The following is a 116156-nucleotide window of genomic DNA, read 5'->3' as shown; positions in this document are numbered from 1 at the left end:
AAATCCATCCCCTAATTTAATTCCATGAGCAAGATCATAAGCACAAACATTGCTCAGTGCTCCCGCACATGACAGCTTTGGTTCATGCAAAAGACACCTGACTTTACAGTTTGCCCGTCATTTAAAGTAGGGTCCATGGTGTCATCAGATGGTTGACTATAGTTACAGTTACACATCGAGACAAGGGCTATTTGCTAGCCTTTGGGTTCACATTAATCTCTTTCAACTTTGTGAAATACATCATTAACTATTGAAGAGTTCTGTAATTAAAGCATTTTAGTGGAAAGTCCCAACTGACGTGAAAAAATTACACCAGCCATTCACAACAGCCACATTTGTAGGTAATCAATAAATAGTGAAGTTTATTACAACAGCATGTATGGCTTATGTACAAGTGCATTATCTGTGTTAAAAAACAAAAAAAAAAAACATACAAGGGCATTGAAACATGAGCCATCAGTGGTTTACATTCACTTCACTCACACTCTGTGCTCTCATTCCCTCGCGGGGTCAGGGTGTACCTGGAGTGGTCATTCTGTGGAGCTCCTCAGCTTGAGGTACATTCTTGGAGTGTGTTCTTTTGTATGGGCCGTCCAACTCATTTGTACAACAGGTACGATGGTTGCACCTACTGTATGGGGCACTAAGCAAATAACCCTCTGTTTTAAAGGTGTGATCATAAGGTGTGTATGAGCCTTGGTTAGTTTGGTTACATTTTGGTTATTATGAGCATGTCATGCCATATTGCACTGGCAATGAGTGACAACTATGCCATAGGCTTGAAGGAAGCTCATCCACATCTCCAACACATTCATCTGATCATTCGCGGCTCTACTACCTCTCTCCTGGATGAACAGGTTCAAGTGGTTTTGCTGATATGGCTGGTAACCTTGCGGCAGTCTCCAATGGCGATTATTTAAGTAGCCCAGGGACTGCGTACTAGCACCTTTTCACTATGTAGTGCTGTCTAGGATACAGAGATAGTACAGGACTTTCAGGCCTGGTCTGGGACTGGCACTATTCCCCCCTAGTAATAAGAAATGATGTGCTTCGTAAGCTTTACATAATTTTGTCATGATAAAAAAAACATGTATTGCTGCAGTGAGAGGGCACATTCTAGACAGATGGTTCTGCTACACGGAGGGGAATATTTACAAAAAAAAACAACACCACCACCACCCATCCAATGAAGAGAGTGCTTGGTAATCAAAGGGCACTTTTTTCATCACAGGCTGCTATGCAACCTGAGTCAATAGCCAGCTCTTCCAGGTATCTACTATAAGTCCACAGCCACTAGACTGATGGTGGGCCAGGCGATGGCTCAAACTGCCTGATGCTAAAGCTAGAGACGTCTGGACTATCTCCTCAGGGCTCTCGCTGTTTGTCTTGAAATCATGGCTTCTTCAATGTGATGCTCGTCATTTTATTATTGTATAGTTCTCACAATAAGGTAAATGCACTGCACTCCACTTGAGAAGTGTACTGGTAATAGTTGACCAACTGGTGTGGCTTTGGCCCTTGTCGGCAAGTTTGTCAGTTGCATAAAAAATAACCATTCTGTCTTTTAACAATACATCTATTCTAACTCAGAGTTGTCATTGGCTTGTGCCAAAACTAGCTGACATTGCTCACTGAATAACACAAACTGAAGTGATAAAACACCAAGCTACATCGGTCACTGCAATACCTAACTGTTAGCATTACATGATTACACAGTTACCACATACTGAATCTCTCAGTATTACAAAATATGTAGTCATTTCCCCGTGGCTATTCCATGGCGATCACTAAATGGTCAGAGAGTGGACTAAGCACTGAAATGATTATGACAACACTGAGTTCGGTCACATTGCGTTTCAATGAAACATCTCTTCTGCTCACATGAACGGACTACTGTAAACTGTGACTATGGCACAATGCTCTGCAATCTGCCCTCTGGCAAAGCAGATCAGCCAACAAATCACAGATTTTGGTACATGGCCACCAGAATTTGATTTTCAAAAATAAGCACATTCATAATTGTTTTTTTTCTCTAACGTATCAAAATCAGGAAATCACAAGTACACCAGCCCTCTTTTCAGTTTTCAGTACTTTATATTAATAGATATTAATATATTAAAACAGAGGTTGGATTGTACTTAAATATATGTCAGTATGTATGTCACATTTTGTAAACACACCAATTATTGCTGCTTCAAGTACATCTTTATGTACATATATTATGGCATATATGAGACATACTTACATATGTGGTTTATATATGCTATAGTATATAAACAGAAATCAATATCTGGCAATCATATTTTCAAAATGTGACACATATACTGACAGATGCTAAATACAAACTTCTTTGAGTCTTTGAAAATAATGTTCACTTCTGTCACGTCTTTGCTGTGAGGGAAAATTTCACATTTTCTTTTCACGGTTACATGCTGTGTTGCAAATTTTTGTGAAAGATAAAGTGCCACTTACATTCACACAGATATGGTAACAGTCCCTTGGTGTAATGCACTAGGGGCAGGCCATTTAAAAGATAAAGTTGCAAAATACATTTTTGTTTCTTTTTTTTGTACTCAAGCTCAACATTGGTAGCACAACAGCATACAGTACACAGGTTCTTATACCAAGGTTACCACATTCACAAGAATTCAATTGCATACACTGGCCCAACAAACTGTAAGAAAGTTCCAGTGTAAAAATACGAACATGTATGAAACAGTCCTTCATGAGGAATCCACAGCTATCCTTCACCTAAACCCATCATTTCAGCTCCTTCAGAGGGAGTAAACAGTGTTAGGAAGGTGTTCTGTTTGTTTAGGTTTGCATGGGCATGGCAGACTATTCATTCTTGGGTGTGGCTCTAGTGAAGCTTTGGAACACACACACGGCAGCACACGCAGTTGAAACTTGAGGTCTACAAATATGTTAGATCAATGCTACCTCCAAACATCATAAGAGTTGATTTTGTTTTCTTCACCATTTCATGTCATATGACATGACAGTGAACCCCCTAACCCTTTCCCTTTAAAAAGTAGTATCCTTTTTTTGGGCTGCTGCATATCACCTTGGTTTTCTTGTTTGGTTTTACTCATGTACTTTTTTGAAAGCTGCTATCTTTTTTTTTTTTTTTTTGCTCACCAAATTACAAAAAAAATATTTTTCACATAATATTGTACACTTCACTACCGGTACCTTTTTTCTGCATTTTAGTTTGTTCCAATTAAATCCACTACGGTGTGTTAAGTTCTCTTGGCACTATTCAAATGGTGACCACAAATGGCTGCTATACAGCTTTCCATAGCTTAGGACTTAGGACTTCCTTCATTTTCAACAAGCAGGTCTTTGATGTGCCAATAATAACCTGGATTTAACTGACTGACACCAGTGCAGCCCAATCACAGTAACCAGAGTGTCAGTCACTCCATTTTGGAGGAGGGAAGGAGATGCTCCAACTGTGGATGATTCCCAACTTCCTTCCTCACGTTTTCCTGTCCCTTTCCGGGTGAACCTCCGTCAGGAGAGCAGCTCATTGGTTGCACACTGGAAGCTCAGAACTGGCTATTTTGATGACCCTTCCCCCCACCCCCCTGGTCCCGTGACGACATCTCAGTCCCCTCCTGTGTCAAGACCACTTGGGTTGGGGGGGAGGGAGAGAGAAGGCTAGTCTCCTGTGTAGAGAGGGCAACTGGCTATCATGAGGACGCCACTCCGTTGGTAGTGGCGGCATCAGCAGCTGTAAGGCCAGAGTCTATGGGCGAAGAGACGGTGCAGTCCATGCTGAAGGATGGGGGCATCCCTGGAGGAGAGGCCGCAGCTGAGTCCACTGTGAGGTCTTGGACAGTGTCTGTTAACAGAGGAGTGGTTGAGTCCACGTTGGGAAGGGGAGGAGAGGGGGTAGCAGCACCTACGTGACAGGGAGTGGTAGTGACCGGCGCGATGGTAGAGTCCATCAGTTTAGGAGGTATGATGGATGGAGAGATAGAGTCTCTAGACAAGGGAGGAGAGGAGGATGGGACAGGTGGAATGGTGGCGGGCAAACTGTCTATCAAAGAGGGGATGGGGGAGTCCACTAGAGTTAGAGGCGTGGAGTCCAACAAAGGAGAGGTGCTACAGTCTGAAACGGGAGAGGGAGGGGGGGCAAGGTCGTCATTAACGACGGGGGACGAGGTGGGATCGATTAAATCATGGGATGTGGTGTCCACCACGGAGGGCGCTGTGGTGTCGTTCACGAAGGAAACATCGGTGTCCATGTCAGGGAGAAGGACGTCATCACTGGCCACAGGAGCAGGAGAACTCTCGCTGGCCGTGGAGGAAGCTTCGACGAGAGGGGCACTGGCCATTGGCTGGGGTGAGGAAGAATCAATTAGATCTGGACAGGGGGGAACCGTTTTGGCCACGGGCACAGCATCCGCTAAGGGGACAGCAGGGGGAGGTTCGATTTTTGCGGGGGACACAGGGGCATCTGTGTCGGGAGGGGCAGTCGAGAGGTCAGGAATAAGGTTGGGGGCTGCGGGGTGTCTGGGAGAGCTGGCTCTGGGGGCTCTGGTGGAGCTTGTGAGGAGGGGAGTGCTGCTGTCCTGAGGGAACTCCGGCTCAACGGACGCGAGCTGGACCGGCTCCGAGGCGTCCTCAGCTGGACGGTCCTCAGTGGGGTGGTCAGTGGTGAGGCCGGCCTCGGCAGGCCTCGTGGTTGGCGCTGTGGCGCACGGTTCAACCTCCTCTACAGCCACGGGCTTCGCCGTTAAGTTAAGCGCAGTGTCCTCGGCTGCCTGGACGGCCACGTCCTCCTCGATGTGGAGGGAGGGCAGGGTGATGTCGACGGCCGACGACGCTGTGGAGTCCATGGTGGACACGAGGGTGGCGGCGGCCTCGTGCAGTGGCGTGTCGGCGACACGGGCGTACTCCCGACTCTCCGACTTGGTCAGCGGGATGTGCTGCTCGCCGGGCTTGCGCGGGGGCAGCAGTGGCTGGCGCGTGTAGCTCTCGCCGTCAGCCAGCGTCTCGGGCAGCGGCTGGTAGCGCGTCTCGGGCAGCAGCAGGATGCAGATGATGCAGATGAGCGTGCAGCAGGCAAAGATGACGTGGTGCAGGAAGTAGCCCTTCTGGTCGTGCAGCTCCATGATGGGGGCGGTCAGCATGCCAAACCCTGCGCTGGCCAGGACCAGACCAAGGCCTCCACCCCTGAGCACAAGCACAGTCAGGCAGGTCTTTACTACCAGCTCAATTATGAATATAACAAGCTAACACATACACTTGAAAAACTAGCAAACATGCAGTCATGACACGACAACCTGTACAAAGGCACTGCACTGACATATTAACAATATACTTTTACGTATGCCCACAAACGCCAATCTCACTCCCAATCTCTCACTCATATCTTCTCATTCTTCACTGTTTTCTCTACATAAGGCCAAAAAGCTCCACATTAAACTATACACTGGATATAGCTGCAAGATGTTTGCAGATTGAGTCAGCAATGCAAATATTTATTCTTAGATTTTCATATGACCACCAGGGGGAGCTCTAGACCATATCTTCATTTCCTGCACAATGTGAAATGCAAATTCAGTTTGAGTCTGCCATGCTGAGAGAATGCAAATAAACAGGGTGTATACAGTGGTTCCCTCTATAGACTGTAGCCTCTTCAAATAATCTAAGTTTCCCTTTTTGAGTGTGGAGTGTATTTTAAGAACCTTGATGGCAATTACAAGCTCATCCACTTTGTCTCTCAACAGCAACAACACTAACACTAACCTTCATCATAATCACCATAATATTGATTTTTTTGCTGTTATGCACATTTACTTCTGAGGCACATCGAATACCTTTGTCCAAGGACATCATTTGCTCTACCCTACACATTCCCACTTGGTGCATCCCATTCCCATTTTGGAATGGTGTTGCAGGCTGTCTCACCTGATAACTGTGGGGGTGATCTCTGCACAGAAAAAGATACTCAGATTGCTGACTGCGTGGGAGGAAAACATGCCAATGATGGAGAATGCCACCGAGAAGTTGGTTTTCAGCGTGTCCGACCGCTCTGAAAGCAGAGAGAGAGAGAGAGGCAGATGAGTCATTCAGTTGTCTAAAATAAAACCCTGCACTCTGTTCAGGGCACTTTAAGCAAAGGAAATACCATACCTTGAATAATGAATGATATCACATAATGATTAAGTGAGTGAAACAGTACTAGTTTGACAAGAGTGCACATCAGATATGTTGCGTATCAGGGTCTTAATACTGCAGGGCAGTCTCTGATCATTGATCATGCCACTCTGATAAAGTATAGGCTGCGTTTATTGAAATGCATCTCATAAAATTGAAATTTTCCCTCATCAAACTATCAAAAAGTAAAGATTAGGAGGTTGTGTGAAGATAAATGAAAGCCAAGTTCGGTCCAGTTCTAAAGCAAACGTGTCAGCTGGGCAAGCTAGGCCTACATAAACCACATTAATTTAGAGACTGAATTCATTTCGGTACCCAGACAAGCAGAGGTCGTAACTCACAGAGCAGCACACTGACACTGAGCAACGGTCTACAATAAAGGATGGAACATTCCTCTGCTATCTCCGTTTTAATTTCGCAAAGCAAGTGAGAGCCTTCTCAACAGGGGCGGTTATGAGCTGTGGAGCCTTCCTCTACCCCTGCAACGCGGCCGGGGAGCTCACGGCAAGGATTAGGGCCAGGGAAAAGGCCAGCGAGATCCGAACGCAGAGGAGAGCTGATCGCTCTGGCCCCGGACATCTTGCCGGCCGATGGGAGGTGGGGGTTGTGATGGTGGTGTTGGAGGGGGGGGCAACCCTATCCTCTCGTTCTAATTAGGCCTTGAAGTCAGACTCATTAAAAAGAGCGGATGTCTCCATGGGCTCTTTAATCCTTTCAAAATGAAACCGCAATAAGAATGGGTTTACAGTCGCAGGAATAACATGCCTCAGCGCAACGCTTGTGTGGATGATTTTGGAGGCAAAGAGCGTGAGTCACTGGGTGTGTGTGTGTGTGTGTGTGTGTGTGTGTGTGTGTGTGTGTGTGTGTGTGTGTGTGTGTGTGTGTGTGGTTGTTGTTGTTGGGGGGGTTGGGGAAGCCGGAGAATATCCTAATTCCACAACAACAATGTAGATTGAATCAGTGGTCTGACAGAACGAGCGAACAATTTGGGTACAAAACGTTTTGCTGCTGGAGGGCGCGCGTTTGAAAAGTGTTTATTAGATGGTCAGCTCGTCACCACAATGGAATGGCAAGAAAACACAAGGCCCTGAGCTTTTCAAAACAGAGCTGCAGCACGCGTGCACCAGTCGAGTGACAACTCCTCCAATTTTGCCTTTCATTTGTCGCAGCTTGTAAAGAACGCAAGAGAATACCCTTCTCAGGGGCAACACGGTCACCTCCCTTATGGCCCTAGATTACATTAAAATGTTCCCAAACAATCTAAAAACCTGTTTAACACACTGCCTCTTCAAGCACAACGAATAGCGAGAGACTGAGCAGACCAGAGGCATTAACTGGGTGTTTACTCATCATTACACAGATATTTCAAATGAAAAAGCAATTATTGGCATTGCCTGTGCAAACACAATGCAGCACAGCAGAGGGTAAAATGCCTATAATCATTTCAGGAGAAGGAACAAGTGACCTAGAGAAATGTAAGGATGACCTAGCCTGCTTGGCTAAAGCTGATTCAGAGATCCGTCATCAATTGGTAAATGTGTTTCTGGATTGTTCTCATCACACTCTCATGTGTGATACACACACACACACACGTATCCCTGTATAATTTACACTATTGTTATACAATATAGTTGTTATCAATACAAAAAACATATATAACCCATTGAATAAACTGTCAGCTAACATCACAAGACAAAGCCAGGATAATATAACACCTTTCTGAGACAACAGCCAAGGACGGCCTTTTAAAAGGTATAACCTAAACATGTCAACACCTATTAATCCATGCTAAAAAAGGCTATGCTAAATGTGAAGAGTGCCATGGTAAGAGGTACAAGACAACGCTAGCGTGCAGTACACTCGAGTCATCTGTGTGAACCAGTAGTCTTACTTACCTATGTTCAGTTGGACGCTGTACTTTCCCAGTACTGGATTCAGCATAGAAAGATGGGGGAAAGGAGAAAGAGTGGTTAGAAACACTCTGTCAGCATAGCATAGCCTATGCTTTGGCCTCAGTCACTATAATCATGTTAAATGTTAGCCATGAGCCCTAATCATTACACAGAAACACATGGACATCAGAAAGGAAGGCCCCCATAACCACATGGGCTCTGTGTAATTGAGAAACACAGCCCATAACCAGACCATTTAGGTGCCTGAGTCTGGGTAATTCTCAAGCAAAGCATCTGACATGGCTACTGCAGCAACTTCTGTAGTCAGAGTGCAGGAATAGGCAGGAAACTACTGTGACTCACAAGTAACTCAGCCAAGCTGTGAATCTAGCCAGATGGCTATACATGTCTATCAACTTATATTCATCCACACCCACACAAGCAAGCAACAAAAGACTGTTAGAAATATTATGTAAGCATAAATCACAGGGTAGCTTCTCTGCATGTGTGGATTTTTCCAGGACACCATGTCTGTGAGAAACAAGAGTTTCTCAGCACACCCTTAATTAACATCCCCACCGCCTTTGGCTGAACAAGTCTGATATCGAAATGGGTGTTCACTTTTCAGTTCAATTCAATTCAACAATGACGCACTGCATATACTCTGACACTATGCCAAATGTTCCAATATTGTACATTCCATTGTATATTCCAAATTATGCACACCTCTTCATCACTTACGTAAGACAGCAATGCTGTTTTACATTACTGTGAGTAGATGATATGATGTAGTTCTAAGAATATCTTCCCTGATCTCTTTCAATTAACTCTACAACAGCATGTCATAACTATCCAATACAAGTTAAGGGTGTGAATGTATGGGTGTGTGAGACAATGTGTCTAGCAAGGATACTGAGTGTGCGAGTGCTGAGTGTGGGTCTATGGATGTATGGATGTGTGCATGTGTGTGTAAAGTATCTGTGCACATGTATACTGCATGTGTGTGTGTGTGTGTGTGTTGCGTGCTGAACTCACAGTTGAGCAGGCCCAGCTGCAGCAGTGAGGCGAGGGCCGTGATGATCATGAACATGAGCAGTCCGCCGCGCCGGCCCATCAGCCCCACGGCTGGACACAGCGCGATGCAGGATGCCACGGCGATGCCCGCCATCACGTAGTAGTCGGCGTAGAAGTTGTGGAACATGGTGGTCTCCTGGGCCTCCTGGTACATCATGCTGCGCGCAAAGCAGTGGTGGATGCCATAGCCAGTCAACCTGAGGAAGAGGATGAGGAAGAGGAAGATGATGAGTAGGATGAGGAGGAGTAGGAAGAGGAGGAAGGGGATGAGGAGGAGTAGGGCAGAGACAGGGCCAGGGAGAGGAGCAGCGATGGAGAGGGAAAAGGAGGCACGGATTTCATTAAGATAACAAGTTACTGTGGCAATACAAAGAAAAACCATCCACAGAAATTCAGTTCAGCAAATGATGGGCTGTAGTGGTGGTGGAGGTTGATAGAAGGTGAGGGGTATATGTGTGTGTGTGTGTGTGTGTGTGTGTGGGGGTATGAGGGGAGGAGGGAAACTGGTGAGCAAACGGCAGAGTGGGAGGTAAAGAGTGATGGGGAAATTGGAAAAGTAATTAGCTGAGAAATAATTGGACCACGGCCCATTCAATGCTTAATTTCAGCCAAACACACACACACAGACAACCACAAGCTCAGGCCACTGTGGACACTTTGCAATAGTGTGTGTGTGTGTGTGTGTGTCACATTCCATAGGGAAATGGAGGGAATGGTGCACAGACAGCACTGAAAGCAATGGATCAATGCTATTCTAAGATGGCATGTCAATACTAATGCCTCACTGCACAGCAATGTGTGGTGTGAACACACACACACAGACACACACACAGACACACACACACATGCACAACTTACAAAATAAGCACAAGGGACAACCACAAAGTGCATCCTGAGCAAGAGGATGTGATGCAAGACAAATTGTGAATTACTTGCACACAAACTCACACACCATAAACATGGAGACCGGAAAAAACTTACGAGTTCACACAGAGCACCACGATGTTCTTCCACAGGTTGCGGGTTCCCACCATTTTAACAATGCAGGTCTTCTTGGGCTTCTTCTGCAAGGCCTGGTGCAACTCTGGAATCACATCCGGGACAAGAAACGACCTGTTTATCTGACTATACACATCACCTGAGCATACAGTACAGGTTGAGAGCCCATCTATAGCATCTGATGTAGCACAACACGAAGAAGCAGGAACAAACACACACTGAGAAGACTGAAGGCAACAATCTTTTCACCCGTGAATGGACATACCAAAGGGAAAAACTGGGATCATTGGAAGTGGGTTGGTTAGGTACACCAGTTAGCATATAGCTCCCTTTAACCTAGACTAGCAAAAGGCTAACTAGTGTAACCCACTTCCAGTGAACTATGCTAAGCTAGGTTAACAGTGTCAGACTGGGTTAGGCTACTGCATGCACATAGAAGAGAAGGTCATATGTCCTCTTTCCTAACTCTGGGGTAGATGGCAATTGAGCTAATTTCCCAAAAAAGTTATTTTATACATTTATAGATACCAGTGATTCTTGAGAAAAAACTGAGAAAAAAAATATTTTTATTATTTTCAAAATCTATGAATGCATCTGTGTTAAATGAGGTTTTGGCTATCTACACAACATGTATGCCATCATGAAAAATCGGCATATTGCATTATATTCAGTCACTAGTCACTACAGAAATAATGCATTGACGCAACTGAAATATGACTGTGTTTCTAACATCGTCAAATAGAGTGACCATGGTCAGCTCGTGTCAGCTCGTGTGACTTCACAGAACAAGTTTCACGTTGCGGTCATGTGAAACAGGATGTGTATTTACTCAGTCAACAGTAGTCATGTCTGCTGCTGAAATGGTTACCATGGGGTTGTGGGCAGATCAGACGCCCGGAGTGGGGGCAAAGTGATCGCGCTTTACCCATCTGCCCAGTTGCTTCCTGCCCCTAAGAGCCATAATGAAGTTAAGGCGGAGGGCTACATGATGTGTACAGGTCCAGAGGGACCACCTCCATCTCAGAAGGCTTCTCTCCTTCTGTCTCCTACACATTTACTGCAGACTATCATGTCAGATGCATTCTGCCCATCTACTGCTTTGCTTGATAATGTAATATCAGATGGACATCAGAGACCATTGCATAGTCTCTCTGATCGGCATGTTTTGTCTCTGAAAGAAAATATGAAGGTGTTCAAACCGTACCTCAAACCTAACTTGTGCTACAACTGTAGCAGTAATAACTAAATTTACAGGGAAGCATGTCCCCCATGATGATTGTGGGTTGAATTCTCTGTAGAAGACAGCTGAGATTTCATAGCAATGTGTGCAATTAGTATCCACTTTTACCAAGGAATCATTATAATAACAAAAAGACAGAAAAGACCATTTCTCATCCAATTTATACTCCGCAGTAACTGTTATTTTTCAACCTATAATTATCTATGATGATATGATCATATAATGATATCATGCGTATACATTACTAACAGCATCTCTATGTCTCTAGTCTCAGCATAATGCATAATGCACAACCAATGGTCAGATGTCCAGCCTGCCCAGCCATACCTGTCAGGAGCTCGTCTGCGTCCCTCTCCAGATTGGCTTTGTTCTTTTTGGCGATGCGAGCCATGAGCCATTTGAGCCATTTGCTGGAGTGGCCAGACAGAACTGCCTGAGTGGGCCAGCAGAGAGAGAGAGAGAGAGAGAGGGAGAGAGAGAGGAAAAAGAGAGAGAGAGAGAGAGAGAGAGAGAGAGAGAGAGAAAGAAACAGAAAGAGAGAGAGAGAGAGAGAGAGAGAGAGAGAGAGAGAGAGAGAGAGAGAGAGAGAAAGAGAGTGCAGTGAGGAAAGACAGGCAGAGAAACAGATAGCAGTGAGGAGGTGCAAGACCACGCCACATACATTTCATCAAAAGCAGCAGTGGACACAAAAATGTAAGCTAAAAACCCCCGCTGTAGATGAACTAGATGACATGAGTGGGGGTGGTAATGTGGGACAGATGTGGCATGTGGGGGGGTTAATCAGGCCCAGTTGCTCTGTCTGAGAGCCTTTCAACTCCCCCCCCCCCACCCACCCACATCCAGCTGCTGACTCGACTGAGAAACGATTTCAACACAGCCTGACCTTCCTACATACCCTCAACTGACCAAAATAAGCAGGAAAAAAACGAGAATATCACTTGGATCAGCTCTGCACATGTGGAACAGTATTTATCTTTGCCTACACACTACAGAGCAGGTTAATCAGTTAGCGTTTATGGCTTTGCGTATAGCAATCAAGATTTGAAAGCTGAAACCAAAGGACGGGAATGAGTGTGTTTTTTTAGTGAACACTTTGCTATTCTTATATTCATGTTCTATTTAATAAACGGTCTATTACCAGTGTTATGTTTGCATTGCCAGTCAAGCCTGTCAAAACAGTCTAGTCATATATTGTTTCAGCTGCATCTATTGTTTTAGCTGTGATGAAATGGCCCACCTGAACAGATATAAAGATTATGGACCCAAACACATAATATCCGCCATTTAACACTTCAAATTCAAATGAAGATGAACATGTCAATAAGTAGCATAAATAAACAAATAGAAGATGTGCTGTATTGCCCAAGTGTGTGTGTCCAATGGCAGAGGTGTAGTGTGCTCTGCAGGGGTTTCCTCACCAGATGTAGGAGAGCATCAGGAACAGGGGGCAGATGATGACAGCCTGGAGGACCTGCCAATCACGGCACAGTGCTGCCAAGCCTGGCATCAGGAGCTGGCCTCCCAGCACCACAAAGTTTGCCACCATCGTCATGGAGAAACGCCAGCCCGGTAGGCAAAGCTCGATCCCTGAAAGAGAGATAATAGAGATTCTTAGTGTCAGCAGGAGAACAAATAACAACGTAAAAAATTCACTCCGATTCACACCATTTAGCCAGCCGAACCTGGCACAGGAAACTGACCTGAGAGCAGTGGTGGACACATTACCATCTAAAATGGACACAAGTGAGGACGTGGAGTCCCACCAACCCACCCCATGCAGCCGTCCATTAGGGCTATCTGCTGATGAAGCCCGACATTGTGCCTCTCCCCTTGGAGAGTAAGCCTACGTTCACTGACTAATAAACTGCCCAACACTCTCTTTCTTGTCATCCTCACTAGCCCACAGTGCCACAGATTCATTCATGTCAGCATTAGTATTCTGCGCACAGCTTAGCACGGTGCAGCAGCGGCGAGTTTCGAGGACAGCCGCTCGGGGCTGGGGTCACAGCTTGCAACACAGCACAGCACAAGACGACGTGCATGCATTCACACGTACAGGCTTGCCTCTGCTCAGAATGAGCCACGTAGTGACACTTTACGGGATTACAAATTCAAATGTGTTGTTGTTGTTGTTGTTGTCGTTGTCTTTGTTCTATGTTTTGTCGGAAAGGCGACATGTGACTTTTCAAGGTGATTGGGGCACAGGATGACACAGAGGCTGGCAAAGCTCGTCGTGGCGATCCGTTGGTAAAGCCCGGAATTTCAATTAGGAGTGGTTCCCCTGGGTAAATGAATAATGCTCTCTGTTCACAGACAAACATGGGAGCCGGAGTAACAAAAGGCTGACAGAGAGGGGACTGAGTGGGAACGCTGTGCTTTGGAAAACTGCTCTCCTCTTGTGTGGAGGAAGGGAAAAAGAAATGCTTCAGTGGACCAAAGGCTGGACATAGTGTGTACAACATGTCCCCGAGCCAAACACTTTCTAGGTTTAAGATGATCATTTTAAAGTTAAGAAAGTTAACAGCTATACTGTATGCACCCCCCCACCCACACACAACACACACACACACACACACACATATATAAAGAGAGAGAGAGAGAGAGAGAGAGAGAGAGAGAGAGAGAGAGAGAGAGAGAGAGAGAGAGAGAAAATGTAGAAAAGAAGTTTGAGAAGGGCCCCCTTCACTGCAGATCCTAAACCCTGCTGACCCTAATCTGCCAGGTCCCTTCAGCTCAGCAGCCCTCACAAATCCCAGACGCTCAGCTGACATCACACACACACACACACACACACACACACAGAGCCCAGGTCATTCCCAGCGAGCCCTGAAGGACAAGACTTCTGTAGAATGTTCACTTTCCTGAGCTGTGCTGAAGACAAAATGGCCTAGAGTCAGGCCCTGACAAGCGTGCGCTAATAAGCATCCCACCGTGACTAGAACTACTATACAGGTCTATGGTCAGGTCTGCTAACCCAACTCCTGCACAACATGTGATGACTAACTAAGTTAGATTAAGGCATTAGCATCTGAACCTGCTGGGCTATTTGTTCCCATAAATATTTGATTGCTCATATGGAATTTTCAACCATCTGGTTTGTCTCTGATGATTGCAGCAATGTGAGGGGAAGTGCAAACCAACGTTTTCTATGGTGTTCTTTGGTTGAGCTGCATTAGAAATGGTGTTTCCTCAGTCACAGAATAAACACTGAGTCGAAGGTGGCACAGTGAATGAATACGTCTTCACAGACTTTCTCTAGTAAGGCAAAGTACATCCATTTTAATTAATGCTTGTTATATGTGCTAGCGTGGCAAAATACAACACGTATTCACTAAGCCTCACTAACCCAAACGCTAACAGCCAACTGTGTGGTGTGTAGCTGTGCATAGATGATGGTGTATGGCAGGACCATGTGACTGCACTGAACTCTGATGGTATGCAGACACACTTTGAAACACTGATCACAGGCAAAACTTTGAAGCCTCCGTATCTCTTAGACACCAATCCAACTCGACCAAATTACAAACATTCAACGGCACTCCTGTTGAATGCTTGTTCTCTCTCTCTCTCTCTCTGTGAATATTTAAATCGAAGTCTGATCTTCGTGACAGGATGTCCCTGTAGAGGAAATGCAATCAAAGTAGCTAAAGCACTTTGATGCTTCTTTGAGACTGCACAGTGATTTAGACAGGCAATGGTCATCATCACCCAGTGGTAAAAGTGTTGATGTGATTTACTATGCCAACTGAGGGGGCAGCTGAGGCGTTAAGCCAACACACACACACAAACACACAAACACACACACACCCCTGCGGTGGCCCATGTGTGACACGCTGACCTTTCCTCGGCACATGATTCGCTAATGGCACTCTGCCACAGACTCCAGCCACTGGTTTAGTATATCACCAATATAACCTACTACACAGGCTGAGAAAGGCATGAAAATACACAGCAACAGACACGCTTACACACACATACACACACACACTCTCTCTTTATCTCTCTCACACACACACACAACAAAAATACATATGTACACCTAAAAAGCCTTGTGTATGCTAATCACATGACAGCACAGAATGTATGTATGTGTGTGTGTGTGTGTGTGTGTGTGTGTGTGTGTGTGTGTGTGTGTGCGTGCATATACTGCATGGTGTCCAATATATTTCTCTCTACATCTCCTTTGGGATCTGTTCTATGTGGTCACTTTTGCTTGAGTTGCTTCATGCCTGTCCTTCACCTGCCTATCAATACCAAAGTTCAAAGGTTATATGGGGGCTTTGAAGATACTGGACTCCAACAAACAAACACACCCACACGCAAAACACTCACAGAAACACCAGCACTTACAACACATAACACATATCTACCTCAGGACGTCGTCAACAAGGACAAAGGGATCAGAGCATTCACCCAGATAAAGACTTCCGACTACTCTACATGTTGCAGTCTGGAGCAGGAAATGTGTCTTTTTATCAAAGGTAAAAAGTATCTCATCATCAAATGTGGCATTTTCAATCTCGGTGTGGTGATGGGTGGAGGTCAAAACCGTTAACTGATTTCATGACTCAAGGCTCTGGTATGTTGTGCTTACTGTGACATACACAATCATGATAATTGTTTATTGGGTCTCTGTGTTTGTGTTTGTGGTTGTGTGTGTGTGTGTGTGTGTGTGTGTGTGTGTGACTGAGAGGTCATTGCTCTAAACACAGGAGCGCCTGCCGCTCAGTCCATGCTGGCTCTGCGGATCAGACACCCACACACTCAGCACAAACACGAACTTTAGTCCAGCCACAGGGAACACTGACACAGCACCTTGTCTCATTTATCAGGAGAGGGGGGAGGAAAGACAAGACGTGTGAGTGAGAGAGAGAGGGGGGAGAAACAGGGGGACAGAGTGATGTGTGGAAAGAATAAAGAGGGAAGAAAAAAAATGTAGATGGCAAAACAGAGGAGCAGATGGACAGAAAGGTCCAGGGGAGGTGGCACAGGCTTCAGATGGACAGAAAGGTCCAGGGGAGGTGGCACAGGCTTCAGATGGACAGAAAGGTCCAGGGGAGGTGGCACAGGCTTCTTACACAACATCTTTTTTAAAGCAACAATGGCACAACGTTCATCTGCTCATGTGCCAAAACACATCCGACTCAAACACCACACTATACCATAGCAGGCAGCCATAAAAAGAGCAGTGCAGTAACAACCCCCCACCCCCCTCCCCCCTGTAGAAGTGAGCAGGGCAGGCAGGCAGGCTGGGCAGGCAGGCAGGTGGGGTGGCGTGGGGTGGGGTGTGGTGGGGTGGGGAGGTGGGGGTGGGTGGTGGCACAGGCTGCTTATGGCCATTAAACACACTCGGTTCCCTTGGCTCCCTGAACAGCTGCTCCCACTGAGAACAAAGCCTGCAGCGTTTACATGGGACACACTGTGTGTGCGCATCACTGTAGCATTGCGCTCACATGCATCATCACACACTCACAGAGGGCTCTGCATGGACATATGACGGATGTGACTGATTTTCATACATACAAACACACACATACAAGACACACTTTTGTTCACAGACAGACGGGTACAGGCACACAGGTAGACACACACACACACACACACACACACACACACACACACGATGCCCCCCCCAGTCCCGTTCTCCAGTTCAGCAGGAGGAGATGAATGGGTGTGCGGAAAAAGCAGCAGAAAACAGGGACACCCACCGCAGAGCAGTTCATCAGGCCCACAAATCTGTCACAACAATGGAGTAACCCACGGCAGGCGCGCCAGGGAGCACAGGATCCGCCCCAAATCCCCTCTGAATGGACGGCCATGTGGGGGTCAGACAGACGGCGGACGCGTGGGTCTGCTGCCACCTGGGTGCCCCCCACTGGAGTCAGCCGCATGGGGCAGATGGGGAGGGGGGCAGGGGAAGGGATGGGGGGAGAGGGAGGGCTGGTCAGTCAGAATATTCCACAGAGGGTTATGGTCAACGCCACCCGGACACTGACCAGGCACACCGCACCAGGCATCAGCTATGTGAGGTCAGGCCCTAGGCCCAGATCAGACTCAGGAGGTGGTCACCTCTTAAACATTCCATTCTGTTTGCTAAAAGAGTGTCTTGGAGCCTGATGAAAATGTATTAACTGCTGATGGGAGGGTCACTGTGTCATCTCTACATCTGGTTGTCATCATCCGTAGTGTGTGTGTGTGTGTGTGTGTGTGTGTGTGTGTGTGTGTGTGTGTGTGTGTGTGTGTGTGTGTGTTTCTGCTGAGCATATGTGCATGAGCAAGTGTCTGCACACATAAGCAGCCGCAGGTTCAGGTTACCCCTTAGCCCTGTGGCATGTGTGTAATGAGGAGGGTTGGGGGTGTGACGGGTCGGGATCCAAACACACCTGTCAGTGCCACTCCGCCCACACCACTGGACGTGACATCATCAGCTCCACTCCCAGGAGCATGCTGGGACTGGACTGGGCATACCAGCAGGACTGTATCTATGGAGCACTGGCTCTAAGCCTATTATGCATTTCTATGTGTCTGATTACCCAAGATGTATGCAGTTCTGTTGATGAACATGCGAGATGAGAGGTACCATAGTTGTATAGCATGTACTAAGAAGCCAGAGTGAAGCTGTGCTTAAAGGTTGTATCAGCGATTTCAGGCACAAAAAAGGCCCAAACATAAATGATCACATTCGTCTAATTTTTCCTAACGATCCGCTAACTGTAAAAAAAACGCGCCTCTGTAGGCAGCCTAGACTCCGAGATCTGTTCACAAAACAATTGCTACCAACAAGGGTTGGCAACCCACTCAAAGGCAAAATAAAGTGTTTCAACCAATAACCGACAACATGCGCGTTTAGGAGAGTTTTAATTGCACGGGGGGAGGGAGTACCGATCTAGCTCTCTGTTTTGCTTGAACATCAACAGAAGTGACGTATCCCCGCTATCGCTGATACAACCTTTAAAGGGAAACTTGGCAGGATTTCCCCCTCTGCTGGAGAAATTGTGCATTATGCTATTTCAAACTGTGGAAAAGGGTAACGATAAAGCACATAGATTTGTTTACAAGCTAGCAAAACGGTTAGCATAAGTTCGGCAGACAATGTGGATGTTACAAGGTAAGAAACACGATTTAAAACGAAGTTTCTTGTTTCTCACTTCTCTTTCCGGGACGGTAGTCTCAATGTTGCAAGGTTGGTTTTCCGCCTGGGGACGCTAGGCAGCGGGAAAAGTCACCATTTTCACCGGAACAGGTCATTTAACCATCCAAATGATTTCTAAACGGGTTTATTATGTCGGTACAAGCCTGTTAGTACATTAATAATGTTACTGTTAATACGAAAATATGCATGATATGATTATATGATATTGATGTGATGATATGATATGATGCTATATGATCTATGCTGTTCTATGATCTAAGTATAGTATAAGTATAGTATATATATTCTTTTGATTCCGTGAGGTAAATTTGGTCTCTGCATTTATCCCAATCCGTGAATTAGTGAAACACACACAGCACACAGTGTACACACAGTGAGGTGAAGCACACACTAATCCCGGCGCAGTGAGCTGCCTGCATCAACAGTGGCGTTTGGGGAGCAGTGAGGGGTTAGGTGCCTTGCTCAAGGGCACTTCAGCCGTGCCTACTGGTCGGGGTTCGAACCGGCAACCCTTACAGGTCCGAAGTGCTAACCAGTAGACCACGGCTGCCCTAGTCTAGTCCTCTCTTCACAGGTACCGTCAAAAAAGTATGGCTGTGTGTGATAGAAAGTGAGTATACAGTGGGTAAACAGTGGGTAAACAGTGTTGGAGTAGATTACCTCCAGTTTTTCAGGATCAGTGTGATCTTCAAAACACACAGAGGAGCATGAGTCAGGGCTAGAGGCCCAGCTTGCGAAACATGACTTGAACATCCGCCATGGAAAACAGCCTGCTGTTTGCTTAACTAAAACTTACTGTCCCATGCTCACCAGTCAGGTGATGCCCATAGAAGACATTGGCCTACAGGAATGGGATTACTAATCGGCCCTCTCCGATACACTTCAGTGGCATGTCTACAGACACACACACACACACATATGCACGCATGCGTACATGTACACTTCAACACAACACGGACACGGACACGTACACACACACAGGCCCACCTATAGAAGATTAACATACCAGACTAGCAAAAAGGGGCGATTTAACAGAAACAGACTTTCTGCATGTTTATTTTCTACTTTTCAGCCCCCCCTCTCTCTCTTTGTGCATCATCTCAGCTGTTTTTTCTGAGGTGTTTTTTTTTCTGTTTGCCTCTGCCCTGCTCTCTTTTTAAGAGCTTCCTAGAGAGAGGCCGCGTAGGGTGTCACTGGGCCTGTTCTATCCTGCAGCACAGGGCCTAATCTCAGAGCACAGACCAGAGTGGAACACGGAGTGTAGAGGAAAAACAACTGTGTAAAAGAAAAACATTTCAATCCTCGAGGGCACTTTACACTCCTCGGCCCACATCAGGAACCCAATCAGCCAGTCAGCCAACATGGAGAGGGTGAGGAGAAAGAAAAAGACAGAACATGTCTCCCTCTAGTCCACTAGCCAGTGTTCCTCAAGGACTAAGGAGGCTCATGTGTAGATTATTCCGCTGAACTCTTCTCGGCATTCCTGCTGGCAGCGCTAGCTGAAGGAATGCCATTCACTCCTTCGGTAAAATCTGGAGCTAGGATCTGACGTCACTGCCCGGGGCAACCGGTGCATGCTCACGCTTGTCACACAGCTAATCGTAATCTCAAATACCAAAAAGCCCTCAACAAGAGCTTTCTCAACCCCATTCCAGCTCCTGCACTTCTGCACTGCACTTCCTCATTGGACAGGGCAAGGCAGGGCAGAACCACAGTGGCCACAGAGGGACAAAAAGCACCAGCACAGCAGAGTGTGACCTCACAACTCATCATGATATGTTCCGCGATGAACAAATAAAGTAGTGGAGAGCAGAAATTGCTGAGGGGGATAAAGAGCAGCGTCTTCACATACAGTGACAATACAATTACTGAAGAGAGTTACGGACCACCATTAACCTTTCCTTCCACGGCATTCATCAACAAACTTCATAAAAGTTGAGCTCCACTGAACTTGAACTCAAGATCCCAAATGAGGTGGCATATGACCACCCACATGCAGTGACGTTGTGGCAACAGAGAACCATCATGGGGCAATAATCAGACAGGTCATGTCAACAAGACAAAAGGCTGACAAGTAAGGATTTGTTATGTAATTGTTATGAGCTGAGAACTCACAAAAGTAAAGGCAAGGCCTAAGACAGACAAATGCACAGCTCATTTGCAGACAACAACTTGGAAATACGAATCAAAGTGCATAATCTTTGTTATAATCATTGCACACAAAAGTGACATCAGCCTACTACTCTTCAAACCATGTTTGGTGTGAATTGTTCAGGTTTTTATCCAGCTGGTGGAAAAACACTGGCTGTGAACTGAAGTGTGTGTGACTAAATTAGCAGTACACAGCGGCGTATATAAATAAACAAATCTATAGCTCAAATGTGAGCTTTCCAAGTGAGATCGATACAGCGTGCCACAGAAAGCCCCTCTGGCTTCCAGCTCCCAACTTAGCACAACGCCATCAACACAACGCTATCAAACCAGCCCTTGCTCCACCCCAACACACACACACACACGCACACACTCTAAAGCCATCCCAGAGATGAGCAGGCGTAGGTGTGACTTGAGGCATGGCTTTCCAACCAGTTTTGCTGAAAAAAGATTGGGGTTTCGTGAAAGTGGTTGGAAATGTGGAACAGTTACAGCAGGGTTATGAAACTCACAGAGCACATGACTCCTGGTGATGTAGGTCAATAAATCTGGTCCAGGGTGTCAAAGCTTCATGCGGTGCATTTCGTGGTGCTTGTGTAAGGCAAACACACACACACACACACACGTCAGACATACAAATCAGCTTTTTCAGGCAATTGCGAGTCTGGCTTGTGCCTGTCACAAGTTTGCTGCCATGGAGCAGACGTGGACTTCCTGCTGGAGGATAACAGGAAGTGAGAACCGCACTTCCCAAAAGAAGCCCATTTTACAAATTCACACAGCACAGCACAGCACAGCCTCCTCTCGTGACGCGCACCGCAACTGGCACCTCTATAAATGCTACTTGCTGAACCGTTGCTAATTGCTAATGCTAGATGCGAATTAAAAACTGCAAGGTAACAGCATCAACACTGCCTTGCTCATTTGTGTACTGACTGAATGTGCTTCAGCATTCACCCAACCAATTGAAAGAAAACACACTCAAAAGGTTGTTGTATTTGAAGTGTGTTGCTCAAGTTCACAAATGATTGACACATCACAAGATAGAAAAGCAGGGTGAAAGGAGGTGTCATGGGAGAGGGATGCACTCCTTTAAGCAGACAATTTGAACACTAAACTCCTGTACTGTTAGACTCCTTGGCGCCGCGGATGTCATGGCCATTTTGCCATATGGGGATGAGGAGACGTACAGTACAAAGAGAGAGAGCGCCGGCTAGCAGCATTCCTGTGTTCCAGCGAGGTCCTGCAGAGAGCGTCCTGCTGTGTCCTCCCCTCCGCCGCACACACTCACTCGGCTCTGCCCTGTCCGGAGAGCAGCAGCAGGCCCGCAGTCTATTTCAGGCCAGCCGGCCGGCTTTTCAGGGGAGACAGCGTGGAGTAAATTAGAATGACAAGGACACATAGGGGCCTCATCTCTCTCCCTCCCTCTCCCCCTTCTCTCTTTCTCTCACTCTTGTCTTCTCCCTCTCTCTTTCTCTTGTTCATTTCTCTTCTCCCCTCGCTCTCTCTCTCCTTCATCCCTCTTTCTCTCGCTCTTTTGTCTTCTCTCCCTCCCTCTCTCTTTTTAGCAGACAATTACAGCTGCCTTGGCAGGCCCCTTCTCACAGGTCCTGTCACGTGAGCAGACAGGCCGTTAGCTCTGCAAGGCCAATTACGGAGGGGGTGGGTGGGGGGGGGGTCATGTCCGCAGGAGCGGCCATTGGCGGCAGATTATTGCTCATCAGAACCTCTCCTGTAGCCCCGGGGAAGGTCACGCACGTCAGGAGGGATTCATCGCTCGGTCCACTAATGGACTCGATAGGCCAGGGACTCTGCGCGACCATGAGGCACAGTGCAGCCCCACGTCTTAGTCAGTGACCGCATTCACCAGAGAGTCCAGGAGAAGGGTAGGTCAATCAGCGGGCTATTAGCCACATTTAAATGGCTGCACTGCAATGGTTCTAAACCCATCATTGTCCTTGGGTACAAGATGCCAAATCAATGGGGTTGATGATGGCTTATTGTGTGAAGATAGAGTCGAGAGCGGTTAACATTTTCAGCAACCAAGCAGTCGAGATGATTGTTAGTCAGCACACACACACACACACACACTAAGACACTATAGGGGAGTGCAGACCACCATGGCATGCTGAAGGTGAGAAACATGGTCAGACGCCGCTGAGAGCTGCCCTTCTCTACGCACTAGCCCCACTGTTTTGTACACACAACACAGGCACTGACCCCCTCCCGCTCCATTCCAAAACATGAGCCACATGACGCAGCCAGCGGACTTTCCTCAGACCTGCTCCGCTCTGCGCTCGCATCCATCCCAGCCATGCCCACTCACAGAGTGATCATCCATCCCAGCCATGCCCACTCACAGAGTGATCATCCATCCCAGCCAGGCCCACTCACAGAGTGATCCCAGCCATGCCCACTCACAGAGTGATCATCCATCCCAGTCATGCCCACTCACAGAGTGATCCCAGCCATGCCCACTCACAGAGTGATCCCAGCCATGCCCACTCACAGAGTGATCATCCATCCCAGCCATGCCCACTCACAGAGTGATCCCAGCCATGCCCACTCACAGAGTGATCATCCATCCCAGCCATGTCCGCTCACAGAGTGATCATCCATCCCAGCCATGTCCGCTCACAGAGTGATCAAAGGTGTCTTTCTTACAGTCGCTCTACTACAGTAAATGATCCCCTGGTGTGTGCTGCAGTGAAAATAAAAGTCTGTTCAATCAAAAACCGGCATCCCTCTAAACATGATGGCGCTTTGATCTGGAACAATAAACACAGAGAAGACTGCACTGACAGAGCTGAGGGTGTTCAGAACTGTTCCACTGCCCTCACTGTCTCTCCAAACTCTCAGTGAAGGCAGAAGTTGCTAGCTACTGTTGGAGCTGATGGACTGAACTAAGGCAGGTCTGGTGGTAGTCACCTGTCTCTCATAGAACACTCAGTGCTACACAGCTTTCTCATCTCCTGAGATGAAGGAGCGTGGACTCTCTCTGACATCACCACAGGAAGTACTTTGTGAAACACAGCCTTCTCAGATTGCCATATCTGATGTGTATGGCAAGGCTGAAAAGTGCCGCCTCACCGGAAGATCAATTGTCCAAAACAGAGTGTTTGTTCCACAGAGTGCAGCCTACAGAGGACATCAAAACAGGGAGCCTTGTCAGTAACTTATTCCCGCCGCCTACTTACTCAGGACATAAAGGGAGAGGGAGATCCCGGCCAGACAGAAGCCCTCGAAGAAGCGTAGGGTGCTAAACATGGGCACGTTGGCGGAGAAGGCCACGGTAAGACCAAACACCAGCATGAAGAGGACCGAGATGATCAGAACCGGGTGTCTCCCAAACCTACACAATAAAAAAATAAATACATAAGCAAACAGAAACGGCTCAGTAGATCTCTGTGTAATCATGGGCCTCAGATGTTCTGTGCTTTTCAGGAATTGAGCAGAGTCACCTACCAATCTGCGAGGATACCCATCACCAGATACCCAAAGATGGAACCCACCAGTAGGGAGAACTTTGCAATGTGGACCTTCCTCCTGGAACCACACACCAAGTTCCACTAGAAGACAAGGAGAGAACAATAATCATTCATCTCTGATTAGTACTCACACTGATAACATTTATCTCTGATTAGTACTCACACTGATTTGACAAACCTTGGCTGACATGTTTTTTCATCCACATGTTTTCATTTTAGCATAATAATATTTACATACATACAAACACCTTTGACAATTAAACATATTGGATGGCATGTCACTAAGACAATATTGTCCTCAGTCACAGGAGATTTTGTAGACAATAGCTTCTGTCCACTGTAACATCCTACACCTTTGTTTCAAAGTCTTAATAGCTGTGTATTTTTCATTGAAAATGTTTTTGAGGAACCCAGTGACCATTTATGTATAAAAACAAGGATAAGAAACATCTTCATTCCTAATTAAACAGATGCCATTCATAAACAGCCATCCTTCACTTACAGTTAACATCATGAAGCCAAAATGCTTTATCAGGCAAATTTACAAAAGAAATCAAAAGATACAATCACCCTGTTAGTTTTTCTAACATCTTTGCCACTGCTATAACTAGGGCTGTAACGATACAAACCAAATCGTGAGGTTGGTGTATCACGATTTTTGACCCACGGTTCGATACGAATCTCGATTTTTTTTTTTTTGGGGGCTAGACATTTTATTAAATAACATTTTAATAGCCTCCCTTAGAACACCAGAGGATTACAATATAATATATCTATTATTTTATATCCTGATATAAAAATATTTTTCTGAATGACTGATATTTATGACAGCACACTTTATGCAGATTAGACAATAGCCTAGGCCTGCTATTTGGGGGCCAAGCAGCGAAGCTGCGAGGACTTCATTGTGTTTCTACGTTTTCCTATTATTATTATTATTATATGCAGCCCATAGAACCGTATGGTAAAAAGTTGGGAAATTTGGCATACTGATTGGGGACGGTCCCATGATTCATGTCACCAAGTTTCATGTCGGCAACTCGAACCCTCTAGCGTCACCAAAAGGCCAAAGTTGGAAGTGCGTTCATGCACGTAACTTTTGACCTGTTGGTCCGATTTTCAAAAAGTCAGGTATTGTTGGAATCCTTGGACCAAGCCGAGTTCAACGCACCCTATGACGTCATTTTCCGCCATGATGGATTTGCCACCATTTTAGATTTCATCAAAAACACTTAAAATGTATCAGGGGTCACATACTTTCTCTGATTCCCATCAAATTTGACACAAATCATCTTCAGACCAAGCCTCACAAAAGTTCATCTCACAAAATCACTTTTTGTCTTCAGAAGTATTACCGTTCGCCCGTAAAAGCCAATCAAACTTTGCGGCGAAGCCGCCAAACAGGAAGTGAGCTCATATCTCAGCAACCCTTGCATGTATCAAAACCAAACTTGGTACATTGACTCATGACAGGAGGACCCTCATCAGGAGGACCCTCAAGAAATTTGGTGACCTTTGACCTCTAGGGGGCGCTGTAATTCACAAACATGCCTTTTGGCCTGTAGCTGCTGCTGTGCTTAGAATTAAATTGTAGTGGTGTCTGGTAATACTGTGAAAGGTCCTTAGGTCAACTGAGGGCAACTTGTCACATCAATATAATTTATTCGCCGCCATATTTGATTTGATCAAAAAAACACCAACAATTTCAAGACAGGCCACAAATTTCATCTGATCTTCACCAAAATTGGCACAGACCATCTTCAGACCATGCCTTGTCACTTCATTTATTTCTGTAACAATTGATAGAAGTTGCGCCCGCCACATCCAATCGAAATTTGTGGCAAAGCCGCCAAACAGGAAGTGAGCTCATATCTCAGCAATCGCTGTATGTATCAAAACCAAACTTGGTACATGGACTCATGACCCCATCAGGTGAATGCTGAAGAAATTTTGTGACCTTTTGACCTCTAGGGTCACTGCAATTAGCAAAAATGCATTTTGCCTTGTAACTTTGACGTGCTAGGCGGAAACTTGCTTTGACAGCTTATGGCCATACGTCTGATTGCAGCATTGAGCTAACAGCATTTCGTTGCCATGGTTACTCCGGCCTATCTGCTTGGCCCCCTCATTGCTGCTTGGAGCTATATTTTTTATTACAACTCTACCTCTTTAATTCAGCTGTCTGGTTGAAGCCTGGAAATATTGTAAACAAAGTAGCATAGTTGGCTAGCTTAGCCTATCATAGTCTACTGATTGGACTGTTCAGTTTTCCCATGTGTGTTTAAGTTTCAAGGTAATACTTGTTCTCCTTGGGACAGGCCCTTTTGGGAAACGTTGGTATTGAGATGATCAGTCAACTTCAATGCAAGAGTTTTAAACAAATATGTGCAGCATGCTAATGATGCTAAGCGGATTTAATAGTAATTTAGCTAGTCGTCTTCTATGTGTCCTTGCTTTCACGATTGTGAATGTTTTATTTAAGTCGCGCGTGTTCATTGAGCAGGAGAGGGAGGGAGAGGGAGGGAGCGCGAGAGAGAGCGGGGCAAGGAGAGGGGGTTTACTTCTATACTGTTTGGTAAAGTTGCACACATAGTCTACAATGAAAGCAAGGAGAGGTATGAAATTATTATTTATTTATTTGTTTGTTTTTGGACAACGTAAGCTACCGATAAGTAAAGCGGGAGATGTGAGTTGCTTTTGCGGCCGTGTAAGATGCAAAGCACTGCGTGAAACACTAGAAAGGTGTGTCGTGATTCTGCCTTTTCACACCGCGACACAGTATCGTTGATATGAATGTCGCGATTTCGGTTTTGAATCGTATATCGTTACAGCCCTAGCTATAACTAAATAACCTTCTTTACACAAAACAGGTTTATCTGGACTTGTAACATATTATCTGTAGAGGCGCGGCTTGCTTTAAACATATTATGCTAACCCTATACCTGACATTGATTACGTTTTTCATTCAGATTACATTACTAAATAACTAAGTCTGGGTGCCATTGCCATATACAATCAAATCAATTGGTCCGATGAGTTATCAGACATACAATAAACCGAGATTTAGATGAAGCCATTGAACTGTCGAAACTGTTTACAGAGTACTGCATGAGTACTGCTCTCTATGGAAAGCCCCTGTCCCGTCCTGACCTTGATGAAGCAGGAGTCATGGTCTGTACACTGAGCGTGCGCACACACACACACACACACACACACACCCACACAGCCAGAATATGAGCTGGTGATAAAACACACACATGCTCACTCAGACAACATGATCTGTGAGTGCAACACTGAGAAGGACACACGCAACACAGGAGAAGAGAAGCATGCAGGAGGTGCAGAGAGGATGTGCATTGTGCGCCCATGGGATTCACAGGTTATTGACCAAAAGGATTTTTGGATTATTCTACGATGAGGTGGAAACAAAGTGTTTTCTAAATTAAAAGGGTGGTTTTTAAGAGAGGCACTGAGCAAATGAAAAAAGACAAGGGGCTCTAATTTGAATCGCAGGCCAAGTCTTAAGTCTAACCACAGCTAATTTAATGATTAATTTTTTCCTTTCGGTGAGAAGTTTCCTCTGAAAGCTTAGCCTTCCTCTGGGAGGTCAAAGGGCACTGTAAAGCCCTTGCTGACCCATGACCCTAAACCACAAGCTGAGGGAGTCAGAATTGTCAGAATAGACAAATATGTCTAAATAAGACTTGCAGGTGGACATGCTGAAGCAAGCCACTGAGAGCTGCCATTAAAACAGTCCCACAGCCAGCAGCGAGCCTTCAAGTGCTATTGTATTGTTTATATATTAGCACCATCATTTGATGTTGGCATGATTTTATGACTTCTTTTTTCCCCTTCATTATCTGTGGCATCACAATGTAATACTATTGCATTATTATCATGATGAAAGATCAGTCAGTGAAAAACAGGTCATGAAAGATCAGTCACATCTGCACAGCCTTTTCCGTGGCTGTACTTGGCAGACAGAAGTTTGAAAAAGACCCTGAAATAGGCTACTGAAGATGTTGATGTGCCATGAGTGAAAAAAAAAAACTTGTTTTGCAATTCAAGTGAAGTGGCCCCACAAGGGATCCTTTAGTGGACTGGGCTCCCTCCTTCTAATGTTTTCACATCATTAACCTTAAGCATACAGCATTACATTGTGGTGAGAATATTTCAGATAAAGAAACCGCAACATCACTTTGCTACTCTGTATGGCTGCTGGTAGGAAAGCATGTCCTTTAACATCAACATATTGAGCTACCTATCCAAACTTCCTGTGAAGCTTAGCTATGGCTACTAAAGGGATTCTATAATCACATTTCCTTGATAAAGCATGTAAGGTGCTTTATAGAGGTTCTATATATAGCCATCTATATACTGATAAAGACATCTGAGAGTGTTTCCACACATAGGTCACTATACTTCAGGCCAACTAAAGGATCTTATCAATAAGAATCATAAAGCAAGTGTACTCTAGAGATTAAAAACGACAGAGTGCTGTCGATCTGATGGTCAAGAGCTCTGCAGTGCTCTATCAACCCCACACCCCTGTCTTCTCTCCCCCTGTCCCTTGGCCTCTCTCTCTCTCCCTCCCTCTCTCTCTCTCTGCCTGTCTTTGTGCGAGAAAGCTCAGCTGTGACACACACCATGCAGCGTTCTATTCAGTGGGACGGTTGGAATACTGGACTCTTTGTGTTCTGGAACCCCTCTGTGATCCCAGCTGGCCTGGATGGGAGGGATTAGTGTGTGTGTGTGTGTGTGTGTGTGTGTGTGGGTCATGGGCGAGGCTGGGGTGTCTGGGTGACAGGTGTAACACACTGTACATGACCCCCCAGTGTGGCCCCCTTCCTTGACCCCATTGCAGTCACATGAGCCATGCTAGCCACATGTCTAGGAGGGCTGTTGCACTGGACCAGACAGACAGTCGCGGTGCCTTGGCAGCCGTGGACCCAGTGACACATTCCCGAGTTGCCTGGGTGATAAGGCAGCTCCTGGGCTGAATTTGAGGATTTCTCATCTGAGCCTGAGTCAGGGTGCGCTTACTGTTTGCATAATTACCGTTGCATAACCACAAAGACTGTTACAGCAAAACAAAGGGGATTATTGATTAGTCATGTCAAGAAAAAAAATCCCCCAAAACACCTCAAGTAGATTCCCCTCTTTTGGCAGAGCTGAGTGAGAGAATTCGGCAAATTCCCAGTGGTGAATGGAATTTTTTTGTAATGTCCTGACCAGTGGGACAATCTTATCTTCTCACTGTGTCAACAAAAACCAAGGTTGACATGGTGCCTTATGTGACAAACTTGATGGTAGTCACTATGGCTCATTTCAAGTCACTCAAACTTTCAGTATCGATGTCACCTGGCAACAAGGCCTAAACAAACAAATACCACTTGCGCAGTTGTACCTGGAAAGTGATACCGCATAGCTTACTAGCAGCTGAAACAGGTCTACATGAGATCAGGAAAGTGATACCGCATAGCTTACTAGCAGCTGAAACAGGTCTACATGAGATCAGGTCATGAATCCACCGGCGTAAGCGAGGTCGTACTCACCAGAGTTGAAATACGTTTCACTGGCTGTGATCCATAGCTTACATTGTGCGGCGTTCAGATGTGAAAGAGAGTAGATGACCCTGAAGAGGGAAGTACAGTGGCCTGATCGGAACCTTTTCATGTTCCTTTTCAGCTGCCAGCTAGTTTACCAAGCTCATTCACAGGCTATGGCCACAATAAATATGCAATTCCATAAAGGGCAAGGCCGAGCTCTCCGGTGCTCTACACTATCCCTGGGACCTTTAGTCTCTAGCACCCGCTCCTTTGCTGGTGGTTGGATATAGATAGTCCAACAAGCACACTCAACTGACCAAACAGGACACGACCATGGGATGTTCAGGGCAGCTTTCAAACATTATCCCAAATGTCACACTTGTCAGACATGATATCAGATGTCCGTGCATAATGTGACGACTAATATCTCTGATGGGCCACTAATTGAGGACAGTGAGGGAGAGCATATTGACATTCTTCACGTACACGCAGGTTGTGTTGGTTTGCTGGCATGACAATCCTTCTCCACAGTCGTCCTGTCAGCGGGAGTGACACCCTGCTGGGGCTACCGAGAGTCTCCAGTGAATTTAAACCACATCCCATGCAATGGACCGAGCACTGAGCTTGCACAGGTCGTACAGCAACAGCATCACTTAACGGTCCATCAAAGTGCGTGACCGACAAGAGAGAAAATAGAGAGAGAGAGAGAGAGAGAGAGAGAGAGAGAGAGAGAGAGAGAGAGAGAGATACGCCTGATCAACTACACTGGTGCATTCAGTTCACCTGTGCTGCTCACACTGGGAGGAAAAACCATGAGAATGAAATGAAAAAAAGAGGTGAATAAAAAGGAGAGGGGGGGTGGAGAGGAGAATGGGAGGGGAGCTGGCAGACTGCGTGAGGATATGTGAGAAAGAGAGAAAGAGAGTGAGAGATAGAGGCTGCCGCATAGTTACTGCCTAGCAACAGAGTCCTTGGTTATCAGCAAGGTTTGGTCGTCTCTGGTTGAGAGGGATTATTACTACATAACAAAAGAAAAGTGTACTGTATGTGTGTGTGCATGTGTTTGAGAGAGAGAGAGAGAGAGAGAGAGCAAATAAGAAAGAGAGAGCTTTAACAATATAGGTCCAAAATCGCTACACTTGCTGGATAAGAGACAAAGCTCACTCACTCCATTGCACTCTGCATTAATGAGCATAAACTCTCCTGTGGTTCAGATGGCGTAATTAAAGATGCACTGCACACACTCACACTCTCTCTCATACACACACACACACACACACCACACACACACACACACACACACTTCTGCTTCCTTGCGTCTCTTCACGGTCACATACAAAATAGAGGCACAGGCCTCAACCATAGTTAGCAACACTGACTTTTCATTTCTCTCTCTCTCTCTGCAGACACACACACACACATGTCATGGCACACACACACGTCATGGCACACACACACACGTCATGGCACACACACACACTACACTTGTAGAAACTACATCATCTCATCTGTGTTTGGGATTTACCTCTCTATGGCTACATCCACACGATTCCATTTTTTTTTGAATCCGAGACACTTGATAGATTTTAGACCTCTCGTCTACACTCGTCGGGTGTTTTTGAGCTCCTGAAACAGAACAATTTCGAAACACTGTCGGCCCCATATTCAAACCTCCAGCTTTGTGTTTTAATGGTGATTCTTGATTCTGCATGACTCACTTAGACCTCCACTACTTGCATGTCTGAATACAACATGGTGACCAAAATACAAGCTTTACTGGCCTTGCTTTCTTTGGTAGCATCTGTAGTACAGTTAAATCCTGCATTTTACTACGCTGACAATTGTGTGAATGTACATGTGATCTGAGTTCAGGTGTCCACCACTGCCCTTGTGTTCAGGTGTCCACCACCGCCCTTGTGTTCAGGTGTCCACCACCGCCCTTGTGTTCAGGTGTCCACCACCGCCCTTGTGTTCGGTGTCCACCACTGAGGTGTCCTTATGGACAAGATGTCTTTAACCCTTAAAGGAGTACCGTCACACCGGTGTGACGGGAATGTTGGGAAATTAACATTCTAAAGAATATCTGGGTTCATTGAATTCAACATAGAATTTTAGAACCTTCAATTGTTGCGGAACTTAGAACGTTCAAAAACCTACACCTTTAAGGGTTAATTTGCAACGGTGCTTGTGGATGGAGATCGTATTCAAAATTAAATTTTGAAAGTTTTAAAATGAAAACGGAATAATGTGGATGGATCCTAAAACTCAGAAAATGTGGCCTGGCACTTTGACTTGCTACTTAAATGCTGACGAAACAAACTTAGACGTGAAAGCAGAATGTGGTCTGCCAGCTTAGAGTAGCTTCAAATGAAGTGCAATAAAAACATAAGATGACATAAAATGCAATGATGTGCAATGAAAGCAGGTCATGTTCCTTCTTGCAGTTTTGTTATGTGTATACATGTAACATTTTTATTCTCTTTTCAGTTTGCACACAAATGGAATACTAACCAAACAAAGCTTTAGCATAAGATAGCACTATGCATTATGTAGCGCGCACACACACACACACACACACACAATTTCATTTCAGTGTGTGACCTCAGTGTCTGAGAGGAACAGTGCCACGTTTAGCACAAGGACAACAGGCTGTCACACCATGGGCCCACCATGAAGCGCTGCTCTGTGTGTCAGAGGGAGGGAGGTAGGGAGAGAGCAAGAGAGCGCGGGAACGAGGGAGGGAGGGGCACTGATGGATGAGTGCTGCTTTCAACACTCATTTGTCCAGTTTCTCCCCCTCACACTCTTGTTTTCACATTCCTATTTTCCCCTCTGTTGCATATACATATACTGTGCATATATTTTCTGAGACTGATAAGCAGGTCAAGTAATGGATTGCGATGAGACTGCATTGTCTTGATGCTACTTTATACATTTAGCAGGTGTGTGCACTTCATGTGTCTATGTATGTGTAAGTGAGTGAGTGAGATAGATAGATAGATAGATAGATAGATAGATAGACACTAAGACTAAAATGGAAAGAGAGAAAGAAAGAAAGAAAGAAAGAAAGAAAGAAAGAAAGAAAGAGATAGAGAGAGGGATAGAGAGAGAAAGAAAGAAAGAGATAGAGAGAGGGAGAGAGAGAGAGAGAGAGAAAGAGAAAGAAAGAAAGAAAAAGAAAGAAAGAAAGAAAGAAAGAATGTACATAGCACCCATCATGCTCTGGCCTCCTCTCCAGTCTGTGTGTGTGTGCGTGGCTCTGATGGCTGGAGCTGAGCAGAAAAGAAAGAGAGTGAGAGAGTGAGACAGAGAGAAAGAGAGAGTGAGACAGAGAGACAGAGAGAAAGAGAGAAAGAGAGAGTGAGACAGAGATAAAGGGAGAGTGAGACAGAGAGACAGAGAGAAAGAGAGAGTGAGAAAGAGAGAAAGAGAGAGTGAGACAGAGAGAAAGAGAGAGTGGGCGAGAGAGACAGATCGGCTTTGTCCCTCCACTAGCACTGGTGTGTCAGTATGCCATGGTACAACTGGTCCCTGCCTCACTGTTTCTGATGAGCGCACAAGCAAACATACACACTAACTTACACATCTGTATGCTCTTCCTGCCTGGCTCTCCTTCACTGCCTAAATCACACTCACACACACACACACACACCGCCACACGCATGTGTGCGCGCACACACACACACACACACACACACGCGCACACACACGTTCTCTGTGCTACCCTCTCTGTACATCCCAGGAGCCCCTCATATCTCGATATCTATGTGAGACATATGCCCAGAACCGGAGGCCATGTACAAGCAGCTCAAAACATAGGCCAACAGCACACCAACAGCAAGGCCCCCAAGACTATCACTGAGCTATCTGGACTATCATTTTCCCACCATACGTTAAGGGGCCCCGAATCTGACCGTATAGTTTTTGCTATATCCACGCCCAAGCATGACCAATTTTCCTTTAGATACTTATTTAGATAAAATAAGGGTGTCTGTTTCATGATGTTCTTTGCAAAGGCTTTTATATCCTCAGGATCCTAACTGAGCCGGTAAATCTGTGTGTTGTGCTGTATAAGTGCCAAGCTGATATCTCACAGGCCACTCGATCCACCCAGCCACATTTCCTCTGGAGCACCAATGGGGATCATCCACTTGCTCCAAACAGCTGGATAAACACTAAGTGAAGGGACTGCCTCATATTGTCACATTACCTCCATGAACTTGCTATGTGCTCTGATAAACACATGCTGTGATGAGTTAAAACGTTAAGCCAGTTGTAGCTTGAGACCAACTGCAGATCAGTTTTGCTGAATTTGACATACCGGTATATAAAGTACACTCCCACACACACACACACACACACAGACACACGCAGACACACGCAGATACACACACACGTATGTGTATTGTGAAAACCAAAAAGAGAGAGACATCTTAACAAGGTGCCGTGATTGTCGGTCACTAGTTACTTCTAAATATGTCAACAGAAGAACAGAATCCAGGCAAGGCTAAACTTTATGACCTTCCTCAAATATGTTTACAACTCTTGTCCTGCAGTTTGGTATCACATTTCTTTCTATTTACTTTTTGCTTATTAAACATGAGCCATAAAACAACCCTTGCTGACTCATCATGAGCGGAGTCTTTCCTAGTCTCCATCATTTCCACTGAATGATCCCCAGTGTCTCCATCATGGGTTAGCCATTAGAATGTATAAGCAATGTAGGGTGATTCCACTGGGACCTCCCCCTGTGTGTCTGTCAGCGATGATCCACTCTTATTCATTAGAGCGCGGTTCCCATTAACATGTGCCCACCGGGCCTGGGCTTCAATTAGAGCAACCTTCAGCGGCCCTGCACTTTCTGTCCCCTGGGGAGCCCCGTCGCTGCTTGTGAGCTGAGCCTTATCGCTCGCAGTGCTCCCCCGCCTGCCGCTCGCTCAGAGGGAGTGCAGATAACGGGGCGACTCCGGAGCGGAGCTGGACAGAGTGTGGATGAACCCTGAATACTGTCCAAGAACTCTCAAGTCTCGAGATGAAACTTGCCTTTCTGAAGAAGAAAAAAAAACGTGTGTGTAGTCTTTCTTACTTATGCATTTAGCTGACGCTTTTTATCCAAAGCGACTTACAGATACTAACTGCATGGACCAGTCACCCTGCAGCCACCTGGGGTTGAGTGCCTTGCTCAAGAGCACAACGGTGGGAGCCAGGAATTCAAACCATGACTTTTTCTGTGACTACTGTATGCTAGGCCAGTTTCTTAGCCACTACATGAACCACCCATAACTATGCATGATGCTCAGAGTTCCCTGCTGTCCTGGCCACCCACTGACAACCCTACAGGGCTTAGCTCTGGCTCATGGTGTCTGTCTTGCCTTGTCCCATGTCACTGGCGTGTGAGAGTGTGTGTGTAAGAGTGGTAAATATTCACTGCTAATTATATATTGTTAAAACAAATAAATGTTTTGAATCTACCGTATATATCAGAGGTTTGTGTTTAAGGGATAAGCTAATGGCTACTGTAATAGCAGGTGGAAATGTAAAAGCTGTCTGTGGTTTCCCTTTGTACAGAGTCCATGAGTCCCAATGTGACTTATGTCCCATCTGCACTGTCATGGTATCATGACACTATATCCTGGCTCTGTGTTGAGCTGCAAAGGAAGAGGATTTAAGGTGGGAGTTGAAACCGGTGTCTCCTAACAATGTACAAACTCAGGGGCCAAAAATACTAATCTCTCAGGTTAGGACAAAGAACATCCTTGAAAACAAACATCATTGTATATATTGGGCCGTGATTGACTACTGACTAAGTTTAATGTTTATTGACTGGCAAGTATCTCTAACATATTAAGAAACACTCCTTGTGCTCTCAGCTCTCCCACTCAATTCAACAAGTATTACCCACAACTGTATGCCTACATTTTGAAAAGCACAAAGAAAAGGCTTACTTGGCTTTCATTATCACTAACTTGCAGAACATGTGTTTATAAGCATTATGTGTTTAGATTGGTTCACCACAGGGTAAAAAGGACCTTGCCTGTTATCACAACGGCAACATTATCTTTCGTGAGCAGATGTCTGACGACATACGCAGTTTTGTGGACCATTAGCACAAAGTAGACTAGACCTTTCTGCAAATATTACTAAACATGATGCACACAAAAGATGAGTAGCACTGTAACTAGATGCTGTTTAATAGGGATTCATTTCATCACTGTCTAAACTTAGCATTCCTGGCAATCTAAAGCAGCTTTGCTAAAAAAGGCAACTTGTGTCCTGAGCATATAACTGAACAATAATGAGAACATATTCTGATTATTTTTCTACAAACTATTTTTTTACTCACAATAATATCAGCATAATACAGTAAATGATTAATTGAGCAAGTGGGCAATTTCAGGTAGATTACTTTACTTTCAAGAGCTTCCTTCTGATAGTCTGTTCATGGTCAATACTGGACATAGTGCTTTGTTCATTTGTAACATTCTCTTAATAACTGCACTGCATCAACAGCACCGCTAACTGCTTCATTAACAAGCCATCATGTTAATCACAGTCTAACATCCATGGCCGGCAGTAAAGTCCAAGCAGTTGCATAAGTGCCACTGATTAATAGAGCGGCAAACTACATTTTGTAAGGTGACCACTGAGTCAAAGGGCAACACTGCTTGATCTATGCGTTATGACAACTCAGGCACTGGCTACTGCCATTCATGCAATAATCAAGCAGCAGCAACATCCACTGGCCATACACCCCCTGGCCTCTATACTGATAGTACCATATTTGCCATTACATTTGAGGAGGAGAACCTGACTCTACACAAGTGTTCCACACTTGACAAGGCCCTTGGCAAACATACGCAACCTTTGACTAGAAACATAAATAGAACATGGTGTGACACATGGTATGCAGACAAGGCACTATGTAGCAATACTAAGTCAATTTCTGGATACAAATTTCACAACCAAATTGATCTAGCTATTTTTGTGGTTTCATAATTCTCTTACAGGGCTATTGACATGGAGAGTCATAAAGTCTCCATGTTATGTGAATGTATGTGTATGTGTGTGTGTGTGTGTGTGTGTTGGGGGTACTGAAGTTACTGTTCTTCCTGGGAGAAGGCCTGAAACTGTCCATAAACGACCAGTTGAAGGACATCTGGCATCATAATACCAACCCCTCATTTGGCAAGATCATAAAAAGATAAAGAGCTAGATGAAGGCCAGAATGAACTAACGGGGACAGCAGGCTCACAACAAGATCAATGCTCAACACAGTAAGATTCCAGAAATGCCTTGATGATGAGACACTGATGAGGCTTAACAAAGATGGAAGAAAATGGGGGTTTGGGGCCAGTCTCCAAAATGACACGTCACATATAAAACATTTAAGGATTACAATTCCAGCTGGCTGTTGAGTAAATGAATGGTACGGATAAGGCAAATGAATACTTCACTATTCTCACTGTATGCCATTTCGTCTGCATCCAAGTGACCAGATCTGTTCGCGGACAGCCCACCAAGCGGCACATTCCTCTACAGTCAGCACGAGGAGAACCCGGTGACACCCCTTCGTGATAGCTCGCACCACATCAGCTGCTTCAGATGAGTCACGCTGGTCTAACCCACCGATGCTCTCCCATCACACCAACACGCGCACTCCTAGTTTGTTCCAATTGTTCGCGAGTGATTTAGGTGCCACATATTATTGGGTTAGGTACAGTATTAGCCTACCCAGGCATATAGACCACTCGACGCTGCTGTGAATGAACAGGCCATTATTGGTAAGCGCGTAACACGCGTCAGTTTTGCGGTATTGACACCCTGCGATGTCATTTTGTTAGACAGTCTGTCTCCCTGCAAGGTGTTCCATGTGACTGAATTAATGGTTAGCCTAATAACGCCTAATATACTAGCCTGATGAAGGTGTTGGGGGTCTTAGTTTAAAACAGACGGGGTTGGCCTAATTCCACCGGGAATGAAAATTATACAGTGGTGTGTGAACCTGCCAGTCGTGAATGCAGTCATATACCCGGCAAAAAATGCACAACAAGAAGCCAACCATTGTAACGCCCTGCAATTGACACATTATCTAGACATTAAGACGGTGAGGATTATGCATTTGATGTTGGATGTAGTCAACACACTCTGCTAACCTTACCTTTGTGACTACATTCTCCCGAAGTCCCATTTGCATTTCGTACCTCCACTGTGTGCACTTACAGTGAGCATCGTCCGTGTTGTTGTGGCTCGTGCCGTTTGATACATACGGAGCTCTCACGCCACTGTTGTTTTGACCATTAAATAATGAGGAAGGACTCAATGTCAGATTGGAGCTGTTTATCGTCGGTAGAACACATGTGTTGTTCGGTTGAGCGAGGAGGAAACTGTCAGAGAATTGACTGAATCCTATAAACAATGCAGGGATCCATGTCAGGACAATGAGTTGCTTTTGGTATTTTCCAAATCCCCCGAGATATGGCAAGACGCAGCCGTCAATGCGCGATAGCAAAGCCGGAGACGATGTTTCGGGTGATACGAAGCCATTCTCTGGTTGGTGGTCGTCCGTATCCAGCTGAGCCACGGCCATCGCGGTTTCGCACATCGAGCCGTCCCTCTGTAGCGCAGCCGGTTTGGCAGTTCAACCCGTCGACTCCACAATGCGTCAGTGCCCCCGCACTGGAGAACGCTGTGCCCAATCAACCAGGCAATTCTGAGTGATCCAGACGTGGCGTGCTTGGTTTTCCTCCAAAAGTATGGATTTAATGTCGACGAGGTTTAACAAGCAGTCTACTTAAACGGTGCACTGGCTAGAAACTCTTCAGGAAAACCATGGTGACAAATAGACAGCCTACAAGCTCATCAGGAATGTTGTACCTCCACTTTCCACAATCTGTGTGTGTATGGTCACCTCGTCAGAACGCACTGTGCCGGAAGGAGACGTGAAACGACTAAGCCAACCCCTTCTCTGTAGCTGCCAGCCACAGGTAACACACCTGTCCAAACGCCAAGCCCCTGATGCTGTGGTTGACATAGTCCCCTCAACAAATGAAAACTATGTCATTGGAATAGTCGGGTAGACCCACCTCTACTACGTTTCAAACAACAAATTCTTTAAAAGTAATAATACAAATTTTCCCTTTCTCACTGAACCGTGCGTCCTCCACACACGAATACTCAGATATCTAGCCGGTACGTTCAGAGGCGGTTCCTACTCAAACCTCCGCCCTTGCCTGTCACCCCTAAACTTTGATTGGAGAATTCTCCCACGGAACTCCATTGGGCGTCATGTGTAACAAGGGGTTTCTTTGTATTACTAACCCCTTCGATGTCCACTTTGGTCATAATCATTTTGAAGATGGTTTGTATGAGGAAAATACGCTCCTCAGTTAACATGCACATCTGCTGGAGATTTCCGCTGCATCTGAGAGTTTCATTTGTATGAACTGTTTTTGCTTTCAAGTAATTGGTTTTACCAGTTGACAATACTGGCTTAATAGGCCTACTCTGCATGTAAACCAGCAAAGACAATTGTAACAACATATGAAAACACATAAATATCTACGGCAGATATTTGTGTTATCCAAGATCTATAATCTCTCTCTCTCTCTCTCTCTCTGTAGAAATTATTTGAAATCATAACCTAGTTGTTGCCGTCCTCTGGTGGTGTTACAAAATTATTAAAAATGAGCAGTGATCATGTGAATGTTGTTCTGTTTCTTGTTGTGTCTTTTCTTGATATAATTGTGTTGTAATAGGAAGGCTTAAGCATAACTTTGATATTGGGCGGACATGCCAGAATGCACCTTGTAGCAATACTTATTTAGTGAAATGCCAGTTACAGAGTGAAACAAATGCGCCATCTGCTGGTTATAATGATATATTACTGTGAAGATAACATTACACCCTATTGGTCATTCAATGTTGGACTGGATGTCATGTCCAAATGACATGTTGGACATAGGTCAAGTCACAACATAAATGTTTATTCCTTCTTTAGATGTATAATTTTTTTGTCACTATCACTTAGGCTATTTTTGTTTTATTTCTGTTTAACTTAGTTGAACCAGTAGCCTAGGGCCACTAAGCATTTAGTCTACTGAGTTCAAGCTCTGTGTTAGCCTTCATAAAGTGCATTGAGGCAATTATCATTTTTGGTATAAATTCAATTCAACTGAATTGAATGGATTTGACTAAAATCATTCTTTTCATTGACATAATCATGGTATGCATGCCTAAAGGTGTGCACTGGGCTCATGCCATCTAAAAAGATTGGCTCAATTATTGTCAGCAGAAGTTTTCCATGTTGCCTCAGTGGTCTGTGGACAATCTCTCCATTCACACATGAGATCACCACCTAAACGAACTGGATGCTAGGTCTATAAAAGTATTCTGCTGCACTGACGATGCCAAGCTTCAAGTACAAACCTGTGGTCTAACTGACTCCTCCTGACTTCATGGGAATATGTTTGTTTTGGTTCAAATGACTGTACCCGTTGCTGTGGACACGGTTTCAGGTGTGCTGATGGCTCACACCCATGTTTGCAGAGAACTGGCTACAGTCAGCAGTTAGAGTTTATGTTGAAACAGTATTTGTCCCCAGGCACTCTCAGCAGAGATTCTCTGACTTTCTAAGCAAGTTATTGGTTCGACCATGCAACTGAAAGACATTCACTTATGTCCCTATATCACCACATTAGGCCAGCCAAACACTTTCAATTCAAGGAGGAGTGCAATGTCATTGGCTACTGACCTCAAATATCAACAACCTTTCACCAAAATGTATGTTTCTTATCATGCATCTTAATGATGGGACATGGAAAAGGGAAAGAATGCATGTTTAGAGCATTTTAAACATGTGCTTTATGAGGATGATAACAGCTAATATACACAGTATGTCACTATCACAGTTTGCCGCTATCCCAGAGAGAGAGAGAGAGAAAGAAAGTCGAAAGATCAGGTCAATGTCCTTCCTCTTCCCCTCTTCCCCTGGTATTTACACAGATATATTGGCTTTGTTGCCATGCCATCGACACTGAAGGTAAAAGGGTAAGGCTGGGGGTAGTGGTGGGGGGACAGGAGCCCAGTCATTATCATTGCTCTCAGGTGTCTGCTAGAGCAGGTGTTTTGAGTGGCTCACACACGACTCTGACACATGTGCTGTGTCTGGACTGGCATAATCACACACTTATTCACTGTAAAAGCAGACACATGGGTGTGGCACCTCGGCTGCATGCCCGCATACTTACCAGAGAGCCTATTGTAGTATGTCCTTCTGTATGCGGAAGATGCCCGGTACTCTGGTGTGGCCTATGTGTGAGACTCACTGTAGTGAAAGTACAATGGACGAAGAATCTATCTAATAAAAGATAGTACAAAAATGTAACATTAATATGATACGCTATGTCAACAAATGTGAACCACTTGCATAATTTGGAAGGACAGAAATAAAAACAGTTTGAGTGACAATATAATAATCACTCCAAAAAAGCTAACACCATTTGAAACTATACGTTCAAGGACTAGATGAATGTTTTACTTCTACACAGAAACATCAACACCATGGTCCTCAATGCTATCAAAGGTGAGACTTTAGACATAAGACATAGATCTGATGAGAATCAGGGTGTGACATAGATAGGAGCATGAAGTGGATGACTGATGATTCATGATTATCTTTCTGTCTGGACATGAGTCAAGAGTGAAGGCAGAGTCCATGACAACATAGAGGTGTGTGTGTGTGTGTGTGTGTGTGTGTGTGTGTGTGTGTGTGTGTTCGGATGCTTTGAGTTGAGAAAAGAAGACCATTGAACTGCCACACCCTTACTGGCGGCGGCAGTAGGTGTTGAATGAGTGAAAGCACCACCCTGTCACACCTGAGTTACAGTACAGTATGCCCTCTCAGACACACACATGCACACACACACACACACACACACACACACACACACACACATATATATATATACACATACACATACACATACACATACACATACACATACACATACACATACACATACATGCACACACAGTTCTAATTAATCTAAACATATGTTATGTACACTATAAAAACTGAGACTGGGGTTAATTAATATTTAATAAATAAATTATAGTGAGCTATACATAATAAAAAAGGCTATGTGTAGTTTGGAATCAAATTGAGTGGAATTCAAAATTTTTTAAGTATTTGTTAATTGCATTTTACTCAGTTTTGTGTGAATAAAATTAGCTGTAAATCACTAATTTCATCAGGAAAGTCAAAGATACAGAAAATTAGTCAATTTTACTCATTGGGAGATTGTTGTTTTTAATCACCTTAGTTACATTTCCACTCAAGGCATTTCGCGCCACATAGATGGAACACACACACATTTCATGGAAACTTTCCCAAAGGTAAGACCCGTTTCATTTATTGTTGCACATATAGCCCTATGCAGTCGGACATTATTTTTTATCTACTGTAAGTTCGCAAATCAATTTTGCTGTGCTGTAGCCTAACTCAAACTGAAGCTGGTTATATTTGGGGGCCAAGCAGCGAAGCTGCGAAGGCACCCATTGTGTTTGTTAGTTTTCTTATTGGGGGCCAAGCAGCGAAGCTGCAGGGCAACCCATAGTGATTCTATGTTTTCTTCCCTATTATTATTATTACGCTTCCGCCATGGGAGTCTATGGCAGCCCATAGAACCGTATGGTAAAAAGTTGTGAAATTTGGCACACCGATTGGGGACAGGCCCATGATTAATTTCACCAAGTTTCATGTCGGCTCCTCGAGGGCTCTAGCGCCACCAACAGGCCAAAGTTGGACGTGCGTTCACGCACGTAACTTTTGACCTGTTGATCCGATTTTGAAAAATGAGGTACCGTTGGAATCCTTGGACCAAGCAGAGTTCAACGCACCCTATGACGTCATTTTCCGCCATGATGGATTTTCCGCCATTTTGGATTTCATGAAAATCACTTAAAACGTATCAGAGGTCACAAATTTTGTCCGATCGACACCAAACTTCATAGATATCATCTACAGACCATGCCTCATTAATGCATTGCTTTTTGTCTTCGGAACTAAAACCGTTCGCGCGTAACAGCCAATCGAAATTTGCGGCGAAGCCGCCAAACAGGAAGTGAGCTCATATCTCAGCAACCCATTCACCTATCATAACCAAACTTAGTCCATGGACTCAGGACCCAATCAGGGGGACGCTCAAGAAATCTGGTGACCTTTGACCTCTAGGGGGCGCTGTAATTAAGAAACATGCCTTTTGGCCTGTAGCAGCAGTTGTGCTTAGAATTAAAACGTACTAGTGGTGTCTGGTAATACTGTTGGAGGTCCTTAGGCCGACCCAAGCCAACTTGTGATGTCATCGTAATTGATTCAGCCGCCATATTGGATTTAATCAAAAACACATAAAAGTTTTGGCAGGTCACAAATTTCATCTGTTCCTCACCAAAATTGGCAGAGACCATCTTCAGACCATGCCTGATGAGTGCATTGCTTTCTGGAACAATTGACAGAAGCTTTGGCCTGTACCAGCCAATCAAAATTTGCGGCGAAGCCGCCAAACAGGAAGTGATTTCATATCTCAGCAACGCTTTCATGTATCAAAACCAAACTTAGTACGTGTACCTCAGACCACATCGGGAGGACGCTCAAGAAATTTGGTGACCTTTGACCTCTAGGGGGCTCCGTAATTGACAAAAATGCATTTTGGCCAGTAGTTGCTGATGCGCATTATTTTGCAATGGAAGTCAATGGCAGCCCATAGAACCGTCTGGTAAAAAGTTATACAATTTTGCACACTAATTGGGGACAGTCCAATAATTCATTTCACCAAGTTTCATGCCGGCACCTCAAGCGCTCTAGCGCCACCAACAGGCCAAAGTTGTAACTTTTGACCTGTTGACCCGAATGGCAAAATGAGGTATCATTGGAATCCTTGGGCCAAGCCGAGTTCAACACACCCTATGACGTCAATTTTTGACCTCTGTGTTTAAATCACAGCAAGTGTGATCATATCTCAGTCAATCTTTTATTTTTGATGTGAAACTGATGACAGCAAGTTCCATCTAGTTCATTCTAATGTGTGCGTGCAAGGGTGGGACGGGGTGGGATGGGCAGGGGCGGTTGCGGCGGTGGGCTGGCTGGGGGAGGGGGCGGCGACACTCAGCCCTGGTTCAGCCCCACAAAATCAGTTATGTTTTGATGTGAAACTTGACCTTGTAACTCAGCCAATCTTGGGTTGTATGGCATGGAACTTGCTGTGACTGCTTAAGGCTATATGTCTGATGCAACGGCATTGACTTACATGGTTAATCTGGCCTGCTGAACTAACTGCTTGGCCCCCTCATTGCTGCTTGCAGCTATATTCAGTCTTGTCTTTGTTTCTACTTAGCCTAAAGCAAGGGCTAAACAGTGTCTAGCTAAAATATGACAATTTCATGTGAAAAGGCTACAGCAGGCTATATATATGCTGCCTCTTATCTAAGCGTGTTATATATATATATATATATATATATATATATATATATATATATATATATATATATATATATAACTATATAGGCTATACAGTCTATGCTTTTACCAATTTCCCTCGCCTCAACCAGAGCTTCTAAAGCCAACTTTAAGCTAGCTAGCATGTAGCCTAGCCAAGTTGACTTTAGAGACAGCTTTTCTGCACAAATGTAGGAGTAGATTTTTACTCTCAGAGGTGAGTAATTACAAGTTACATTTACAGCATTTCGTTTTCCGAAAGTAAATCGCTCTCGTGTAACGTTTAGGCTGTTTGAAGGTAGCCATGTTGCTAAAATAAGGCTACCTAGCCTGCTTAACTTCGGGGGTCAGTTTTGTATTGCTACAGTTTGAAACAATTAACGTGCGCTGTTTCATATTAGGCTACCTTTTTTTTTTTACCTTAACATTTCATGGACAGTCTATTATCTCTCCCCCCGGTTTTAAAAATGTTGTAAGACCTATCATGTACACTAGTTTCTATCTTTCAGATCCAGCTGATGCATTTTACAGAATCACAATGGTGAATCAAGTTAATGGCCAAGCTGCTACACCAAAGCTTCTGAATCTCTTCCAAGCCAAGGGTGGAACCATAGGGTTGAGGTTGCAGGCCATCCTACTCAAGGTATCCTTCAATGAGTATTGTTAGCTAATATTTTATTTAAGGAAGGGTTAGGAATGGGTTGGAATATCGTTTGCATTACTTAAATGTACAAGAAATAATGCTAGCCTGCAATTCAGGCTCAGATGCAATGCACTATTGCTTTGCTGGGACCAATGACTTCCTGGAGCCATAGTTGGTTACCTGAAAACGTCAGGTAACCAACTATAAATACAGGAAGTGTTTCAATAGACGTGTCCCTGAAACAGCACATCAATGAGCCTTGATGGGGTTTCATATACCGGTAATACAATTTCAGCTTTAAAAAGTTTTAGGTCAGTGAATGTTTTCCAGCCCTTGAATAATGTTTATTTTTGTCATTTCAGGCTCCAACCAATCCTAACGCTAATTTGACCAGAGATGTTGTCATCGGTGTTTGGGGGATCTTTAGATCATCTTCTAAAAAAGTATGATGTAAGTACATATTAAAATATGAAGGTCATCCCTATATAAAGTGTATTTCTCCCAATAATCCTTGCCAAGCTACTTATGTTTGCAGATTTGCACTACTATGTCTCTTTCTAATTTGCCTCTAAAAGTTCCTTGCTAAGGTTTTCTTTCCAAACGGCAGCCGATAGCCACTTTTACAGACCTTATTAATAAGCAGATCAGCAGAGTTAATCCAGTTGCTGACCCTTGGCTTAACGAATGACTTTAGAGATAGGTTGATAGGTGACCAGCCTGTCTTTGTGAATGTAGAGTAAAATACTCATCAATACAGTGCAGGGCTGAACAGTCATACACAATGTTCTTACTATTCCAGGAGGCTGATGAAGATAGTGTGCCACAGGACCTTGCTGTATAAAAAATGGAAATCAACAGCATCGAGACCAATACATCAGAGGGTCCCGATGACGTTGGTATCGTGGTAGAGGGAATGAAAGTTCTGACTGCTCTGGATAACTTTCCAAGGGCTTGCTCCATGCTCCTTGGGTGGACATATTCAGTGAATCTGGCCTATACCAAGGAGCCCAGATATACGTTTGAAATCCTCCAGAAACTCCTCTTTGAGCTGGACTGTTCAAAGCCAAAAGGTGAACATTCTCAATAACAAACTGCTAGCTTAGGAAAATGGACCCTTGCAAAATGAAAAGGAATTGTTAAGTCTCTGTCAAATGTCACATGGTTACCTTCAAATGCTTGAGTTGCTCAATCATACTCATTTTAAGAGAAGTGACTTTTTTACTTATTATTGGAAAAATTATCTTGTGCTTCTACTGTGTACAACAAGGATGCAAATTGGACATGATTTAGTCAAAGAATTTCAGTTACACAAATGAGTAATGTGACCGTTCCAGTAGAAATTAATCCAATTCTATCTGCTCTGTCTCTTACAAGTCCAAATGCATTTTGCATTTAAAAAATGTTGGGTAAACCTGGGAGGTAAAGTTGCACAAATAAATGAAATGATACATGTTTACCTCTTATTATTTTTATGCATGGTGATCTGTTGACATAACTTAAGTAAATGTTGGTATTATAAGAAGGTATGATATTTAGTGATTTAGAAGGCATTAGACAAGGCACTGAAATATGATTTATATAATTAATTTTATTTAATGAATGCAAATAACCTTCATCCAGACATTTAGTAATCTTATAACAAATTCCACCAGATAATTAGTAAATATAAATAACTTTTTCCCAAATAATTAGTAAATATAAATTAGGTTGGACCAGATATGTAGTAAATCTAAATTGATTTTGCATAGAAAGTTAGTAAATGCAAGTCAGTTTTGCTTGTGAAATTAATTTGGATTTACTCAATAGTTTTAGGCTATATAACTCATCATTTGGCATGCAATTACTAAATCTTACACATTTTAACTGTTGCTGTTATTACAATGTATTTAATTTTTTTTGTGTAAATCTAGTTGACTTATTCAATGAATTTTAATCAAAGTTGTAGTACTTAAAATCTATTCAATTATATCACTTGTCACTTTGTTGCCACAATTTTTTTAAGTAACCATTGGTCACATTTTTTACAGTGTACCCCTGTCAGCTATTTCTGACATTTTTTTTCGAACCTACATAACAAGAGCTACAGAGTGTCAGTTTAAAAGCATTATTATTTGTACATTTTCTATTCTAAAATGTTATGCCACTTCCTGATTACTTGATGCATTCTATTTACTTAGCCTACTTAATTATTTATTTGGCTGACACTTTTGGCTGACACTATGTCTCTTTCTAATTCCAACCTAAGGTTATTAAAAGGTTTCACAATTAATTGTTACAATTGGTAAAGATGAGTTCATTTATCAACTTAGCCACACTTCGATGTCTGAGAGCTGCAGTTAACACATATCACCTATCAAGAGCTGCAGCTCAATTCATGAAATTTAAAACTTCAAAAAGGACAAAGGTAGTGACCCCCATCTCTCTCCCTCTCTCTCTCTCTCTCTCTCTCTCTCTCTCTCACACTCACTCACTCACACTCACACACACACACACACACTCAGAGTGAGAGAGAGAGAGAGAGAGAGATTATAATACACACAACATCAACATCCAGCTGAACTTATGTGGGACCTTGACCACAGAAAATTTCACTTCAACCTGAGAAACTTTCCTTGTTCGAGGGGATGACTAATATGCCCGTGAGAAATATTTCGTCATTAAAATGAGCGAAAACGGCGTTGTCTTCATCTGAAACACCGATAGGTGTGGCCCTGTGACCAAATACGGACTCTTCCGTAACTCAGACAGTCTGCGTAGTTGGATACCGAGAGGCGGGACGAAATACTCACAGACTTTAGTTGAATCGTCGGGAGCGAGGACTCCAACAGGTGCTAAACTCTTCCAAAATGAGTGCTTACGGCGGCTCCAATTCCAGAGTTAATACTCTAGGACGGAGAGTTAATTCAAGGCCAGATCTGTCCGGTGGTTACATGATTGGGGGAAATGGATATCAAACCGAGTATTCGGAATATCAGCATTTTTCGAAAGGCTCCTTGGGTGGTGGTGGTGGTGGTGGAGGAGGAGGAGGAGGAGGACAAGGGTAAGCATTCTTTTTCTTTTCTATTGTTTAACTAGCAAATGCAAATTCATACATTTCAAGACACTGCTTTTTGTCTTTTCAATGTCTCTTTCCATATATGTTCCAACACTGCCAGATAACTTACGGTAAACGTAGCAGTTATCTACCCTATTTTAGTCTGTATATTTCTATGTTCCCGTCGGATTACTGAATAAACCATACCGTAGCTATCTGACGGTGAAAAAAAGTATTTAAAGCCGTCGAGTAGAGGAGATGGGGGGTTGTTGCACTAAACTGGTCGACGTCAAAAGTCGGAGGTATTCCTGCTTTCAGATTTAACCTAGGTGGGTGCTGAACGATATGATCACACAATGACAGTCTACAAAACATACTGTCTCTATTTTACGGTGCACGCAATTTAAATCACTTTACGAAGTAATTTGTGCCTTAATTACATGTTCACCTTACATCCATGTATGCTTTAAATAAATATTCGTCTAAAGTCTTTTGGTAACTGACTGTGGCTGGGGTTTTGTTTACATTCAGATATAAATTGCATAAAAGGGCTCAGATGATAAATTCACAGTGCATGGAAGCATTGTTCAGAGCCAACCAGATCTTTCTAAATGTAAGTGATGACCATCTCTTATCTTCTATTCTGTTTTACAATGCCATGTTCTGTTTCAGGGTGTAGATTACTTATTTGTAATTGGTGAATAATGACACATTCATAAACAATAGTGAACATTCACAGTTAAACTTGGGTAGATTACTAGGCATATTTTCGTACTTGGTGAGCACTGGTGTGTATGAGGTTGTGCCGTCGCCGTTGTTGTTTTCATTCACATTCACAATGTATGCAATGTATGTGGTTGTCTCTCAGAGAGACTGTGATGTTTCATAGTCCAGTTGCATGCAATATAATAACTGATTGATGCAATAGTTCACATACTGACCTTATCAAAGCATAGCTAAATCCACTCCTCTGTGACCTCTGACTGTCAGGGGAAGAGTGGAGGAGTTTCTATACACATGTAATGACAGCATGCATACGGCACTGAGTCATCGTCCTAATGCACCCCAGAATGGTTGCATATACACAGTGCTGAGTGCTGAATATGAGTAGCTGTGGTCTAGTAAGGTCATGGGTGGCTGTTTGGGTTGTTCTCCAGGAAGGGCCATCGCCAGACATGGCCAGGTCGATGTCCATGGCTGCTGAGTGCATAGAGCAACTGAAGGCCATTGCCATGGAGCTACAGTCTTATGGTCAGAACAATGACATGGTCCGAGGGAGGTGAGAATGTATACATGCAAATCTATCTATGTATGAGTGAGCCAGGGGCGCCTGCAGGAATTAATGCTATGGTACGCACTGTATATATACACACACACAGAAGGTACATTTTCTCTCGTTGTTGAGTGATGGTACGCACAGTGCGTACAGACGTACACCTGCAGGCGCGCCTGGAGTGAGCTTCATGTACATTTATGTTTGTTGCTGTTGTTTGTTGCTGTTGTTGTTGCATGTTTTGTGTGTGTGTGTGTGTGTGTGTGTGTGTGTGTGTGTGTGTGTGAGAGAGTGACTGAGTGAGTGAGTGAGTGAGTGAGTAACAGAAAGAGAGAGTTACAGAAAGAGAGAGAGAGAGAATGAGAAAGACAAAAAAAGAACAGGAAAATTGAACTCTGACCATAAACCCAATGACCAACAGCATTTCAGAAGCCCAGAGGGCCATGTCAGAGATCCAGGTTGCTGCCGGTGGAACTGCTCCAAGGAAGAACCGTGGGAGCGTTGGCTGGGAGGAACCTAGCAAGAACTTCCTTGATGCCATGGCATGGATCAACCAACAGAAGGTAAACAAATCCAGATAGCATTTCAGACATCCCAACCTGCAAAAAGCCATTTCAGGGAGCCCCCCCCCAAAAAAAAATATAAAAAAAATAAAATAATAATAAATAAATAAATAAATATCAAAAATTACTTTAGCCTTCTTAGATACTGAAATAGTGATGAATAGCCTATGTTTGTTAATTAAGTGTCTCTACTCAGCACACCAAATAAGGAAGGCCTATAGTTAGAAATTGTGATAGTAAAATATGTAGATTTTGATAGTTTGGTCTTTATGTAGCCTTGGCAAATAGCCATCTAGTAGGCTGGAATAATATGCACATGAAATGACACTTGTTAAACTCACCTCAACATGTCTTTTGCAATCATTCAACCAGCCATGGGCAATGCTAAAGTCACTGTTACAAACAGTGCAGCATGCAAGACTATCGTTATTTTGAACTCTTATGAGACAAGGGTACACTTTCGTGTAGTCTGATGTGAAATGGGTCTTAAATGTTCCTTTTTGCGGGGCACTCTGCCTCTGCCATGACGCTCCTGTTCCTACTGAACTGAACTGAAACAGGCCAATCAGGATGCTCTCTGTCTTGAGAGCCACACACGCACTACCTCTCTCTCTCTCCATCCCCGTCGTGTGCGCGCTACACTCAGATGCACACACGATTTGAAGTTTTGGTCTCGTGTGCGCGCTCTTGCTCGCTCGCTTGCTCTAGATTCCGGGAGATTTTATCTAATTTGCGGGCATCAGGGAACCGTTATCAATATGCGGGAGACTCCCGGAACTTCCGGGAGACTTGGGATGTCTGGCATTTAACAATTTTAATTTGTTATATTTATGAGCTATGATGAGTATGTTGTACAATAGCCTACAAATTCATTCAGATGATTCTCATTAATGTATGCAGTATTTCCCCTATAAAAGGGAATAGTCCTTAGAAAAAGTTATTTCAGACCACATGTGGTTTCCTCAGACCCAAAATATACACATATTGCGTCTCTAAAAACAATAAATCAAGTATTTCAGCAGAAAATAAACTGAAAAAAATCTGCTGACTACTGTATGTTCCCCAAAGTTCTGTGCCATTGGCTGAGCTGTTTGTGTTTATCCAATCAGATGTAGTATGGGAATTCTTTGGTTACTGTGGTATTCTTTTGCCTCTGTGATTTGTGTCCAGTTTAAACACTTGACCCTCTCAAAATAGTGACATCCTAGACTCATGAATGTCCACAGTCATCCACAATTGTTTTACAAAAAGAAAAAATAACAACCAAACCACAAAATACCGGTTGCAGGAGATGACCGAAGGATAAGGTGAAAAGTTTATGCTAATAATTTCCCCCAAAGACTGTGTGCATTTAGCTGCTTGTTGTCCAGTTCTGGCCCTGAGGAATGAATGAGTTAAAGTGTGAGTGTGTGTGTGTGTGAGTATGTGTCATGGCCCGGGATACTCCCTGTGCTGAGAAACCCTACTCCCTCCCTCTTACTTCACTCTCACTCCTGAGGGAAGGGGGGCCTGAGACACAAGCAGTGCATGACTACACTTTGGTGGAACTCGCTCTGCCAGATAATGGAGCAACCTCTTCAACCACAAACTGGTTCAACTGTGTGCGGGTGTGTGTGTGTGTGAGAGAGTATGTGTGTTTTTTTTATGTGTGTGTGTTTCTACATTGCTGCAGTTATCATGTATTGTGACAAGCTGTGACAAGAGCCAGAATCTAATTTAGAGAGAATCTGTGTGTCTGTGTGAGTGAGAGACAGAGTGAGTGAGAGAAAGAGAGAGAGAGAGAGAGAGAGAGAGAGAGAAGCAGGGGAGGCAGAAAAATGAAATAGCAGATAGAGCTAAAGAGGCAACAAAAAATCAATAAGTGAATCACAACAGTGGGAGTCTGCACACACCCTTCTGGTGAGCACACACCCTGCATAGCTCCTGCCTCACCCATTCTCTCCACACCCTAAATCATGTCCTTTCACAGGCCCATGCTAAGTCTCTCTGTCAATATGCCATTTTCTCAGTCTTGCGGTCACCTCCTGTGCCTGGAGTCATTCATTTTATTCTCAGACGTCTCCGTCTCCCCAACACAAACAGCATGTTCCCTCCTTGTTGTCATAATATGAGTTGCTTCATCGTTTGTCTCCGCCCATCATCACACACTTTCAAACAATGCACTTGACTTGCAACCAAACCTCAAAAAAAGCAAAAATGCGGAGCTCTGGCGGCTAGTTAGAACTAAAAAGAAAAAAGTTAAGGATACCGTAACATTACTGGACGTTTGCTAGTTTACCATTTGACAGACAGCAACTTACTCTCTCTCTCCCTCTCTTTTCTCTCTCTCTCTCTCTCTCTCTCTCTTCTCTCATTTCATTATCTCTCCTATAGTGTATCATTTCCCTTCTTCCCTCCTTGAATAATGCATATGTCAGCAGCCTGCCAGCCTGGCAGAATGCTGAGTTCCCAGGATCCCCTTTCTCTCTGTCAAAGCCCTATCAGAAATGGCTATCTATCTCCCCCGCTATCGGGCTCAGCCTTACCTGACGCTGTCACACTACACCCCCGGGCTCTTTCACTCGAAGACAGGCCCGGCCATTCACAATATTTACCGCAGCTACTTGCTAATTGGGAACTCTTATAAGCCAGTGCTTCAGAGCGAGGGGGAGTAGAGCAAGCAGACAAAGCAGGGAGTGGCAGACAGAGGAGAGAGTCAGACAACACGGCTCATGGAGGCCTGCCCAGAGGGAGGCGGTTGGACGTGGTTATGGCCCCTTATCAAAGCTGCTGAGCCGGAGCACGGCAGAGGAGCATAGCTGGAATAGTTCTCCCCAGAGGGGCGGCTCTCTCCGCTGGCCAGTAGTTAAACATTACCTGCTGCCACCTGCAGGCCAAGGCTGCCCTGCCTCTATAGAGAACAGGGGAGGGACCTGTCCCAGGCTTTACAGGCTGTCAACAACAACAAAAATGATTTTGACCATTATTCAACAATGTATATTCCCTTTCATATCTGTACCTGGCTGATGTATTCTGAGTTGCCCCTACTTATGTGCTCAACACTGTTTTTTGATTATTTTGGTCAACAAATAGGTCAACTTATACAAAACATATGCAAAAAACAAAAAGCAAACTACTTCAAAGACATTGTGTCTGCTGTCACATGATGGCTCAACGCATGAAGGCCACTTGCATTGTCTCAACATTGGACTGTGGGAAGTGTTTACTTTTCTTGTGCTAGAGTAGAGTCTTTAGTAGATGTCAGGCTTGTTTGAGCAATTCTCTATCTTTGGTTAATTGGTACCACATGGGTTGAGGACAGTGACAGACACTTAAAGCTGCAGTATGTGGTGGTGTTGTAAAAGATTGAAATGGAAAACACTTGCTCTATGCCTCCTCACCATGTTACTTCTTCTTTGCTTTGTCTTTCCAACTTCTTATATTGTTTATTTTGTGCATCTGGATTCCCAGATTGGTACATTTTTAAGTATTTGTTGACCATTTTGAGGGCCCAGAAAAACAGAAAGTGTTAAAAACATGCATATCTCAAAATAAACAAGTGAATTTATTAAATAATAAAGGGAATATTAACAAAGACGACATAATAAAGATAACATAGTGTAGTGCGAATCAGTATAATGAAAGGAACCACGTTTCATGCATGTCATGCAGTCAGTCAAGGGGTTTAAGACAAAGAAAGTCAAACGCCAGGAGCAGCCCCGACTGTCGTGGTCAAAATTTTTATACCCATGTCAATCAGGCGCACCTGATCACTATCACTTGCTCAAGCACTATCTCACCTGCTGAGATAGCACGAGTGAGAGAGGGAGAAAGAGGGAGAGAAGGCACATGTACGCCAAAGCAGGATGGAGTCTAAGACCCGTCAGGGTCCTCACACTGGTAAATGTCTAGGAAGTGCTTGGCTAAACTGCGTAACTAGGTAATGAGTGCATGAGAATACACAGGGAAAACATTTGAGGTACACAGGAGTTGCATATTAGCCTTCACTTTCATTGAAACTATGAGCCTGGCTCCAGGCACGTGGCTAACAGTCCCACTGTCTTGTGTCTTTCCCAGCGGCTGATTGAGAAGGCTCCGTTCGGTGATGATGCAGAGGCTATTGAGCAGCAGATAATGAAGCATGGCAAGTACCACAGCTCCCTGCAGCAGAGCATTGAGGTGGACAGAGCACGTAACGAGCTGGTGAGTCAACTGTCCTCACACACACACACACACACACGCACACACACGCACATGCACGCACACACACACACACACACACACACACACACACACACACAAAAATACAAATACACAGAGAGACTGTCTAAATCTTGTCTGACTAAATGAGTCATTATTTCTTTCTTAGTTGCACAAGGGAGATAAAGCTTCCCTTCATGCTCTGGACCAAGAATGGGACAGTTTACAGGTGAGAGAATAGAAGCCATTTTCCCCTTAAATTGATTAGATGTTAAGGAAACATTTTCATGCATTAGCTTTGTATTTTGGCTGATTGTACTGGTATTTGAAGAGCACAACTAAACTGACCTGACCTGACCTCTTCCTCTCCTTTTAAAAATATTTCGGATTCCATTAGAAAATGTCCTTCAACCGCACGGCTCAGCTGAGGGAGCTGCAGGGCATCATTGAGGAGATCTCCAGAGCCATCATGTGGGTGAATGAGCGTGAGGAGGAAGAGCTGGTGTTCGACTGGGGCGAAAAGAACATTGACGTCTACATTCCCAAAAAACAGGAAAGCTACTCTGTAAGTGACCTTATGCAGTGTGTGCTTGCACTTTTAAAGGGGAAGTCATTTTGGAATATACTTTGTCTTAGGAACCCAAGTGGTAGAGATACTAGCAATTAGAAGTGTTTTGATTCCCTCTGAGCACAATTACAGATAAATGGATCTTTTCCCTTGTTTTCTTTCATCAGAAACTCATGAGTGACCTGGAGGTTAAAGAGAAGGACTTGAACAAACTGAAGCAGAAAGTGGACTTCTTACTGAAAAACCACCACCCGGCCGCTGATAAGATAGAGGTAATCTCTCTCATTCTTGAACCCCAGCTTAAAGTTCGTCTCAACATTGGACTGTGGGAAGTGTTTACTTTTCTTGTGCTAGGGTAGAGTCTTTGGATCGGGGATCATGTCAGGCTTGTTTGAGCAATTCTCTATCTTTGGTTAATTGGTACCACATGGGTTGAGGACAGTGACAGACACTTAAAGCTGCAGTATGTGGTGGTGTTGTAAAAGATTGAAATGGAAAACACTTGCTCTGTGCCTCCTCACCATGTTACTTCTTCTTTGCTTCGTCTTTCCAACTTCTTATATTGTTTATTTTGTGCATCTGGATTCCCAGATTGGTACATTTTTAAGTATTTGTTGACCATTTTGAGGGCCCAGAAAACAGAAAGTGTTAAAAACATGGTAACACTGGGAACCGTATTAGGCATTCTGTCAAACATCACAATTGTCTGTTGCACTTAATATATTTTTAAACAAAAAACAACTTATCAGATTTATGTCTTGGCAACCTAGGAAGTTTTCTCTTTGACACCATTAATTAACTAGGCCCTCCCAAATGAAAACATTGTGGCATTTTTCTTTTCATTTGTCTTTTAATTGGAAGAGCCGGAGGCTAGCACATGCAAATCTTGAACACATCATATTTGCATGGTAAAAAAAAAATATTCCTGTACTCATAGTAGCTCTGCGAGAACCTGTGCTGTTTTTTTATGTTTATCTTGTTTGATCGTTGTTCCATTGTGGGAATCTCTCCTTACTCCTCGTGGCCACAGGCTTACATGGACACCCTGCAAACTCAGTGGAGCTGGCTTCTGCAGATCACTAAGTGCATCCATTTCCACCTGAAGGAGAACGCTGCCTACAGCCAGGTGAGTACTTCCTTCTCTGCTAGTACGGATGCATGTTCTCCATCCTGAGAGGAAACCCTGCTGTACACCATGTGCCATTGATGGGTACATTCATTCCCATTCGCCTTATTAAAAAAAACTCATCGAAAAAGAAGAATGGTTCACTGGCCTGTTCTTCTTCTTCAGTGATTTTTTTTGGCAGTTTGTAAACAGAGTGTACCTTTTAGCATCGTTCTGGCCGCCGAGTGAATAAGGCGAATTAATGAGTTAAGCCTAGTCCTTGACTATAAGAGAATTCCATGAAGATCCCCAAAATAAGAGATTACTCTAGGATTAGGCTTAATCCATATACAGGAAACAGGCCCCATGAGTTTTGTATTATTTCTACTCCAGTTCCTCTCTCTCTCCTCCCATGAAATGGAACAGATTTCAGCAGGACACTTTGTGTGAACTCATTTGCCAGATGGCTAGGTGTAAAAGAAGTGTTTGCATATCTGTGTTAGTGTTGTCCATGCCATATAGGAGTGAGTCACGTTTTGTTACGTCTATGCACAACCCGAAACGATAATAAGTAGATCAGACTTCAGTGTGTTTCTGTAATTTTACAGTCTGACCTAGTATGTGCAGAACGCCTGTGCAGATTTGAGCTATAAACCATCTAACTGACATTTCTCTCCCTTCAAGTTCTTCAAAGAGGCCGGTGAGACCTACACCAAGCTTCAGAAGGAGCATGAAAACATCCGTAAAAAATTCACCTGTGACAAATCCACCCCCCTGGAGAACCTCACCGATCTGCTACGCAATCTGGAGGTGCTTTATAAAATGATCACCAGGGTTCATCCATGTACAGTAGCACTGTTACAAAAGTTACAAAGATTTAAGATTTCTATGTATACTTCAGTAGATTTCTATGTATACTTCAATAGATTTCTACATAAACTTCAATAGATTTCTATGTATACTTCAGTAGATTTCTATGTATACTTCAATAGATTTCTACATAAAATTCTACATAGATGTTCATCTTCCTTTTTGCCCTCTGCTGTCTGAGTAATGATCTCTAGAAGCAACTCTGTAAAACATGTCAATTCTTGTCTAGGCTTGTCAATTCTCCTTTTACATATTCCATTGTAGCATTGGAGTAGTGGCTGTGTGTATTGTTAAGTTTTCAGAACTACTTTAATATCCGATTTAGAAGTTTAGTCGGGAATGGGATTGGAGACTTTCTATATCTCTCTGTTCTGGCTGTCTAGTGACAGGACATGGAGGGCATGTTTGTAACTGGTGTATGCTCTACCAATGATATACGCTCAATCTTTTCAGTCATCGATTGAGTCAGGTTTCCATGCCAAGCTTGAGTAATCTAGAGTGGGCTGGACAAAGCCAACATACTGTAGATGGTCAACAAACCTGCTGTAGGCACACCAGACCTTCTCAGCCAGTTGTGTAGTTTGGTGTTGGCCTTTTTGACCATTGATTAAGTGTGATCACCCTGTTGCACTGTGACTCAAGCATATCTGATCCACAGAAAGAGAAAGAGAGGCTCATGGAACACAAGAGGCAAGTGCAGACACTGGTCAACAAATCCAAGAGCATCGTCCGCCTGAAGCCTCGCAAGAACCCAGTGGACAAGCTCAGCAGCCAAGTCATTGTGGAGGCGCTGTGCGACTTCAAACAGGACCAGGTCAGCCAGACAAGCATGCTTACAAAGTACACACACACACACACACACACACACACACACACACACACACACATGCATTCCGTCCTATGCAGTTTTGACTGTACTTTGAGAATACTTTTTAAATGATTATTTTCTGATTTATGCCATTATTCTATGTGCTGGGCTGATGTATTCTGTCTCCTGCCTGTGTGCTCAACAGAAGGGCATTCTGAAAGGAAACGAGGCCATCCTGAAGGACAACTCACAGCGCAGCAAGTGGCAGGTGACCGGGCCAGGAGGACTGGAGATGTTGATCCCCTCTGTGTGCCTCATGGTTCCACCCCCGAACCCTCTCAGCATTGACCTGGCCAGCAAGTGAGATATTAGCATGCACACACACACACACACACACACACACACACACACTCACACACACGCACACGCACACACACACACACACACACACACACACACACACACACACACACACAAACACACAAACACGCGCACACACACACACACATAGACATTCTCTCTCTCTCTCTTTCTCTCTCTCTCACACACACACACACACACACACACACACAAAGACACCCTCACATAGCCACAGGTTATGCCTTGGTCTATCTGGGTGTATAAATCTAATTCTGGACACACTAGCTAGGTGACCCCCACTGACCCAAAACCACTGCAAATCTATGTATTTGTACAGACAATGAACAACAATGAATTAGATATCCAGCTCGATGGTGGACTAAAGGTGGACTACAACAACTTGAAAAGCACTGTTATGTCTACTAGCCTATTTCGAATATCGAATTCTATAATGCAGGAACAGGCAGAAGAGAGGAAGGGGGAAACCCCTGTAGGTTGTAGGTAGGTCATCTGTTACAATAAGTGAGTGAAGATACAGCAGATGGATGGGCTATCAATTCTGACAGCTAATCAGAGACCAGATTGGTGTTATGTAAGGACTTTACCTGTATTACCTGGGGTATGGTTGTTCAGGTTTGACACTGTACAAAGCTTATAAACTAGCCAATGATGTAGTGAGACTGTGGATTGAGCATTTCTTTAAAACAATCCTAAAAATAGGCAGTATATTTGGAATGTACTAGCATTGATTTTATCAAAAGCAACAGAAATAATATTATATATATATATATATATATATTATATAAATATATATTATATATATATATTTAAAGTTCAAATGAATGTGGAATGACTTCAGCACAGCCACTATTGACTTGGTGTTTACGCTGGTGTACAGTGACGGATCACGTCAAATTTGTTAGATAGAAACCTGATTAAAATGCCAAGGAGCCAAAAGAAAGCTCTGAGTGCCATCTTATAATTTCCAGGTGTATGATCACCCTTAACAAATCTGATGCGATAGAGGCCCATGTGGCAATGTTGCAGATGTGCACAGGCATATCTACATTAATATTTCTGGCTACCCCCCCCCCCCACACACACACACACATACACGCACACACACATCTCTCTCTCTCTCTCTCACTCCCCCACACACACACACATATATGAACACACACATGGAGTTTGTTGTTAAACTATCCTCTGTCACTTAGATGATTTAGTTATATTGATCAGTTTACAACAATGTCAATGATCTCATTCATTGATATTACAGTATTGCACTTAGAGATGAAATGAAACACATGCTTTTTTCCCGTCTTCAATAGAAATGAGCAGTATTACGAGGCTATCATGAACATCTGGAACCAGCTGTTCATCAACATCAAAAGCCTCATGTCATGGCAGTACTGCGTGAAAGACATTAATTACATCAACTCCCTCACTCTCAACATGGTAAGCGCCTGCCTGTGATCTCATTCCAGAATCTTGAAACCACAAATGGGTGTGGCCCCCTGGAACTTTGTCTGACCGAAACTGTTATGCAATAGGTTGTAACTTGACTTGATAGGGGAATTCACAGAGCAAGTAGAAAAAATATGTGGATTTCTGGGAAGGTTTTAACTCTGTCGCGTCCCACAGTGGCGGCCCTGGTTCTGGCCATTACGCTACTACCATCTAGTGGTTGTTCGAGCTAGTACATAACAAGTGGTCCCTATATGATACATCACATACATTTGTTTAGAAGTTAAGTGGAAGTAAATGCTCTAGCTGGAGGAGGTATGTTCTGCTCTTCCTGGGAGTCTAGCCCATGGTATATTGGTGGGGTTAGCACCAAAAATGGAACTACAGGAGCACTATTAGACTCAACTCAACTTAGACTCAACTCTCTCTCTCTCTCTCTCTTTCTCTCTCTGTCTCTCTCTCTCTATCTCTCTTTCAGTTATCTACAATGCGTCCTGAGGAGTACCGCAGCATCATCAAACGCCTGGAGACTCACTACCAGGAGTTCCTGCGCACCAGCCACGGTTCCGAGATGTTCGGCGAGAAGGAAAAACAGGACATTGAGACGCAGTACAATGCGGCCCAGACTCACTACGACAAGCTGGTCATCCAGATCCCTACTCTGAGTAAGCACTTACAATGAGCACTCCTGTAATCAGCATCATACTTTATTTTTGCACTTTCAAGTAAGTAAATGTAAAAGTAAAAGTGTATTTGAATGCACTGAAAAGTATATTTGTATCCACTGATATTATTTATAGTGTTGATTATGGTTATGAAATTCATTGCACAGAAAAAAGGCATAGTAGTAGTATGTAGCTATCATTTGTGATAAGTACTGGTGTTGAATGTTTGCATGAAAGCATTTTAGCAGATTTTATCCAATGCAAGTTACAATATTTTTTTGCAATGTAAAGTAAAGTTTTTTTGCTCACAATCTTTGTAATAATACTGATTGACATTTGTATTAGTATGTGCACTACCTGAGAGATTGTTATGGTGTAATAAGAGCCTTGGTTTGTTAGTCACCAGTTCCTTTGCACCTTTAAGAAAAACAACAATTTTGTACTAAGAACCTCTGTTGGTCTCTGTCTTGCTTAGCCACCAAGAAGGAGGTGGTGGTGGTGAAGGAGCCGCCGCCCAAGGTGTCGGTGCTAAATGTGAGCATCTTGTCAGAGCTGAACACGCTGCGTCAGCGCCTGGATGCGGCCGAGCTGGGTCTGACCCACCAGCTGCACGTTCCCCTGAGAGAGAACAGTGTCCAGGAGTGCTCCCAGCGCCTTCTCCTCCTCCAGGTGTGCTCACATTCATTGTTCATATCACAGCCGTTCATTAGGCAGCCACCTTGCATCCATAGCCACCGACAGCACAGGGCAGATCATCAGTATGCTCACATTCACTCTCCCACGAATAACAGGCTCTTTACCTTGGTCTGGTTATGGCCTTATTCTACCAATTTTGAACCACAGGAGTAGGCTAGATAGTTGTGTGCTGTCCCTTGCTAATTGAGCTACATAAGCACAGCACACACAACCCCAGAAGACCACTCATACACACTAGTGGTAGTAAAAATAAGAAGTAGGCACTCATCAAGTGAAAAAAATTAAAATGCCTTTATTTCATGGCCAGATCAATATTAAAAAACACTTTGACACGTTACGGCTCAAAAGCATTCGTCAGGAAGTTTTCACTTTAGCTATCTTCTTATTTTTACAATTGATCAAGCCCTCAACCTAAGAGCACCATCTTAACAACAAACACTTATCGTTCCAGGCAGCACTCCAACTCAATAGGTTTTTTACACTAGTGGTAGTGAAGGACATGCAATAGAATGATGTTTGTTAACTATACGTTTATTTGTGCACTCTTCCCATGCCATGAGGACAGGGCACATTGTTTTAGCATTTCAGTATGTGCTGATGTGGAGTCCTTCCCATGTTGTTGGGCTAAACTGCAGCTCTGTGGCTACACATTGGCAGGGTGTTCACCATGATTTGGACGCCATTCGCGATGAATACCTGAGGCTCCGGGAGAAGATCCTGCACCAGCTGCAAGGGGCTGACCCAGAGCAGGCCAAGTACCTGCGCTCCCAGCTGGACATCATCAACCAGAAGCTGGGCAGTCTGCAGGGCTTCTCTGCTGCCTATCTACAAAGGTAGGGGCTTAACAATACACCCTGTGAATCTCTATATTAATGTTATCATAACTATATGTATATGTTATCATAACTATGAATTGCCATGAAATCATGACATGGTCAAATTCACGTTATTGAGTATTGGTATGTGTTTGTCCTGTAGGCTGACTGCTCTGAGGGCCTTGCTGCAAAGCCTTGTCCAGGCCGAGGATATCATCAAGGTGCACGAAGCCCGCCTGACTGAGAAAGACACATCCTCCCTGGATGTGAATGAAAATGAGGACTACAGCGACACACTAAAGGTAAGGAGTCAACTAATTTCATGTCACTTACTGTACATGTCAATCAGTATATATTCATAATGTAAGATAAGAAATTCTTATTCATTCTAAAGGAAATTTGACAACAGCACCATCCTCTGCATGTAAACACACACACACACACACACACACACACACACACGCACACACACACACTTCTTTACATTAAAAAAGTATGTACAGGTAAAAAATGTAAAAATCAAAAAGATAAGTCAGATCGGTCATCAGCCACATCACTGCGGCCCAGAGGGGAAGACCTTATGTGTCTCTCAGAGGAACATTTGGGCGAGATTAGTCTGCTATTAGTCTGCTACTGAAGGCACTCTTCAGCTTAACAAGCCTACCATTTAAGGAATAAGAGGTATTTTCCAAAATTCTTGTCAGCTTGTGAAGCATCCTCCTCCCTGAATTCAACCTCACATGACAGAGCTGGCTTTCCTAATAAGCCTGTTTAGTCTACTCTATTAGCATCTCTTGCTAACATATCCATTGTACCAACTAATTTCAACAGATAGGTCTATGGATTAAGAACTTCTTTAATAAGTCATGTGTGTGCTACAGCAACTGAAGTCTGAGTTGGAGCTGAAGAAGGACGTGCTAAACACTATGGAGTCCGAGCTGGGAAAGGCAGTGCACTGGAATGGGCAGATTGACCACTCCTTCCACCAGTGTGATGTGGATTTGTCCAAATACGCCGACCTGGTAGGACAGATGATGGACCGCTGGCGTCGCATCCAGACTCAGATTGACAGCCGGTGAGGGCTCTCAACACGCACGCATACACGCATATATTCATACACTCACACACACACACACACACACACACAGACACACAGACATACACACACAGACACACTTACACACACATAAATGACTAAACCTTCAGCCCATTTTCACTCATTTCCTGGCTAATTCTCCACTCCCCTGCTGTACTGTGTCTCAGTGTGTGGGACCTGGAGAAGCATGACAAGGAGCTGAAGCACTACCAGCAGACCAGCGGCCAGATGAACAACTGGGTGGACGATGCGCGCAAGCGTCTGGATGCCCTGCAGGCAGCTAAGTTGAGAGACGTGCAGGCCCTCACAGATCACCTCAACCAGCACAAGGTGGGCCTCAGGGACAGGACCTGTGGTGACTGTGAATAGCGTTGATGACACATGGGGCAACTTTTTGAGAGAAGTTGCAGCACAACCACATAAGCGGTTTTATGTGTTCTGATTGGATGATCGTGAAAATGTGCCTAATGGTTATTGAGGTTTTTAAGAAAAATCAAATGGCTGTCCAATATCAATGGGATTGTGCCAGAACAACAATATTCAGGAAGGTCAAGGTTGCCCAGCAACATTGCTCAAAACGTTCCCTTGTGAATCATCAGTTTCAGCCACACTGCTCAGCCATATGTGAATAGCTTACTGTTACTAATAGAGGCATTACTTGAATATTAAATGATTCCATTCTAATTGGCTGACGTGTGGTTGTTTAACAGGTGCTTCATGGTGAAATCAAGGGAAAGAAAGAGAAGGTTGAAAACGTCCAGAAAGATGCAGACATATGTGCCTCCTCCATCAAGGTAAAGTCTTTAATGCAGTTCTCCCTATGCTTTCATGTCAAATACTGCATCAGCATTGTAGCTATATTACAAGTACTAACGCATCACACTATGTAAATACATGTTTTTTTCCAGGATTATGAACTGCAGCTGGCCTCTTATAGTGCTGGACTGGAGACACTCCTTAACATTCCCATCAAGAGAACCATGCTACACTCTCCGGCTGTGGTCATCAGAGAAGAGGTACGGTCACCGGTGACTAGATACACTTACACACTACAGACATGTTTGGTTGTGACCCCCAAACTGAGGTGATAAGTCCTCCTCTGGTAAAGTGCTGGTCCTTTATGTGTATGACTGACCGTCAGTCTGACTTCCCACCTTCATCTCCACAGGCAGCAGATCTGCAGTCTCGCTACATTGAGCTGCTAACACGCTCCACAGATTACCACAAGTACCTTGCAGAGTTGCTGAAAAATATGGAGGAACTTAAGGTGTGAAATGATGAAATGTGCTTTTTTTACTTTTGTGGTGCAATGCAGCAATCATTGTATATAGTTCTTTGACTCCTCATCGTGTTATTGATGCATTTGTTCATATATGTATTTGTAATGGTAGTCAGGAATTGAAAAGGCAGTGTTTTTGTAATGCTGTCATGGGATGCAAGTAAGGCAATATGTACATTAACAAAACTAACAGAAGCTTATGCTTATATATGAAAAACATGAGGAAATGAAATCTCATGTTTTTATTTGTTTTCCTTTGCCAACAACAGATAAAGAATACAAATATTGACTACTTGGAAGAGCAATTGAAACGCCTGAAGGATGACCTTCGAGACAGAACCCAGAAGAATCAGTCCCTGCAGGACAGTCTCTCTCGCTATCAGCTAGAGCTCAACCAGTCCAAAGAGCAGCTAATCACCATTGAGGAAGTCAAGAGAGACGTCACCCGGCAGTGCAACGCCACCAGGGAGAACTTGGACAGCACCTCGATGAAAGTGAGGGATCTGAATGACGAGATTACTCGCCTCACCTATCAGATAGACGAGGAGAAACGTAAGAGGAAGCTGGCTGAGGAACGCTACACCAGCCAGCAGGAGGACTACGAGGCCGCCATCCGCAAGAGGCAGAAGGAGCTGGACGAGCTCAACTGGGTCAAGATCGACTTTGAGAAGTCCGTGAAGGACAAGGAGCGCGAGATCGAGCGGCTGAAGAGGCAGCTGAATGAAGAGGCCGCGCAGAGGAAGGCGGCCGAGTCCGAGACCTCAAAGGTAAGAGCCCAGTGCAGCCAGGAGATAAGTAGCCTTAAGCAAACGTACGCAACAGAGATCCATGTTACCAAGACCAGCATCCTCAAGACCACCCAACAGAAGGAGGAGGATATCAGTAGCCTGAGGCTGAGATGTGACCAGCTGTCAGGGGAGAAGCGGGACATGGAGGAAGAGCTCAGGAGACTGCAGTTGTCTCTGAGCCAGACAGACGAGGCTAGGCGGAAAGCCGAGGGCGAGGCCCACCAGCAAAGGTCAGCAGGTACCGAGGAGGGAAGACGTAGGAGGGAGCTGGAGATCCAGATTCAAACCATCGTGCAGCAGAGGACATCGGACGAGCAGAGACACAAGGATGCCCTGGCCCAGGCTTTGAAGGACGCTCAGGAGAAGAACCGTCAAATCATGCTGCTCACAGAGAACCTGGAGGAAGAGACCCGTCGGCGTAAGGCGTTAGAGGCCGAAGGCCACACGCTGAAGCAGACTCAGGTGGAGCTGCAGAGCAAGAACGTCTCGTCGCTCGAGACCATCAACAAGCTGAAGATCTCCGACCAGGAACTGTGCCTGGTGCGCGTGGAGCTGGAGAAGCAGAAGAGTGAAAAGGAGCAGATGGGCAAGTACATCACTCAGATGCAGACTCGCATCACCGACCTGCAGGCCGTGGTGGACGGGCTGGAGGACGAGCTGGAGAAGGCGAAGAAGAGCCGACAAGACGAACTGACCCGCAGGAAGCGCTTGGAGACCGAACTGGAGCGTGTGAACCTGTCCTGCAAGGAGTACACCACCACCATCAACAAACTCCGCGATGCAGCTGGAGGAGGACTCCGCCTCGGAGCGCAGGGTGGAGCAGGACCTCCGTGCCGTCCAGGAGGCTCTGGACAAGAGCCTGAGGGAGCACAAGGCCACCACCGACAAGCTGAACACGCTAACCGCCGAGTTGAAGGCCCTGCAGCAGCAGCTGCTGCAGGAGCAGGCCCGAGTGCGCGAGGCCAACCAGCGCAACGAGACCCTGTACAAGACCATCGAGGAGAAGAGCCACATGCTCAACGCCAACGCCACAGAGATCGAGAAACTCCAGAGCCTGACGCAGAGGCTGACCAAGGAGCGCATAAAGCTGGAGGAAGAACTCCGTTCTGTTCGACAGGAGAGAGATGACCTGAAGAAGGGCAAGAATGCCAGTGAAAGCGAGAGCTTGGCACAAATATCGGCCCTTCAGCTGCAGCTGCAGAACAGCACTAAAATGTCTCTGGAACATCAGACTCTCATCAATGAGTTAAATAAAGAGAGAGAGGCATTAAGGGTGGAAATGTCCAATATCCAAAAGCAGGCCATGGAGGTATTATTTTAAGGATCAATTGCCAAATCTCCACAAACTGCTCCTGGATTTTTACTCTGTTGAAATTCACGCTTAATTGCATGCTGCTTGCTTGCTTGCTACTTTTTGCATGGTGGCAGACATACAGTAGCAATTCATTTTTTGTCATATTTGTGTCATTTTGGCACTATAGAATACATCCACCTTTTCTATGCTTTTCTTGCTGTTTGTACCTATATAATCTTGCTTTTTATGTTTTCAAAACTTTGAACAGTATTATGTTATTTTATGTAGTGTTACAGTAGTTTTACTTAGATAGATAGATTATGCTATTTTCATTGTAATTGTAAACATGGTGGAAATTTGGTGGACTTTTTTCATTTCATTTATAAACATGGTACATTTTTTTCATTTTGCTCTGTCTGTCTCTTCTTGTGTTTCAGACATCCATGATGATACACGAGTCACAAACACACTACACTGAGGTTGTCCAGGAGAGAGATAGCCTGCTGGCTAAGCTGAAGTTGCTGGAGCAAGACAAGGGGAAGTTGCAGAAGCTTGAAAATGAGCTGAGTCGCATCAAGGTTTCCATGGAATCTGAGCTACGCGTCAAGCAGCGGCTGCAGGACGAACTGGACAAGATGACAAAGGACTTCAACTACTGGAAGAGTCAGTACGAGATCAAAGAGAGACAGGTGTCCGAGTGCTCCACGGAAAAGGACAGGGCCACGAGGGACCGGGGCTCTCTTCAGAGCCAGGTGGAGCAGCTGAAGCTGGAGCTCAGAAGCCTGGAGGAGCGCTACAAGGGCAAGCTCCAGTGCTCCGAGAAGGAGATCCTCAAGCTCAACCAGAGGAGAGAGGCTCTGGAGAGAGAGATCAGAAAACTCCAGCAGCGTCCGGACGCCTTCTGCAAGCAAACGCAGACAGAGGAGAAAGTCACGATGGTGGACCCGTCCAAGCTGCTCTTCGATGGCGTGCGGCGCAAGGTCAGCGCGCACCAGCTGTGCGACTGTGGCATCATCGACAAAGCCACTCTGGACAAGCTGCTGAAGGGCCAGAAGACCGTCTCCGAGGTGGCCATTGACATTCAGCTCAACCTCAAGGGCACGGGGGTCATCGCTGGTATGGTGCAGGGCACCCAGGGCAGAATGCCTTTCGCCGAAGCCAAGAGCCGAAATATGCTGAGCAACGAGAGCGCCATCATGCTGCTGGAAGCGCAGGCAGCCACCGGCCACATTTGGGATCCCAAGTTCGACGAGAAAATGTCCGTGGACGCTGCATGTTCCCGAGGTGTGGTGGATACAGACGACAGAGACGTGTTGATCACAGCTGAGGCAGCCAGCGTTGGGTTCAAAGACCCATACACTGGAAAACTCCTTTCCGTTGGCCAGGCTTGCAAGAAAGGACACGTTGACAAGGAGACGACCTTGCGTCTTCTTCAAGCGCAGGAGTCCGTTGGTGGCATCCTGGACCCCGCGCTGAGTGTGTACCTGACCAAGGATGCAGCCCTCGATCGCAATCTGATCGATGAGGAGCTCTACAGGGCCCTGAACAAAAAACCTCCCTGCTACTTGGACCCAGACACACAGCAGAAGATCACCTACACCGACTTAAAGAAAAAGTGCAGAATGGAACCTGCCACGGGAATGCTCCTGATTCCAGCCAAAGACAAACCCCTGACAGTGAAAGGGCTCCGTGATGAGGTCGCGATCTCTGACCTGGTGGAAGCCAACTTGCTGGATCAAAGTGATGTGACAAAGTTAAACCAAGGAACCCTCACAAGTCAAGATATAGAAGATAAGCTGAAGTCCTACTTGCATGGATCTGACTGCATTGCAGGTATCTATGACGAGGCAAATGACAGAGTTCTGTCCATCTACCAGGCTATGAAAGAGGGGCTCCTGAGACGAGGGACCACCCTGGAGCTTCTGGAGGCCCAGGCTGCTTCTGGGTTCATGATTGACCCGGTCAACAACAAGTCTCTGACCGTGGACGAAGCGCATAAGAGAGGCCTAGTGGGCAAGGAGTACAAAGACAAGCTTCTCTCCGCAGAGAGGGCAGTCACCGGATACAAAGATCCGCACACAGGGAATACCATCTCACTTTTCCAGGCCATTGAAAAAGAGCTCATTGAGAAGGGTCATGGTATCAGGCTGCTGGAAGCTCAGATTGCAAGCGGTGGCATCATCGATCCTATCCACAGCCACCGAATTGAAGTGGATATGGCTTACAAGAGAGGCTACTTTGATCGAGAGATGAACGAGATCCTGAGCTATGACGGGGATGACACCAAAGGCTTTTTTGACCCCAACACTCATGAGAATCTGACGTATCTGCAGCTGAAGGACAGGTGCATGAAAGACCCCAAGACGGGGCTCATCCTCCTCCCCCTCAGAGACAAGAAGAAGGCGAAGCAGCAGCAGTCCTCGCAGAAGAACACGCTCCGCAAAAGAAGGGTGGTCATTGTGGACCCTGACACAGGCAAAGAGATGACTGTGCGGGAGGCCTACCACAGAGAGTTGATCGACTATGAGACCTTCCTGGAGCTATCCGAACAAGAGTGCGAATGGGAAGAGATCACCATCACGGCGTCCGATGGCAGTGTCCGATTGGTCATTGTGGACCGCAAAACAGGCACTCAATACGACGTCCAGGAGTCTCTAAATCAGGGCGTTATTAACCAGGCCACGTTTGACCAGTACCGCTCAGGGGCGCTGACTCTCACCCAGTTTGCTGACCTCCTGACCAAAGACGTCCAAAGCTCTGGGCTCACAATCGTGTCCAGCAGCGCAGAGGACGTAGTCACGTGCAGCAGCCCCACACAGCTCACACCGTCCTCCCCCACCATCCGCAAGCGCTTCGCCAGCGTCTCCATCACCCTCTCTCCACCGGCCGAGATGTTCGACGACCAGAGTCCCGTGGCGGCCATCTTTGACACAGAGACCTTGGAGAAGATCACCATCCCTGAAGCACAACGCCGCGGCATCATCGATAACATCACTGCCCAGAGGCTTCTGGAAGCGCAGGCCTGCACCGGGGGCATCATCAATCCAGCCACCGGTCAGAGGCTCTCCCTGCAGGACGCCGTCCAACAGGGCATCATCGAGGACGACATGGCCTCCAAGTTGAAGCCGGCACAGAAAGCCTACTCGGGTTTTGAGGACATCAAAACAAAGAGGAAAATGTCGGCTGCAGAGGCCATGAAAGAGAAGTGGCTTCCTTACGAAGCTGGCCAGAGGTTCATGGAGTTCCAGTATGTGACAGGCGGTCTCATGGAGCCAACCACTGGCCAGCGAGTCACCATCGAGGATGCCATTCGCAGGGGATGGCTAGATGGGCGCAGCGCGCAGAAACTCCAAGACAGCAAGAGCTACCCCAAGATGCTCACGTGCCCCAAGACCAAGCTGAAGATCTCCTACAAAGACGCCATGGACAACTGCATGGTGGAGGAGAACATGGGCATGAAGATGCTCCAGGCCTCCTCCATGTCCACCAAGGGCATCAGCAGCCCCTACAATGTGTCGTCTGGACCCAGCTCCCGGTCAGGCTCCAGGGCCGGCTCTCGCTCCGGCTCTCGCTCCGGCTCTCGCAGGGGAAGTGTGGACTACTCCTCCTCATACAGTTACAACTACAGCAGCAGCTCCAAAAGTTTCAGCGCCGGCTCCATGTCATAAGAATCACACGTGATGCAGTGAGGGAGAGTTTCACTCTTCAGATTTATAGTTGTAATGTCACAAGAGTCACTCAGTCAAACTTTTACTCATATTATATTTTACCTTTACTTTACAGTTATTCGTTTTGAGATATTTGGCATTTACTTAGTTAGAACTCAGGCCTGCAAAGCATAGCTCAGCATTGCTTTCTAGTACATGATGTCAGTATGTTATATTGTTTTTCTCTAAATCACTGCTTTTCTAATGGTGTGTGGATAGTCTTTGGTTAGCTCCTATAATATAATGCAAATTTACACTGTCTTCTGTTTTAAGATGTTTGAGAAATTATTTTACGCCTGAAAGATTGGTTATCTAAAATGTTTGATTAAATTAAATTATGATGTGCCATTAAGATAGTTAGGCAACTAGATTTCTTACACATGGATCATTTTAGTTTTGAAAAATATATGTATTACAACTTTGTCTTGATATGTAAACATGACATCAGGAAATGCAGCTAAAGGCTTTGGATGTAAAAAAAGAGAAAATGTTTTGTATTTGAGCATTAAATTTCATAAACACTTGTAGTTCATGCATATGCTCGTGTGTTTGAGTCTTCAATTATTTTTGAGTGGTCAGATACTTCACTTTTATGCTTTATGGTCAACCGAATATAGACAAAAGATGTGGAACGTGGAAATGCTCTACCTGAAAGTGAAATGTACTTTCAGACTAGTGAGAAAAATCTGAAAAAAGATTGATATTGTACTTCTATTTCCTTTCGTTCTCACTTTTAAATCATGTAACTCTGTGGTTGAATATGAGTAGTGCTGCAAATCCTGAGGCTGAGTGTTACTTCACCTACAGGAGTAAAAGCAAACGGCCACTAGATGGCTCTAGTCTCCTCACACTCCACTACTAAATCTGGGAATGGGACTGCTGCATGAAAACCCTCTCTTTGCCTTCCAGTGGAAACTCAGAAACTCAACATATGATGTTCGGGAAGCTCGGTTTAAATGAAAAGAATTGCTGTAAATATACTGTTGTCAAATAAAGTATGGAAATTAAATATGAAAAGCAGGTCATGAAGCTAGAATCCACAGACATTGAACAATAACACAGACAACCAGAATGCATGTGTCTGATGTTACTGAGACAGTAAAGGGCATTTGTAAAGGTGAAACATTAACCAAGACACTCCTTCTGTAATCAAACACAGTTTCACCCCCAGGTAACATTATGTAACAGCCCATTCCACAGCTTTCAGTAAACAGATAAATTAATGACCAGAAAGTTACAATGGTTTTGGAAGCATTTCAATAAAGAAGAAAAAGTTCAGCATGTGAGGTGTAGGTGTAGCTTTTGTTTATAGTCCCTCGACATCTGCTATTATGGGCACAGTTTTGCACTGGGAATGGTTACAGCATTGGATGTCTAAACCCCTCAGGGCAACCAATCAGGGTGTTAAGTGATTGCAGTTTTTTTCCAGCCAACCTTTCCCCCTTCTCATGTGCTGCTTCATCCTTTAGCAGGCCAGCTATTGACCAAACACAGATAAGACTCGTCTGTGCTCTGATAAGCAGCATGGAGATCGGAGTTCACATCGTCATGCATACCAATCCTGGACATTAAAAATGGGGAGATATGTGTATACTTTCCTCATCTGATCCTGAGTTGCTTTTTTAAACCTGAAATGAAATATGAAGGAGGTAGTTAAAGTGCATAGTCTACTAATCTACGCAGTTGCTTGATAATACTACGTGTGTTCGTGACATGAGCCTCTCTGTTTGCTTTAGCTAGCACACAACCTCACCCTGCCTTCACACAATAAAAGTCTCATGGACTGGTTGTTGAAAATTCTTAAAATATCACTGTAGTCTAGGGGTATATGCTTTCCTCGTATTGCTTAGTCCCTCCTCCAGAACCACCCACATCTTTTCCTTGGTTTGTGGTGTGGTTTCTCTCTCTCTCTCTCTCTCTCTCTCTCTCTCTCTCTCTCTCTCTCTCTCTCTCTCTGTCTGTGTGTGTGGTTAAAGTTGAGGCAGACAAGAGGGTAAAGGAAGGGAGGGAGAGAGAAAAGGAGGGGTAGAGAGGGGAGGGCCCACAAAGGGAGGACCGTCCCATGCCAGGACTTGTGGCTGCTAGAGCTCTCCCTCTCCCTCCCTCCCTCTCTCTCTCTCTCTCTCTCTCTCTCTCTCTCTCTCTCTCTCTCTCTCTCCCCCCCCTCTCTCTCTCTGTGACTGAGGAAGTATGTTTTGAAGGGGGCTGAGCTCAACAGAGCAGAGCAGAGCGTTTTGATTGTAGCCCAGCGTGTTAGCAGCCAGCCAGGCAAGCAGGCAGGCAGGCAGCAGACAGACCCTGAGATCCTGGAACTAAACCCCGCAACCCAGCGTCCCTCTGACACCCCAGCGGTGGGAGACACAGAAAACTCAAATCAGTCCCCCCTTCCGGCCGCATTCCTGCACACAGATGAGTGTCCAGGTCTGCTGTGGGCTCCACTGAGGGGCCGCCACTGACTCACTTGCGGTCCACCTTGCTGCAGACTCTCCGAGAGAGAGCCTATTAAACAAGACTACGAGTCCCATTTAAAAGGTAAGACACATTGGAAATTTTGTATTTTCTCTGTATGTCTCTCTCTCTCTCTCTCTCTCTCTCTCTCTCTCTCTCTCTCTCTTTCTTTCTCAGTTAGCCAGACCTGACTGAATACTTCAAAGGGTTCTTTGTCACTTTACCCTCATGAATCTAAAAGAATAGTTTGAGTGGTTGCAGACAGATCAGGGGTAACAAGTGATAGAGAGGATATTTTTCAAACCTGTCAGTTCTTTAAAGCTTTGCCTTCCATGTGTGTGTGTGGACTAGGAATGGGGGGATGGTGGCTGAACAGGCAGGCACTAGTGGGAAAGAGAGCAGTCATTCAAACATGTGTGTGTGTGTGTGTTTGTGTGTGTGTGTGTGTGTGTGGAGGAGAGAGAGAGAGCAAGAGAGTGAAGTCTGTGATTTCCTTGAATGAAGCAGGCACTCTTACTCTGTTATTCACACTCACTTGGCTTGACTGCTCAGCCATTGGCGACGAGAGCCACGGTGTCTGCCTCTTCGGTGGCTCCGGACTCGGTGTTCTCAGGCCGGGTGAGGTGCACTAGGCACCATTCTAATGGGAAGCATATGGAGGTCGGGTGGGGGAAAAAATTGTCTCCCTCTGAAAGCTTTGTTGAGGAAGTTTTGTAACTCCCAATCAATCCCAGGAGCTTTCTGATGAAAGAGGGACTGAGAGAGAGAGAGAGAGAGAGAGAGAGAGAGAGACACAGCTGCAATGAAGTGCTTAGTGGCCCGAGGGCCTGGATTTGCAATGACACGTGGAAGCTGCGTCTTTTTCTGTTCCTCCTGACCCGTGCCGTCCCAAAGCTGTCTGGCGGTCCTGTCCAGCTCTGCTAAGTCATCCCATTCATCTGCGTGTCACCCCAGTCTCTCAGCTGTAATTAAGCTAAAACGCCTTCGACAACACATGAGTCAGCAGACAGAGAAAGCAGTGACTGCACATTGCACTTTGGTCAGGAATCATTGTGCCGCTGCAGCTCATTGTGGCTTGGCCAGCTGAGGTGCAGCGAAGTTGTGGAAGCCCCATGTCGTCCTGCTCAATGTGAATATGTGCTCCCGTGTAAAACCCAAAACTGAGGGAGAGAGAGAGATCAGCCACACAAAACCATAAATCAACAAGTCAATCTGTCTTTTCTCTGTGTCCATCTTCTGTCACTTTTCTCTCTCTCTCCCCCACATTTTGACGGTATGTTAGTAGAAAGTGGACTGCTCTGAACTGTCATTGATCATCAGCAAGCCTGTTAAGTTGAGATCCGATTGCACTGTGATGTTTGGCACATCTGATTTAGCATGCATAATGTTTGCAAAGTATAAACACAATGAAACATATGAATAAAAACATGGAAATAGGCTACATATGTGCATGAAATTATAATGTTAGTTATTTCTATAACCTGTACCCTAGGTATATAGATTATTCACCTTGTCATCTTGTCTCTACTATAAAATATGAAATCCATACAGCTTCAAATGCTTTAGTTTGAGTCAGTAATGCTTAAAGTGCCAAAGCACTTTGTCACCAAAGCAACAGGCATCCACCCAGCCAACATGTGCAAGCCATTAACCATGGGGAGCTAGAATAGAGGAGAGAGAGAGAGAGAGAGAGAGAGAGAGAAAGAGCAAAACGTAATCCATTTTGGAACGCATTCTTCTACGACCTTGGGAAAGAAAAGCAGTAATTAGGCACAAGTTTCGGAGCCTATTTGGCCTGCAAAGGGCCCTCGGACAGGGGAAGGCTGTATGCTTGCCATGCCTCCTTTTTTCTGCCCCCCCCCAGAATGTCCCATGAAAACAGCAGACAAATACATGTTAAGGTTCCAGAGGGACTAAATAAACAGGCCTGAAATAGCAGCCACCCCCTCCCGGGGTTGATTCCTTCAGATTCCACGGTTTTGTTTATTTCGGCGCGCTGGTCCTGAATGGGCGTGAAAAAGCCACAGCCCAAACTCAAAAGAGTCCAACAGGAAACAGACAGAACAAACTGTGGCTTCTCCTGCTGAAAAAGTGCCTCTCATGACGAGCTTTATCTCAGCACATGCAATCAGCATCAGACCTGGAGCTGTGGCCACAGACGGGGGCAGTCTACTGGCAGCCAGTGCACAGGGAATCTGTACCCACACTCGGTCATAATCTGTCAGCAGATACGGATACAGATGTCTGCTGATTGCCCACATGTCCACAAGACTTCATCTTTCTGTTCTGGTCTAGTCAATTCACATCTCATGTTTGTTTTCTGTTGTAAGCCACTAGCCTCTTCCAACATCTACAGTAGACAATCGCAGAAAGAATAGAGATTCCTTGAATGCAAGACAGTTTCTCTTGCACATTATTTAATTTTTTCCCCTCCCCCAGAGATGGATGGTTATCACAGAGAGATAAGGGATAACTCTAAGCAAAATAAAGTATGATTGGTGTACCCACAGACAAATGTGTGGGTGCCATGGAAATAAAGTGCAATAACTCCAACAGCTGTACCATGCTTTCCCTGCTGCTCTGTGTGTGTCCATCCCCAATAATGCCCTTGTTTTGCTGGCGTCCCACACCTCAACGCCTCACGAGACTCATGCACATTCCACCCTGACGGGCCACCTCGCGGGCAGTCGGGCCAGCCGGTGTGTTAATGGCACCGCTGGTGTAGTTTGGGGTGGAAGACTCACGGGTCAGGGGCCCATAAATCTCCTTTGGGCTGTGCGCTGAGAGCACTACAATGGCATGCTGTCCATGGCTGGATTTCACATTGAGCCCTATGAGTCCTGAGGCTAACCACAAACACATAAGATCCTATAAGAACGGCATCCATCGGTTAAGTTTACCCTGATTAATCTTCTGATTGAACTAAAAATTGAATGCTGATATATTTAATTTTCTTGACTATTGAAGTTTTGTGTATGTGTGTGTGTGTCTGCTGACTTCCTGTTGAGGTTGACCACAGATATGGGATCTTGGGACTCTGGTAGAACAAGGACTGCATCTCAAGAATGTTCTATTTGTTATGTTTTTGACTGGGAAATGTAGGGGGAAAGGTCCCCTTCCCATCTCATATTCCGAAATCTATCTTCTTTAATATAACCGTCGTTTATACTACCTAATCCCAAAATGAAGCAGGCTGACACTTATCCAAGGCAATGAGGAGAGCTCGCCAGACAAAATACCGCCGTAACCTCAAACCTTGTAGACGTGATTTATATCAAAGAGAGGAGAGTCAACTTCAGGTTGATTTTCTTTGGCTTGGTTTGGCAGAATGACCAGATGCTTGTAACAGTCCACTTTACCTTAGATCCAGGAAGAGAAAGAAAAAACCTTTATACTTAAACAATCATGAAGCTTTGAAAGTAACAGACTCTACTTCTGAGATGAAGTTACCCCTAATAAACACCTGGATCAAAAACAAAGAGGATAGTTAAAAATTATATGTTTTCTGTGACATTCATTATGACATTACAAAACAAAGGCAACATGCCATATGGGTCCTGCAAGGACACTTACGCTTATTTGTCATTTTAACTATAGAAACAGAAACAGAAAATTGGAGGACACCTGGCATCCAATTATCTTCAGGATAAAGTCAAAACATAGGCTCCAGTGTCTGCCAATCTTCTTTGCTGTGCGCTCCAAAATCCCTTCATGTTTTTAAGGATTTTATGAACCGCTTTCATTTTCCTTGAAGTGACAAATCAGCCCCCCCCCCCCCTCCCTCCCCATCCCTCACGGTCTGATTGAAATCTGCTTTGCAAAGTTTTCAGCCATGTGGAAACATAAAAGTCAGGACTCCTTCCAAAATGGCTCACAACCTCTTCAAAACAAAATCACACAGAATCCCATGGCACAGGGATTGTACTATTGTACTCAGGCAGGTCAACAAGGATTTTTACTGATGATGAAGAGGATGTGGTTTGATTACTGCAGTACTACATCACATTAAACTTCAAAACAAACATTCTTATCCAAAAATGTTAGCATCTTCAAATTCCAGGAGTGATTTCACTCACATTATTCTATCTGTTTTGAATATTAAGTACAGGCAGGCACAGGTAATTGTAGAAGTGTTGGGCCAAGCACATCCCAGGCCAAAGTTGGACAGGTGCAGGATCCAGCATGAAAGTAAGTAAGACTTAGTCTGAGGAAGAGCCTTAAAAAAAGATTATGAATGGGAGCTACCATATATGTATATATATATCTATGGGAGCTACAGTAAATGGACAGTAAAAGCTTGCTTAATGTTACATTTCTGTGACTAATTCACTCATGACATTTGCGTGATGGAAGTCATACTCATAACCAGGTCATTACCATTATTATTCATGGCATATTCCTGTTGTGCAGCAAACAGTGAATGTTTGGGTGGAGCCCCACAGTGAAAGGGCTGAGTCTGGGCCTGGAACTGTGGAGATCCTGGCATCATGGGGCCGGTAAGGAGCCAGCCAGCCTGCTTCTCATGCCCTCGCTGAGCTGGGTGTAGCCGGGGCTTGCGCCCCATCAGACTTCACGCCCGTGGGGCACGAAGAAGAAGAAGCAGCTCGGGAGCGGAGGTGGATGCAGACACACCTTAATCCCAGGCATCTGCTCCCCACTGGCAGGCTTGTTTCTACACGTCTCTCCTTCTTCCTCCCTCCATCCACCCCATCTACTCTCGCTCCATTTCTCTTTCTGAGCAGCACTCAGCTGAAAACCATCTATTGCAGTGTCCGTGGCCGTAAGCTGTGTTGTTGTGTTGGGCATGGAGTTGAGAGCTGAGAGGCTTGGCACAACTGCCTTTTCTGGTGTGTGCCAAACCCAGAACAAAGGTGCTGAATGCACACAAAAAGCTTGGTAATTCTCTGAAGTTTGTGTGCAGGCATGTTGGCCAACTGTGTTTGGGCGATGAGGGTCTGTGAGTAAGTGGCTGTGAGTGAGATGACGAAGCATGAGGTCCACAGTGAGCGTAGCAAAAACATGGATGGGTCTTTATTCCATATTAGTTCTGTGGGTTCTTTTTTAAGACCTTAAATCTGTTTCACAGACAGGGTGGCAACTCCAGATCCAACTTTAGATTTCAAACTTGTGCCAAATTCAGTCTCTCACTGGAGGGTTTCATCACTCAGTGTCCCCTTTAGAGAATTCAGATTTGAAGTAAGATGCTGTTGAACAATTCAGCAGACATGACATTCTTTTGTGTTGGTTCTGTGAGGAATCGTACCGTTGAAAGGGCCCTACTTCATCCAGAGAGAGTGACTTCCCTTAGAGTTGCACTCAACCTTTCAGTGGCCAATCTGACACCATCCATTCCTCTCTGAAAACACAGGTCTTCAAACGTTTGACAGCCGTCTCCATCAATTCCCCATTAAAGCCATTCCTTTTCCTCCCCACTCCCCCTGCCTCTCACCCCTTGAGTGAACAAGTAGCCTGGCCGGCCTTCCCCTCACCCCACCACTAACAGACCCCTGTGAGTGAGAAACCCCCCCCCCCATCTCCACTCTTTTCTCGTTCCCCCAGGCGACGACCCCTCTCACACAGCGCCCTTTCATTCCGCTCGAAGGGGTCGTTTAGGTGCCACGTCTGAGCGGCCTCCGCGTTCCTTTACTGCCGGCCCCGGGGCTCTCCGCCACCGCCGCGTGCTTGCAGTCGGGCGCAGTCACTTCAGACTTCATTAACAGCCATGCTTACCATGGCGGTCTGCATAGGGCTAATTACAACAACAAACAGAGAGAGGCTGCAGAGAGAGAGAGAGAGAGAGATTGAGTGAGAGAGACTAGGCATTAGCATGTAGGGAATTACACCGCTCCAGACTTTACTTTTCTGAGGCCAAAATAGTGTGAACAGGACACTGAAAACAGAGCAATCGAGAGGTGAGAGGTGAATGATTAGTTACACTATCATATTAACAGAACACACAGAGATGTGTTTTCCTTTATAGCTTTGAAGTTAAAATATATAATGACAAAATATTCTGTTATTGTAATATTGTTGAATTAAAATGACATAAGCCATATATCTCACACATTTTTTTTTTCTTTTTTAAACTTCACACGTCAGACAGAATGTTATGACTTGCACAGAAAAAAGCAGACCATTTTAAAACATCAAGGTTCTAAATTAGTCATTTTACCAGAGGCTTTATTCACTAGAGCCTTAAACCACAGCTTAGACAAAACAAAAGGGGAAACTCCCCTCCCACGTCCCCGGATAAAAGAGTCTTGGTGGCAGATGTGGAGATGGATGGCAGGGTGTTTCCGACACACTTTTCCCCTTAGCCTTTCCCTTCTCCATATCTTTCTTTACCCTGAGCTAGCCTGATTGACACAATGTTTGATATAAATACCTGCTCCAGTCTTAATTGATTGCCTTAGCTCTTTCCCCTCTGCTAATCAGTTGTTCTGGTTGGAAAATGTCTGAATATTTCTTGGTGGGGGACAGTGGAATCTAGTGCTCTGGGATGTTTGGCTGGGAGAGAGGGGATGACCTCTTGCTCTCAAACAGGAAGTGCACAGACATGAGGACACACAGAGAGACCACATGTCAGGGGTGCACTGTGAATTCCACAGACCCAAAAAGAGGAAGCAAACTCTAGAAGATTTATTTGCCCTAAGCCTCTTTCGATAAGAAGACTGCTCACACTCACACGAATGCACTGATAACCAGGGGACTAGCACAGCATTCAGCTATAATAGATCAGGTGACTTTTTTTATTATTGTCTGTCTGTTTGTTTAGTTGAAAATGAATTGTCTCGTGCATATTGCGAATGCTAACGCATCCTTGTCAAGGGGTACCATCAGAGCCAATCTCTAAATCAATCCGTGTCTCTACAGATGGAGGAGGGATATGAACTTGACTTGACCTACGTGACAGAGCGCATCATTGCTGTGTCCTTCCCTCGTGTCTGCTCCGAGGAGACTTACCTTCACAACCTGAAGGATGTCACGCGCATGCTCAAGTCCAAACATGCGGACAACTACCTGGTGGGTATCCTAACTTTCTCCAAAAACTCAAACACACATTGGTGATGGGGAGCACCTTAGCATTAGGCCTAGCTAATATCAAGCTGCAACAAATCGAAGCTGTGAGACAAGCAAGTGTTAAAGTATGTGCCAAAACGGTTGACGGGAAAGTGTGTTACCAAAACGAATACAATATGTCACATAATGTAGTGCTCTAAGGTCAGTCATAGTGCAATAATTCGACCAGAATTGAGAGGGATCCAGAGAGAGAGAGAGAGAGAGCGAGAATATGAAAGACATCATAGCCATCCTAGTAAGGCATAATGACAACCCTAACAAGCAATCCACAAATATGTAAATATTGCTAACAAAGAAACAGTGATTCCACTGTCATTGTGAACTAGGCTTTATGTGCTCACAAACAAATGTTTTAGCTCAATTCTTTGATTAGATAATTCAACCTTTGCATCACTTGCAGCTTTGTTGGATTATCCAGTAGTATTACTTAATTCAAACCAAAATGCAGGGGATATTTAGTGGTTACTTTTAACTACAAAAGTGCCTATGTCAACTACAGCAGTGTTTCTCAAACTTTTTCCGGTAAAAAAAAGAAAGAAAAAAAAAAACTCACGGACCACCTAGCCAAAAAACAGTATATTACACAATAGGCCTACTGAACCACCTTGCTTTTTGTCTTTGCACCTTGCTTATTGAGAGAATTTATATATTTTAAACTGGCGTAGCTTACATAGGCAGTGTTGCAGAACTGTTTGGAGTTACATACAAGTTGGTTCAATATTGCAAACAACTCATCTATATTATATTTTACCACGTCTGCTCGCGGACCACTTGGGATAGCTTGCGGACCACACTTTAAGAAACACTGAACTACAGTACAACTCCAAAACTGTGTGTGGCCTTCTCGAGTTCTTAAATACTACGAAAGCTCTTGTTATTCCCAGCTAACATGACAAATCCTTGTTTTGTCCTCCATTTAGGTGATTAACCTGTCAGAAAAGAGACATGACCTTTCAAAGATGAATCCCAAGGTACTGAAACACAATACTCTTTTTACAAAAAATATTTTGACCTTAACTTGAAAGAATGGTTTTAAATTCACTTTGTTTTGTCAGGATGTGGTGTGGAAATTTCCATGCCAATCAAACACATGTAATTTCTGTTGCTCACTATTGGTTTGGTTGCCTGACGATGCCATTCCCAAAAACATCATTGTGTTCATTGTGGTCTGGGAAGCCAGGATGGGGATTCATTTAGGCCATGGGTGTTCCTCATACATACATAAACAGAGGAATCAAAGACATACAAACGTGACATTTTTGCGACAGTACAACCATGCTAATTTGATTGTCATCAGAGTGTTTCCCGCCTATTCTTTTGAGTAAGAGCTGAAGTCATGAGTTATAAACGGGCAACACCTGGTTGATTACAGTGTTAAAAAAAACAGTGTTAGTAACAGTAAATGCGTTCTGGTTAAGAGGATGCTAACAATTAAGTGCACTTTACTGTATATCCAACAATCCCCCATTTAAATAGCATGCTGCTCATTCAGCACACTTCACAGGGATCAGAATTGGTTTATAAATGCTGAGATCCAGGAAACACTGACAGCTTCATTACCGATGATTTAGACCCATACATCTTTTGCAAAGCTCTGGCTTTGACTTGCTTTGAGAGTGCAGGACTGAGGTAGACAGTGACACTGACCTGAGGTGAGTCAGACAGACATGCCCTGGTGACATGATCCCCCGCCACTCTGTTCACAGACACTTGACACAGGTTGGCCTGACCTGCACGCTCCCCCCCTGGATAAAATCTGCACCATCTGTAAGGCCATGGAGAGCTGGCTCCATGCTGACCCGCTGCATGTGGTGGTCATCCACTGTAGGGTAGGTCACCTCAGCACGCTGAAGATGGAATGTTTTTGTTTGCTTCCCTTCCTTAGAAGTGTGATTATTGATTATCTCTCTCTCTGTCTCTGTCTCTTTCTCTTTCTCTTGGTCTTGGTCTGCATGCTTCTCCACAGGGAGGGAAGGGGAGGATTGGTGTGGTCATTTCCTCCTTTGTGCATTTCACAGACATCTCAGCAAGGTAAAGGATGTTTGATGCATTATTGATGATTTGTAGCATATTTCCTTGGCATCTATACGTTTCAGTTATTTTTCCGCTGTTGTGCACGAGAGCCAATGGCTAACAGTCTTTCATTGCAATGTTAAGAATCTTGTGTAATTAGTTAGTTAGCTATCGTACCACTGAAACAAGTGGACTGAAATCCCTAAGTATTAACCCTAAAGATTAATGTTTCCATAATCCACAAAAGTCATTTAGGACTAATACAGTAATTACAGTTTTAGACAGACTAAACGCTTGACTAGATTTACAGTAAGGAATTCGAGAAGTCAAGAAACTTGACACAGGTTGGCCTGACCTGCACGCCCCCACTTTGTGTCTCCTCGCCTATGGTTGGGTAATAAGAACAACAACAGCATAACATAACTTGGGCTAACCGAAACACAGCTACGCACATGAACGAACAGGTAATGCACAGAGCTCTTGTAAATCATAAATCATGTCTATCCCTGACAAACGCAGCAGCCAGTGAAGCTGTGTGGCCATAAAAGAGGCTAGGTGAAAGCTCCTGACGCATGGAGCTCATGAAGCTAGTGGGAGGAGAGTTTATTAATGGTGGAGCTGACCTTTCATGACAAAGGCACCACTCCCACACCACAGTCCACACTCCCACACACACACACACACACCGAAACACACACACACACACACGTATAAAATAGTTGCCAGTCGATACTGAGGCAAATGTTTTATCTTGTGGGATTATCCTGATCTTTTCTGCATACATTTCCTGGTGTGTTTTGAGTGTTCTTAAGCAAAGGCAGAAAATAGAAGCCCTTCCCCCACTGTTACGAGCGCAAACACACACACACACACACACACACACACACACACACACACACACACACACACACATACACATGCACACACACGCACATGCACACACACATACACACACACAGACACACACATACACACACACACACACACACACACTCACACATATTTCAACAGGCACTAAACCAACAGGCCCAGGCTTCTGTCCTTCTCTGTGCCTCTGCTGCCCTCTGCATAATCCCTGTGTGTGTGTGTGTGTGTGTGTGTGTGTGTGTGTTTGTCTCGGCTCCCACCCCTGCTGTGTTTACTTTAGAGGGGCATTGTCTCCCTCTTTGCTGGAATCCCTTGTCTCTCTCTGGTTACTTTCTCTCATGTGCACTCTTGTCCTCTTCTTGTCCTTTGTATGAAGGGGTGATTGTCATGTGTGCATGTGTATGTGTCTGAGAGAGAGGGGGGGTACCCTCTACCCTACAGTAGCCAGTAGCTATTAACACATGGCTCTTTAGATCTGAGTGTTTCCCTGGTTATTTGTCGCCTTGCCATCTATTCTTGCAATTTGTAACTGCTCTCTCTCTCTATATATATATATATGTGTGTGTGTGTGTGTGTGTGTGTGTGTGTGTGTGTGTGTGTGTGTGTGTGTGTGCGTGCGTGTGTGCATGTGTGTGTGAGTGATTGTTCAAATAGGAACCATAACATGACCATGTTATCACACGTCTCAATCAGATGATAACGCTACAGGTAGCATAAACAAATGGGTCTGAAATAGTTTTCAAACACGCCACTCATCCTTTTGGTCCCTTTGTCAATATTTACCAATCAGGCTGTTCAGCGCATTTTCATTCTCCTTCATCTGACTGCGAGGCTGAGCTGTCTTCGCTCTCTGACCTTGTCCTCCCATCTTCCTGTGTTCCCCCAGTGCTGACCAGGCCCTGGACCGCTTCGCCATGAGGAAGTTTTACGATGACAAGGTCTCCGCACTGATGACGCCCTCCCAGAAAAGGTGATCCGTCTGTGTTATGGTACATGGGCAGTATTCACAAAGCAGTTTATCTTACCACTAAGAGTATTCCCAAATCACACTCAAAAAGTTTTTAACTAAGAGTTTCCCCTCACACCTCAAAGCTGCTGAGACTAACTTTTTGTAAGAAAAAACTCCTAAGATAAGAAAAGAGCTCTTTTGTTATGATTGATGTCAATTCTCATGCACCTGCTAGCTTGCAGTGACCACGGTGATTGGATGATGCGTGACAGGTCTGTGCTGGTGAATAGACATGCGCTACATGTGTACTGCGAAAGACAAGGTAACAGACTACAAATGAAAAAGTAACGGAATACACTACGGATTGACACAGGATCTTTACAATGTATTTAAAATACCTGTTATTTCCCAACTATTAGCTGCAGCTTATACATTGATTTTGCAAAATTTCTTCAGCTAGGTTAGGCCTAATATATGGGGCAGTTAGTATGGTATTAATATGGTTTTGTTTCTTTTAACTTGCATAAAACACTGTCCTGCGGCTTATACACAATGTGGCAGGACAGGAAATTACTGTAGATGTGTATAATAACACATTTGTACACACATGAAGAAATGTAATTTGATTCACAATAAAATATTTAGTTTACATATCGTTAATGAATGGTTTTGGTTATTATTGGTGGTGTTATCGTATCCCTTACATACTGCATAATTGCACTGCAAACTGCACCCACATGATTGAGATCTCTTGCAAGTTCATTTCAAAACATTGTGATGTGAAATGATACAAACTGCTGCTTTACGATTATTTGTAGACTGGTCTTAGTGAGTTAGGAGTCCTCTCGAATACTTCTTAGTTCTTCCAGATCTAACGGATGCCAGCTAGCTTAGCTGTGCGTGTGCAACGTTGGTAAACCTCACTCCCCGACGCCTCAAGAGTATTGCTAGCATGCTCGCTGTAGCCTGGGCTTTTAGCTTCAGCACGCTCGACTCCCGATCTGAGGTGCTGCTGTGCACGGGTTTGAGTCCGGGTGTGTGCAGGGCTGAATCACGCAGGTTCAACACAACGCAGGTTACACAGACATAGGCAATACTTTTAGCCGTAAAGTGTTTTATGAATTACTTTTAGTAAAAAAATAAAAAATAAAATATGCATCCTAAAGTTAAGATTGACAAGTCCATTATTTTTTATTAGTTTCCCCTAAATCTGCCAGTTAGGAGCTGCTACTTTCAGCCTTAAGATTCTTTGTGAATATAGGCCCTTAGCAGTTAATCTGTTAAACAACAAAAAGACTACAAGGGCTCACCTAGTCTGTAAATAGGATTGGAAATAAATGTGCATTTAAAATACAGATTTGGATACATTTGGAAGAGTAATTTATGCTCAATAATATGCCATTGCCAAACAATTGCTGACTTTTGAATCGACAACAATAGCAATAAATGTAACAACTCCTAGCCTCCTAGAACCACTGATGCTTTCACAGTTTTTTTCACTTTAATCAGATTATAGTAATTGCACAGCAGCACTGTGCCAAGAGTGGTGTATATACTTCAGGGTGAACCATCGTAGGTCTGTGTGAAGTTTCGCCATGGCCTTTGTGAAACACCCTAAAAGCAGTACTTGTGACCCGTGGTAACCGAGTATGACTTTGCTGTGACTCATCTGTGGTTCCTTTCTGTGGACCCTTGACACAGTGATGAGAAAAAACATCATTTGACTTCTCAGATGATCATTTCCCACATGTATCCATTGTTGTGCTTGATGGTTGTGAAACAGTGCCATCAGCCATTTTGTGGCCTTGAACCTCACAGGGCTGTGACTGATACCGTGTGATCGTACTGCTCTCCCCCGAGTGGTCTGTGAACATGTGATTGGGGATGACTGTCATTCACGTGTCTCTCTTGTCCACTCTTCAGATATGTGTGGATCCTGAACAGCCTTCTGAGCGGCTCGATGAAGATCAACGCCTCGCCTCTCTTCCTACACTGGGTCATCGTCCACGGGATCCCCAATTTCGACAGTGCTGGAGGTAACCGCCAGATCAAACCAACACTACAGAGGCTTTTAAACGTTTAATATCAGTTTACTACTACTACTACCACTACTACTACTACTATTACTACTACTACTACTATTACTACTACTACTACACACGCACACACATGAAAGGGAAAAATATAAAGAATTGAAAGCAGAGAGAATCTGGACTGAACAAATCCGCTGAGGTCTGTGCACATTTCCAGCATTTCCTTGCATGTTTCTCAACAAATCACTGCAAGTGAAGACGGAAGGCTTTCAACAAAATTGGCTGTATAAAACATAGGGAGTGGCACTATCTTAAGTAGAAGCTACTTGTGACAAATTGCAGTAATTTAAGATGTAGGCAGTCAATCACACGCTACTTCCCTCTCTGAGAAAACATTCCTTAAGCAACTCTGACATAGTTTGTACACAGGGTCTGAAAAGGCCTGCAAATCAAGTCTCTGAGTAATCGCCCATAATACAAAAGTATCTAATACAATCAGAGGCGGACAGAGTACACAGCTGCATTACTTGAGTAAAAGTACAGATACCCTTTGCTACATTTTCCTCAAGTACAAGTAAAAGTACAACAGTCAGATGTCTACTTAAGTAAAAGTACTAAAGTTCTTGTTTTTAAAAGTACTTGAGTATCAAGAGTACAAAAGTAGCCTACATTTTCTAAATATTGCATTACTACGGCCACAGTGCTTACATTTATGTACAGAAACGTCCTACATGGAGTTATGAAAAATGTTAATACCTTGGAGAATGTAAAAGGAATTGAAAGTAAAATCAAGTCATTTTCATATTTTTACCATGTCCCCAGAGATGGGCAGTATTTCTAATACATGTACTTAAAATACGTATTTCAAATACAAAATACTATTTTGTAATTGAAACACTTGAAGCGGAAACTATCATTAACTTGTTCAGAAAATTGAAATAGTCTGGCGAGGTGGGGCCACAGGTTGGCACATTCCCGGAATGGACCTGCTGCGTCTTCATCCATTGTTTCGTCCATGGTTTCGTCTCTTATCTAAATCTGACCATGGAGTTGACTTTGGCGGAAAGCTGAAGGTGATTGCTGATAGGCTGTCCCAATCAGCGGCGCCTGCACAATCCAATCACGACATCTGTTTTCCTTTTTTTGTAGAAGAAGAATCGGGTACTCACGGTTATGGATAGACATGTAGTGGAGTAAAGAGTACAATATTTGCCTCTCAAATGTACTTGAGTAAAGTCATGAGTACTCCCCAAAAATGATACTCGAGTAAAGTACAGATCCCTCAAAATTGTACTCAAGTACTGTACTCAAGCAAATGTACTCCGTTACTGTCCGGCTCTGAATACAATGCTATAAGGACCACAACTTTTCCATAACTGAACCAGCTGTCTTCCATTATTTGGTATTTAATAAAGCTTGCCTGTTGTAGCAAAACAACAGTGACATGGTTTATGGTTTGTGTTTCAATAAAGATGTCATAAACACATAAACAAACTACAACAACAACAAATCCAGACTTTAAACATCTCCAGAACAGACGCAAGGGAAGGCATTTGTGGCCAGGACATCATCAGCCATTTGTCATTCAGTACAACAGCCATGAAGGCTTAAATTATACCACACAGAAACACGTATGCTAGTACGAGGACTGTCCAAACTGTCTAAACCTGTGTAAACTGTCCACTGTTTGACCTGCAAACTGTTTGCATAACCATTACACCAGGTCTGTATTCATGCCCAAGTGTTTGCTAATGTGGAGTGTTCTGTCGGGTGATCTGTGTCCTATCCAGCCATACTCAACAGTGCAGTTTTGTCCTGTTGCTTATTCACGTGCTAAGCGGCCACTATTGTTATGCTAATGACCGAGGGTCTGCTGCCCATCTGTGTTTAAAGACTGTTCTCGTGTAGTCAAACTGGAGATGCTTACAAGATCCTTTGGGATGTTTGTTTTATTGTTCCTGACAGTCTGTCGTCCATACCTGAAGGTTTACCAGGGGATGCAGGCAGTCTATTCCTCTGGAGTTTAGTAAGTTCTTTTCACTTCTGTGACTGAGGGCTTAAATGGGTGTTCCTCTGTGATTCCGCATCCTTTGTGATTGGTGCAAGTGATGAGCTAATATTTGATAGCCTGACTCTCATTGGCTTCCCCTTGTCATGTGAGTTGAGCCCTGATTCGGATTGGTTGCTTTCATATGGAAATGGGCCTCAGTGTGGAAATGGGGTGCCATGTGTTTACTCTGGGTCTCTGCCTGTGATACAGTCTCATCGGGCCAGGCCACAGGAACAGGCTATGCATCGCACTGGAGCCGGCTCAGCTGCTGAAGGGAGACATCATGGTAAACACAATTCCTCTCTTCTCTTCTCTTCTCTTCTCTTCTCTTCTCTTCTCTTCTCTTCTAGTCTTTGCTACTTTTTCTGATTGTATTCTGCATTGCAAACTGAATGAATTTAGATGAACAATTTAGAACAAAACAGATTGATTCCAGGACACTACATTAAGATTAAAAGTAGGTAGTATTTATTTACCATCATCTGTTAGCCATTGTTGTTTACTGTACATGAGAACTACAGAGAACTGAAGATTCTGTAGTTCAGCATAACAAACTGTATGTTGGTATAAACAGACACTGCCTGTTCTTTCCTCTCTACTCTCAGGTCAAATGCTATCATAAGAGCAGTGCCTCCAACAGGGACATCATCTTCAGACTGCAGTTCCACACAGGAGCGGTGCAAGGCTACAATCTTATGTTTGAGAAAGAGGATATGGAGTGTGCTAACAAAGGTAAGTTAAAAAAAAAACTATTGAACTCGGATCAGTAATCAGTGATCAGTTGAATTGACTGAGATGTCATGAAGGTTACTACATTGAAGTATGTCTCAGGTCCTTCTCAATTGGTCTGCATTGTATAAAGTGTGGAGTTTCAGCAAAACCCACAGTATTACTGTTTTCCCTCCTATTTTGTCTTTTGAGCAGTGAGCAGTGAAAACTGTAGGCTATTTTTTGCCTGGGCTGTGTCATCTCTGTCATAACTCCTACGTGAGAACACAAGCCAGATGCTCCAGTCACTCTCTCTTCCACTCTCTATTACTCTCTCATCCATCTCTCCAAGCCACACTAACATTCCTCCCTGTTGACATTCCAGATTCCAGATTTCCGGATTATGGAAAAGTGGAGCTAGTGTTTTCCGAGGGCCCAGAGAAGATCCAAGGTATTCCCCGTTTGTCTTCCCACTCTCTTGCTCTGGGCGTAATTAAGATCCAAGATGTTTTCTGCTGCTTCACTTTGGGAACGTTATTCAGCATAGCGCTTTTAATGCTGTCGTGAGACACATGGGCCTTTCACCAGCATCTCATTCATACCGATGGGCTGTCCCTTGATTCATTTACATTTCACTCCGTCTCTTTCTCTCTGTCCCTCTCCCACTCTCTTACACACCGCTCCTCAGAGAACCCACACACACACACATGCACGCGCGCGCACACACACACACACACTCCTGCTGAGCTGGGTAAAGCTGAGGATGTGGAATGCCTTAGAAGGGAAATGTTGTGTGAAGTGAGTCCTGACAGGGACGTAAAAAAGCACAGCAGGCCCTGTCTCCCAACCCCATGGGAGCATGTATGCGTGCGCGCGCACGTGTGTGTGTGTGTGTTTCAGCTTTAAGTGCTCACACAAGAGAGTTGAGAGAGAGAGAGTTTTCCGTGTGCCCAGTCATTGCCCAGTTTAGAGTTTAGCGCTCTGCAGCAGTGAGGATCCCCGTGGCCCCCCCTCAGTGGACTAAGCTGCAGCTGTTTGTGGTGCGTGGAGGCCTGCTGGTCCTGGAGGACACTCTCACAGCGTGCTGTCTCTGCTTGTTGTCTCAGGTGCGGAGCGCTGGCAGAACGGCCCAGATGTGACCGTGGACTACAGCTTGACCGACCCGCTGACCCGCTGGGACTCCTACCAGAACATCTGCAACGGTGAAGGTAAGGGCTAGTCTTCTGTCTCCACATGCACAGAACAGCAATGCCCTGAACATGCATTACATTTGCATACAGGTGTTAATTTAGCAGATGGATTTTAGCAGATGTGCTCTTTGGTTAACAAATATAAGGTGATGGTATTGTTAGCGTTATGCACTATTGAGATTCAGGAACATGTGCAGCGCTAGGCTAGTTGTGTTTAAGTCAAAGTCAGATTGAAGTGGATGAGCACTGTGCAGAGCAAATAGCATTCTCATAGCATTTACGTGGCTAAGAAAAACCTCCAGGGATAATGTCATTAGCTCATGACAGCGTTACGGGTGCTTGGAGGCGGATCGCTCCTGAGCTTGTTTGGCAGCGTCGGAATGTGTAATGGCGCTTTTCCTTGATGGGACTCGCTGCAGTGCTGAGCGAGTGTTTTCGCTGACACACACGATAAATCTCCTGCCTCGCTCCGCGCACTCGTGTTGGGAGTCTGGTGCTTCCTGTGAACACAGAACCCCCCACACACCCTGCCAACACCACCTCCACCAACACCACCAACACCACCTCCAGCACCAGCACCTCTCCCAACAGCAGCCCAGCCTGATGACATTAGCACACGTCCACAGACTGAGGCAGGCATGATTTGGAATGGGACTGAGGGCATGAGTGGCCCAGAGACAGGGGTTTGCGTTTAATGACTCCAGCAGCAGAGTTCTGTTCTGTGGATGTCTGTTTGGTACTTCAGCAGATGTAGGTCAGGTCAGAGAAGAGAATCCCCCCTACAACGCCACCCAGCAACCCCCCACCCCCACCCCCATCAGTAAAACTCAAATACCAGCGTTCCCACCTGAAGCATGTGCTGTTCTGCTTGGTCAGTACGGAACCCTGCAGTGCTTTCAGGGGGCTGTCTTCTGTCGGGGTTTGCTCGTCTGGGCCTTTTGCATGCCTGTGCATCCTTTTTTTTCTGAGTCAGGCAGGAATGAAGTGTTTGGCAGGAGCTGGAGGCACTGGAGCCAAATATTATGGATTGGTTTGAATTCTGCCAAAAAAAATCCTTTAGGCTGCTGTAGAGTATAATAAATTGCACGGAAATTAATTTTAAAAACACCTTAAGTGGGTGCAAACAGCAGACTTGTAAAAGTACACAGCAAATCATAATGAATGTTTACATCACGGAAAAGTAACAGGAACAGAGATAATCCCTGCCATTATGCTGCACTTTTCAAAAAGACCTTACAGAAGCAAAACGGCTCGAAAATTGCTCTGAAAAGACACACCCTGGTGTTTGTGTGTTTTTGTGTGTGTTTTGTTCAGTGACTGATACTGTATGCTTCGGTGTGTCTTTTTGATGCATGTGGTCCTGCAATTCTGTGAGTGTCCTCTAGGGGCAGTGTGTACTGTGCTGAGGCAGTGTGGCCTGGTGCTGGTGTCTTGTCTGTGCTTCCCCGAGGACGGGCGGGGGCTGCTGGGATGGGCACTGTGGTCCAGGCCTCGGAGCCTGCCAGCCCACAGGTCAAAGACAGAGCACTGGCTTCCCCTGGGATGTTATTGTGTTTTTCTATCAGAACTGGGTGGTGTTCCACAGAAGATTCACACACAAACACACACATACACACACACACACACACACACACACACAAAACATCTCGACAGCCAAACAGTAACATCCAAGGGCGTCCTACTCCAACTGCGGTTGCTGCTTTGCCAAATCGGCCTTGTCTCCCGTGGAATTCACAACCATCTGAAAATAGAAAAATCTAGAAGCTTCAAAACACAGCCCCTCCCTAGCCCCTCAGATTTTCGCATTTGTTTTCTTCACTTGCTAGGCCTCTAATGAAAACAAATGACTTACTCTTCGCTTCAAAACAGGGCTGCCTCATTCGTAAAAAAAGAAAGTGGTCGGTCGCCTCGCCTTGCTTGATGTGATGTTTTGGGGGGTTGTTGATGCGGAATATTTTTAGTGTTGGGAAGAAGGGCTTGGCGTATAAGTCGGCAGCATTTTTCACAAGTAAACACTAGCAGTGGGAACTTTGAGCAGTGGCCTGGCTGGAATTCAGCGTCTTTCTACGACTGCTTGAGACAAGCTGCCTTTCTTCCTCTCAGCCGTCAGTCACTGGAGTGAGCGGCTGTGTGATCTTTAATGGAGCCTCACATTCCTCTCTCTTTGTGTGTGTGTGTGTGTGTGTGTGTGTGTGTGCGTGCGTGCGTGCGTGCGTGCGTGCGTGTGTGTGTGTGCCTGTGTGTGTGTGTGAAGAGGTATCACATGCTCATATCTCATTACACTATAGGTTAGTGCTTGTAGGTCTTCCACAGAGTTGATTATAGACCTATTTGTGCTTTGTGCTTTCCAAACAGTTAACTAGCGCATGGTTATGGCTGGTAGCAAAGTTCTAAACAGTGAACAAATAGATGGATGGATGCATGGATGAAGTCTTATGAGAGCAGAGTCTTGTTTACCTTTTGTTTTCTTTCAGTGATGTAGCATAATAAGCTCCACACCTGTATGTGTATTTAAAAACTCTTGTTGATATTTTGGTCTCCAAAACACTGACTTACAATAAATGTGAGTCATGAAACCATGACAAATTAGCCAAACATTTGGCCTGAGCCATGACTTCCTCTGCACTCATCAAACGTGTGTGCGGCGAGATGAGCTTTCCCTGGCTTCTCAGGGTTGAATAACAAGTGGTGATAGTGGCTGTGTGTTAGCACGCAGCATCGGTATGCAGGGGAAGCAACTGGAGCCATCAATGATGCCATTAGGCAGCCTCAGACCTTGTTATTATGACTCATGTGGACTATTTGAATGTGTGGAGCAACCACAGGCCTGGGAGGCCCTCGGAGACCTCGCTGGTTGGCCCTGCCGTGTCAACCTGCTGTCTGAGCGCCGGCCAAGTGAGTCAGACAGGATTGGGGTTTTTACTCGCGGAATGTGTGTGTTTTACTTGAGGGCCGTGCGCCTGCACGCCCGCCCTGACCGCCCCAAGCCTGGTACGCGTAGCGAGGAGTGAAATGGGCCGGAGTGAAGGCCACTGTGGTGTTTGAGTCACAGGCCAGTGCTATGGTGCATCTGAGGGAAGAGGGATTGGGGGTGGAATTATAATTACAGTGCGGCCACTCAAGCTGCTTTATTTCAGAAGCCAGTGTCAAAAGTGCTCTCTCTCTCTCTCTCTCTCTCTCTCTCTCTCCCTCTCTCTCTCTCTCTCTCTCTCTCTCTCTCTCTCTCTCTCCCTCTCCCTCTCTCACTTGTTTTTTCCTTTTTTTGCCAGTCCTGATAGACATTATTTGCATTATGAAAAGCATGTTTCATAACAAGTGTTAAGCAACAGTTTCTGAGCCAAAACATTGTAGCTGTTTAACATAGCCCCAAACTGTTTTCTTTCAGTTCTGCTGATTTAGCCTCTTGGTGCAAATGGTGGAACCACTGTTAAAGTGTATTCAGCAACATTTACTGTTATCACTATGACACCCCCAACATGGTGGAACACACACACCCCCAACACCCCCAACATGCTGGAACACACACACACACACACACACACACACACACACACGCACGCACCTCCTCCGGCCACAGACATGCTGAGAAAAGTCTCTCGTGGGTTGGTCTTGTGGTGAGAAATGATCCTTCTCAGCTGGATAGTTTTGATACTACAGAGAGCTCCTGGCCTTCATGTGATCACTGCAATGACCGAGTCTGAGCACCTGAGCACAGGTTCAAGGGTTCAGGGCTCGGGCTAGAGTGTGTTCCACGTCATTGACCGGAAGCAGAAGCCTTCCCCTCTCCCCGGGGTCTGGTTAACCAATGCGTGGATGTCAGCCGATGCCTGTGTTTATATGGGAAGGCGAAGGAAACTCTCGAAACAATTGTTGAACCCAGCAATTGAGGTCTGAGCACATCTGGTTCCCCAGCAGTGGCGTAATGTGTGTCGATGGCAGCCGTGTAATTTAGCGATTCATGAGAGTGCGAGGGGGAGCGCTGGCCCGGATTCATTAAAGACGGAGGAGGAGGGCACTCCAACTAGAAGGCAGAGATTCCCTAATTAAAAAGCATGGCTGGGCAGTGTGAAGTGTTTGGTGCTGGAAGGAATGTTGTTTTGCTCTTTCTCTCGAATCAAGGGATCTCATTCTCACTCCTTCCTACCCCCCCTTCCCTCTCTCTCTTCCTCTCTCTCCTGCCTTCCCTGCTGTTCTTCCCTTCTTTCTTTCTAAAGTGGCACTCTCAGTTGTCTCAGGTGGTTGGATAATGATCCAGTTCTTTCTCTTTCTCTCTCTCTCTCTCTCTCTTTCTCTCCCTTTCTACTCCTTTTCTCCCTCTTTTCTCTTCTCTGAGTCCTGTGAAAAGGGTGTTAGGTGTCAGTTTGCCATGTCTCCCAATCTCCGCCCCCTCCTCACTGGCCCTGCCTCCAGTGTTTACATTCCACTCTCCATATTTGGTCAAAGTTACCGTCCACCAGCTTGTGTGGAGGGCAACACACACACACACACACACACACACACACACACACACATACACACACACACACACACAGAGAGAGAGCGAGAGAGAGAGAGACACTCAGAGAATGGAAAAGGGCGAAAAATTGAGGATCTCACTGGGCTGACCGCCTGCATGGACCCCCCACACACACACACACACACTCTCCTGCCCTGGTCACTAGGGAGTGAGGGCTCACTGAGCATGCTCACCTCTGGATGAATGAGAAGGTAAGAGGCTGGCTGTTTTCCCATGGAGAGGTGTGAGACTAAAGTTGGGGAGAGAGGGAGAGAGAGAGAGAAAGAGGAGGGGGAGGGGGAGAAGCAGGCTGGGGGAGTAGAGGAGGGGAGAGAAAGAGCGAGGGAAAGAAAGGTTGGAGGGAGTGACTGGTGGAGGAGGAGAGCCAGTGTGTCAGGGAGAGAGAGAGAGAGTGTGAGAGAGAGAGGGAGAGAGACATATGCTTGTTGGAAGGAATGCTGCTGGGGGGATTTATCCAGGAGCTCTCTGGACATCTGTCCAGGGCCTGAGCCTGACCGGAAGCCTGAATGTTACTTCAGCAAGCAGGATGTGAGTGTGCACGTGTGTGTGTGTCTGTGTGTTAGTGTGTGTGTAGTGTGACTGAAGCGGAGAGGAAAGGGGGGGTTCTCGTGGGGGGCTTGTGGTAGTGGTTAGCAACCAACAACAGGCAGGCAGGCAGGCAGGCAGGCAGGCAGGGAGGGAGGGAGGGAGGGAGGAGGGCAGCCTTTATCATGCGTGTCTGGTATTTGAACCTCATAGCCTTCTAGTCACCGGAGAGAGAGAAAGCAAGCAAGCGCAGCTCCCCTGCAAACTCAGGAGAATGCTTGTGGCAGCAGTGTGTTTGTGTTTTAGGTGTGTATGGTTGTACGAGTGTGTGTGTGTGTGTGTGTGTGTGTGTGTGTGTGTAACCGTCCACAGTTCTGGTCTGTGCTCCAGAGCGTCTGAGCGTGCAGCCGTGGGTAACGTACCTGATCTCCTCTCTAACCCTCTGCGGGGGGAACCTCTGCTGCTCTGTGATCAGTGTCATGACGAGTGCTGTTGCTTTCTCATAATGGGGTCTCTGCCTCTTGACCTCTTGGTGTGGTTGAGCGCTGTCTCTTCGAGGCTTTGGGGAAGATGTTCAAACATATGCTGGGGGTCGGGGGGTTATGTGTGTGAGTTTGTGTGTGAAAGAGAAGTGTGTGTGTGTGGGGGGGGGGGGTCTGTTTGGAAGTGGATCCATAAATCACGTTGTGGTGTGGAATGCTCAGGTCAAACGTGGAAGAGTTATTGGCCTCGAGTCCATTACAAGCCACAGGTTGGGTTTCGAGCTTTGGAATAACAAGGAAACGGCTCTGTCTAGATCTGTGTGGAATTTCCCTCCCCATGTTGGTTAGGGGGGCTACACAGTGTCACCACTCATATACTGTGTTTGCTTCTCTGGGTAGAAATGTATCCTCCACTCCCCAGAAGAAAAGAGAAAAGCAGTAATGTGAAGCAGTCTTGTGTGTTGCAGCTCAGGGGGTTGTTATGTTCTGAGTGAAAACCTTAGGTTGAGTTATTTGTGGCAAAAGTATCGTGTCATGAAAAGTGTGGAGAACAATGTGTCCCTCTCTTTCCACCATTTGCTATTTTTTTGTGCTTGGGTGAGATGTCCTCACGGTTAGCACGAGTGTGAAAGAGCAGTGAACAGTGTCTTGGAGCAAAAGATTGAAAGCAATCTTTCCCAAATGGCGTGCTGTCTCTTTTTCCGCTGAACTACTTGGAGACATTATGAAGGATTTCGAGTTGTTTTACCCCAGCATTGCCTCTCTCTGTGGATAAAACTAGTCTGTTTCAAACAAAGAGTTCTGAATAGACCATTGTGTTCTTTGTAATCCACCGTCCTGTCGTCATATGAGTGTTATCAACAGATGCTGTTTCTTGGTGCGCGTGGAAGCAGTTGTGTGGAGGTGCAAATGAATGTTGTGAATGTGAATGTGCCTGAGCTTGTTAAAATTGGTTTAGGTAGGAAGGGAGGCTATGCTTGTGTCTGTTGTTGTGTGGGTATGATACAAGCCAGAATGCATATGATAATGTATATGTGACTGAATTATTAAGTGAACAAATGTGTGTGTGTGTGTGTGTGTGTGTTGTGCGTGTTTGTGTTTGTGTGTGTGTGTGTGTGTGTGTGTGTGTGTGTGTGTGTGTGTGTGTGTGTGTGTTTGTGTGTATGAGTGTGTGTGTGTGTGTGCATGCATATGTGTGTGTGTGTGTGTGTGTGTATGTATGTGTGTGTGTGTGTGTGCATGCATATGTGTGTATGAGTGTGTGTGTGTGTGTGCATGCATATGTGTGTGTGTGTGTGTGTGTGTGTTTGTGTGTATGAGTGTGTGTGTGTGTGTGTGTGCATGCATATGTGTGTGTGTGTGTGTGTGTGTGTGTGTTTGTGTGTATGAGTGTGTGTGTGCATGCATATGTGTGTGTGTGTGGATGAGTGTGTGTGTGCATGGATATGTGTGTGTGTGTGTGTGTGTGTATGAGTGTGTGTGTGCATGCATATGTGTGTGTGTGTGGATGAGTGTGTGTGTGCATGGATATGTGTGTGTGTGTGTGCGTACGTACGTGCGTGCATGCCCCAGCTGTTTGAAGTAGCTGCATCTCGTCTCTCCCTCAGTGCCTCAGTCCCAGTCCCAGGGCTCCCCTCTGGACAAAGCGGAGGCGGTGGCCACCAGAAGTCCGAGTGACAGCTCCGCGCTGAGGAGGGCCGGCGGCGGCCTGACCTCGGCCACCAGCAGCCCTGAGCACAGCGACCACGCCCTGTCGGCCAGCAGCGACTCCGGCCTGTCCAACGCCTCCCTGTGGACCGAGCGCGGCTCCTTGCCGTCCTCGTCCACCACGACCGCCACCGCCACCAAAGCGTCGGGCCCCAGCCAGCAGGAGAGGGCCGAGCTCCATCGCCTGCTGAGCGGCTTCGGCCTGGACACCCCAGCCGGCATGCTCCACGGAGGCGGCGTGGAGGGGGAGCGGGACGGTGTCGCGGCCGTGGGCGTCCACAGGGCAACGCGCCAGGCCCAGGCCAACCACGGCGGCGGCAGGCCGCAAATATCGCCCAAGGAGCGGGAGACGGACATTCTGGACGACGAGGAGGGCCTCCTGATGTCCGGGCACGACTTACGCAGCACCGACAGCCTAGGGACGCTGTCCTCGTCCTGCCACGAGAGCAGCCAGAACTCACTGCTGTCGGACGGCTTCGGCAGCCCTGGCGGGCCAGAGGATGTGACGGCCCACCACCACCACCAGCACCACCACCAGCAGCAGCAGCAGCAGCAGCATCACCAGCACCTCAACAACAACAGCCATCACGGCCACCAGTATCTCCAGCACCAGCAGCACCAACACCAGCAGAACCAGCAGCAGTACCACCACGCGGCAGCGGGTGTGGAGGAGTACGAGCGGGCGTACGGCGAGGCTCGCCACGGCTGCCTGGGTCAGAGGACCACCTCAGTGCCCGCGGCGTCCTCGCCCTCGTCCTGCGGCACGGGGCCCCGCGCCGGGTCCTTCCAACAGGGCGGCTACTCCACCCACACGTGGGTGCAGCAGCAGCAGATGGTGGCCGCCCAGCAGTACTCCTACCTGCCCGAGGAGCTCGCCGCCGAGGTGGCCGCGCTGACGGTGATGCCGACGGACGGCTATCGCCGCGTAGGCGAGCAAGGCGCCAGCCCGTCGCCCGAGCCGCCGGCCGCCGCGCAGGGCAACGGCAAGAACGCTGTCCCGGAGATGACCGCCTCCCGCACAGCCGCGGACAAGAGCCGCGACGAAGAGTTCAACTCGCTCACGGTGGACATCGACAATTCCATCGACCAGCTCAACCAGCTGATCATGGACCTGGACCCCACATTCGTGCCCATCCCCACCCGCTCCAGCTCGGTGAAGAGGAACGCTGGCGCTCCCGCCAATGGCCCCACCACTGCATGCCCCAACGGGACCACTCACAGAGTCAGTGGACATAGCCGAGCCGCGGTGCAGCAGCCAGGTAAGGTGCAGGCGGCCCTGGGGTGACCTTAGTCTGGTGGTGGTGGTTAAGAAGCTCGCTCTTGATGAGACTGCATAAGAAGCTAAAATAAATAGGTGATCATTCTGTTTATGTACTGGATAGTGAATGGCTACTTTGAGTTATACATACAGATGATGAGGTCAATTTGAGGCCGTTGCTTAGAAATCATCAGTTTGATTCTACTGTTCTGCTACTACTTCTCCTTCTCCACTCCTTCTCTGTGGACATCGTCATCCTACCTTTTGGCTCTGTGGTTACATATGGTGGTGGCTGGTGGTGGTGTGGTGTTGGTGGCGGTGTGTTGTTGGTGGTGGCCATGGTTTAGAGTATTTCAATCCTAGCAGAAATGGTATGTGCCAAATCCATCCTATCCAATCCTATATCAAGGACATGCAGTTCCTTAACCCAGGAACTTTTGTAGAAAAAGTGTGTGTGTGTGTGTGTGTGTGTGTGCCTGCGTCTGTGTGTCTGTGTGTGTGTGTGTGTGTGTGTGTGTGTGTGTGTGTGTGCGTGCCTGTGTACGTGTGTGTGTGTGTGCATGAATGAAGGTCTTTCCACAGCACCTTTGGAACACAGTCATTAGTTCCAGGCTGGCGAGACCCATTTAAGAATAGGGGAGATTGCTGGCAGGTTTTCAGATGTTTTGACAAAGTCGGCAGGTAACAGGCGCTGTTTGGGCTTGCCTGCTCACAACTATCTGCCTGTGGAATCAGAGTAGAACACCAGAGAGAAAGAGAGAAGGGGAGAGAGAGAGAAAGAGAGAGAGAGAGAGCGTAGACTTTTAACCAGCTTCCATGGACTCTGATCTAAAGATTCCTTTTTCTTTTTCAGTGCCTGCTCTCTCAGCCTAGAGTACAGAGAGCTGTATAAAAACTTCCTCAGAGGCTGAAAGCATGAAAGGGCCTACAACACCAAAGTGATGATTTTGATTCATGGGGCCTCAGTGGAGGAGTTGACAACGTTTCATATGTGCTGAAGTCCTTAAAAACCAGGTGTTTCACTCCTCTTCTCTCGCCTCAGGTCCCTCCTCCAACAGAATTGAAACTGACAGATCTCGTTTACCCTTTGGGCTGGGGGCGGGGGGCTGAAGATAGAGTTGACTATTTTGCATTTGGAATGGAGTTGAAGTAGTTTAAAGCAGCTCTCCGGCATTGGACAAACATGAATAGGCAAAGTGGCAAAATAATACACGCAATAGGGATCTGCTTGTGGGCAGTGTTGTAATGTAATGGAGTACAAATACTTACTGTACTTAAGTAGAAATTTGACGTATCTGTACTTTACTTCGCTATTTAAATTTATGTCAACTTCCACTTTTACTCCACTACATTTCCTAGATAAAATGTATACTTTTACTCCGTTATATTTCCACTAAGCATCTTCGTTACTCGTTACTAAAACATAAAATTAGAAAAAATGTGTTCGACTGCAATAAGGGAGGTTTGGCTGCGCGCTCTATTTCAGCGCTTGTTTGTTGCTAAAGGAGGAGGACGCACAACTGAAACCGCCATGGAAGCACGAGCACCTACTGGGGGACCTCCCGTTATCATAGACGACCACCCCGACGATAGTGGTGAACTCGGTGAACAGGGTAGAGGTGAATATAACGTCATACACCTGTGGCCGTATTTGCAAGAAATGTTTCTGTACATCGGCTACCTGCCCTAGCGGCCTGTGAAAGGCTTTTTATCCATAGCATCGCAGGAGTTGTCTTCAGTCCAAGAAGAGTAAGACTGAATCAGGCCTGGGGTGGGTAATCGGGAGAATTCCCCTGTGGGCCGCTTCACTTTTGGCCCGGTCGAGGAAACAAATATTGACATTTGTCACGTTAGTCTATCTTTTCTTATAGTAGGACACGTTCCGCATTCTGTGCATGACACCAATGCAATGCCTCTGCATGGGTTGTAGCCTACGTGAGGGAGTTCTCCCCTCCCAAAAAGAGTTGGTTGGGTCCATATAGCCGTCTTTTCCAAAAAGTTTTCTCAGATACGGATAGCCAAGCCGGCCCTACAGTAGACACAAGCGTCAGGAAGGATGGAGGGTAGAAAGAGGCCAGGAGAGAGATCAACCAGTCGACCACTGAAAATGATGAGCCCGAAATTAGTGATGAGGAGGCCATGACTACAGGGACAAGTAGAGAGGATAAATTAAAGTTATTTAATGTAAGAAAGAGCAATTACCCTACATGATAAACCTAAATGCCTTGTTTGCTCAGAAGAGGGTGTAGTAAAGGAGTAGGCTAAATCACCAAACAACAATATAGCCTACCCATGCAAAAACATGTAGCCTAAACATTAGTTCAATATGCCTCTTTGTGGAAGCATGGGATAGGCTACATTTCAAAGGCTTTCTTTCTTTCTTTCTTTCTGTTTTGGTAACTTGTGGAATAGTGGAATATTTTTTGTTAACTTCTCAGTTGAAGTGAATTATTATATAACCTTTACACATTTGTTGAACCATGGTACTTATAAAAACTACAGGATATTAAGAGCTGAAATGTTGTTTAATTTATCCAATTTCCACCACTATGGTCGGTCTTGGGCCTGAAACTCCCGGGCACTGAATTCTGGCAACTTTGAAAACCAGCTTCTTTTGAAGATGAACAGACACCTTTTCAGTTTCAACTAATGACTGGCATATTAGTAGCTGCTGGACATAGGTGGCCTGTGTGTGTGTGTGTGTGTGAGTGACGGTGACCTGGGGAGTAAGCCCTAGAAATGCTCATGCCACATGACCAAAATGTTCTCCCTACAAGCAGGTCATTTTTTTTTTTTTTTGTGAAAGAAATAAGTTATTTATTTTTCATTTCAGAGAATTGTGCCTAAAAAGTCCTAGAAAAGAATGTGATTTGATTTGATGAGTGAGATTAAGAAGATATGGGAACCCTGAATATGCTTTATGCTTTACTATAAGAAAGCCAAAATAAAGTTTACAATAAAAGTTCAAAATAAAACCGCTTGCTTTTTACTTTTTACTTTTACTTCAAATACTTTAAGTACATTAAATATCAGAAAATTACTTTTGATACTTAAGTACAGTATATATCAGATACTTTAAGACTTTTACTTAAGTAATATTCTAAAAGGCAACTTTCACTTCTACCAAAGTCTTTTTCTAGTATGATACTTGTACTTTTACTCAAGTATTGCTTTCTAGTACTTTATACAACACTGCTTGTGGTCAGGGCATTGCCATTGGTACATATGGTCGGGAGGTCATGCTGCAGTCCATGTGCTGTCCAGCCGCTTGCTCTTGCGCTGTTGTGTCTGTTAATACTGTGCTACAGGTTGCTTGCACAAGTAAGGGCCAATTAGTAAGGGGTATTGTGAATTTCACCATATGGTACCTTGGAATGTAAAGAATGCTCAGTGACCATACCTGATGGCTGATACATTATCAGAGATCTTTGTTTGGTGTCAAAACATACTCTGAATAATAAGTATTATGACCAGGGTGACACTGGCTTTTAAAAGCTATTTTCTACAACAACTGCTTGTTTGTAAACAATGGTTATTTGGCTTCAAAATATATAGCTCTAGACAGCAGGTAAAAGTACTGCTGTATTTGCAGTAAAGGCCAGATAAGATGAGCAAATATATGGAAACGAAGGCACTGTTAGGTAGGTTGATAGGTTCCTACAGAACTATCAGACAGTCATTGTTGAAGTGTTATAGTATGCATTTATTGGGGGTGGGTAGTTGGTACATTGAGAGAGGACGAGGGAGAGAGAGAGAAAGACAGAGAGAAATAAAGAGAGAGACATAGTGAGACAGAGAGAAAGAGGGAGAGAGGGAGGGAGAGAGAGACAGAGAGAAATAAAGAGAGAGACATATAGTATAAGTATAAGTATATATACTCTTTTGATCCCGTGAGGGAAATTTGGTCTCTGCATTTATCCCAATCCGTGAATTAGTGAAACACACACAGCACACAGTGTACACACAGTGAGGTGAAGCACACACTAATCCCGGCGCAGTGAGCTGCCTGCATCAACAGCGGCGCTCTGGGAGCAGTGAGGGGTTAGGTGCCTTGCTCAAGGGCACTTCAGCTGTGCCTATTGGTCGGGGTTCGAACTGGTAACCCTCCGGTTACAGGTCCGAAGTGCTAACCAGTAGGCCACGGCTGCCCGTTGGAACATAGTGAGACAGAGAGAGAGAGGGAGGGAGAGAGAGACAGAGAGAAATAAAGAGAGACATAGTGAGACAGAGAGAGAGAGGGAGAGAGGGAGGGAGACAGAAATTGAAAGGTTAAGTCACTCCCACCTCTTGTACGAGAGCTGAGAGTGTTACAGGTAGTTCTGTGGAATTTTTCTGAGAAGGAACAAGTGTGCCCCGAGGTGCTGCATTCTCCATCTGTCTACAGACAACCCTGCCCCTCAGGAGAGTCTGCAAACACACACACACACACCTTAAGACTGCAGCAGGTCTGTTGACTTTTGGATGATTATTACTGACTGCATCACCTGCTCTGTCAATCAACTCTGAGACACTTAGATCACAGAATGTGTGAGTCATGAGTCACTGTGGTTCATTCACCATGGGGTCAATGACTTTTTGCTCCGATTCATGGAGGTATTATATAGACCTGGAGAAAGGAGTAGGTAGAGGTGGAAGTTCCGGCCCCATTCACGTCAGTGGCCGATGCTAGGCTAGCTAATTCACAAATTGGGTGAATTTCAGCCAAGGTGGGTAGAAGTGAGCACTTGAGGGATGCCATTTTTAAAGATAGAGGATGCTAACTAGCTGACCCCTGATCTGACTTAGCCATGATCAGTAAGGTGTACTGAATGAGCATATGTGTGGCTTGAATGAACGTATGTTTTGATAAAGTGCTAGATGCCTCAAACATGCTACTGTATGTTGTCTCTTATCCCACAACACAGCTTCTCAGCTTCTGTAAAGGGAACAGCCTAGATAGATTCCACCAGACTACTTGCACATACGCAAGAAGCTCAGTTAGCCCTGATAATGGCTGCTCTGAAGTATGTTGATGCAGAAATGGTCAATAGAAAGCCTGATGGGGTTTCATTTGCAATCTTGTAAGTAGGCCCTATTCAGTTGTACATATATGGTCCTGATTTAGCAGATATCTCCGTTCTTCTTTCTGTGTATAGATATATTTTGCATGTGCCGATTTGGTTGTCTCATTTTAACTCTCGTGCCGAGATCTCGTATATCACACTGTAGGTATGGGAAGTGTTGAATAAGGTGTGTGTGTGTGCGTGTATGTGTGGGAGAGAAATATTGCCTTGACTTTATAACCTCCCGACCTTGTCCAAGTTCATACTGGTTGACCATGAGGGAAACAGCTGGACTGGTGCTGTCCATATGGTGGGCAGCTGTTTCCGAGACTGACGGTCACACATGGACATTCACACCTAATTAAGCCGATTCATTGGAGCCCTATACCCCTCTGTCATGCGCATCCACCCCTGAATGCAGTGGAATCCCACAGACGCATGCTCTTGTGACATTAACCTGTGCAGAGTCCTTTCCTGGCCTTGAACCATTTCTGAACTGGGTTTCAACATGGCGCTATCCTATTAATCACAGAGAGAGTGCTTTTGTGATGACACCGGTGATGAGATATCCTGTTAATGATGTTGAGAGTGTGTTTGTGCTGATTTCACATTAAGAGTGTGTTTGTGATGTTCATGGTGTGCCAGTGCAGTTTTAAGGAGATCCCAGTCAATCCTGACATTTAGTCTCCTGAGTTAATTACTGTGCGCAATGGTTACAAGCTGCATTCCTTTTTGGTCTGTCCATGATGCTTTTCTCTCTTTTTTCATCTTCTAGCTCTCACACACACACACACACACACACACACACACACACACACAACACGCACGCACGCACACGCAACAGCCTGAATAGTTGTCTATCTCATCATCCTTTGCATTAGCACCTTTTCACATTAGCATTCCTCAGGCGGGAGGAGAGGGGCCTAAATTAGCACCTTGGTGCCAAATCAGTCTTTAGCCAAGGCACAGATGGCACACACACACACACACACACACACACACACACACACACACACACACAAACACAAACAAACAAACATGCATTCTTTCTCACACACACACACATACACACATGCTAGTACAGGGAGAGGCTCAGACACTGTAGTTTACTTAGAGTAATGTTAGGGGTTTATCTCAACAGGTGATTCCAGATACTGTTTTTCTATGAGTTATCCATGCCTGGAAGCAGCAGACCTTTATTGGGAAACATAACATTGTTTTCTCATGAAACATTTCCTGTCTCTGCATGTGTGCTCTCTGTATGTATGTATGTGTGTGTGTGTGTGTGTGTGTGTGTGTGTGTGTGTGTGTGTGTGTGTGTGTGTGTGTGTGCGCGCGCACGTGTATGTGTACACAGCTGTCGGCCCTGGTGATGTGCGTCCGGAAGGTGGACGCAGTCTCAGCAGGCAGGCCAGTGATGTCCCGGACCACCCAGGCCAGCAGCCGTGGGGACTGAGGGAGGAGTTTGGGGAGCAGGCCACGTACCCCTCCTCATGTGCTCCGCACACACAGGTACACACACACACACACACACACACACACACACACACACACACACACACACACTCTCTCTCTCTCTCTGACAAACTATACCGCCTGTCTACTGACATACACTCAGGTACACGGCAACATCCACACACTGATTACTGATCATTCCACTGATAGTAAGGCACGACTGCAATGTTACAGCACACATTCCAGAAAATATTCTCATATCAGTAGCTTTAGGAACACAGCTGTAATAACTACCAGCCTCTTTTGTAAACCTGTGTAAGCAGTTTTTCTCGAGTCTTGCTGAATGACTTTCTTGAGGAATGCTGGGTTATTATTCTGATTTCCGTTATTCACACAACACTTACAAATATGCAGCATTACATTTATGGAACATTTCATTTGCCCCTTCTCTTTCTTTCTCTCTCTCTGTCTTTCTCTGTGTGTGTGTGTGTGTGTGTGTGTGTGTGTGTGTGTGTGTGTGTGTGTGTGTGTGTTCCAGCATAGTGGAATTTACAGGGCTGAAAGTCTAGACTACAGAAGTCAGAGTGTGGAGCTGGACAGTGGTGTGGAAGCTGGCAGTGACATGGTCCCCCCACCCCCTCCTTCCCCATCTCCCCTCCCACACCTTACGGTAATACACGCACACACACACACACACACACACACCACACCACACCACACGGTAGTGGGGACACACACACACACACACACACACACACACACACACACACACACACACACACAGTTTAACCTTTACCATCAAGTGTGACACATCTACTCCCACAACATTGTCAGCGACACAGTCAACTTACTGAATAGAAATACAAAACCATGGCTCACCTTCCTACACGCTCAAGTACATGTACAGACACAATACCCTCATACTCATATGTCACATTCCAGTAACACACCAGGCTCACACACACACACACACACACACACACACACACACACACACACACACACCACACACACCAGGCTCACACACACACACACACACACACACACACACACACACACACACACACACCACACACAATATGAGAGATCTCCAAACACTGACCCTGATATTCCTTCTTGTTCTCCTCCCAGTGAAAAATATATCAGACTTCCTGCATCTCAGGCAAACTCCATCTCCCAGCATGCAAATGTATGGAGCATACAGGCCAGATCTGGGTAAGCTGCTCACCATTACTCCTATTTCTGCTATCATAGAGATCAGAAAGTAATGATTTGGTCATAGGAGTATTTTCTTGGAGTTTTCAGTTATTGGTTGGCCTTTCCCTCATTGCGAGACAGTTGTCTTTTAAGACTCACTGTTTAAAGGAACCCCTTCATCCCTGGCAGCACAGATCCAAAGAAGCCTGGAGCCATTTAGTGAATCTGTGAATATTTGAATCGATGACCTTTTTCTTTAGGTGAGGATGTAGTGGCCATGTGTTTATGTATGGCTCTGTGGCGTTGTTCAGCTTAGGGAAGAGCACAGGTGATAACGGCAGCGTTTGCACTCGAGTCATCTGGTGCGTGTTTGTGTTTTGCCTGGCGTTTGGTTCCCTGCCCACAGGCTATGTGTGGAATGTGACTGGAATGTGTCCCAGGACGTGTGTTTGCATGGTTCCGATTACACCCTGTTTTTGACCGAGCCTGAATGGTTTTCTTTTTTACTGAACGCCTGGCTAATTGAGAGTTCTGTGATATTTCTGCTTCATTGACAGACATATACCTCGGTCATATCGGTTAAATCTGTTTTTAATTTAAAGAGCCTCCGCAAGGTTGGCATTGAAACGAAATGCCACGGACATCTGGCGTCCACTGAAAATAATCGTGGAACTCTGCTGGATGACTTTACCACTGGATGCCTTTAAGTACAAAAACAGTTTGTTCCCCACCACTCTTCACCATGGCCAGGCTTCAAGAAGTCCCTGATTATGAGATTTAGGAATCACCAATACACAAACGTGAAGCTTTAGATAAGGAGACCACAGATGATCAGTGGGTTTAGACCAGTGTCTTACAACCCACTTCCCAACCCCAGTTCCGATTTAACAAAGATCTGCCTGTACACATAGATCTATATTTGCTATAGTTACATCCGTTTGCCTCCCACATCAATCAGATGTTACATGTACAACTGAATTGGACAATGTGGCCCAAAATAGCATGCCTATTTATTTTGGTAGCACATGCAGGACTGGGAAGAGGTGAGGAGGGAGGGGGTGATCAGCAGATCTACTCCCTATCTGATATACCTCCTTAAGGCCAAGAGAACAATTTGCTCTGTCCTGCTGCTGAGATAAGGCCGGGCCGCCGAAGACGAATGGACGTATTAAAATGCCAGGGCTTTGTGAAGGGAAGGGTCAACATATGTGCTCCGTTGACCCCTGGCTAAAGCCACTGATTGGAGGAAGCAGATTGCGGGGACATTTGAACAATGGATGAGTGGTCAGTGAAAAAAATCACAACTGTTCATATATGCAGGAGTCCCCTTTATTCACTCTCACACAGCCAGGCCCTCATGCTTTTGTGTTTCACACTGGCTCTCCGTTTACGGCCAAGCTTTTTGTGACCATTATGTAGAAAAGACCCCACTCACCAACTGCTCATTTTCTCAACTTGGATGTGCAGGAATTCTGGCTACATCTGATATTTGGTCTTGTCTTGTTGTTTGGTCTGTTGTATATTAACCTTTGTAACTTTTGACTTTGAACTGTAATTATCAAGATCAAGAATGGCGCAATACCATTGCAGGCTGTGGCGTGTTTTCATATTTTGCACATTGTTAACTATGAGTAGTTGTGGGGCTTTAGAGTATCCTCAGTTTTGTGTGGACTTTCAAAGAAAGTGAGTGCTTTGTCACAGTTGAGTGACAGTGTCCTACTTGCCGTGATACTTCCTGTCGTGACCCATATTCTAGTGTTTGTCCGTGCCTGACCCTTTGGTCTGTTGTCATGGCGGCCGTGAGAGTAACTCTTAGGCGCTGTGATGGAAACACAGAGGCTCCATTGAAGCGTTTCTGGGACAACGGGCAGAGGCGCAGGGCCCCGGGATTTCAGTCTTGCGCCCGGGTTTGGAATGAGAGAGAAGCAAATACAGACAGAGATGCATGAGAGGCCCCTGTCCTTACACACGCACACACACACACGCACACACACACACACACACACACACACACGCACACACACACACACACACACATTCACAGAAGCGCATGTGTGCACACATGGACAACTGCACAAAAAACGCAGGTCGCACAAGACCCCTGACTTGGCGTGAACCCTTGGGAGCTGGTGAATGAGTGAGTGGCTGTCGCCCGCTGGTTTGAGCTACCTGTGGGAAATGCCAAGTGGGAGATTGATGAAATAAAAGCTTTCTCTTAATTAGCCCAGAGCCCTTTTTCAGTGCCTCGCTCCCTCTCTCTTTCTTCGCACACCGCCCGAGCTCATTGGAGGAGGAGGAGGAGGAGGAGGAGGAGGAGAGGGAGAAGGAGGAAGAGGTGTGGGGGGTGGGGCGGGGGTACAGGGCAGGGCTGCTGAGGAGGACGCTGTTTAGTCAGCAGTTTGGTGTACTGCACTTCCTGGCCAGGGACCACAGGAAGGGGCAGTCGTGCCGTGGCGTCATGACGGGACTTGCTGCTAGTGCCTGACGTCAGCACATGTGCCATGCTGTTTGACTGGCTGCCCTCTCACCTAGTTACGTGCAGATCAAGAGTTTGTTGGGACGTTAACAATCTCAGTGATTTGTTGTTGTTGCGGTTGTTGTTGTTTTTGTGAGCTTTCGAAGGTTAAGCCTTTAAATAAATGGCTGATTATCACAGATCTGTTGCAGAGATGGATATATACTGTATATGAATGGACAGGTTGCCACAGAAAGGCATCTAAAACATGAATGTAATCTCTGCCTGTGTGTGTCTGAGAATGTGGAGACACTGTGGCTTCATGTTTGGGTATGCTTGTCCACAGACTCCAGGGTCTACACAGACATCATGGGTCACGCCACAGAGCCAGGCCTGCCTGACCACTCCCCAGCCTGCCACCACACCTTTGGTCGCTCCGCAACCCTCGGGGGAACTCTGACCCGAACAGACAAGTATGTGACTTTAAAGCTTTATGCTGCAGTTAATGTATCACTGTGTGTGTGTGTGTGTGTGTGTGTGTGTGCGTGTGTGCGTATTTTTGGTGCCCACGTCTGTGAATTTGTTAGATTTTAAACTCATAAATGCAAGCTCATAAGGAGGTTATGTTTGACTGACAAAGGCCTGATCTACATCGAGATCTTCGTCATGTGCGATATCTACAGTATATTCAAGTTCAATTCTGTTTCAGTTTGATTCATTAACAATAGACATGGTCACAACAGACCTTGTCACAGAGCGGCTTGCTCTAGCGCCAGTACTGGTTTGGGAGGTGAGTTTACGTCTGCTCCCTGACCCTCTCGTCTGATCTCCTGTCCAGTCTGGTCCAGTCTCCGTGGCAGGAGAGCCCGCTGCTGTGCCGCCAGGCCTCCCTGCCCCCCCAGCGCTCCGGCACCACCGACTTCAGCCACCACCAGTCGTCGCCGCCGGGCCACCACCCTCACCCTGCCCCCAACGCCCACAGCTCTCCCCGGGGCAGCCAGCGCAGCCGCGCCGCCCGCTACGCCTCCTGCCGAAGCCCCGCGCGCAGCTTCGACGAGCACGACGGCCTGGCCACCCCCGCCGACCTGGGCCCCGCGGCCGGCCTTCTCCTGGTGGAGGCCACGCAGGGCCTGAGCGCGCAGCTCCACCAGCAGCCCCTGCACCAGCCCCCGCTGCTCCCCGAGAAGAGGAGGGCGTCGGACGGGGAGCACTCGCTGGGCTCGGCCTCGCCGGCACTCAGCGGCTTCTCCAGCCCCCACAGCGGCAGCTCGCTCAGCATCCCCTTCCCCAGCGTGCTGCCCGAGATGCAGGCCCGTGGCACGCCGGGCACCTCCTCACCTCTCCCTGGTACACAGCCACACACTCTCACCTTCACTAACCTCACAGTAATCCTTTTTTAAATAGATTTTTGGGCTTTTGCCTTTATTCAGATAATCAGTGAAGCAAGTGGTAATGATGAGTTATGGTGGGATCGGGAAGATGTGCACGGGATTCAAGTGTGGTAGCCACTTGCCACCACAGCACTCCGGTTAATTGTGCTTTTGAATTGAATTTTAGTTTTACACCAAACCCTTTTTGCACAGCAGTGATGTGCAGTGTGAGTAAATTGATGATCAAGGTAAAAACACTGAGAGATAAGTGAAATGTGTGAGCTTACTTTCAGTTTGGAGTTGTAGTTTCAGTCTTCATAACATGGACATAGAGGGATACATGCGATGTGCTCTGATATTTTCTCAGCTCCAGAGGGCAGCTTGCTTGCGGGAACCTGCGATGGTGTCATAGTATATAGGCATAGGACCCTTTTGTAGTGGTAGCTTGTTGAAGCCACATGTGGATGAAATTAAGATTAACACATGTGTATGAAATTAGGATTGGCTGTAGGTGCATGGCTGTGCAATGCTGTGGTGATGATGAAATCTCTTGACTGCTTTCAGATGTGCTGGCAAGCAAACAAGTGACTGTGAAGTTTGTTCAGGATACATCCAAATTCTGGTATAAGCCTGACATCGCACGGGACCAAGGTGAGACACTGGTCTTTTCACTTGTACTGGGACTTTCTGTATAGAGCAAAATGGCATGGAAGCTAAAACTGAAAGTAATGTTTATATATAACCAAAGAACTGGGGACCTTTGAACTCAAACACAATGCTTGAACGGAACTGATCAGCTTATCTTTGTCGCCCAATGTCTAGCCATTGCTGTCCTGAAGGACAAAGAACCGGGCTCTTTCATCGTGCGAGACAGCCACTCCTTCCGAGGAGCGTACGGATTGGCCATGAAGGTGGCCACACCCCCGCCCTCAGTCCTACAGCAGAGTAAGAAAGGTAGGCATGGGCGGCAGAGGGGTCAGGGATGGGCTTTGGGAAGAGAGTCACCACACACACACACAGGCGTACAGTGGGTGACATTTTCCAGAACCTTCTCTACTCACAATGGGACTAGTCAGGGGAGCAAACTTACAGTATCTGGGGAATTGTTCAAGTGGCATGAAAGCCTTCTAACGTTACACGGAACCCTCTCATGAACCCATGGCCAGAAGTGGAATGTGATAGGTGAACCCACCATACACCCAGTCGCTCAGCCCATCCTATCACCAGCGCCCCCACCGCCACCACCCACTCCCTTTCTGTTTTCAGGCCGAGGGCAGATATGGTATGCTTCCTGCGGCCAGGCTTTTGGAAGTCTTTGTGGGTTTTACAATGCAGCTCACCTAGCTTCAATCACACTGCCTGAGTCAGTCAGATAACATTACACGTTTGCAAGATGGTGACGGCACGATGACAAAAAGAGGTCTTGAAATGATTAACTGCAACAAGTGGGGAAAAGGATTCAATTAGTTTTTTAGCTCATAAATCTGAATTTGCTGAAGTTCAACCTTGTCATTGAAGAGTGGTTGCTATTTATGACATATAGTATAACATGACCAATCTGTTAAGATTGTATCAGAAGTAACCTGGAGGCATATCATAATATAATATTATTTACATAGTAAAATTGAACTGAATTTTCTTTCTGAATACACTCATATCTACAATAAAAACATTTTACGCAAAAGCAATGTTATTATCATAAAATACATTTACTATTTTTTTTAATCATTCATTTAAAAAAATAAAGAAATGCTTTGGAGTTACCACACATTGTCTGGGAGGTTGAAAGGCCTGTTCATGGTGATAGCAACAGATCAGTTTCCTCTTCTCTCTCTCCCTTTCGGCCGGGTTAGAGGGGAACAGGAGGGAGCATTGGGTGCCCATTGTGTGCCACTGCCCAGCTGCTCTGCCCATAATGACCAGTCCAGTTCAGAGCTCACAGGCCCTTTGTTGAGACTGGCCCCTCAAGCAGCACTACACAGGCTCCATGTCTTCTGAGTGCATACCCCACACACAACTCACACCCTACACACCTGAAACTCTATCGCTGGCCTTTTGTCTGTGTGTGTGAGTGAGTGTGTGTGTGTTTTTTGGGGGGATAACTTTTTGAGAACTTTCCAAGGAAATCTTAAGCCTTTCAGAGGACCCTTTGCCAAGTAACATATTGTTTATCTACGCTTTGTAACTTAAATTATGTAAGCTTTTATGCATTTTATGTGTTTCAAATCCATTCATGTTCTTGTAAAGTTCAGATTCATGTTGCTTTTTTCCCACTGTTTGAATTACAAAAGCTAACTGAGCTTTGACATAAAAATATAGATATAAGTGTTGACTCTCTCACCCCCACCTCTCTCAGGAGGAGATCTGTCCAATGAGCTTGTTCGTCACTTCCTCATTGAGTGTACTCAGAAAGGCGTGCGGCTGAAGGGCTGTCCCAATGAGCCATACTTTGGTAAGTTCTCCTCCTGATACTCACCCAGTCTCCATTGCCTGAAGTTGTACTGATATGAGGATGCATAGCCACAGCCACTGTTTGGCTGCACTCACCTATCATAGCACATGTTTTCTGAGGTCTCTGTGGTGGTATTGCTAAAGAGAGCCCCCTTGTGGTCTGTTAGTGTCACTGTCACATTGGCTTGCTGTGTGTAGAGACCATAAACATATACAATATACAGTCAATGGTAGAGACCCCGTGGAGTGCAGACATTGAGCTGTTTTGCTATATATGGTTTGTAATGGCATACTCCAGGATCAAAGGTTTGCTGATATGGATTTTAGGTAGACGAGGGACATGTAGTTTGTGAACGCACAAGTGAACCACATGTGTGACCTATGTGTCCTTCAGGCAGTCTGACCGCCCTGGTGTGCCAGCACTCCATCACGCCCCTGGCTCTGCCCTGCAAGCTCATCATCCCGGACAGAGGTGAGAGGTCAACCCCATTAGCGCTGCTCGATGGCAGACACACGTGATTGTGGGAGAGCAAATAAACAGGCCAGGGTCCCAAAGGATTCATGGCTCTGAGTCCAGAGCACACATTCAAGCTCTGGGCTTTCAGTAAAAAGAAAAAGAGTTTTGTCTAGATTATGCTGGTTGAATTTTGAAAAAATTGTCTTAATAGTGTTAATAGTTATAGAATATTTTATTCCACTAATGTCAAAGAATTTATCACTATGTTGTTCGTATCACTATAAACAAACGTCCCTTGTAGAGAGAAAAGAGCTGGAAACTAAAAAGAAAATATTGCATGTACTTTAAAATGTGTAATGAGCCACCAACACATCCATGAAGCACATGTATCTCCATGGTGTTTTCCTGTCTTGTTTAACTGTCTGATGTGACTCTCACTCCCGCTCCGGCCCACCCCATGCAGATCCCCTGGAGGACGTAGTGGAGACCACAACCCAGTCCATCACCAACTCCGCCACAGAGCTCCTCAAGCAAGGGGCAGGTAGGTGTCCCCTTACGCCACCCCTTACTACACTCCCACAGTCCACTCTCTCTGGACAGTCCAGCAACACTCATGACTTAGTGCTGTTTCTTGAGTCAGTGATAAGAGCTAAGTGTCCGTCCCGTGTGAGCGTGTCAGTTGTTGTCTGTGCTGGAGCAATCAGCTGGGTTTGTTGTGTGGTTCCCCAGCGTGCAACGTGTGGTTCCTGGGCTCGGTGGAGATGGAGTCTCTGACGGGCGGCCAGGCGGTGCAGAAGGCCACTGGGGAAGTGCTCAGCATGAGCCCGCTGCCAACCTCCACTGTGGTGCACTTCAAAGTGTCCTCCCAGGGCATCACGCTCACTGACAATCAGAGGAAGTGAGTCACGCAACACACACACACACACACACACACACCAGCATTTCTGCTAGAAAAATGCTGGTCTACATACCCCCATACGCTTACATACACCAACACACACACACACACACACACACACACAGGAGCTAAGAGAGACCAAAATTTGGATTTTAGTGGCGTTTAGAAACGGTAGTTCTCCAACTCAAATGTAGATGCAGATACAGACAGATGTAAATATACCTGTAACATTATATTTCCCAAAGATTTGATATACTTTGATAAGTGTTCTAATGACTTGTCTCATCTGTTTTCAGACTGTTCTTTAGGAGACATTATGCAGTGAACACAGTGATATTCTGTGCTCTGGACCCCCAAGACAGAAAGTGAGTGCATGCCTACTGACCCTCATGCTGTCAAAAACAAAAGAGGAAACATAATTGGTGCATGTTCTAATCTTATGTGACTCAGTGTGCATGTGTAACAGTGTGCTAAAATGGATATTTTAAAACGGATAGTTCCGGCCCTTAATTATGATTGGTTGAATCTTGTGCGATGCCGATGTAGCACCCAGCATAACCCTTCACATTGGCCATATTTGGTTCTGTATTACTGCACTACCACAAATTGATACAAAAGTTAGTTGCTGTGTCTCAATGTTGCTTGGCAACCATTCTGATAGAGGGAGTATATTTTTTGGTGGACGACTGATTATCTATGAATAAATCATTTGTGAAATCTTGCCAGGTATATTTAGTAACCGTTTTAGAAAAGCAATAAGCTACTCTAGTCCGTAGGTAGAGTGATGTTAGAACAGCTAAGGGGGGTTTAGGCATGACACACACAACACCCCATAGCTGTGCTAAAATCCCTGTAACCTACGGCCTCCTCGGGGCTTATTGCTTAAACACAAATGGCTGTCCCACTGTATGTGCTGATGGGAGTAGATCAAATGTCCACAGCCCAGTGTTGGCCTGAATGACTGCATATACTGACTGATGTTGCTCCTGCCTTTCAGGTGGAAAAGAGATGGCTGTGCTTCAGCAAGGTGAGTTCTTTAACCATGATTTAGTAATTCATATTCACATGGCATCTATGAGGAAAGACCAACACATGATTAGATGCACTCCATGGAGTGAATATTATATACCGTGTTTTGATATATCCATCTAGAATGTGTTTGAATTAAATTGAAGCGTTACAATGGCCTTCTCTCCTGACCTCTACCTGACCTCTACCTGTGTTGCAGGATATTTGGCTTTGTGGCGAGGAAGACAGGAAGTGCCATGGACAATGTGTGCCACCTGTTTGCTGAGCACGACCCGGAGCAACCAGCTAGTGCCATCGTCAACTTTGTGTCCAAGGTCATGATTGGTTCCCAGAAGAACTAGTGCGGTCACCTGAGTGCATATGAAAGGGGTCATCAGGGGCTGAAAGTGGTTATTTATGCTTTTCCCTGGGAAATGAAAGCCAGTGGCCATGCGTGGCCTATGAACAGCATGCGAGAGTGGAGGCCAGTTGCCATAGTGATACAGTATGGGAGAGCTTTTTGTTGTGTAAACAAGACTTTGATCTTGGCAAAACCGACACAAGCTGTACTTTAAAATTAGGGACCCATAATCATGTATGTATATTTATGTATTAGTATGTTATGAAATCCATATTTATTTTACTATCATCATTTCCAAACCATTTCCAAGTGTTGTTTTTTTCTAAAGTCTAAAACTGTACAGTACATGTGAATTAACTCTGACTATTTGAAGCTATATCAGATAGCCACCAGAAAACGTAATGATACTATAAGAACCGGAGTGTAAATTACTATATGCTGTGATATAAAAAACAGTCCATTCTAAAGAGTCAGTGAAATTTTCAACTGAGATGCATATGTGCTGCTTTTTGGTGAACGTATATGAAGTAGCCTACTACTTCAATGTAGGCATACAAGAGACATTTTACCATTTTCGTTGTGTATGGCTTCTTATCTCTGGGTACTCTTAAGGCGTCACTGACAGAATTTGCGGTCAACCAAAGTTGTTTCAAAAACAAAGTTAGTATTGTTCCAGAACGGGCTCCAATGCTCTTACAGCATGTATATGCTCAACTCCACAGTGAGAAAAGCTAGAGGTTAGGCTCCCCTTAATCTATGCAAAGGATGTAAATAAAAACATTGAAATTGATCTACAACTGGCTAAATATATATGCACATCTCTTTTATGATTTGAGTTTCTATATTTTTGCCCAAGTATTTCTTGTTGAGAAGCTTTTGAGATGTGATTAAAGGACACGAAGATCATAGCAATTTAACAACACAAGTCTATTTTTGTATGTCAACCCTGATATGTATATGTATTTATGATTAGATGAAATTATATTGTCCATGAATACACCCAAACCATGATGCTCAATTATATGCTATTAGTCACAGAATTATGTATTCAAACTTAATATTTTGAAGATTTAATCTTGACACCGGCAAGTTTTTGTAATGTGAGTTCATTCTCTTTAAGCATTTTATCTAATAATTTGCTAAAGTTATATTATGTCTTGGATTATTTTAACAACGTACCTTACAAAGAGCCTGTGTTCAGAAGATGAAAATATTACGACTGTAGAGACGGCATCATTTGCATCAGTTTAGTTTTATATATAGAATTATCTAGTGGAGTATACAGCATGGGGATCAAAACGTCTTGTTCTGAAATGCTAGCAACATACATGTATCATGTATACTGATAAAATGCTTGAGTATTCCAAGCTGGTTATGGTGTTATGTGTCATACGGTCAACAGACATTTAAAGACATTTGGACACTGAGCTTTTAGCAACTTGGTCTCAAACTATGTTAAAAAAATATATATTCTCATGAATGATATACTTACGACTTATGGGACCATAGAGAAGTATGGCGTTGACTATGAATGCGTATATTCATGGAATTTGATATTTGTTAAGATTCTTTATTCAATGAACTTGCAGCTCAGTTGCCAGAGGACACTGTATTGTATTTTCTATGTGTGTTTCTTGATCTCCATGAACTGTGGCCAACCACTCGATATAAGTGGCATTATAAGATATGGATGTAAATAAATAAAAAGGGATGTCATAAGCATGACCTTTCCATATTGTGTGGTCTTTATGCAATTTGTTTTCAACTTGTTACGCTTGATTCAATATGGTCTTTTACCTCTGCAACACAATGCATTAGTTCAGAAAATCTGAAAAATGTTGCTACAGTAACTTTATCTGGAAATGTCCATTGCCAAGCTTATCATTCATGCTTTTAAAAAGAACCTTGAAATCAGAGTTATTTTGTCAGGAAAAGGGGAAGCTGAAAGCTCTGAAACCAGATGTGTTGGATATTAAATGGGTTTGAAATGAAAGGGTAAAAGAGGGATGCTCTTGAATAAGTGATTTTGGGAATTACAACCAGTTCAAATCAGTCTGTGTGCAGCACTGTGAAGGAGGAAATGACAGCTTAGTTTGAGATGGCGGTTGGGGATTAATTAAAGCCTACTGAACGTAGCCATTTATACCCAGTAAGCCACAAAAATGTTGGCTCAATTCAGAAGTTTTTTACAGAAATATGTTCTTCTCATGATCCTCAGGGA

General features: G+C 45.2%; 3 protein-coding genes and 1 long non-coding RNA gene across 5 annotated transcripts; 3 read left to right on the top strand and 1 right to left on the bottom strand.

The window, feature by feature from the left end:
• Positions 1 to 330: 330 nt before the first annotated feature.
• Positions 331 to 39104, bottom strand: slc22a23 (solute carrier family 22 member 23). Its single transcript, XM_048245497.1, has 10 exons — positions 37873 to 39104; positions 24143 to 24246; positions 23875 to 24029; positions 12791 to 12960; positions 11701 to 11839; positions 10116 to 10218; positions 9096 to 9331; positions 8064 to 8096; positions 5920 to 6043; positions 331 to 5181 (listed from the first exon to the last, which is right to left on the bottom strand). The coding sequence occupies exons 1-10, from the start codon at positions 38314 to 38316 to the stop codon at positions 3693 to 3695; spliced, it is 2997 nt and encodes a 998-aa protein (XP_048101454.1). The 5' UTR covers positions 38317 to 39104; the 3' UTR covers positions 331 to 3692.
• Positions 39105 to 42069: 2965 nt separating this feature from the next.
• LOC125304147 lies at positions 42070 to 46301 on the top strand. 2 transcript variants are annotated; one of them, XR_007195202.1, is made up of 4 exons: positions 42070 to 42107; positions 44715 to 44848; positions 45211 to 45298; positions 45648 to 46301. It is a non-coding gene; the product is annotated as an uncharacterized LOC125304147 (long non-coding RNA). The 2 variants fall into 2 exon arrangements; XR_007195201.1 differs by lacking the exon at positions 42070 to 42107 and adding an exon at positions 44296 to 44422.
• Positions 46302 to 47593: 1292 nt separating this feature from the next.
• dspa (desmoplakin a) lies at positions 47594 to 69951 on the top strand. The gene is given in 25 exon segments (XM_048244774.1): positions 47594 to 47888; positions 48414 to 48495; positions 49040 to 49161; positions 49577 to 49718; positions 53775 to 53900; positions 54067 to 54126; positions 54295 to 54462; positions 54633 to 54737; positions 55496 to 55591; positions 56255 to 56380; positions 57099 to 57254; positions 57454 to 57608; positions 58940 to 59066; positions 59554 to 59740; positions 60216 to 60409; positions 61094 to 61269; positions 61415 to 61553; positions 62133 to 62326; positions 62515 to 62677; positions 63058 to 63141; positions 63256 to 63363; positions 63516 to 63614; positions 63896 to 65191; positions 65193 to 65723; positions 66146 to 69951. Coding segments are annotated over 25 exon segments (8061 nt in total). The 5' UTR covers positions 47594 to 47694; the 3' UTR covers positions 69377 to 69951.
• Positions 69952 to 78549: 8598 nt separating this feature from the next.
• Positions 78550 to 115657, top strand: LOC125299994 (tensin-3-like). The gene is given in 28 exon segments (XM_048251444.1): positions 78550 to 78602; positions 78737 to 78886; positions 79864 to 79914; positions 80650 to 80772; positions 80910 to 80974; positions 82710 to 82793; positions 84696 to 84808; positions 86771 to 86831; positions 87066 to 87141; positions 87461 to 87587; positions 87949 to 88014; positions 88670 to 88771; positions 95884 to 97242; positions 103641 to 103795; positions 104277 to 104361; positions 104364 to 104408; positions 104870 to 104953; positions 107737 to 107863; positions 108229 to 108737; positions 109325 to 109411; positions 109583 to 109714; positions 111117 to 111212; positions 111606 to 111683; positions 112132 to 112209; positions 112398 to 112566; positions 112863 to 112931; positions 113564 to 113593; positions 113795 to 115657. Coding segments are annotated over 27 exon segments (4263 nt in total). The 5' UTR covers positions 78550 to 78602; the 3' UTR covers positions 113937 to 115657.
• Positions 115658 to 116156: the final 499 nt, after the last annotated feature.

This window comes from Alosa alosa, chromosome 1 (genome assembly GCF_017589495.1).
Source record: "Alosa alosa isolate M-15738 ecotype Scorff River chromosome 1, AALO_Geno_1.1, whole genome shotgun sequence".
In the NCBI taxonomy this organism is placed as follows: domain Eukaryota; kingdom Metazoa; phylum Chordata; class Actinopteri; order Clupeiformes; family Clupeidae; genus Alosa; species Alosa alosa.
This window is presented reverse-complemented; position numbering and strand designations above follow the sequence as displayed.

Bases quoted from the DNA above. Each gene is read 5' to 3' on its own strand.
- slc22a23 (XM_048245497.1), bottom strand. From the start codon at position 38,316: ATGTGCGAAACCGCGATGGCCGTGGCTCAGCTGGATACGGACGACCAC. The intron at 11,840-12,790 runs TGAGGAAACCCC...TCTCTCTCCCTC, and splicing joins TGATGCTCTCCTACATCTGG to TCTCTCTCTCTCTCTCTCTG. The intron at 9,332-10,115 runs GTAAGTTTTTTC...CCTCTTCCTCAG, and splicing joins GTGGTGCTCTGTGTGAACTC to GTTGACTGGCTATGGCATCC.